This window comes from Coptis chinensis, chromosome 2, assembly GCF_015680905.1.
Source record: "Coptis chinensis isolate HL-2020 chromosome 2, ASM1568090v1, whole genome shotgun sequence".
Lineage (NCBI taxonomy): Eukaryota > Viridiplantae > Streptophyta > Magnoliopsida > Ranunculales > Ranunculaceae > Coptis > Coptis chinensis.
This window is the reverse complement of record NC_141457.1, coordinates 6,865,028-7,009,206: the sequence shown is the minus strand read 5'-3', so window position 1 is coordinate 7,009,206 and position 144,179 is coordinate 6,865,028. Positions and strand designations below refer to the sequence as shown.

General features: G+C 38.7%; 4 protein-coding genes and 1 non-coding gene across 5 annotated transcripts; 1 reads left to right on the top strand and 4 right to left on the bottom strand.

Moving 5' to 3' along the window:
• Positions 1-41,200: 41,200 nt before the first annotated feature.
• LOC147514616 (small nucleolar RNA R71) lies at positions 41,201-41,304 on the bottom strand. The gene has a single exon (XR_015214640.1). It is a non-coding gene; the product is annotated as a small nucleolar RNA R71 (small nucleolar RNA).
• Positions 41,305-61,364: 20,060 nt separating this feature from the next.
• On the top strand, positions 61,365-62,186 carry LOC147514615 (uncharacterized). The gene has a single exon (XM_086592636.1). The coding sequence runs from the start codon at positions 61,365-61,367 to the stop codon at positions 62,184-62,186; it is 822 nt and encodes a 273-aa protein (XP_086448762.1).
• A 31,272-nt stretch (positions 62,187-93,458) lies between these two features.
• On the bottom strand, positions 93,459-93,920 carry LOC147514614 (uncharacterized). Its single transcript, XM_086592635.1, has one exon. The coding sequence runs from the start codon at positions 93,918-93,920 to the stop codon at positions 93,459-93,461; it is 462 nt and encodes a 153-aa protein (XP_086448761.1).
• A 2,761-nt stretch (positions 93,921-96,681) lies between these two features.
• LOC147514613 (uncharacterized) lies at positions 96,682-97,173 on the bottom strand. The gene has a single exon (XM_086592634.1). It carries the CDS (start codon positions 97,171-97,173, stop codon positions 96,682-96,684), a length of 492 nt encoding a protein of 163 aa, XP_086448760.1.
• Positions 97,174-137,443: 40,270 nt separating this feature from the next.
• On the bottom strand, positions 137,444-138,877 carry LOC147514612 (uncharacterized). Its single transcript, XM_086592633.1, has one exon. The coding sequence runs from the start codon at positions 138,875-138,877 to the stop codon at positions 137,444-137,446; it is 1,434 nt and encodes a 477-aa protein (XP_086448759.1).
• Positions 138,878-144,179: the final 5,302 nt, after the last annotated feature.

Below are 144,179 nucleotides of genomic sequence, written 5' to 3'. Positions count from 1 at the left end.
TGTTAAATGGGGATTTGAGAAGAACTTGTTTGTTGCTTCGGCATTGGTTTTTGTTTATGTTACTACAGGGAGGATTTATGAAGCGAAAATAGTGTTTGATGGGATGGTTAAAAGAGACACGGTGCTTTGGGCGGTGATGTTTGCTGGATATGCGCAACATGTGGAGCCATTGTTGAGTTTAGAAGTCTATAGGAACATGATTTGTGAAGGGGTGGAATTAAATGATGTTGTTATGGTGAACTTGTTGTTGGTATGTAGTCAATTGAGGTGGTTGAGGCATGGGAAGAGTGTTCATGGATAGTGTGTTATGAGATCTTTGGTATCAGAATTGTTCTGTCTGGGCTTTACTTCAGGTTTGCTAATTCAAATTCGAAACCCAATTCAAATTCTAATAGATTCCCCTAGTTATATTTCGTGTAAATAAGTTACCATCTCATCTCTGATTATCTTTGCCTTCTATTTCTTTCTTTCAGCAACATGAAGATGAGAAGCAACATTAGTATGAGAGTAAGTATATTGATCGTATATATATATTTTTTAATATTTTCTTGTGTGTAAATAATATTTTAACATTATTTGCAAGACCTCAAGATAATAATAATATGTTAGATGATAGATAAACAAAAAAATTAGCACAATCGATAAACATAAATTTGATGAATCTAACACTATGCTAATCCTCATCCAATAAAAAATTCATCTCGAAAACAACTAAAAAAATAAATTTGATAGATCTAACACTACACTAACCCTCATCCAATTCTGATAAATTATTTGGAATGCTTAGGTAGTCCATTTCCCAATTTGGTCCTCCTATAACCAATGCTTCATTTATTGCCTTCAAATAGACATTTTCTTTTCTCAAGTGTTCAATATATTGATGAAGTTTTTTTTTTTCTCTAGTATTTGCTTCATGTAGCTCTTCACATTTAGTAACGACTTCTTTGTGGTTGACGTCTAAAACCTCAAATTTGTTATATGCTGTAGAAAGCGGATAGCATTTCCTGCAGCTGCATTTTCTGAGTCCACTTTCTTAGCTTGATACGTCCCCAGAAATGATTGGCTTATAGGATAATTAGGATTTTTGAAGATTTGTCTCATTATCGTCAAATTTATTATGACATCTGCAGCGTATTGGTTGTTTTTAATCTTTGATATGTAAACTGGTTCTTCATGAATTTTTTCCTTAATGAGAATTTCCCTCAACATCATCTTTAGTGAAATATTGTGTTTGGTTTCATACTCCATGAGCTGCATTTTAAAAATTACAATAGTTAATGATTTGGAATGTGATAGTAACGACAACAAAATGTTTTGTAGTTTGAATGGGAACAGTTACAAATTGTCAACTAATTAGTGAAGAAGTGTTTTGGTTTAATGAAGAAGGTAACATTAATAACCATAGTCATTTGTCAATAATTTAGGTTTATTTAACACTAACAATGGCAATTTGAGACCTTCAAAGCTTCAGTCAAGCCATTTTTATCAGTACAGAGAATTTATTATTATCCAAAAAAATGCAGTCTCACCATTTATCGAGTTGCACAAAGTTGAACTTGCTATTTCTTAATTTTCCATTTATTAACTTCTTCGACAATCCACTTATGTAAGGGCTAATAGTAATTTGCTATTTTTAGAACATGCATTATTTTAGGTTTTGTTTTATTGAAGGATCTTTTACTGTGGGAGGATACTAAATGTGTGTCAAAGTGGGCTATAGTGAATAGGTGGTACTTCCCTGCGAAACTTCCTGATGTTGTTGGCATACCATGGTCTCTTGAATACAATGAAACAATAATACTAAGTTGAAAGAAAAGAACTTCAAGCAATGATAAGCAAACTCCAAGGAGAGAGTAATGAGCAGAAGGAATTAGAGGAAACTTTAAGGGGTGTTGTGGAAAGTCTCAAGGTAGAGCTAGCTGAGAAATCTGTTGTTCAAGCTCGTGTTGTTGAACCTAATCAAAAGTTGGTGTTGGCTGGGACTCGACTAAAAGAAGATGTAGGTTCTATAGCTAAAGAGACAAAGCAACATAAGAAGTTCAATACTTGAATCATCTTTGTAAGACATTTTAACTGAATGTAGGTTGAGAGCATCAAGGCAAAGGCATACGAAAAAGATCGAGGCAGAACTACTATTCAAATTGGAAAAGCATGCACACAAACTTTGGGATAGAGACATTTTGAATGAGAAAGTCATTCTGCTTCAAAAGGACCTTTCACTTGCTTACATTGGGATTGCTGAACAGGTTATTCTTTTGTTCTGTTTTCAGATAAACTTTTAGCGGTAATATGTTGCTAAGTATAAAAAATTATATAATGGAAGATTTGATTTTGAAGTTCTTTAAGATAAAATAATTGTTGTGTTGGATTGATTGACTCATAGCTTCAACTCGAGACTTGTCTCTCCCACAGTCCTACTGATTTCACAATATTGAGAAGAATAATAAAGATGAGGGGTAAGAGGGGTTCCAGGAATAGTTAATAGTGAGTGGTTGTTACACTAATACAGGTCTTAAGTTCAATATAATTTTGAATTAAAAGAATAATAAAAAAGAAACCATTACAAGCTTACGCTAATATATCTCATGTGTTTAAACGTTAATATTAATTTTTTTGTTTTTATCATCAGAGAGAAATCAACAAAATTATTAAATAAGATACTGGGAAAAAAATAGTTTACCTTATCCATTTTTTTTTAACTCTTTCTGAAGCCTTGATTGAATATCTTCTATTATATGCAATAAAGAAAAGAAAAAGAACTCAGTTATATATGTAAAACTAATGTATCAAATTCAACATGTAAATCAGAATAAAAAAAAAAACTGAAAGTTTACCTGTGTTTTTTGTTTTGTGTTAGGCAGATCGTTGGTTTTGTATATATATAGGTTTGTTTAGGTTAATTGATTAGGTTTTCTTATGTCATTAGAACTTTATTATTATAGGATTATTATTTTGTATATATCCATAATTAGTGTTATTGTTTTGTGTTAGGCAGATTGATACTTTTGTATATGGATAGGTTTGTTTAGGAAGTTCAGTATTAATAGGATTCTTTTGGTTGAAGAAGTCCTTTTGGTGGTGGAATCCAGTTAAGCTAGATTATTTCTTGGAACAGACCAACTCCATAGGCAAGGGTTTTTATTATTGGGTTAAACCAATTCTAAGTAGGCCTAGGAATCAGACTGTACACTGCCTTACTATTTTATTACGTGGTATGCCCAACCAATCGAGCATTTGAGCATACCTGCATGAATAAAGCACATTAATCTATTTCAGATAGAATACTAATAGAAAGATCGAGAAAAGTAGGACTCACATCCTAACTCACATGCTATACCCTCCGTCAGATAGATTCAAAGCATCTGGTGTTAGGATAATACATGTAAGATTTTTAGAGAAAGAGTTGCAGATTTGCGTATACTCTTAATTGCCAGATTCTTCTAATGGATTTAGAACTGAGTATGGATGAGATTAGAGATGAAAAAGACACTAGGATTAGTAAAAGATCATTGATCATACTTTCTTGTCTTAGCTACTATTGAGTAAAAGGAATCTCTACATACCTTAGATCACTATCGAGGAAGAGAAACTCATAGCACAAGCAATCCTTACCTATGAAGGTGGTTTACATGCTTACTTTAACAAGTAAATTTAGATGAGTGATAAATATAATATTCATATCTCATAGCTCTACATAGTTTCTAATAATTTTCATAATAAAACTCTCTGTTTTTCTATAATTTTTTGTTATAAATCAAATTAATTATGTTTGTTGAGATATTTTTTCTTTTAATGATACTAGGTTATAGTATTAGTGTTGACATCAAAATTTGAAACACTACAATATTCTATAGTTAAATTTTTTTAGCACATAATAGTTCATGAAAACGATCCCCGTTTGTTGAACGAGCTCAAAAACTAATAATAATAATAATAATAATAATAATAATGACTTAATGAGTGGTATTGCTTAGCTTAATCCAATTGAAGCAGTGGTTCCACAAGTCATTTCCCCAGCTAGTGAGATTTTGGTCCCATTCTCTAAATCTAAATGCATTAGCAACATTGTCCCAACATTTTCTTGGATTTGAAATCACTATTTCTTGGCAAGAAACCATACAAAAAGCTTGGATATTCTTTGTATCCAATGCTTCATATGCATCGAATATAGTTTGTTCGGTCACGAAACATTTTGTTTTGTTGTCAGGATCGAGGTATTCGATTTTTTCGTTACGAAGTGGTGCTTCTGCTGGTGCAGTATCTGTGATTGCAACTGCCACTGAAACAAACAACAGGCTTAGGACAATCTGTAGAGTCTATGATTTATCCATAATGTTTTATATATCCTTTCAATATATGTCTTTGGTGTTTATTAGTTTTGGTGTGCGTTGTGTCCGTGGTGGTGTGAAAGAAGAGCTCGGGGAATTTATAAGGGAGAAAATGTGCAATAAAGAAGAGGTGAGACTAGTCTTATGGGATTGTTTAGGACTTGATAAAATGTCTAGTGAGAGATGCTCTCTCTACATATTTCGTAGTTCTATTTTTTACTTTTTTTTAGCTTCTTTTATAAGACTCTTTCTTAAACTTATCCTCAATACTCTTATTTTCTTTCCTTAAATAATAACTTTTGGAGGTAAAACTTAGAACCTTGTTTCTTCTTCGTCTCTTCTTCACATCTGATCGATCACCATGGTGGTTGTTCCTTTCGGTCTTGGTGGATGTAGAGGTTTGGTGTTTTGGGGTGAACGACCTGATGTTCTGTTTGATAGGGAATGACTACACTCTTCTTGGGACAAGAGTTGCCTACGTATAGAGTTTCTTAGGGTAAACTTGAATCAAGCCTTACGTAGTTCATCTTTCTCTACTTATAGATATTTAAACTGACCTTCCATATTTGCTCCATGCCATTTGTCAAGTGTAGACCCACATTGTGTGCTATCTTGATGATTCGCTATTACTCTTGATGTTACAAAGTTAATGTCTCCTAAATTGGTGCATTGACTGAGCTCCAGGATTGCGTTGGATGATTTGCTTCCATATACGGTTGTAGCTGAGATTTGGGACGACCTGAGTCTGGGTCGTTACGACGTACTGGCAATATGGTACGAGCTGATGGAGATACGACCTGGATTGTGGACACGTGTTTTGTAGTGATATGAAATGTAGAACAGAGGGTACTTACACAGCCCCATTTGTTTTACTTCTTGTTTGGACAGCTGGGGTGTGAAACTAAAAGTTAAAACAAAGCTTTTTAACATGTGTCTGTCTAATGTGTTTTTTGTATTTTGGAAAATTGCTCGGGAACAGTTGGATCTGACCCATGGGCCCAAAATTGCAGCGGTTTGTGGGCGAGTTATGATTGTGTTTTTTAGGAATACAAAATGTTTGTCTCTTCTTGAGGTTTTGTGCAGCTGAAAGGTTTAGGGTCTCTTAGTGGCTTCTCATTTTCTTTCTATCAGCACGAGTCAAGAAAAAGCAGAGCGAAAGAAAAAGAAAAAAAACCTTTCCAACCTTTCGTCTTCAGGTGCGTGTTCTTGATCTAAAAAAGTTTGATATTTTGTTTATATTTGCACTCGTAATGTCTGTTACCAGTGATAGTTTGGGTGGGGAAGTTGAGCTGGACCAATGGAAAGAGAGAATTGTAAGTGAAAAAGATGTTGAAGTTAGGGTTCGTAGTAGAGTTGGGGCATCATCGTCTTTTTCATTGGAGATGATGGTTGAGGAGTTGGAGTTTAGGTCAGTAGGTTGTTATGTTGTTTTGAGGGAGGACTTTGGTTGGGTAGAGTCCGACCTGGAGATGTACGACCTGAGTGAGGAGAGGAGATTGTATAACAGTGATTATGTTCCTCGGGATGGGGGAGTGGTGGTTTGTTATGGACTGTTGAAGGCTAGAATGAGATTGCAGTTTTCCCGTCTTACTGTTGAGGTTTTGAATTTTTGTGGAAAAGCCCCTTGTTAATTCGTAGGGAATAGTTGGAGGGTTTTTCCATGTGTTGGATTTGTTGAATGAGAGGGGTTATAATACCCGCTTAGCGGATGTGTTGGAGCATTTCTCTGTGAAGAGATAGTCTGCAATGAACTTTAGTTTGCAGGTCGTAAGGGGGAAGTCTGCTATGATTGTGGTGGTGAGTAAGGAGGAATGTGGGTGTAGGCCGCTGTTGGTTGTGGGTAATTACAACCCCTCTGGGTGTGAGCTGAATACCCGTTCTATAAAGTGGGATGGTAGGTAGTTATTTTGTAGGTCGTATGTAAGTATTATATTTAATATGTTGTACGTTATGATATTTTTGTTTCCTTTTGTGTAGAGGTTTCCATTCGGGGTCGTCCCCAGCTTGACGTTATAGAAAAGTTTGCTTGTTTAAGCTAGGAGGAGAAACGAGCTGTCTTGGGGGAGGTTGCCCACTACTTTAAGAAGCGTGGAGGGGAGAAGATCAACCGGAAGAAGGTGGAGCAAAAGAATACGGCTCGTAAGCTTGTTTTTGACATCTTTGATTCTAGCTCGGACACTGAGATGGAGAGGGAGAGCCAAAGAAGGCAACATGTTTCTGGAGTGAGAACGGCTAGAGGAGCTGCTGATAGCCGTTTTGCTCCTAGATGTGCTGAGGGGGGTGATGGTGACTGATCTGGTTGTGGTGCAGGTGGAAGTGCTGGGGGAGCTAGTGATGCTCCTGCTCCTTTCTGGAGGCCTCAGCTGAAGAGGCGCTCTGAGGTGGCTGAGTCTGAGGGAACGAAGAGGTCCCGAACTGAGTCTGAGGAACGACCTAGTGCTTGGGAAGGTCGTACCTCTTCAGGTCGGGATCCTTTGAAGAAGATGAACCTGAAGGAGCTGGCAGTTGATGTGGGGGTAGCTGATGCCTGGGGCAAGAAGAAGGTTAGTAAGACTGAGCCAGCAGCCCAAAGGTGCAAAGGGTCGGGGAGTGAGGCCCTAAGTGACAAGGCTACTGAGTCTGACGTCCTAGACCGGCTGGTTAGCTACTACGACCCCGTGAGTGGGTTGACCAAGCTAGTGAAGAACTTGGATTGTAGTTTCAAGTCTTCATTAGTTGCTGGAAGGCTGCTGGAGAGTCCCTGGATGGGGATAGGCTCCAGCTGGAGACTGGGAAGGATTTGGGGGTGAACCTGAGAGATATGGATCACTCCTTGTGCTTCGTAAGTGTCCATCTGATCTGTGTTTGTGCTTTGCTAGTATCTTTCCGATCTGACTTATTTTCTTTTGGTTTGTCAGGTTTCGGCCATGTACAGGAAGCTGAGGGAGATGGCTACTATCTTTGACCTGTACAAGAAGGAGCTGGATGCGGCCAAGGAGGCTTATGACAAGTTGGTGGCTGTGCAAGACGTGGAAAGGGCTAAAGTGACGAGGCTGAGGTTGCAGGTCGGGGACCTGGCTGGGAAGGTGGCTTTGCTGCAACCAACACTTGATGCTTCTAAGGTGGAGGTTCAACACTGGGTTAATGAGACCAAACGAGCGTAGGACATTACTGAAAGAGCTCAAAAAGAATACAACGACCTGGTCAATTTGGTAGAGAGTGGAGATGTTTATGTTCTAGTGGATGACTATATAGAACTAGAACTTAAATACAAAACCCTCAAGAGGTCGGTCTAAAGTGGGGTTGCAATAGTAGCTGTGGATAGTGCTATTGTAGATGCTAGTAGATGACCTGAGCTACCATCCGACCTTGGTGCTGCTCCTGCTGCTCAGCCTATTGAAGATGTTACCATCGAAGTGCTGAACGCAAGTGGTGATTCGGCTAGTAGGTCTGTTGGTGAAGAGGGCTGCCAACTGGAGCCCTTAAATGTGGATAATCTTTCTGATGTTAACTAATCTTGTTCTTCTTGTAAGTTATTTTGAGTGATGGTTGAACTGTATTTTCTTAATTGCTATGTTTGATACTGATAACTGATATTGACAATTTTGATTTTTGATGGGGGTACTGAGGTTGTTTTCTCAGAATAACCTGGGGGCCTCTAGTATCTAACCAAATTTTGTAAGAAGTTAAATATTTAAATTACTTACTTATTCTGCATTGATATTATATTTGAATTTGCATGCATGTGATTGCTTTGCCTGTGTTTTGACTTATTGTTTGATGCTTTGTGCTGCATAGTAGTAGATTTTGATGACCTGTTGAATTGTGGTAGATCGTCTAATGTTCGAAGGTTGTAATTATTTGGTTCACGACCTGATTAGATGAGCGTAGCTGTCTTTTAGGTCTCCTTGTGTGTCTTGATTGGGTCATTCCTTTTGGGGGAACTTCTTATTGACTGATAACTAGCCTTTGAATGGTAGTTATAGTTGAGCCGAACTTAACCCTTTTCAAATGCCTTAAGTTGGCTTTGGGTCCTTTTGGGGGTCCCTTATGTTTGTATTTGACTGATAATTGCGTGGCAATTACAGTTGAATCATGCTTAACCCTGGTGTTGGTGTTAAGTTGATTTAGGGTCCCTTTGGGGGACATTAGGTTCAATTTGATTGGTAATTAACCACTGCATGGTAATTGTAGTTGAGTTGTTCTTAACTCCGGCTTTGGTATACGACTTGACATTGTGATGTCCCAGATCGGGTAGCTTAGTGCAAGATGCATGATATTCATGTAATGCAAAGATGACATTTGTACGCGAAATGCTGATGAAATTTTATTCATATTGATTGATACATCTGGAGAAAGATTATTGATAAAATCGCTTGAGGAGAGCTGTGTTCCAAGGTCGAGTAAGCATATCATCGAGTTGAGTTTTGATTCAGTATGCTCTATTTCCCATGACTTTGTCAACAATGTAGGGGTCTTCCCATGTTGGGTCGAGCTTGGCTGGAGCTAATGTCTTTTTGAGGATCACCAGCTTGGAAAGATCTTGGGACGACCTTCTTGTTGTAAGATCGTTGGATTGTTTGGTGGTACCGAGCTAGGGATATTGTAGCTGATTCCCTTCGCTCTTCTAGGAGATCGACTTCTTTTGCCAAGATGTTGTCATTATCTATTGATTCGACGATGTTAGATCGTGTGGTTGTGATTGTGAGCTCTGATGGTATGACTGCTTCTGTTCTGAAGCAAAGTGTGAAAGTAGACTCATTGGTAATGGCTCTGGCTGTTGTCCTGTATGCCCATAGAATGTTCTCGAGTTGTTCTAGCCATAGGCTTTTCTTTCTCTCCAATTCTTTTGGAGATTTTCTTTGATTGATTTGTTGGTAGCTTTTGCCTGACCATTGCTTTGTGCATATCTAGGTGTAGAAAATGCTTGAATGATACACCATTTTTGTAGAAATGCCTTGACTTGTGAGCCAGCAAATTGGGTTCTGTTGTCCATGACAAGGGTGTGTGGTAGACCAAATCTTGTGATGATATTGGTCCATATGAAGTTAATGATGTGGACTTCTTTGACTTGAACTAGTGGGATTGCTTCAACCTATTTGGTAAAGTAATCTGTGGCTGCTAGGACGTATTTGAGTCCTGTTTTCTTTTGTGGAATGAATGGTCCCATGATGTCTAACCCCCACATATGAAAGGTGTCTCTAAAACTCGGTACGATCTGTATGTTAGGGATGAACAACACATCCGTATCGAGGAGAACCTATCGGCGAAAGCAACAAGAGACAAAGATATTCGGAGTAAAGATTTTTTTTGACAAAGAAGAATTCTAAGCCGGGCAGGACGATCGGATCAACAACATAACGATGGAAATAATGACAATCAGAAGCAAGTCAATTTCAATCGTGATGGAAAGACTCTACCTGAGCTAAAACTGACCCCGCTCAATGCCAAGTACTCTGTTATATATGAGAAGTTGAAAAGTGGGAATCTTCTTTCCCTGCTTATCCGCTTTCAGAAGATACCAAAGTTACAAGGGACAAATCCTTGCGGTGTAAGTTCCATAATGACTATGGCCATAAGACAGAACTTTGTCGCTCTCTCCGGGGTCGGATTCAGAAATTAGTGGAGAAAGGAATTTTAAACGAATATCTTACTAAAAACTCTCAACAGGCAGTTGCTGCGACTTATGAGCATGTCATTAATGTTTCCCATTCTCATGTTGAGTCTCTTTCCAAAAGTCAGAGTAAGAATCAAAAGCGCTTGAAAGTTAATTATGTTGGTGAGTTTAACCATGTCAACAAAGTCGATTTTGTCAAAGGAATCCAGACCGAAACTTCTGAAGAAGAGCCCCTCCGATTCACTGATGACGATCTCCTTGGTGTATATCACCTTCACTATGACGCAGTCATAATTACTGTGTCTATAGGTGCTTCTCGTGTTCAATGGGTAATGATCGACACAGGGGCCACTTCCAGCGTCATTTTCAGTGGATGTTATTCTCAGATGCAACTTCGCGAGGGTATGATCATCGCCGAAGACAATCCTATCATCGTTTTTGACGGGACAACATCTTCGGCGGTTGGAAGAATTACCTTACCAATCAAATTAATGAACAAAGAAGTTGAGCTCGATTTCTTATTGATGGACTATTGTTCCCACTATAACGTAATTTTGGGTAGAGATTGGATACATTCCATGGGGGTTGTAGCCTCCACATTTCATTAGTGTGTCAAGTTCCCATTCTCTGGGCATATTTGTAAGGTTCGTAGTAACCAAGTATTTGCCCATGCCTGTCATGACAAAGCAATGGATGACTATAAAAAATCTGAAGTTCGTGGTAATACCATCCTTGCAAGTGCCCTGCCCAAGTTGCAGTTACCAAGTGGCATGCCCTCCATCTATAATATTGAGGTTCATGTGAAAGCGTCACCTAAAGTGGATCACCTTTTGGAAGTGCAAGTTGGAGATTCAACATAAGAAACCACTTTTATTTTTGCCGAACTTTCGAGCGTAGAGCAAACAGAGTTGGATTCCCTTTTACAGCGAAATAAGTGTATCTTCGCTTGGAAAATTGAGGAAATGTCGGGAATAGACCCTTCTGTTGCCTGTCATAAACTTGACATTGATCTAAGTTTCAGGCCAGCTCGCCAAAAACCAAGAAGAATGGCACCTGATCGGAAGCTCAAAGTTAAGGAGGAGATTGATAAGCTACTTGCGGTTAACTTTATCCGACGAGTTACTTACCCAAAATGGCTTGCTAATGTTGTCGCAGTGCCAAAAAAGAACGGACAAATCAGAATTTGTATTGACTTTATAAACCTTAACGAAGCTTGTCCGAGTCATCCGTATCCATTGCCACGAATTTCCGAACTGGTAGATGCCATTTCGGGATTCCAACGCCTATCTTTCATGGATGCTTTTCCAGGGTCCTACCAGATATCTTTGAATGTGGATGACCAAGAGTTCACCACCTTTATCACCGACCAAGGCATTTTCTGCTACACTATTATGCCTTTTAGTCTGAAAAATGCCACTGCAACCTACCAAAAGCTTGTCAATACAATTTTTTTTGATTTGCTGGGAAAAATAATGGAGGCTTATATTGATGATATAGTCGTTAAATCAAAGCTTACTGGTGATCATCTTTCCGATCTTCAACTTGTTTTTGATAGGCTTAACAAGTATAACATGAGACTCAATCCCGCCAAATGTTCTTTTGGCCTCTCTTCTGGAAAATTTCTGGGATACCTCATGACTCGTAGAGGTATTGAGGCTAATCCTGATCAGATACGCGCCATTATTGATATGCCATCACCAAAAAATAAGAAGGAAATTCAACAACTTACTGGTTGGCTTGCCGCTTTTCATAGATTTATTTCTAAATATTCCGATCGTTGTCATCCCTTCTTCCAGACTTTAAAGGGGGTGGCAACTTGGAACGTTGATTGTGAGTTGACATTGCAAGAACTAAAGAAATACTTGGTCAGTCCTCCTATATTGACAAGTCCTTCAACGGGTCAACTTATTGGCATATACCTAGCAGCTACAACTCAAGCTGTTAGTGTTGTTCGTTTCGTTGATGAAGGTAGACCTGTCTTTTTTATCAGTAAGATTTTAACCGGAGCTAAGTCTCGTTATTCAAAGATGGAAAAAATTGCACTTGCATTGGTTCATGCCGCTCACCGATTGAAACCATACTTCTAGGGGAGGTTGGTCAGAGTTTATACTGAGTATCCCTTACGCAAGATCTTTTGTAACGCACAGGAATCAAGCAGATTAGCCGAATGGGAAAGTTATCTTAGTGCATATAGCATTGTTTCTGAAAGTCGTACTACTGAAAAAGGACATGCTTTGGCTTCTTTGATAGTTGATTTTCCAATTGATGATTCTCCTATTGACGATTTCTTGCGCCAGGAAGAATCTATGGAAGACATTCTGCCGCTAATAACTGGGGGTGACGAAGACCTACTTGAAAACACAATTCCTAATACCATTGACCTATGGATTGTTGACTCAGATGGCTCCCATAATAAATCTAGGTCTGGAATTGGATGCGTTTTTGTTAAACCCAACGGAGAGAAGATTGAGAAATCTGTTTGACTTGGCTTCGCCGCTTCAAATAACGAAGTCGAATATGAGGCTGCCATTTGTGCCTTGAGAATAGCTTTGAAACTGGGGGTGGGAAAGCTCTAGTTATACATGGATTCTCGCCTTGTGGCCAATCAGTTTGGTGGGTCTTTTAAAACAAGAGATGAGCGTATGGCGGCTTATCTTGGTTTGATACATAGCCTTGCCAGACAATTTGATAGCATCTCTATCACTCAAAGACCCCGAAATGACATACGTCATGCAAATTCGTTGGCTTATCTCTCCGCCACAATTAGAAGCGAAGAGTCAAGACACATCACTGTGGAGTTCTAGAAAGAGCCAAGCATTGCCTTTACCGAAAAAGAGTTGCATGACTTGTATGTACATGAAAGCAATTACCTCTTTTGCTTGCGCGCTGCAAATAAATTAAATAATCGATCGACCCGCGATAATCGCACCAATCATGACTCAAAAGCGAAAAAGGGAGATGGAAAATTCACAACATGACCGTACTTTGGATCTTCCATCAGAGTCCATAGATCCATTTGTTCCTCCTGAGTTCGCTCCAGAAACAGATAGTGAGTTGGTACATGAAGCAGATGATAGCCCTGAAGTTCCTGATATGATACTATCGGAGCTAGTGATGATCTCTGATGAGCAAGATTGGCGTCTCCATTATATCCAATACTTGCAAGTTTCTTCACTTCCGCCAGAACCAAAACTCGCTGAAAGAATCAAACTCGATTCATGGAAATTTTTGGTGATATCTGCTACTGATAGAGGTTTGCAATTATATTGCAAAGGCTCTGACTTAAACCCTATGTTGTGATGCTTATCAAAACAAGAAGGACTTCAAGTTTTGGAAGAGATTCACTCTGGCTTATGCGGAAGCCACTCCAAGGGACAAAGTTTAGCTTATAAGGCTATGACACAGGGCTATTGGTGACCAGAGATGTAAAAGGATGCAAAACACCTATCTGAGAGGTGTGAGCCATGCCAAAATCACGACAATATGAGTAAACTCCCTGTTACTGAGTTACATCCCATGCTTAGCCCATGGCCATTTGCCAAATGGGGCTTAGACATTATTGGCCCTTTACCTAAAGCTCCATGTAGTATATGATTCCTACTTGTGGCAACCGATTACTTTACCAAATGGGTAGAAGCAAAGCCTTTGGTCCAAATCCATGCTTCCAACGTCAAAATGTTTTTATGGAGAGATCTTGTCTGTCGTTTTGGCATCCCTACGACACTTGTATCAGATAATGGTAAACAATTTGATGCTGAAGAAATTTGTTAGTTCTGTGCTAATTTGAAGATACGACATAACTTCTCTGCACCTTATCATCCGTAAGCCAATGGGCAAGCCGAAGCCACCAATAAGGTGATTTTGGCCAACCTAAAAAGACATTTGACTGGCGCCAAAGGAAATTGGGTCAAGGAGTTACCAGCTGTCTTGTGGGCTTATAGGACAATGCCAAAATATTCAACTGCATTATCACCTTTTAACCTTGCATATGGTGCTGAAGCAGTCTTACATACAGAGCTGATTTCTAATACATCTCGGTCAGTTGCTGTTAAAACAGGTTCCAATGACAATACTTTGGCTCAGTCAAAACCTCTTATTGATGAGGTTCGCTCTGAGGGACTACAATAGCTTATTAAGTATCAAGCTATAATATGAAACGGAACTACGACAAGAAGATCCGTCCTAAGTCTTTTGCTCCTGAGGACTAGGTTCTCTGTAGAAACCCAAAGCTTATAAAATCAGGAAAGTTTGGAGAAATTTGGCAAGGACCCTACATCATAGATCGTCCAGCATCTAAGGGGTCATATTTCCTCCGTATTGTTTTTGGAAGAGTGATAGAGAAGCCATGGAATGCTTAACACCTTCGTAAGTTTTACCGTTAGGAAATCTTTTGCATTTTTACATTACTCCATCAATAACAAATCTATCCATCTATGTAGTTCGTTCTATTTTATCCATCAATAAAGGCATTCAAATTCCATTCTCATATGTTTGGTTGTCATTTTACATTACTCTATTCTTCTGTACTCTTCCTTTCAACAATGTCATTCATTAACGTTAATTCCAGAGAGGTCATCCATATTATGCCTTCTTCGGTCCAAATAAGTCGCATTCATGCCTATATGAAGGAAATCCGAGTCAATAAGATGGTTATTCTTGCTCGGTACAATTATTGCAATACTCCCAAATTACAATATCCATGCAAATTATACTACTAAGGCAACGACGTTGTGTTTTAGTTTGGTCCCAGTGCACTGGTGACGACCTTGCACTTGTGACAACTCCAATAGTTGTTAGGCCTTGCCTCATGTTCGGTACAAATATTTTGACACCTGAATAGCTAGGTTCATTGAGGACGATCATGGCCCCTTTGCCTTTCAATCACACTTTTTCCAATGGATTTTATATTGGGGGTGTCTACTTTCCCCTCGTTATATCGCTATCATATTTTTCTATCCATACTACGTATCGACATGCAGCAAAGAACGCAAGATCAAAAGCAAGATGATACATTTTTATCAAATTATTGCCGACGATGCATGTTCATTCAAGGTTGGTAGTATTTTTACTACACTTTTTTTCAAAATCACAGTCTATTAAGTTCCCTATGGTAAAGGCACACCTTTCAGAACAACTTAACCAATCTCCATATACATTAGATATAATTTATTATATGTCTTTTTTCTCTCTGCATTCTCTTCCAGAACATCTGCCTTTTGCATAAGTGCTTGCATCCTTTCCATCTCCTTATTTCCTATATCTAGAGACGCTTGTGTTAACAATTTCTTGTTTTCCACATTCTCTTTCTTAGCAGCACTTAATTCTTTTTCTAACCCCAACACTTTTGCAGTCATCTTTTCATTTTCTTCTTCCTGCGTTTTCACCCGGGCTTTCAAATCTTCTAATTCTTCGGTCATTACAGTGGCGTTCCGCTCTTGTTCTTCCATCTCATTTAATTCTTCCATTATTCTCATTACTTGAAACATTAACGTAACCTTAAAACGCATGTTACAGATAAATAATAAACAAATAGAAACATAATTTACCTCTTTCCTTTTCTCTCATTGCATGCTAGTTGTCACATGGATTATATTGTTGGATTCACCTTGTGTTTTGTGATTTTCCTTTAGTGCTACAATGCCAAATCCAACCTGTACAGTATCGTCTTTCTTCTCTAGATTTTTAGCCAGAGTTTTCTCCTTTTATTTTATGCTCTCTTCTCTTCCATGACCATCTTCTAAAAATTTATAAGTTTCACCGTCGTCCTTCAACGGTAACTCATAATCTTTTCTTCTTAACGTTCTCATCTTTTTTGAAGTATTCCCTTCTTCCTCCGTATCACTATTACTATCTTCATCTTCTACGATTATTCGCTTATTCCTAATAATATTGTTTTGATCTTTGATCTTATTTTGTCTAATTAATTGTTCACTCATAACTTCAAATTCTTTAGTTTGTTTTTTCTCCACACCTCTTTTACTATTTTTCCTTCCTACAACTTTACAACTCTCAACTTCATCATCTCCTTCAACACTTCCTTCTTTTTCTTTCTCATCACTTTCTTCTTCACTTTCTTGCCCTTCACTCTCATCCTCTTTTTCCGCCTCTTCCTCTACCTCACATAGGAAGTCCACAATATCATTTGGGAAACTTAGGCCAAATACTTCAGCTGGTATTTTCCTATGGAAGTAAAATTTTAAGTTATCCTATGTTTTGTTATCAATGTCTACCATATCAATCGGCGGAATTTCATCTACAGATACAGCCACCGACAAAAACACAATTAGTAATTAAGTTATTACAAAATCTTCCTTTCCTAACACAAACATAGTATCAACCTATGCGTGATAAGAGCCCAAAACTGTAGTTTTAGCCCCTTAATAATACTACTTTTAGACCAATTATGCGAGTAATAAATAAGAGTTAATGCTAATTACGTGCTTTTATGTATTTCAGGCATGGAACTCAATTATGTGCAGAAATGTGCCACTTTGGCAATATAAAGGAGCAAAGGGTTGGTTGCTAAGAAGTTCTGTGATAAAGGCCAAGATTCAAGGAGACAAAGCCTTTATAAAGCCCGGTCAAAAGCTGAAAAGTCAACACGGGTAGAAACAGTGCACAAGTCAGCCGAACTTCCAAAGACCATATCTTTGGACTCAGACCTTGGATTTGGGCCTACCTTATGTCAAAACAACCGGCTCAAAAAGGGATTTCCATTGGTCTAAGCCTTGACCCAATCAGAGGAGCAGAAGTGGACGACAAGTCTGCTAAACTCAAAGCCAGCTGAAACGGGCTCTGTGGACTGAAGAAATTGGGCTTTGGGCTTGATTTTCCGGCCCAAAACATGGCTCCTCAGCCCATGCACGAAATTGTGGATCTAGTCTCCTCCTTTACATAAAACAAGACTTAGCTCTTAAGAAAGAGATAGTTAGATAACTTAGAATGGAAAGTAGCCATTAGAATAGCTTGTAGATATAGTTTTTGAATTGCAATGAGTAATTAATTAGTTTCATTCCTTGTTTTAGATTAATTATTTGAATCATTGTTCTTCATTCATTAGATAAATAAAATAGTAGTTCTTGTTAATTTCGATTTTGTCATTTAAATTTGTTTAGATCTACTTTCAATTATTGTTTGTTATTCATTTCCTAGTTATTAATTTGGATTTCAATTCTTGAGTAGTTAAATTAGTAAAGTTGAAATCTTTATATTATGTCTAGTTTTAATTCAATTGGAAATGATAGTTTGATGAATCAAGGCTAAACCTCCATTAGAGGGGTTTGATGAAAACTTGATTGTGTAGTATAGAATCGTTGTAAGAATCTATTCCACTCTAGAAGGTCATTGATTCGCCATGAGAATGGGTGGATGACCTCACATGCTAGTTATGAATTGGTAGAAATTCTATGTATAATTAGGGATTAAAACGACTAATTCTTTCGATGGGTTATCAAATGGCGCCACTGCCGTCTTAGTACTCTTTAGTATTATTTTCTTTAGAATTGATATTTTTTCAAAGTTCCATAACCCACCCACCCTTGTTTGATTCTCACTGTGGTTGTCTGTTTTGACTGATCGAAATTTTCCTCAAAAATTACTTTCGAGCCCACCGTGCCCTGGGCAAGCCAACTTGGAGTGCACCCTGCGCCCAAACGCCTGGAATTCCATCTTTTGGCTGAGCACAAACTGCGCCCTGCCAAGGCAAAACACGAGCGCACCCCGCGCCCACACGCCTGTAATTCCACCTTTTGCCTGAGCGCGACCTGCGCCCTACCAAGGCTAACTTGGAGTGCAACCTGCGCCCACACGCCTGGAACTCCAGCTTGACTGAAGCCAAGTGACACATTGCCCAGCCCTTAGGCCTATTCTCGAAGCCCAGCGCCTCTGGCGCCCCCGATTTCCACAGGTTTGATTCAAATTTCCATTTCTTCAAGATTTTCAGTGTTCTAACTTGTTATACACACTACGGTTGGTGCTGAACAAATTAAACTAAGGGTATTTCCCTTCACTTTAGCCAATAAGGCGGCGTCTTGGTTAACTGCCCAAGCGCCAAATTCTGTGGACTTGTGGGCTAAACTTGTTTAACTATTCATGAAACATTTTTACCCACCATTGAAGACCGATGAAATGCTTTCCAAGATTCATTTCTTTCGACAGAATCCTCATGAATCATTTTCAGAGGCTTGGAATCGTTTCACCGATCTACTTATAGAGTGTCCACATCATAACCTCGCGAAAGACACGCTAGTTCGTGCCTTTTTCAAGGGATTGTTACACCACCACAAAGAGGTGTTTGACATAATGAATGGGGGTAGTTTCCTAAGTAAGGGAGCCTCAGAGGCTTATAAATTTTTAGAAGATCAAACTAAGCGTAATAATAAGCTGGCGGGTGGGTAGTGATCATATCTCCCGTTTCTTCTACAATAGTTAAAGCCGCCGGTATGTTTGAGATGAAACCCGATCCGAAACTGAAAAATTTAATCGAATCTCAAACTAAAAAGGTAGAGGCTATTTATGTTCAACAAACGCCGATCCCCGTCATGAATGTCAACACCAATCCATGTAATTTCTATTTGAGTCCAGAGCATCCCGACTCCTATTGTCCTCTCACCTATGAATAACAACAGTCACAACAAGATAATGTTTGCTCGATTAATAGTTTTCCTATTCCTAACGCCCCTTGGAGACAACATCCCAACTTCAGTTGGAGAAATAATCAACAAGTAACACCTCCAGGTTTTAATAATCAAAATATTAGGCAAGCAAATAATTATATTTATAACAACCAAGCGCAACCACGACAAGGTCAAGCACAAGGTCAGGGTAATTATAATTATAACAACCAAGCGTAACCACGACAAGGATAAGGTCAGGGTAATTATAATTATAACAACCAAGCGCAACCACGACAAGGTCAAGCACAAGGTCAGGGTAATTATAATAATTATAACAATAATAATTATAATACTAATAAAGGTATCATTTCAGTAAATAATAACTATCAAAATCCACACATTAATAATCAACGTGACATAGCACCTGTCACACAACCTATAACTAACACTCTTCCACAACTGGATCGTTTCGATACCTTTATGCAATCTCAACAACAGATTTTACAAGCCATCCAACTTTCCTTAGGACAAGCGATACCTAATCCTAAAACACCAAACACAACCTTTGAGGTAAACGGTAATACTAGTAACAAAAATGAAAACGTAGGTGAGCTAAATGCCATCTCCACTCTCCGTTCTGGGAGAGTGGTTGATAACAAAGTAACTATGCCTATAGTTACCCCACCGGAGATTGTACTAGATACCGTAATATAAACTGAAGAGCCTACCCCTGTAGAGGTACCAGTTAAACCACAACCTAAGAAACAAAAAGCAAAGGTTAGGCATCTAGTTGATCAATACGCTAAATATAGAGAGAAATCACCGTTTCCCCAGAAATTAGCTATGTTAAACAGGGATACAAACTTCGACAAGATTAGGGAAGTTTTTAAAAATCTAACGATAAACTTACCTTTTCTGGACGCAATTAAAAAATTACCTCACCATGCTAAGTTTCTCAAAGAGTTATGTACTAAAAGGCATAAGACAAATATTCCTAAAGACGCATGTTTAATTAAACAATTTCCAACTTTAACGGAACACAATGGAATAGTTAGGCTGTCCTACTGTACAATGCACCTTAGGGGATACTCACACGACCACTGCCTTATTAGACCTCGGGGCGAGTGTTAATTTACTCCCTTATTATGTATATAAACAAATAGGTCTACATGAAATGCAACCTACAACAATGACGTTGCAACTAGTTGATAGGTCTATCAAGTATCCTAAGGGTGTAGTGGAAAACGTGCTGGTTAAGGTTTATGATTTCTACTATCCTGCGGATTTTGTTATCCTCGATACAGAAGTCACTAACGATTCTATTCCAATCATTTTAGGACGCCCTTTCTTGGCAACTGCCAACGCACTTATAAACTGCCGCGATGGTTCGATGTCCTTGTCTTTTGGCCATCTTTCCGTTGTTGTTAACGTTTTTAAGACGATCAAACAGTTGCCTTATACAAATATTGATGGAGAGGTTAGCATGATCGAGAGCTTAACTCATGATTATTTCAAAACCACGTTTCCGAATGACCAGAGGCACAAATTCCTTTCCTTTGGAAGTTCCAACTTCAACAAATACTCCTTGGATGTAGAGGAAATTGAGGAAGATTTCCTTCAACTCTTTTGCAACTCTTCCCTGCCACCTCGTGAGTCCCACCCTGCCAACATCCCTTTATCCCTTGATGCTATGACGGAAGATGAATTTTTCACCCTCTATCCAAATGATTCTTTTGACTCACCTATTGAGGAATGTCTGGCATATCTCAAGGCTTCTAATGATCTAGACCTGAGAGCTCTAGCTGACACTCATTCATCTTACCTCACTAATATTCCCCACCTTCCACTCTTTCAAAGGAACCTAGAGTTTGCGTTTGACCCTTTTTTTTTCTTCTGTACTTAATGATTTTCTAAATCCTCTTAATACAGAAATAATTCCCAAGAGAAAGGCACTTGACACCTTCATTTTCATAATTGAGACAGTTCTCACCTACACCATGAATGAGTTTTGTGCCAAACCTACATTCTCATTTCTTCCATTCCTTACATCTAAAATTTATCCATATCCACCATATCTTCCACAAACATCCATTTTCTCACGATCATTCACTTGGAAACCCTATCGTTTAAAGGTGAGAAAGAAGGTGCATGCGCGATTACATTCTAGATCCACCAGACTTCGCTTTCATTTTAATAAGTTGTGTCGTAAAGAATCTTGGTGCTTGATTATGTTTGGGGGTGCATTCCATGGTAATTATTTATGGAAAGACCCACAACTCTTTAGGTTGTTAATATATGGAAAACTGCATGGTATATATATTAATATATCCAATTAATTGTTAAAGGTCTCAGGAATCTGACTTTAAAAGACCCATTGTTAAAACAAATTTTCTAAACTCTGTTGTCTAAAATTTGTTTGGGGATGGGGTGTTCGGGTTTCTTTCATTGATGGTCAAACTTTCCATTTATGTTGTTTAGACCATTTAATCGTATTCCGATCCGGGTTGACATTATCTATGAAATTAGATTTCATTCGTTTGCATAACTTACGTCATGCACGCACTTCGAGGCATTTTCTATTTTCTTACATGTCACCAACGGTCTGACTAGAGCATTTTATGGATCATTGGATTGGAAATTCTCTCATGATCATTTCCATACCTCATTCGCAAAAATCGGACCGATAACGAAGCGGGAATTTTAGTTTGAAGTTGCGCTAAAAATCGACAAAAATTGAAAAATCATTTTGGGGTTGGGCCCAACGCACGCACGTGCGTCTCCTTCCTCCAAAACAAACAAAATCACGATTTCTTTCCAATTCCACCATTACCAAATTCAAAAACCTAACTAAAAATAAAAATAAAAATAAATCTCAATACACCCACGCCCACAATACAATTCCAACTTCAAATCTTCTCCAAAACACTCCTCCACCAATCCCAAAAATTTCCACCACCGAAAAACACCCAAAACTCAAAGAAACTCAAACTGTTGCGCCACCCCCGCGCCACCACTACTGTTTTGTTAGTAAGGGAGTCTCAAATTCCATTTCCACAGCCCTTTTAAATCCCAAATCGTTCTAAAATATCAATGGCTCAAAGACGAAGGTTGTTGCCGGAACAAGCGTTTATGGCCGACCGCTTCGCGCCGTTTTACGGTGACAAGATGATTAGAAGGGGTTGGAATTGGTTGTGGTACTTGATAGATGATTTCTACCACTCTGATTTGGTCGAACAGTTCTATAAGAAGAGAGAGTTGGACGGTTAGAAAATTTTCATGAAAGTGGTTGGGACTAGGAGAGAATTATCGAGAGAGAAGTTGGCTGAAATTTTAGGAATTACGCCTGGACGCAACCTAGAAGCCACCGTTCAGGAATCCTAGTATACTGGAGTTCCTGCATTGATGAATGACACCCTCATGGAGGGGTCAATATAATACGACTTCTCATTGTGCTCGACAGTCATCTCTACGAACCCAAACCAACCGGGTCGTAGGTCAGAGCTTCGATGGATTGGTAAGAACGTCATTGGGAAGGAGAAAGTGAGCGACATCGGGTTCATATGTCTGCACATTCTCTGGATATTGCAAGAGAAGAGGTATGAATTCTGTATCCTCTAGCTTTTGCTAAATATGATTAGAGGAGTTGGGAAGAATATCACACCATTTCCTGTTTTAATTACAAAGATAATGTTGTCTTGGGGGAATAAACCAAAAATTGAGCGGAGGATGTTGAAATTGCATGCAAATGAAATTAGTTATAAGGAGTGTATCCAAAAGACTTGGATGTTGCCGGAGGATAGGGTGGTGGATTCGAATGAGGAAATGGATGACATGACATGTTTGGATAAAGATGCCTTGGAGAGGTGTACATCTGATTCAGAACGCATGTCATTGTTGCACACTAGCGTGCGTTGCATTTATGCTATTTGTGAAGATATACGAGATAGGCAAATTATAGTTCGAAATAAACAAACAAACCTTCATACGAGTTTAGAAATGCTCGAAAAGGGTCAGGAAGATATCTTGTGTAACATGGAGACTATCCACCAGCGTCACCAGGCCCAGTATACAGTAATAAAGGCTGAGATGGAAGCACAGTGCTTGTTCCGAGTAGAGATTCTACAACGCATGCCACCCTTAGAGGGTTCTATTTCAGATGAGTCTGAGCGGCATGAGCGTCGTTGCCAAAGAACGGATGGCTCGGGTCCTTCTTCATCCCAGGCCCAATCTCCATTTTAGGATCCATCTTCATCACGTGGCTAGGTTTTCTAAAAATATGTGGTTTCGATGTTATTTAGTTGTTTTTATTGTTTTTCTTAGTTCGGATATTAAGCTGTTTAAATTCAGTAGTTAAATTTAAATTCGGTAGTTAATTGTATTTGAATTTGAATTTTAATATACTTTGGTTCTTTTCAAATTGTGCATTGTTTATCGTTAATTCCACCTTCCCGAATTGTTTGGGGGTGATATTATTTATTCTAGCATGATTTGTTATAGGATCCTCCATTTTAGTAGTTGTGTTGGAATAAAGGGTGAGAATATTACCGATATGGGCATCACTATGAATAGATATTGTGATAGGATGAAATCTCGATGAATTAGGCAGTATCTAACCTAAATTCAACCTAAAAGATATTAGGGTTGTTTTAGAAATAGAGAATATGGGTTGTTTCCATTTTCGGTTTTGGAATTTTTTTTTGTTTCCGGCAATTGCCTTAAAACTTTTTGGTAACTTCCCGATTCGTTTTAGCAACTTAAATCCTATAAAAACTGCATCCATTCTATACTCACAACCCCAACTACATCTCACATTCATCTCTCACGTTTCATTCCCACTTTACCTTATTTTTTCCTTCAGCGCGACCTAACAACTCCTCGAGTGCACTGCTGATGGAAGCGCCACCGCCCTAAGCAGCATGTCGGAGAAATTCTACCCTCGAAGCGACCTCTCCCTCTTCAGCCCAAACCTGAGTGCCACCTGTGCCCAAAACATTGGAATTCCAGTTTTCATCCAGAGCGCACCCCACGCCCATCCCAGGCTAAAAGTGAAAGCACCCTGCGCCCTATCTGGGCATAGGTGGAGTGCACCCCGCGCCCAGAACCCTGTAGGCAAGAAAAACTCCAATTTTTTGTGGGTTGTTCCATGATCCTTCGCAGCTATTCCAGCAAGTTTATTGGGGATGACATTCCCTCGTATCATACCAGAACAGTCATTTGAAAACTTATTCCAAAGTGACACCTATGGTGCGTGATTTCGCGAAGTGATCATTCTAGCAAGATGGGAGCCATTATTGGTAAGTCCTGATGAACTTTATTCCCCCGCACTTACATCTTATTTTTATGATAACTGTAAGTTCTTTGATAGACCAGATGGAGAACAGGTGTTCTCCATCACCATCGGGGATGAACCAATGGAAATTTCCAGGTTCTTGATAGCCTTTGTGCTTGGACTTGCTATGCCAGCCGAAATACAAGACTCATGGGCCTATTTGATAGATAATATGTACATGTATAACTATGATGATTTGCATGAGCATTACGGGGCAAGAATCTTTAGGATAGAGGACCAAGGGGATTATAACATTGCCCTTGGTAGCCTGTCTATGAACGTGGGCACTGTTATATTTTGGATTATGCTCAACATTAGAGGGGAATGGCATTATTCTTTTGTGAATGACGAAACTTGTGATATTTTCCTTGCTTTAGTAGGGGGACGTACACTTTATGATATTCCCCAGACCTAAATGTCTAGTTTAGCCCGAGCCCATGGCAAGAGTCATGAGTACCTTCTTATGCTTGTTTTAATTTGCCGTATAATGCTATGTTTCTTCCTTGTTTTTTGTTCTCGTTTCACGGATTGGGTTGGGGTCGACATTGTGAGACCCACCAATTGTATTATTCAATCTGTCCGTGCAATGACTTGGCAAGGGTGGAGGATACAACCTCATCAGGTTGCGCCTTACACCCCATCCGACCAAGTGGTGCTTGACAGGTTAGCTATAGTAGACGATAAGTGGCGTGAAGCCTGGCAAATTACCATGGCGTAGCAGGATGCGAAGAAACCTCATTTCTTTATGAAAAGGTAAATGAGGAGGACAATGTTTAAACGGGAGTGCAGGTAAGTGTTAGTTTCAGTTAGTGTCTGCTTATGTCCCAAGCAAATTTATTTCTCATTAACCCCATTACGGGTGGAACTCTTATAGAGTTGCGTCAGTTTTCTTTTCTATATTAGTATGTTATAACCTTGTTTTGCAGATGTTTTGGAATTTCACGCATTTCAATGGTATTTTCCTACCCTCTTTATTCAAAATACTTTGAGGACAAAGCATGCTTCTTGTTTGGGGGGGGGGGGGGGGGGATAGAAACACGTGTAATTAAGGCATCTGTTAGGATATAGATATGTATAATATGCACTTGTTTTCTAGCTAAAAAAATTCAAAAAATATAAAAATATAAATAAAAAGTATGCTATACACTTAGGAATATTGGTATTATTTTTTTTCTCTATGCTCTCAATAATCTAGAAGTCTCACGTAGCTTTTGCATTAGAATAGTTTTTAGAAACTTAGGCTAATATGTAGGTAATAATCCTTGCATCTATCTATAAATATGTTACATGAGTATCTATGATTGTTGGCAGTAAGTTTCTGAAATCTAGGCTAGAGTACTTATTCTACAAATCCTGTGAGAATATAGCCTAAAGTCTTATATGAGTGAACATTTGAGAAATGACACAAGGGAGAAGTAAAATCCGGATAGAGAAATCACACGTCCACTTGCTTGATTACTATACCATATCCTAAGCGAGAATTTAGGTCCTCTTTAGATTGATATAGCCAGAAATTCAAACCTATGAATTATTTTCCGCTAGTCGCCCCTCTGAGCCTTTATTTAGCCTTTCATAAACCACAAATCCTTTACCCTATTACAAAACAAAACAAAATAAAAAAATAAATAAAATAAAAAATCAGCCTACCCAATTCTTTGAATAAGTCTGAGTATAGAGATGAAGAATAGAAAAGAGAAGAACCTTTGAAATCAAGAATTCGTTAGTCGCTTCAGATAAGAAAATGAAGTTTCCATCCAAATAAAAAAAAATATAAATAAAAGAAAATAAAGAGTTAGAACTCCAAAAAAAAAATATAATCAAAGGAGTCAAAAGCTGAAAAAAAAAATATGGCTAAGGATGGAAACAAAGTGTAGAAGCAAAAGTAAAGAACAAGGGTTTTTCTAGTTACATAATATGAAGCCTCTATTATCTCAGACTTGTCCTCTTGAATATCTATTTCCTTCTTTCTTAAACTATCTCCTAATCCCCACAACACCTAATAAAGCCCTCTAGCTCAATTAGGAATAGGTTAGTGTGATAGTAAGTGGCAGATGTGTTTAAACGACTCCGGCTTCCTTGTGTGTCATAGAGATTGTAAGGTAAAGTGTGCCCACTTACCTGCTTGGAGTAGTGAAACTTAAAGCGAAAAAAAATCGAGTGGTTTTGTCTTGACATTTATGTGAGGACCTACTTAAGGGCGCCATTCGAAGTTTTTGAGAAACGGACTGCTAGTTCATCTCATAGTATTACTCATTGTATATATGTTTATTCGTAGATGATATATTATTATGCATATATTATCTTAGGTTTCGACTTGATTATTTTGTATTCATTGCTAGTGAGATGTATAGATAATTGAGACATAGATAAGGAAACAATAGTTATTTCTGAGTCGTTGTAGTATAAATGAAGTTTGTGAGTACCTTCACTGGAAAACTCTCATGAGGCTATAACTCGTCCACTAGCAAATTCCTAGTGGTTTAAGGCCTTGTTGCATATGGTCAATGCAATCGCACTCGGCGAAACGAGATTAGTTAGAACTCCATTTTTTGTCACTTATGCTAATTTCTCTTATTTGCTTGAGGACAAGCAAAATGCTGTTTGGGGGTGGTTTGATAAGAGCCCAAAACTGTAGTTTTAGCCCCTTAATAATACTACTTTTAGACCAATTATGCGAGTAATAAATAAAAGTTAATGCTAATTACATGCTTTTATATATTTCAGGCATGGAACTCAATTATGTGCAGAAATGTGCCACTTTGGCGATATAAAGGAGCAAATGGTTGGTTGCTAAGAAGTTCTGTGATAAAGTCCAAGATTCAAAGAGACAAAGCCTTTATAAAGCCCGATTAAAATCTGAAAAGTCAACACGGGTAGAAACAGTGCACAAGTCAGCCGAACTTCCGAAGACTATATCTTTGGAGTCAGGCCTCAGATTTGGGCCTACCTTACGTCAAAACGACCGAATTAGAAAGCGCTTTCCAATGGTACAAGTCTTGACCCAATCAGAGGAGCACAAGTGGATAAAAAGTCTGCTGAAGTCAAAGCCAGCTGAAACGAGCTCTGTGGACTGAACAAATTGGGGTTTGGGCTCGATTTTCCGACCAAAAACATAGCTCCTCAGCCCATGCACGAAATTGTAGATCTGGTCTCCTCCTTTACATAAAACAAGACTTAGCTCTTAAGAAAGAGATATTTAGATAGCTTAGAATAGAAAGTAGCCATTAGAATAGCTTGTAGATCTAGTTTTTGAATTTCAATGAGTAATTAATTAGTTTCATTCCTTGTTTTAGATTAATTATTTGAATCATTGTTCTTCATTCATTAGATAAATAAAATAGTAGTTCTTGTTAATTTCGATTTTGTCATTTAAATTTGTTTAGATCTACTTTCAATTATTGTTTGTTATTCATTTCCTAGTTATTAATTTGGATTTCAATTCTTGAGTAGTTAAATTAGTAAAGTTGAAATCTTTATATTATGTCTAGTTTTAATTCAATTAGAAATGATAGTTTGATGAATCAAGGCTAAACCTCCATTAGAGGGGTTTGATGAAGCCTTGATGAAAACTTGATTGTGTAGTATAGAATCGTTGTAAGAATCTATTCCACTCTAGAAGGTCGTTGATTCACCATGAGAATGGGTGAACGACCTCACATACTAGTTATGAATTGGTAGAAATGCCATGTATAATTAGGGATTAGAACGACCAATTCTTACCGTAAGAACGTAAGAATTGGTTTACAATAAATCTATGCTAGTTTATTAAGTTGGATTCAAGGTGGAATCAAATTCCCCTAATTCTTTATCTAGATTCAACTCTTAGCCTTCTGTCATTTTGTTATTTGTATCTTGTTATTTGAATTCACCAGTAGTATAAATTCCCTTCGTAAATCTCTCATTGACCTTGGATAGACCATCAATTGTAGAAAACTTTAATGCTAAAGGACTAGGAGTGGAACAAATCTTCTATTCCAACTCTACGTCAATAGATTCGATAGTAGAAAACAAATATCTTTGATAAGTCTAGTATAAGCAACAGTTTATAGTTTTACTTTCGTTTAGAGTTCATCGCTTTATTTGTGAGTAAGACTATCTTTTTACGGTTATCAATGCATAAACACAATACAGTTTCTTACCAGTAAAATTGTTTGGAACGTCCCTTTCTGTCGTGTTCCACTTCCCTCGTATGCGATACGGAAAATCTTCCCCAATGCGTGTAGCTATAAGGAAGACCACTAAACCTCTCCCTTCTTTTTTTAAAGTTCATGCCGAGCATTATGAAATTGTCTTACGGAGTGACACGAGGCCTTTCAATTGAGTAAAGCTTTTGACACCCAAATCTTCGCTTGTACTGTAGTTGTAATCTTCGCATCCTTGAAACTATTAACCAAAACTGAACTGACATCTGTGCAGGTGTAACATGCCACCATTCTAGTCCTTTGTGTATTTGTGCTTCTCGTAAGAAATGAACTAGTTCCCTCCCAACTGTTTCAGCTTTACACGTTTACCTGTAATTTTTTTAATATAAAATCCACCTAGTTCTAACATAAACCAAAGAAATTGATTTTTGTGAAGGCTTGGTCAATAAATTTCACTTCTTAGTTATGTCCTATGTGGAGCATCTGGTTTGAGAAGTAATGTTTTAATATATATACTTCCTGCTATTTCCTTTTCCTAACTTCAAGATCATTTGTTTGGTCAGTTCTTTACAACAAAGCCATACCCCTGTGATCCATCAACTTTGCCCAAGTATCCACCGAGCAAGGAGTTTGATACTAAACTCCGGGATGAGGAAGCTAGAAGGTATGTAATAATTAATTTATTTCAGCTTATGTCATTCTTTTGTTCTGGAAAATGCTATTCAGCCCTATCAGTTTAATGTGTCGAGTGAGACTCCCTCATGCTCTTTGTTTTTAGGTGGCAAACCATTTTTCAAAATGTTTTTTCTTGTATTTGAGGCCATTTATTTAAACTGTGAGGCTTTTGTAGCATCTCCTAGAGTCCTCTATAGATAGTTTTAGATGGTAGCTAGAAGCTCTTACGCCTGTTTTGAATATGAAAATGAAAAGGAAGATCCGAACACTAATCTGAGGACTGCAACCTCTTCCCACAAAAGGCACAAAGTGTTACTATTTTCTTTCTATCATGCAATTATTTTCTCTACCCGATCTTTGAATCGACGATATTTATGCGGGCAAAGAGCAGCTTCGTTAAAGGCCGTGAATCGAATATGGGAGGAGGGATTCGAGAAACTCCAACGCTGCAGCAGAGATCCAAATGTGAATCTTTGAGTTACAAATCTCATTACAAGTATGTCCATGTCTTCATACTGTTATTAGAGTTGGCCCTTTTTTTTATATTTGTTTATCAATTTGATTGAAGTCTTCGCCTTATTTTACCTTTCCTTTACCTCTCTCTTGACTTCTATGGCATTTTCAGAAGCGGCAGCCAGTCAAACCCAAAAAGCAACAAATGAGAAATACAATCCATAAGAGGATGCTGGATCTGGCTTTCCCATTGATCCTCCAAGAGGGCCGAGTGCGTATGGATCTTCATGGAACAAAAAGGGGATGGAGAGTGATTAAGCTTGCTGTGGTTTGACTTTTCATCAGTCCTGCAACAATAAAAGCTCAAGCATTGCTATTCTGGTTAACAATTTGCATCAAGTGGAGCTTTTAAGAGAAGGGTTGTTTGGGGTTACCGAGCTGCATTGTGATATGGAAGGCTGATTAAGCTATGGACTCTTTGGTGGCCCAGAGGGTAGATGATCACCGATTAAGTAAAGCTGTTGTGGGAAATTTGTAGTGGTCGCTCCAGCTAATTGTGGCACAATTGTGGCTTAATTGTGGTTAGCAATATTGGTCTGTGTTTTAGATGATGAGATTCCTCTCTTGTACAGTTAAATTGGAGGGGAACGTGGGATAAGGTAAATATTAGAATGGAAACCAAAAACAAATATTTTTTTTTCAAATATATAATAATTTGTGACGCTTGACAGGCGTCAGTAAGCATTTAAAAAAAAAGGCAAATTTATAATTCTTGTGATGCTTGAAGTTAATTTGTTTTGGCACCAAGTTGTAGCACCAGTTTTTGGGGAGATTTGAAATTTCAATAGTGACGGCGTAGAGGCGTTAGTAATGTACGTTTAGTGACGGCGTACAGGCGTTAGTAATTCATATTTAGTGACGGCGTACAGGCGTTAGTAATGCATATTTAGTGACGGCGTACAGGCGTCAGTAAATTAGCAATTATGACGGCACCTTGGCGTCACAAATAATTCTGACACCAACACAGACGCCTAAATTCCAACGCCTTGCAGGCGTCACAAAAATTAATTCTGACGCCTCCCAGCCGTCACAAAAGTGCTGTTCTGTTGTAGTGTAAGATCCTTGCAACGGTATTATCCAAGGGAAATTTCAACCCATATGATAATTGGTGCCATGTTGCTACTACTTCATCTTTTTTGGTTTTTTGTAAAATACTTTTCACACGGTCCCCATTGAATTCTTGTAATATGCAAAACGTTTCTTCATCTCCATTATTGGAGTCTTCCTTGGTTGACCTTGTATGTATAGAGTACCCTTTGTTTTGGTCCATCTTCGTTGAAGTTGAATTCTTGCCATTATCGTATCAAATTCTCGCTTCTAATTTGTTATATCAAATTACTTAATCTCGCTTTCCTATAATTTTTTCTTTTCTTCAATATGTTTTATCCATGTGTGTCGTAACTTGTTATTTATAATGACGAAATCTTTTGTTTGAGTTGGACTAGAAATGTAAGTCTGTTTCCTCTTGCAATAGGACTCTACTCTAAATTTGAATAACTTCAGACACTTTCTTTTATGAGCATGTCTTCGGTCTTGCAGTCGTTATGGTCTTGCAGTCATATGGGCCGTTGGATCAGTACTTTTGCCATTAAATACACACGCACCCCTTGGTATGAGTGGCCGAGATGTCAGGGCGTACTGTCACACCCCGAATTTCGGCAGAATTCGGAAAAACATTATTTGTTCCCGATTCTTCGATCTCCGAGGTGTGACGCACTCTCAACTTCCAAAAACCCATAAACAGTTTTAAATATGCGGATAATTAAAAACCAATAAAATTTTTAACTTAAACAAATGTCCTCTTCATTACAAAAATTTACAAATAAGATTAGGTTACAAATCTCTTTTCAATAACTCCTTATTTAAAATTACAAATGAAAGTACAAATACATTGTCTAGACTGAAAATCTATATCACCTTAAGGGAAAACAAAATACATCCTGAAATGCAATGCTAACGCAAACCACAAGCAGCAGCCCACCTTCTTCAACACTAAACCTGTCAAAACTTATCAAATATGTTCATTGAATGAACACACCCGATAAGCAAACATGCAAATCGGGTCAGCATTATAAAAATGCTGGTGTGAGTAGCTCTAAAAACAACATATACTTATACAAATATATCCATAATCCATACGGCAGTTAGTTCCTCCACCGAGGCGCCTTAACTTTCAACGACTAATACAACATCTTTAAGTACAATAATCTAGGCAGGTAGTTCCTCCACTGAGGCGCCTTAACTTCCCACTAACCACACAACAAACTATATGCATCATAAATAAGGCATTTAGTTCCTCCACGAGGCGCCTTAGGTTATAACTAAACTACTAACCAGCCAGACATATACAATCATCTATCTAGAGATATATTATTTACCACCATATTACCATAATTATATTAGTTTAGACTTTCTTTGTGTGTCCCTAAAATCCGCGTCAGTATCTATGTCTTACCTAGTTTCCGGCTACCACAATCGCTACCCAACCGAACATGTACATCCACATGCCCCGCACATAATGAACCACTCCGCGCGCGTAACCACCACGAGCGGGATGCCGCGACACCGTAAATCCTCACACGGAAGCAATTATGTAAGTAATGCCACTATTCGGCATAAAATATCGTATATCATCGTTCTATTTTGCGACGGAATAATCAAGCCACTATTCGCTCGCCCGGGAGGGCCATTCAAATTTTATGAAACGCCCGGAAGGGCGCCCCGAAGGCCATTCAGATTAACTGAAACGCCAGAAGGGCCAATCACATGAGTTGTGGTAGTCAGGTTCTAGGATTTTCGTTACGTAATTTATTCAGGTGTCATATATTAATGACTCATAATAAATTCCACTATATCACGTGCAGGTCAATTACCTTATTGCACTAAGCCATAATATATAGAAATATCTCAGTTATTTCACATAACCACTTTCCGACTTTCACGTGCCAATATATTATTGCACTTCACCACACTCCCGTAGGCAAATATTCACCAATACTATGCTACCTCATAGTAGCATCTCACATATATAATAATGGAGCGTTTATATAAATTTCTCCAAGATATTGCATTAATATTAATATCCCAAGGATATTATATCATGTCACAATGCTTCAACGTATCACATACATTTTTATAAATATATTAGGAATATAATGTCTCCTAACATCTCAATAAGCGTCGCGTGTCAAAAATACACAACATCAATGTCAAATCTTTCTTAGATAATGACAACCAAATTTATACTAGCTTCCACAAAGATTTTATTACTATATGTGTCCATATAATATACAACATAAAAACGTAGCACAATTAAAACGATCCACGTCCCAATCAAAGCCTAATATTTATATGCTTTACACACTACTCACGTCAAATCTAAATTAGATAATGACAAACCAAGTTATACAATATCAACAATATTTTATTACTATATTTGTCCATATAAATCAAATATGTGAAAAACTGGAAAAGTCAACATTCCACAGTCAAAGTCAACGGTCAAAGGTCAACGGTCAAAGTCAAAGTCACCGGTCAAAGTCAACAGGTCATGGTCAAAGTCAAAGTCAACATGGCCTGGTCAAAGTCAACATATCATGGTCAAGGTCAAACTCAACATGTCATGGTCAAAGTCAAACTATCGTTTTCGTGTTCGACAAGTCCATGGTCATAGCCATGGTTCATGGCTAAGGTCAAAGGTGCATGGCTCATGGGCTCATGACCAAGGTAATGGTTCGGACCCAACTGGCCAAGCCCAAACCTTATAACCCGAAAGTCCAAACATTTAAAGACCCAATTAGATCTATTTTAAGTCCTATGGACTGCCCCGAACAATATTAGAAACGGCCCAAAAACTTTAGACTGAACTGGTCCACAAATACAAATGAAACGGGCCCATAGACTAATATTAGAACTGGTCCCAAAACTTAATTAAATTGGGCCCAAACAAAATCATAAAAACTGGCCCAAGAAACTAAACTAGAATCCGGCCCAATAACAACTTAACTAAAAACCGGCCCAACCAAACTAATGTTTTTGGCCCAAGGCCCAAATCGTCAACAGTGCATCTTTTTCCTCAATTCTCCTCCACCACCACCAAAACCGACCACCACAAATTCTAATCGCCTACCCATTCCAACCTAGCGGTTTGACTCCAAATGAAAAACCCTACCTTTTTAATGAAAACGAAAACCCCCAATGTTAGTAAATCCAAACTTTTCTCAACCTAGATCTAAAATTTTTGGTACGCCATTAATGAGTTTTTGGGAGCTTCCAACACCCCCATCCATCCCTACTACCCCCAAACATCATCAAACCACCCACAACAATATCAAAACAATTCAAACAACAAAAACCCACAAATCAAAACCATCAAGAACCAAATAAGCGTTATTAAAGCCTCCCTCGAAGCTTCACCGCCCCACTCGACCCCATCAATCCAATCCACAACTCAACACAAACAATAAAGTTTGAATAAGAAAAGGCGATTCATGCCGGCCTAACAACAAGATGCGGTTTCAAAACAAAGACGGGTGCTTCCTCGCGACGCCATTAAGCGCTGTTCGAGCGTGAAACGAGCTACCACGCGTTCAAAACAACAACTATAATAGAAGGCGATCTGCAGTTCATGGAGCTCAGCCCTCCATTAACAGAGTTCAGACTCTTGAACCGTTCCAACAGTTTTAATGAAGGGCATCAACCGTTCAACAGGATAACAGTATTACAGTTCGACAGTTTAACCAAAATATAGAAACAGAAACCTATACACCGATATACGAAAACTATAACTTTCGGTGAAATAGCAAAATAGCTACTCACCTGTATGACCATCTCCTACGAATTTCTCCGAGTCTGAGCTGTCGCGCTCCACCCTCAAGAAATCCAGCTTTCATCTCTGCCTCCATTTTTAATATTTTATTATTCTCTGAACCCTATTTTCCAGAACAATGTGTTTATATACTTGGGTCCGAAACCCAAGCCCAATACAGACTCGGGCCCAAAAACCAGGCCCACGTATCCCGAGTCCAATCCGACGAATTTTGAAAATAAATAATTAAATTAATTAATTAATAAATAAATATGTATTTAAAAAATACGGGCGTTACACGTACCCTACATCTCGCGCACCATAGATTTAGCCTTCTTTTATTGGTTTACTTATAGTACCGTATTTACTCTTCACCTTTTTCAAAAAGTCAAATCGCAACATTATTTAGTTATGTCTTGTGCATTTTGTCTCTTTCTCAAACCTGCGTTTTGTCTTTTTCTCAAACCAAAAACATAACCGAAATAGATAAGGTCGGTCCTATGTATTACCAACGATTTTAGGCATTCACATGGACTATCTTTTATTACCAGCTTAAGAACCAAGTCCCAAAACAACAATTCTATTACCCAAGATTTTAACCGGCCAAATCCCATGTGTTTAAAACCGGCCAAACCCCATATGTTTTTAAAAATTCTAATTTGGCGGTCCTATCTTGTTATTACTTTTACCACTCTATTATTTTTAGCCTTATATCCGACCCAAACAATCTATTAAGTTCCACCCTTCCGCCAATACTTTTCGCTAATAATTTCCGCTAATAACTTACGCCCTTCCTCCAATTATTTCCGCCAATAATTTTCGCCAATTATTTCCGCCACTAACTTCCGCCTTTCCGCCAATAATTTTTGCCAATTATTTCCGCCTTTCCACTAATAATTTTTGCCAATTATTTCCGCCAATTATTTCAGCCAATAATTTTCGCAAATTACTTTCGCCAATAACTTCTGCCAAAAACTTTCGCCAAAAATTTTCGCCAATAACTTCCACCAATTATTTCCGCCAATAATTTCTGCTAATTATTTTCGCTAATACTTTTTGCCAATAACTTTCGCAAATAAATTTCGCCAATTATTTCCATCTACTTCCGCCAATAATTTCCGTCAATAATTTTCGTCAATAACTTCCGCCCTTCTGCCAATTATTTTTGTCAATAATTTCCGCCACTAACTTCCGCCCTTCCGCTTGATAATTTTTAATAATAACTACGCCCATACGCGCGATAATTTTTAAACCAATAACCCCCTACGCGATAATTTTTCGTCATAATTTTAAAAATTATTTTATGGATTACTTCCGCCATAATTTTTAAAGCTAATTATTTCTGCTAATAATTTCCACCAATAATTTTTGCTAATTATTTTTGTCTTTTGTCACCAATAATTTTCGCCTATTGTTGCCTTTGACAATGAGATTCTGCACGCCAATACTTAGTAACATTTTTTTTTTTTTTTTAAATTGATGTTCTTCCATTCTTTTTTCTATATTAACTTCTTTGCTACATGGGCTTTGCCCATCCACCAAAGAGGGGGCGATGTATAGACCCCCACTTTGTGGCTCATTAAGCCCACGAATCCAACTCAATAGTAGGCCTAGTCTAGCAGTTAAGCCCACATGCTTAACCCTAGCCTATCCAATTACTGGTTTATTGATGAATATGTCCAGGTTCATTATTACAGAAGATAAGGATAGAAGTTCAAAGAGATAACAATTCTTTTGACACAAACAAACACAGTCCTCGTAGGACTCAATCTCTTCATTCAAATAAAAACTATTTTTTCTCATAATGTGAACTACGTTGAAACTTGATCCTTAGAGAGTAGATCTTGGGTATGTAGGCAGCCGTTATCTTGGTTCAGTTACATCTCCCCCAACATCAATTTCCTTTGTTTCTTAGTGCATTCTTTATCATTTGCTCTCGTTGTGTTGAAGTAGGTTACTGCCGAAACAATAGGGAATAGCTACACTCTTCTTGGGATAAGAGTTGTCTGCGTACCAAGTTTCTTGGGGTAAACTTGAATCAAGCCTTACGTAGTTAATTTCTATCTACTTATAGATATTTGAGCTGACCTTCCATATTTACTCTAGGACGTTTGCCAAGTGTAGATCCATATTGTGTGTTATCTTGATGCATTCGCTATTACTCCTAATGTTACAAAGTTAATGTCTCCTTGATTGGTGCGTTGACTGAGCTCCAGGATTGCGCTGGATGATTTACTTACATATATGGTTGTAGCTGAGATTTGACCTGAGTCTGGGTCATTACGATGTACTGGCAATGTGGTACGAGTTGATGGAGATACGACCTAGGTAGTGGATATGAAATGTAGAACAAAGGGTACTTACAGTGGAGGTAGACATCAATGTCTTTATCCTGGAAGTGTTTTAACACCTCTTCCTGTGGTCTCGGGTACTTTTTCCACTATAAATAAAGCACCTAAAGATCTCTCATATGCAGCAGCAGTTAAACCAAGGTATGGTCGTAACATTGACACCTCTTTGCTTCCCTCTCCTGGTGAGCAAGGAGGTTTCCCTTCTATTCAAGTCTTTGATGAAGATTTGGAAAAAGGTCATGACTTTTGCAAACAAGGTTTAGTGGGCAGACTAGATCTTAGTAAACTCAAGCTTGACAAGGTACGATCTTCTGTTACAAACTTATGGCGTCTACAAGGTACATGGTCCATGACTCCTCTTGGGAAGGGCTATATTATATTCAGATTTGAATGCTTGGAGGATTACCAAAAAGTTTGGGACCAGGGTGCTTGGAAAGTGGAAAACCAAATCTTAAGATTAAGCAAATGGTCTCCAAACTTCTCCACAGAGAAGGAAACTCAATCTCATGCAGCTGTGTGAGATCGATTTCCTTAACTACCTTTTGAATATTGGGAAATCAGAAATCTTTTAGCTTTGGGCAGAGCTGTTGGACGACCTATCCATGTGGATGAAACTATAACTAAGAGGGAACTAGGATATTATGCCAGCGTCCTCATTGACATCGATATCTCTAAGAGTATCCCAGAGAAAGTTTGGATCGAATCCAAGAAGTATAATATTGGGTTCTGGCAACCGATAAAGTTGGGTAAAACTTTAGAATTTTGCTCTCATTGTAAAGGTGTCGGCCATACAGTTGCCAATTGCAAACATTTAAAAAATGACTTGGCCAAAAGTTTGGATTTAGCTAAGTCTAAAACTAAAGGTAAAGAGGTAGTAGTCGACTCTACTCTTGAAACAATTTTAGTTGATGGGATGTCCAAAAATCAGAAAAAACGATAGAGAAGGAAAAATAGAGATGTCCTTGTTACTGAAACTATAGTTTTGGACTCCAGTGCAGAACCTGCAAATGCTAAAAATGAGGAGATTCCTATTCAGGTAACAGAATCCTCAACTCTTGTACTGGCAAATAATAGTACTACTCTGGTCCCATCCATTTCTATTCTTCAGGGTCAATGTACTACTAACAATGACAGGATGGAGAATGACTCTCATGCTATGCTTGTTGTGGGAGTTGAGGAGCTTCCTATTCCCCCAGTGAATATAGAACAGAATGTTTCAACCAACTTTGATCATATAGTTGGCTCTGTTACTCTTATTATTCCACCACCTACTACACTTGTTGCTTCCTTTATTGGCGTACAGTTGGGTCAATCGACCCCACATCCTATCAATCCAGTGGTTCTGCAATAGAATGTCTCGACCAATTCTGATCGTATTGTTGACTCTAATTCTCCAACACTTTTAGCTGCTGAACATACTATCTCTAATATTGGCGTTCATGTGGGTCAATCGACTCCCCCAATTCCTATTCAGACTTACAATAACTTCTCTTCTCTTTCGTCTGAGGAGGAGTTGGCTCTTACAATTCAACATAGTTCTTTTAATGTCACAGATGCCTTCACTGAAAGTTGGCCTAATCTAGTTGGCAATTCTATGCAAACTGAAATTGGTCAAAAGAAGAAAGGAATTAAGAAGAAAGGTGCATCCTCCGTTCCAGCAACTGCATGGTGGTTTCTCCACCTTTCACTAGATCCCATGGCAGTAAGGTCACCACTTCCAACCCTTCTTAATGAAGATAGTCTTCTGGAATGTTAGGGGAATAAGAAAGGAATCTGCAGTGGATAGATTAAAGGAAATTGTTTCACAACATAAGCCAAAAATCTTATGCCTTGCAGAACCTATGATCAAGCCTCAGTCTTTTTATACTGAGTCTATTGGCATATATAAACTACTTTAATTTTGATGTTATCCATAATGACTTACCTACTAGATTGGGTAATCTATGGATTTTATACAAACTTGGTCTCAATGTGGATGTTCTTCATGCGTCAAATCAGTGCATTTCGATTTCATATGATAATGTAGTTCTCTCTTTTGTACATGCGAACTGTCACATTGTTCAAAGAAGGAGACTATGGTAAGATTTGAAACTCAGTAACACTACTCTTCCTTGGATAGTGTTAGGTGACTTCAATGAAGTTTTAAGATATGAAGAAAAAAAGGGTGTTTGCCTTCCTAACAGATCATCTATGTAAGAATTTCATGATGCTATTAATGCTACTCAACTTATTGAATCCCCTTATGAAGGTATGAACTTCACTTGGTCTAATAATCAAAGCGGGGGTTCTAGAGTGATTGCTAAGTTGGATAGGGTCTTCTTTAATGCTGCTTGGAGCTTGAAATGCAATGGGTGGAGGTACAAAGTGGGTCCTAGACATGCTTCTGATCATGCACCTCTACTTGGTGCGCAACCTTGTGTGCCTAAACCAAAAAATATCCCTTTTCGATTCAATAAAATATGGATTTCCCATCCATCCTTTTTGGAATTAATTCAAAGTAGTTGGAGTCAGCCTTTATTTGCACCACTGATAAGAGCCCAAAACTGTAGTTTTTAACCCCTTAATATTATTAAATTTAGACCAATTATGTGTATAATAAATATGAGTTAGTACAGTTTACGTGTGTTTATGTATTTCAGGCATTGGAGTCAAATATGTGAAGAAACATGTCACTTTTGCGAGATAAAGGAGCAAAGGTTGGTTGCTAAGAAGTTATATGATTAAAGGCCAAGATTCAAGGAGAAAAAACCTTTTTAAAGCCCTGTCAAAGCTGAAAAGTCAAAGTTAATGCGGGCAGAAATAGAGCAGAAAAGTCAATAGAACTTCTGCAGGCCATATCTTTGGACTCAGACCTTGGAATTGGGCCTATTATATGTCAAAACAGCCGGATCAAAAAGATCTTTCTAACGGTCTAGGCCTTGACACAATTAGAGAAGCAGAAGTGGACAAAACGGCTATTGCAGTAATTTTTAGTAGTGAAACCCTTTTTGGACTTATGTAATTAGGTTTTGGGCTTGATTTAAGGGCCCAAAACATGGCTCCAAATCCCATGCACGAAAATGTAGACATGGCCTCTCTTATATAAAGAGGACTAAGGAATAACTCTATATATACTTAGACTTAGAAAGAGATAATTAATTAGAGATAGATAATTAGGATTTAGACTTAGTTATTAGTTTAAACCTTAGTTAATTATAGTTCTTCAGTATTCATTAGATTAATAAAAGTTCATTATTGTTTTTCATTATGTCTCCTTTTTATATATCTGTTTATGATAGTCTAATGACCTCTAGCTAAACCTCTATTAGAGGGGTTTGATGAAGCTTAATGAAGACTTGATATGTTAGTTAGAATTATTGCTTGTTAAGAGTTTCACTCTAGAAGGATAGTTGATTCTCCATGAGAATGGGTTGGACTTCCTCACATGATAATTATTAGTTGGCAGAGATTGTCATGAGTAATTAGGGATCAACACTTAATCTTAGTTGATTAGGACTGCAATAATCTATACTAGCATATTAGGAATACATCAAGTGGATTCAAATTCTCATAATTTCTTCTCCATATTCACATTTCAATATTCATTTATCATAGTATAAGTTAAACATCTAATTAAGTTCAATTGCCATAGTAGTATAATTTCAATTCATTACTTTCAACTGTTTTGTTAGTATTGATTAAGCTAGTGGAAACTTACATTTAAAGGACTAGGAGTGGAACTAATTCTCTACTCCATTTATTGCATGATTCAAGAGAGTAGATAACTTTGATAATGAAGAGTAAAATTATTATTCTTTACTTCTGTTTAAGTTTAATTAGTTAAGTAGGAGTAAAGGATAATTCCTACTTTATCAAATGGCGTTGTTGCCATCCTAGTTCTGTTTAAATTCGTTTCCTTTAGTATTTTCGTCCCTACCAAAATTCCATGAAACCCACCCACCCTTGTTTGGTTATGACTGTGTTTGTTTGGTTCAGAAAATATTTTTTTTTAGAAATCTACACGGAGCGCACCCACGCCCATAGTAGGCTATCTCGAGAGCACGCGCGCCCTAAAAACATTGGACATTGGTTCAGGCAAGAGGGTGCACGCGCCCTTCTATGCCTAGTTCCAAGCGCGCGCGCGCCCACTTCTGAATTTGCCTGATTTTCACAAGTTAGTTTCCAACTCATTTCATTTAAGTTATTTAGTGTTTCTAACTTCGTGAATACACTGTGATCGCGTATACAAGACGCTATTCAAACGCGTAGTAAGGAGGCATTTAGGTATTCCTTCTTCCACTCCTCGCCTCTCCTTTTAGAGGATTTTTTCTAGCATATCAGGGTTGTTTGACTATTTGTTCGTAGTTTGCTTTATATTGGCCTTAGCCTTGTATGAGACTAAGGTCCGGTATTAGTAAACCATCTTCGATTATTTATCGTAAACGTCAATGCACACGCCTATCTAGAATACCACACACTACACCTGCACCAATGGCTGACAAAACAGAGACTCCTCTATCTGATTTTTACAAGGCCCTTAATGATATTCCTAAGTCGTGCATCGTTCTTGCAGACCCAGTGGGGGATTTTCGAATCCCCCTGAATATATTTAATTTGTTACCGGTTTTTCATGGGTTAGACCATGAGAAGCCTTATCAACATATGCATAGGATAGAACAAGTTCTTATCACATTTCATCATCCTACTGTTGGTTCGGAGCAAATTAAATTGAGGGTGTTTCCTTTCACCCTCGCCGATAAGGCGACATCTTGGTTAACTGCCCAAGCACCTAATTCTGTGGACTCATGGGCTAAACTTGTTCAATTATTCATGGAACAGTTTTGCCACCGCTAAAGACAGATGAAATGCTTCAAAAGATTCATTCTTTCTGCCAGAATCCTCATGAATCCTTTTCAGAGGCCTGGAATCGGTTCACTGATATTCTCATTGAGTGTCCACATCATAACTTTGCGAAAGACACGCTTGTTCGTGCCTTTTTCAAAGGGTTTTTACATCACCATAAAGAGGTTCTTGATATAATGACTGGGGCTAGTTTCCTTAGTAAAGGTGCCTCTAAGGCTTATAGGTTTTTGGAAGATCAATTTAAACGTCAAAATAACTGGGGAGTAATGACATCCCCCGCTTCAGTAATTCTTCTTCCACAATTAAGGCTGCCAGTATGTTTGAGGTTAAATCTGATCCTGAGCTTAAAACTTTAATCGAATCTCGCTCAATAAAAAGGTAGAAGCCATTTCTGTCCAACAACAACTTACTCCTATCATGAACGTCAACACTCTTCTGTGTAATTTCTGTTACAACCTTGAGCATCCCGACTCCTATTGTCCTCTAGTCTATGAACAACCATCCGCTCAACCGGACAATGTTTATTCCATTAATAGTGAACCTAACGCGCCTTGGAGACAACATCCCAACTTTGGTTGGAAATCACGTTACACCTCCAGGGTTTAATAATAAAAATGTTAGGCAAGCGCCAAATTATAATCAAGCTCCACCGAGACAAGGACAAGGACAAGGTAATTATAATAATAATTATAATGCTAATAAAGGTATCGTTCCAGTTACTAATAACTATCGCAACCCACCTGTTAATAATCTGCATGAGATAGTTCTAGTCACACCACCTGTGACCACTACACCTACACAACCGGATCATCTTGATCCCTTCATACAGGTTAGCCAACGACTTTTCCAATCCATGACTCAAACAAATTTTACAATCCATTAATCATTTAACCCAACAGTTAACCCAAGAGAAAGCCCCACCAAAAGGTATGTTTCCAGGTCAAGCCGTACCTAATCTTAAAATGTCAAACACAGCCTTTGAAGTAACCGGTAATCCTAGTAATGAAAATATCATTGTAGGTGAGCTACATGCCATCACCACTCTCCGTTTTGGCAGAGTGGTAGATAACGCCGTAATGATGCCTGTTGTTACCCCACCAGTGGTCCCTACACCTGATATTTTACTAGATACCGAAGTAGTAACTGATGATCTTACTCCTGTAGAGGTACCAGTTAAACCTCAACCTAAGAGGAAAATGGCCAAGGTTAAAACTCACATTGATCCATATGCTAAATATAGAGAGAACCCACCGTTTCCCTAGAGATTAACCATATTACACAAGGATACTAACTTTGATGAGATTAGAGAAGTTTTTAAAAATCTAACGATTAACCTACCTTTTCTTAACGCTATTAAAAAGTTACCACAGCATGCTAAGTTTCTAAAAGAGTTGTGCACTACTAGGCGGAAAACCAATATACCAAAAGACGCCTTTTTAACTGAACAGTTTCCAACTCTTTCTAAACAGAATGGAATCGTTAAGTTTAAGAACCCTGGTCGTCCTATTGTACAATGCACCTTGGGGGATACTCATACGATGACTGCGCTATTAGACCTGGGAGCGAGTGTTAACTTACTCCCTTATTATTTATATAAGCAAATAGGTCTACAGGAGATGCAACCTACTAAAATGACGTTGCAATTAACGGATTGGTCTATTAAGTATCCTAAGGGTGTTGTTGAAAACGTGCTGGTTAAGGTTCAAGATTTTCTACCGAGCAGACTTCGTTATCCTAGACACAGAAGTCGCTAACGACTCTGTTCTTATCATTTTAGGGCGTCTTTTCTTGACAACTACCAACGCACTCATAAACTGCTACGATGGTTCGATGTCCATGTCCTTTGGTCATCTTTCTGTTGAGATAAATGTTTTCAAAATGATGAAACAATTACCCAATTTATCTATAGATGGGGAGGTTAGCATGATCGATAGCTTAGCTTAAGATTATTTCAACAATACGTTTTCAGAAAATCAGATGCACCAGTTCCTTTCCTTAGGTAGCTTTGATTTTGATAATGACTCCTACTTGGAGGACGTCAACGCCCTTTTCAATTCTACCTCTATCTTAGATCCTTCTGTCGCTCCATTTTTCGAGTTCGAGGACCTCTTACCTAAACAGGTCTTCACTACTCAAGAAGAGGATCCTTCGGAATCCTTTTTACCCATTCCTCCCACCCCTGTGCTTAAATCTCTTCCTGCTGAGTTGAAATATATCTAGCTTGGTCTAGATGGTAGTCATCCAGTGATCATATCTTCTCAGTTATCTACTGATGAAGAAGCACGTTTGATTAGGGTGATTAGGGAACATCGTTCCGCGATCGGTTGGTCCCTAGATGACATTAAAGGGATTGACCCTGGTCTATGCACGCATCACATCCATTTGGAGGATAATGCGAAGACTTCATGCAAACCTCAATGTCATTTGAACCATGCTATGAAAGAGGTGGTCAGGGATAAAGTCTTACGGTTACTCGATGCGGGGATCATATATCCCATTTGCGATAGTAAATGGGTAAGCCCTATTCATGTAGTCCCTAAGAAATTGGGGGTTACCATTGTTCGTAATGCTGCGGGTGAATATGTTTCCATGCGTGTTCCTATGAAATGGAGGATCTGTATTGATTATAGATGCTTAAACACCATGACACGAAATGATCACTTTCCTTTACCCTTTATAGATCAGATGCTCGAACGTCTAGCTGGTCATACTTATTATTGTTTTTTAGATGGCTATTCTGGCTATTTTCATATCATTATTTATCCTGATGACCAAGAAAAGACTACCTTCACATGTCCTTTTGGAACATATGTGTATAAACGGATGCCTTTTGGTCTCTGTAATGCTCCTGGTACCTTCCAGCGGTGTATGCTTCATATTTTTAGTGACATGGTGGAGCTCTTTATGGAAGTTTTTATGGATGATTTTTCTATCTATGGAGACTCTTTTAGTGAGTGCATGTCTAACCTTTCTCAGGTGTTGACACGATGTGAGAAGAAAAATCTGGTTTTAAATTGGGAGAAATGTCATTTTATGGTAAAAAAAAGGATAGTGTTAGGTCATATTGTATCTAGTGACGTCATAGAAGTAGATAAGACTAAATTGGATAAGATAGCGTCTTTACCTATACCACGGACTGTTCGTGACATTAGAGCCTTTTTAGGCCATGTAGGTTTCTATAGGCGTTTTATCAAAGATTTTTCGAAAATAGCTAGGCCTTTAACTAATCTGCTTTTGAAAGATGCCATCTTTGATTTCAATTTTGACTGCAAGCAGGCTTTTGCAACTTTAAAGGCCGCTTTAACATCTGCACCGATTATACAGCCTTCCGATTGGTCTAAACCTTTCGAGCTTATGTGCGACGCTAGCGATTATGCTATTAATGTTGTGTTAGGACAAAAACTAGATAGATGATAAGTCGACGATAATTTATTATGCTAGTAACACTTTAAATGATCGATGCTCAATGCAATTACACTACCACTGAAAAGAAATTTTTAGCTGTGGTTTATGCTTTAGATAAATTCTGCCTTTATTTGGTTGGTTCTAAGACCTTAGTCTACACCGACCATGCAGCTCTTAGGTACATTCTCGCCAAGAAGGATGCTAAACAGATATTGATCCGATGGATTCTTCTCCTACAATAGTTTACCCTAGAAATTAAGGATAAACGAGGGGTAGAAAATGTGATTGTAGATCACTTATCTAGACTTACTAATGACAGTGATAGTGATTCAGAGTACATACCTAATTCTTTTCCTGATGAGCATCTTTATGCTATTTGTTTTGCACCATGGTATGCCGACATTGTGAACTATTTAGCTTCCAATATTATTCCTGATATTTGGTCAAGAAATGAACGTAAGAAGTTTTTGGCCAGAGTTAAGCTATAATACTGGGATGATCCCTACCTTTTTAAGTATTGTGCGGATTAGATTATTCGTCATTATATTCCCCAGTGGGAATGTCCGGAGGTTTTGTCCGTCTGCCATGACAAAGAGTGTGATGGCCATTTTAGTCATATGAAAACGGCAGCTAAAGTTATTCAATGTGGTTTTTATTGGCCTACCCTGTTTAAAGATGTCCAAGTTCATTGCAAGACGTGTGTTCATTGCCAACAACTTGGGCGTATTACTAAACGTAATATGATGCCATTAAACCCTATTTTGGTGGTAGAAATTTTTTATGTCTTGGGCATTGATTTCATGGGTCCTTTTCCTGTTTCCCACGGTTTTGTTTATATTCGTGTTGCCATGGACTACGTTTCAAAATGGATAGATGTCATGGCTTGCCATAGCAATGACCATAAGACAGTTGTGTATTTTGTTAAGGAATACATTTTCTGTCAGTTTGGCATTCCTAAAGCCATCATTTTTTTTTATCAGCAAGTGAGGTTGTTATAGAGGTCCACTACCCCTTTTCATAAATCTCAAATAGCTTCATTACAATATGATATAGTCTTTCCCACTAGCATCCTCAAATACAATTTTTTTCATATCTTCTGACAAAGAGCTAGGGATGACTTCTATGAAACCTACACTAGGCACATTACTAGCTAGTGCATCTGCTAGTCTGTTACATTCTCTATATACATGCCTAATGTTAAAATATTCAAACTGTTCTATCATATTACATATATCTTCCATCATATGTCTTACTTGCCATAGGTGTTTATTTCTTTTTTTAATAAAAGAAACAACATTGGTAGAATAAGTTTGAGCTTCCAGTCTTGTTATGTTCTTCTACTTCGCTAGTTTCATCCCTTGCCAAAGCTCTTGCAGTTCAATGAGTGCGATGCTTTGATGTTTCGCTTTCCTTTAGCTGCTACAACTACTTGCCTTTCATTGCTTCTTATAACCAAGGCCTATCCTCCATTGTTATCCTGTAGCGTTCCATCAGAGTTTAATATGTAGATATTGGGCCCTGGCTTTTCCCATTTGCAATGGGCTTTATTGTGTAACATCGGTTCCATATGCATATTCCACAAGTCCATGAATCTTTCTTTGTCCTGGCCTATCTCCATCTTCTTCGTCATTGAGTTCAGTTTGAGTTTTGTATCACTGATAATCTGGTTCACCACTTGCTGTGCTATCTTGTGTACATTTTGGAATATCCTCATATTCCTTTCCTGCCAAATTCCATAGAAAAAATGCATTAGTTACCAGTTTCAGCGCATCTTGCTTCAGTCCTTTTCCACGACATGTTTCGAGAATCCAATCGAGTTCCTCTTCCCAAGTGCTTGCCCTTGTTCTATTATACCCAGCTCTGTTCAATACTTCTATCCATGTGTATTATGCAAACACGCACTCAAAGAATAGATGCCGTTCAGTCTCCTCTCCATTCCAACACATAACACAGATCGTTGAATCCACCACTTTCTGTTCTTTAAGCTTTACAAGGGTCTTCAGTCCGTCCTTCAACAACATCCAAGAAATGAGTGAGTGTCTCGGTATCTTGTTCGCATACCAGACCAGATGACTCCAACTTATCTTAAGTTCTTTCTCTCGTATGCAGTGATAAGTTTCTCTGATCTTGAAGTTTCCATCTATAGTAGTAGCCCATATAACTTTATCTTCTCCTCCATGGATGTTAATTGTGTCCTCCATTCCTTGAATGATGTCAGGCATATGCACTCGTAATGTCTGAGGTATCCTCCACTCTCCATCAGCTATAATATTTTTCAGCTTAGCATTAGGATTCGCAACTGAGTTGTACGCAAATGCTTGTGAGTAATATGATTTCAGTACCCCTGTTGGATGCCATGGATATGTCCACAAATTGATTTGTCTGCCATCTCCCACTTGATATCTTGCTAAATATTCTGCATCCTTTCTTCCCTTCATTATCTGCCTCCAGCTATAAGAATAATCATTGGGTATTTTCATTTCCCAGAAATTCCTATTCTTGATGATGTGCTTGCTCACCCACTGAACCCATAACATCTCCTTCTTGCTCAGAATTTTCCAGACATGTTTCAGATTTGCAGCCTTGCTTATTGTTTCCACATCTCTTATAGCCAGCCCTCCTTCTTTATAAGGATAACATAAAGACCTCCATCCAATAAGCGCATGTGATGTCGAGCAATCTGGTCCTGTCCATAAGAAGTTTATGAATAGCCTTTGTACCTCTTCCATTATGCTTTTTGGGAGCACAAATGAAGAGATCCAATATACACTCATGTTGTTCAGTATAGCTTTGATGAGTTGTAGCCGTCCTGCATATGATAAACTCTTACTTTTCCAGCTTTGTATTATTTTCTCCACCTTATCCACCAAAGGCAAACAATTTGCATAAGATAGCTTTGCAGTAATTAAAGGCAGCCCCAGGTATTTGACAGGAAGTTCCCCCCTTGATAATTGAATGATGTCTTTTACTCTTGTACATAGTTCCTCATCCATTCCAGCAAAGAATAATTGACTTTTCTATATATTAACCTCCAGTCCAGAAGTCTTCTTAAAGTAGCTCAAGTTAGATTTGAGACTTTGAGCTATTTGTACATCTCCATGCATGAAGGCCATAAGGTCATCTGCAAATGACAAGTAAATAATAATAGGATCATTGCATTTGTGATGTAGTGTAAATGTGCCATCTCTTACTGATTGTAGCATCAAGTCTGAGAATAACTCTATCACCAGAACAAATAAATAAGGTGATATGGGGTCTTCCTGTCTAATACCTCTCTTGCTTCTGAAGTACCCGTATGGGGTACCATTCACCATTATAGCAAAGGTAGTGGTACTAATACATTCTGATATCCATCCCATGAATCTCTCTGGTACTCCAATTCTTCTCAATGAGTATTCAACTGCTTCCCATCTTACTGAGTTATAGGCCTTCTTTAGATCAATCTTTGCAGCCCATCTCGGAGTTCCAGTGTTTCTATAATAGTTGTGTACTAGCTCATGAGACAAGTATATTGTCTTGGATACTTCTTCCAGGAATAAAAGCATATTGGTTCTGAGACACTACTTCCTGCATGAATCCTCTCATTCTCATAGTCATGATCTTAGTAATGCACTTATACAATACATTACAGCAGGCAATGGGTCTGTAGTTTCCTAAAGACTGTGGTGATGTAGTCTTAGGCACTAAGGTGATACAAGTTGCATTCACCTCTCTCAGCATCCTAGAGGATCTGAAGAAATTCTCCACTGCCTTCACAAAATCATTTCCAGTTATTCTCCATGTAGCTTTAAAGAACAAAGATGAAAAACCATCATTACCTAGTGCCTTTTCCACATCAATATCTACTAGCGCTTCTATAATTTCATCTCTTGTCACCCATACTTCAAGTCGCATCTTTGAGTTTTCACTGAGCACTCACCTTGGCATGATGTTCTCAACCTGTGTAAAATCAGGTTCCTCTAAGTTCTCAGGTGCATATAATTGCTTATAGAACTTGACACATTCCTCGCCTATGTTATCCATGTCCTCAACCATATTACCCTGCTCATCAAGAATGCATGTAATCTTGTTTCTAGCTCTCCTTGTCTTTACAGAGTTAAAGAGGTAAGTTGTATTCTCATCCCCTAGACATATGACCTGATCTCTTGATTTCTGTTTATAGAACCTTTCCTCACTCTTTGCTGCTTTGACATATTCACTTGCTATTATTCTCTCAGTTGTCATCAGTTCTGCATTCATAGGATCTGCTTGCATCTTTACTTGTATTTCATCAATCTCGATCTTAGTCTCTTGTACCCTTGTCTTAACATTCCCAATCTTGTCTCTATTCCACTCAATCAGATCTTATTTCAGCATTTTCATTTTCTTCGTGAATGTAAACATTGGGTTTCCTACTACTTCTCTATCCTATGTTGTTTGCACTACATCCATGAATCCCTCCTCCTTTACCCAGAAGTTAAAGAATCGAAAAGACTTCTTGCTTTGTGTCTTCTGGTTAACCATGTACGTTATCATTGGAGAATGATCTGAAATTGTCCCTGGTGTAAGAAACTCTGCTTCTATATCTGCATATTCACTCATCCATTCTACGTTAGCCATCACTCTATCCAGCTTTCTCCACTTCCTCGTTTTCTATTTATTGTTCCATGTGAGTAAACTTCCCTTAAACTTCATGTCCACTAGCCCAGCCATTGTAACACATTACAATAAGTCTGAAACGTGCTGCGGTCTCATTGGCGTACCTCCTACTCTTTCATGTGAGCTTAGAATAGAGTTAAAGTCCCCCATGAGTATCCATGGACTCATTATTCTCATGGCCATATCCACCAGTTTGTTCCACAGCTCATTTCTCTTTCTCAATTTAGTGCTTACATAGATGATCGTCACTAAAAATTTTCTGCCATTGTTTAAAGTTGCCTCAGCTGTTATCTGTTGCATATCCCTTTCTGTGATGTTTATAGTACACTCCCTTGGTTCCCAGCACAGCCAAATCTTTCCCAAGTCACTTGCTTCATAGTTATGTTCTACTAACCAGCCTAGGCTGCATTTGTTCATAACTTCATTCATATTTTTCTCTTGAACCTTAGTTTCTACTAATCCCATTAGAGCTAGCTTATGCTTCTTTATCAAGTTTCTGACTTCTACTTGCTTGAATCCTCTATTAACCCCCCCTCATATTCCAACATCCAAGATTTATCATTATTAACGGTAAATTGAGGTCGAGGAACTCAGGTGACTAAATCTATTATATGTCACCTCCTTATTTTTACTACTGTGGCTTGAGCTTCCACTCGTCGAGAATCTCCTTAGCTGTATTTTACTCATCTTGACACCCACGATCTCTAACTTTCCCTTTCTCTGTTTCTGGTTCTCTCCTTTGGTCTCCCTTATACTCCTCTCATTCATTTCTATTTCTGTTTCAGTTATCTCTTTCTCTTTCTGCTTAGATGCCTATTGTGTATCTTTTTCTTTCTCTCGTTCTTGTTGTTCTGTTTGCACTTGTGCTTGCGCTCTATGTTTCTTTCCTGGTATCTCCCATTATGCCTCCTTATCAATCACATGCACCACTTGTACTTCAGCATTTGTCTTGCCTGCTTCCCCTTGTTTCACCTCTCCTTTAGTTTCCTTCTTTAACCATACTGTGTTTCTAGGATCTCTCGCTAGGTTCGTATTCTTTGGGCATTTAGAATTGGTATGTCCAAATACATCACAGTGCGAACATCTCGCAGGTTTCCAATTATACTCAAACTCTATTCCCAACCTCCTTTTACAATGGGTACACCCTCTGGGTACTTGCAACTTGTGTAAATCTCCACACACACTCGAGCATATGAGGTTCTTATTTTTTGCTCTGTTAACCTATCCACAAAGATTGGATTCCCAATTGCACTTGCAACCTTGCTAAATCCCTCTTTATTCCACATCTCCATTGGGAGCCTCTTAATGACTACCCATATAGGAATTGTCTTCAGCTCATATGCTTCTATTTCCACAAACAATATCCACGGCCTGATCACAAATAGCTGACTTGCAATATGAAAACAGCCCATATCAAGCACTGCTTGTCTATCCTCCTCCCTCTCAAATCTAAAAGTAAACATGTTATCCCCATGAGTGTTCATGGTAAACTTCTTGGTATTCCAGGTCCTTGCAACAGTTTCTTTCACATACGTATATCATAACCTTCTTCCAACAAAATGCCCAACCACCAAATCCTCATACTTTTTATTTAAGCTTTCAAAGTTTGAGCTTTTCACATGTATAATAGGTTTCCCATCTACCATAGTTGGCTGAATGAAAGTAACTGTTTCCTTTCCCACTAATTTCCTTCCTAGCATCACAGCCCATGAACCCTTGTTATTCACATGTTTCTTTGTGGTTTTATCACTTTCCGATACTTCCTTTCTAGTTCCTTTCATATTCAAATTCTCATTTACATCATTCTTGCCTTCACTCTATTTCTCTGAGTAATTTGGATCTATATCGTCTTCCTCCTGATATTCGTGGTTGTATCTATCAGATCCGAGTTTTCCGGAACCAGTTTACTGACTCTCTCATCACTAGCATCTCCAGTAACGTGCTTGAATATGAATCCACCATCTTCTCCGACTCCAGCGATTCTCTTTATCCCTTGAGTTCTTTCTTCCGTATTTTTAGGATCTTGGTGTTCTGATGGTGTTCCATTTTTATCTTGCTCTGCTTTTCAAACTTCTCCAACAGCGTCCCCAGAGTTGTTGGTATCATTTTCCTCCTCTCGCGGGGATAGTAGGTTATTGTGATTCCTGACCATTCTTTTTTGGATTAACCTTTCTAGCGAACCTTTCCCGTACAGTCTCTCAAACTCAGTTTCTACCCACTTCGATTCCTCATCATCCTCTATTACAACCCTACTTGGTGTTCTAGGATTCCCGCTCTCATTCTCACTTGTTATTTTTTGTTTTTCCATAACTTTGATTAAAATTATGAAACTACCCCTAATGACTTAAAATCTCCCTCAAATTGCCATCATTAAAACTTAACTAAGCTATCAAAAAAATCCTAAAGCCATCATCAGTGATGGTGGAACGCATTTTCGCAACAGAGTTGTTGCTTCTTTAGTTAAAAAGTATAGAGTTACCCATAACGTGGCAACTCCTTATCATCCACAAACTAGTGGCCAGGTAGAAGTCTCTAATAAGGAAATAAAGAAAATATTAGAAACAACAGTAAATCCTGATAGGAAAGATTGGTCAAAGCGTCTTACTGATGCCTTATAGGCATATCAAACTGCTTTTAAAACTCATATAGGTATGTCCCTTTAGACTTGTGTTTGGAAAACCTAGCTTGTCACTTGCCCGTTAAATTAGAGCACCATGCTATGTGGGCTATAAAAAGCCTTAACTTCAATTATGATGAGGCAGGTGTTAGGTGCAAATTGCAATTAATCGAGCTTGAAGAAATCCGTAGCGATTCTTATGATCTCACAAAGGATTATAAAGCTAACATGAAACGAGTTCATGATAAACAAATTTTGCATAAGGAGTTTGTGGTTGGTCAAAGAGTCTTGCTTTACAACTCCCGTTTGCATATTTTCCCTGGAAAATTAAAAACCCATTAGTCTGGTCCTTTTATGGTTACTGAAGTCATCCCTTACGAGGCAATCACCTTGTTAAATCCCAAGGACAACAGTACCTTCAAGGTTAATGGCCAACAATTAAAACATTTTCACGAGTTAATGTCCCCAGATGTGGAGGATGTCCTTTTACAGGACCCTGTCTATGAGGACTGACCTTTGTTGTTGGTATACTTCCTTTCATTTCCATATTTTGGTTAGTACACCATTCAGGTAACCGGGCCCTCCCTTTGGAGTGTGTGGCTGTAAGTACCGGATCCTAAGTCCACGGTTAACATAGTTCACGTTTTCCACTCTTGCATATTTTCTCGGTTTTTGAGTCATGTTTCTCTATGGTGTGAATTATGTCTTTATTGCTTTATTATTTTCCCTTATTTTAAAACTTATTCATAAAAAAAATTAGAAAATGTTAAAACCATAAAAATATGTAATCTAGCAGGTCTCGGGAATCTGACTTTAAGAGACCTACGTGTTTAAACAAATTTTCTAAACCCTGTTTTCAAAAAAAATTTGGGGGTGGGCTGTTGGTCTTTCCGTTCTTGTTCGCTCAACTTCCTATTCTTGTTGTTTATGCTGTTTAGTCATATTTTGATTCGGGTTGACTATCTATGAATTTAGATTCCTTATGCACACATAACTTATGTCATGCACGCAGTTTCAGGCATTTTCCATTTTCTTACATCTCAACCACGGTTAGATTTGAGGTTTTTATAGATCATTGAATTGTACTCTCTTTGATGATCGTTTTCATAGGTCATTCGTAAAAATCAGACCGTTAACGAATTGGGAATTTTAGTTTTAATTTCACGCGGCATAGGACGGAATTCGTATTTTTGAAATTGTTCTGGGCTTGGGCCCAACAGGTTAAACCTACGTGTTTAAACCTTTTCGCATTCTTCATCTTCTCCCCGCCTCTAAGAACAGCATCGAACCATTAAAAAAAAAAAAACGGACCATCACCGTCCCACTCCATTTTTTCCAAAAGAGATCAATTAGAACTCTTCCCCACCTTGCATTCCACTCAAATTCGAATTCCGAACCCCAATGGCTTCCCAAAACTGAAAAATTCTTCCGGAACAAGCTTTTGTTTCTAAACAATTTTCTCCCTTTTCTGATACTGAGATGATTAGTAGGAGGTGGAGAAGGTTGTGGTATTCGGTGAATGATTTTTATCACACCGATTTGGTGTTGAATTTCTATAAGAAGAGGGAGATTGAGGGTAGGAAGATTTTTATGAAGGTGAATGGTACGAGGAGAGAAGTGTGTACAACTTTGTTGTTTAGGATTCTGGGCATTGAGGGTAATCACAACCTTGTAATTACAATGCAGGAATCGCAGTGGGGCGTGATCGAGGCATTAATGAAAAAAACTGTACTGGAAGGACAGTACAATGTGAAATCGCATTGTGTTTGGATGATCGTCTCGAGAACCAACCAACCGGTCAGGCTGTCTCGCTGGCTTGGTAAGAACATCATTGGCACCTCGAAAGTCAGTGACATCTGTTCGTCTTGTCTACACGACCTTTGGGTCCTTAAGGAGAAAATGTATTAGTTTTGCATCCTCGACTTTTTGATTGCTGAGCTTAGAAGCGTTGGAATATATACTGCACCTTTCCCTGTTTTGATTAATAAGATCATGTTGCATTTTGGAGCGGTTCCAAAAACTTAGTGGATTATGTTGAAGTTGCATGCAAATGAAAAGATTTATAAAGACTGTATTCAGAGGAAGTGGAAATTGCCAGAGGATAGGGGTGTTGAGACTGAGTCGAGTGATGATGATAAGGAAGACACGACATGTTTTGAGGCCGATGCTTTGGAAAAGGCTACATCTAATATATAACGCATGGCATTGCTTCATCGTGGCATGCGTTCTCTTAATACCATTTGTGAGGATCTGCGGACTAGGCAGGTTAACATCCATCATAATTTTGAAGACCTCAGTGCCAGTAACCGGGAGCTCTAGGCTAATATGGAAACCCTAGTCCAGCGTGAGGAATCCATGAATGTATATATAGAGGGACAAAGGAAGTTCCAAGTCGAAGTTCTTCGATGCTTGCCACCTGATGGGAGTTCTTCTTCGGATACCTCTGTGAGGCATGAGCGTCGTCGGAGCAGAACGGATGACTCTGGCCCATCCTCGTCGCGTGACGTTTGTATTTTTGTTGTGTTAAGACTTGTTTCCTTGTTTTCTATAGATTTTGTTTCCGAATTATTAGTTAAGTAGTTAATATTTGGATTCTGTAATTGTTATTTCATTTTAATTTAATTTGAAGTTATTTTTAGTTTTCGGCATATGCTATGTGTTGTATCGTGAATTCCACCATTTCAACTTTTTAGGGTGTGGAATTATTTATTTAAAAATTCCCATAATCATATCCACGTATTTTGTTGTCGAATTTATTGCCTGCTTGATTATGATTGAATTATGTGAGAATGTTGCTATTTTGGTGTCGCTAGAATTAGAAAATGTTGTTTGGTACAACCTCAAGGAGTATGCCTCTTGTCTGTTTCTATTTTGGATTTAGAACTATCTTATTCCATCATGTTGTCTTAACTAGTTGGGAAACTTATGGAACTTAGAAACTAGTTCTCTATAAATCCTCGGTGCACTCTTAACTTCACATCACACTTCTCACTTTGCCTTTGAATTTTGCACTTCATAGCACTCATCATACTCGGAGCGCGCACGCTCTCTGTTATTCCTATACTCAGAGCTCGCTCGCTAAAATCACAGGACATTGAGCAAGGCAAGAGCGCGCCCGCGCCCTTCCATAGACAAAGTTGAGCGTGCCCGCGCCCTTCACCTCAGCAACCACTTTCAATTCTGATTTATTGTAGGTTCTTCCTAGGTTTCTTCCAGCAGTTCTAGAGTGTGTTGTGTGATATGAAGTCTCCTCAGATCATACCGAAGATGTCCTTCAAAGATTTATTCGCGAGTGACACGTATGGATCTTGGTTCTGCAACGTGATTATACAGGTAGGATGGCAGCTTCTGATAGTAAGTCCTAATGAACTATACTCTCCTGCACTTGCAACTTATTTTTATGAGCATTGTACGTTCTTTAAAAGATCGGATGGAGAGGAGGTGTTCTCTGTCACCATTGAGGATGAGACAATGGATATAACCAAGTTCTTATTGGCGTTTGCCCTTGAATTGTCTATGCCTACTGAAGTTCAAGACCCATGGGGCTATTGGGTAGATAATATGTATGTATACACCTATGAGTTTTTGCATGAGGCCTACGAGGCAGGAATTTTCCGTATAGAGGACCAAGGGCAATATAACGTAGCCCTGGGTAGCTTGTCCCTTAACGTGGGCATGGTGATGTTTTTTTATCATGCTAAACATATTAGGGGAATGACGTTTTTCTTCTGTGAATGACACCACTTGCAACGTCTTCCTTGCTTTAGTCTCGGGACGTATGCTCTATGACCTTCCCCGGACCTTAGTTTCTAGTTTAGCTCGAGCTCACAGTATGAGGCATAAGTATCTTCTTATGCCTGTCTTAGTTTGTCGGATAATGCTATGTTTCTTTCCGGATTTTGTGCCTGTTTCACGGATTGGGTTGGGGTTGACATTGGGAGACCCACCAACTGTATTATTCGCTTTTTTCGTGCAATGACTTGGTCGGGGTGGAGGCTACAACCTAATTGGGTTGCCCTTTACACCCAATCCGACCAAGTGACACTTAAACGGTTAGCAATTGTAGATGATAAATGGCGTGAGGCCTGGCAAATTATCATGGCATGGCAGGATGCCAAGGAACCTCAATTCTTCATAGAAGAGGAGGAAAACGAGTAAATGTAGGATATGAGGTAAGTTTTTATTTTTGTTAGTGTCTGCTTATGTCCCAAGCAATTTACTTCTTGTTATCCCCATAATGGGTGGAACTCATATAGAGTTGCGTCTATTTTTCTTTACCTATATTAGTATGTTTTAAATTTGTTTTGCAGGTGTTCTTCAATTTTCACGCGTTTCCATGGTATTTCCTACCCTTCTTATTTTAATACTTTGAGGACAAAGCATGTTCTTTTTTGGGGGTGGCATAAAAACACACATAAATTAAGGCACCTATTAGGATAATACATGTATAATATGCACTTGTTTTATAATAAAAAAATTCAAAAATTCAAAAATATAAATAAAAAATTTATGCTATACAGTTAAGAATATTGATATTGTTTATTTCTCTATGATGATAATAGTCTAGATATTTCATATTAGCTCTTATATTAGAATAGTTTTTAGAAATTTAGGTTAATATGTAGGTAATAATCATTACATCTTTCTATAAATATATTGCATGTGTATCTATAATTGTTTGGCAGTAAGTTACTGAAATCTAGGCTAGAGTACTTATTCTACAAATCCTGTGAGAATATAGCCTAAAGCCTTATATGAGTGAAATATTTGAGAAATGACACAAGGGAGAAGTAAATTCTGAATAGAGAAATCTCACACGTCCACTTGCTTGATCACTATACCATATCCTAAGTGAGAATTTAGGCATTCTTTGGATAGATATAGCCAGAAATTCAAACATATATGAAATAATTTTCTGCTAGTCGCCCCTCTAAGCCTTTTTTTAGCTTTTCATAAACCGCAAGTCCTTTACCCTTTTACAAAACAAAATAAAAATAAAAATCAGCCTATCCATTTTTGAACGAGTCTGAGAATAGAGATGAAATGAAGAATAGGAAAGAGAAAGACCTTTAAAACCAAGAATTTGTTAGTTGTTCCAAATAAGAAATTAAGTTTTGAAAAAACACAAAAATGGGGACCAGTTTTTGGGCGACCGGGTATGAAATAACTTAAGTTGCTCAATTGATCATGTAGTCCCTTTACTTACCAAATTTAGTTTAAAAAAAGAGGTGGGTGGAAATTCTTATCATCTCAAGTTGGTGCTTTCTTCCTTTTCTTGGTAAAATCCTATATTGTTCACAGTGTGAGTTCAGAAAGGAATCGTCCAAAGCATGGATCTCTACGAATTCGAAAACCCAAGGAATATCAATAACAAAGAGAGTACTAATATTTCGGTTATTGAACAAACTCAAAAGTCTTATGCTGCTGTGACTCAAGCTAAGGTGGGAAGAGAGGTGGATACTTCCGAACTCCCAATTCCTGGATGGCATGGGGAATTCCCTACCATAAAGCTCTCTAAATCCGAGGTTGATATCGGAATTGAAAAATGCAAGCTGTCACTAGTCGGTCGTCTGGATCTGAAAATATTGACGATAGAAAGAGTGAAGCAACTGGTTAAGACCAAGTGGAAAACTGGGTGTGAAGTTAAAATCACACCCTTAGGACGTGGCTATCTAATGTTCAGATTTTCCAATGAGAAAGACTTCAACTCAGTTTGGGGACAAGGTTCATGGATTTTTGACAAGCAAGTTCTTCGACTGAACAAATGGAGTCCCAACTTCTCAATTGAGAAAGCAACACAATCTAATGCACTAGTCTGGGTGAAATTTCCAGGACTAAGCATGGTATATTGGGAAACAAAGACCCTGATGGCGCTGGGCAGAACCGTTGGAAAACCATTACACCTAGATGATACAACTGCAAATAGGGATAATGGGTTTTATGCAATGGTGCTATGAGACGTTGGCCTCTCTAAAAGTCTTCCTGAAAGAATTTGGGTCGAGGTGGAGGACTCTGATACTAAATTTTGGCAGAAGATTGTACTGGGTAGACTTCCAAAATTATGTAACCATTGCAAGAGTGTTGGTCACTTGGTGGCAGAATGTAGATTACTCAAGGCGGACCTGGGAAAGGATACGAATAAGGAAATAGTGGACCCAAATGAGGTTATGAATAACCCCCAAGCAGTGAATAAGAATCAGAAAAGAAGATGGAAGAGAAAAAACAAGGAAGTGGGATCAACATCTAACCCACCACAGCCTGAGAATCCTAACCAAGAAGTTCATGAAGTGGTAATGATACCAGAAACAGTAGGAGTTGATATTGAATCTCTGCCTGAAGCTGCCACTGCAGCAACAGAAGTTAACACCGAAACTGCTCCTACAGCTTGCCCACACTCGAAAGCTCAGTTAGAGACAACTAATGAAGTTGATTCCACTCTGGTGAATCCAGATAACCATCAAACAATAGTTGTACATCAAGTCCAAGCTTTGTTTTCTTCTGCCTCTCCCCAGACAAATATTGAGCATCACCAGGATGCCCAACAGAACCCTGCATTGAACCAAAGAGATGTTAACAGTGATCTTGCACCTGTACCTACAATTGTATCAATCAATCCTTCGAGCATATTCTGCCCACCGAATGAAAGTAGCATTGTACTGCATAACAACTTCGCTCTCCTTGAAGAAGAGCTGCCAATAGAAGAAACTCAAAATCAAGTGACTAAATTAAAGAGTCTGAAACTATTGAAATTAGATGGTCTGATATGGTGGAAATGGAGGCTACTTCCATTACACCATTTGCTAGTGGTACAACTACCGGAGACAAAAGAAGAAGGAGGAAAAAAAATGACTCGACAAAAGTCACTATGTCTGGACCCCCAACAGTTCAGACAAGAGCACTTGCATTGATGCAAACCCACCCCCAACCTTCTTTAATGCCGACATTATATTAGAACATAAGGGGGTTAAGAAAGGATGAATCTGTTGCTAGAATAAGAGACTTAGTTAAAATCTATAAGTTCGGGGTTATATGCTTAGCTGAACCACTGGTGAAGCCTGAAGTTGATTCTATTTTGAAATTGGGACTAAATGATTATGAGGATTCTTTCTTTCACAATGATGAGTTGGAGAGAACTGGAAATCTTTGGGTCTTGTATAGAAGAGGAGTGACAGCGACATTGTTCAGCAGTTCTAAACAACAAATTTCTATTCTGGCCAATAACCTTCTCCTTACTTTTGTTCATGCTAGTTGCTTTATTGGAGGCAAACGACAACTTTGGAGTGAAATGGAGTTAATGCAACACTCAGGCTCCTGGATGGTTGCCAGAGACTTCAATTGTGTTCTTAGTTACCAGGAGAAAAAAGGGGGCTTAAGGCCTAACAAATTAGCTATGGAGGAGTTCTTCAATGCTCTTAATTCCTGCAACCTTTTTGAAGCTCAACACAGCGGTATGGAATTTTCTTGGTACAATAACCAACAAGGAGTGAGACGAATGGTTGCCAAGCTAGATAGAATACTCATTAATGATTTCTGGGTGAGGTCTTTTGTAAGGTGGAAATACAAAACTCTTTCTAGAGTTGGCTCAGATCACTCCCCTCTCTGTGGGGAATTGTCTTACATTCCTAAACCAGAGAATACACCCTTCCGTTTCAATATTTTTTGGGATTCACACCCTTCGTTTGTGGATCTAGTTAAACATAGTTGGAATCAAGACACAAATGGACTGCCTATGATCAAACTTATGAGGAAACTCCAACGGCTGAAGCAAGATCTGAAAATATGGAATAGGAATGTTTTTGGCATGGTGGAAATGAATATAAAAAAGGCAAAGGTAGATTTCGACATTGCTCAAGTAGAATCCGATCTACAGCCTAACAATCTGAATCTCTTAGGGGTACCGACACAGAAAGAGAGCATCCTAAAGCAAGCCATGGCAAACAAGGAAACAATGTGGCGATCTAAATGCAAAGAGAAATGGACCTATTAAGGGAAAAGGAACTCAGACTACTTTCACACACTATACAAAATCAGACAAAACCATTCCCTCATCACAGAGCTCCAAACTGAGGAGGGCGAGTTCCTAACTGATCAAGCTCATATTAAAGACCATATTGTGCAACACTACACAAATAAGTTCAAATTCCACCCGAACATCACAGATTTGGACTTGCTTGACACTATCCCTCATCTCATCACGGTGAATGACAATTTGATCCTAGATGCCATTCCAACTTATGAGGAGATACAAAAGGCCATTTTCTCCATGGACCCCGACAGCTCCCCGGGCCCGGATGGTTTTCAAGGATGTTTCTTCCAGCAGTGTTGGGCCATTGTTAAAACTGATGTGTGTTATGCATTGCAATCTTTCTTCCTGGACCCAAGAATTCCTAAATGGTTCAATTCAAACTTCATAACTCTCATCCCTAAAGAGACTAATGCTTTGAAACTATGTCCATTCAGACCTATTTGTATGGGGAATTTTGTTATGAAAGCTATATCTAAAGTGTTGCAGCTGAGAATTAATTCCATTTCTAGCAAGCTGATCTCCCTTGAACAGATGGGCTTTCTACCAGGCAGAAGCATCCACTCAAGTATTGGACTTGCATCTGAGATGGTAAATTAACTATCCACCAAAAGATTTGCAGGGAATGTGGCTTTGAAAATTGATATCTCTCAGGCTTATGATACCTTATGGGATGTCCTATGGAAATTTGGGTTCTTTGAGATTATCATTAACTGGATATCGAGCATTATGAGCTCTGCAAACCTCTCTATCCTTATCAATAGAGGATCATGTGGTTTCTTTCAGGTGGAAAGAGGGGTAAGGCAGGGTGACCCTCTGTCTCCTATTCTGTTTGCCTTAGCAGAAGATGTCTTGAGCAGAGGAATTTCCAGACTTCACGCCCAACATAAAATTCTCCCGATGCTCACTCTCAAAGGTCACAAATGCCCGAGTCACCTTCTCTTCGCAGATGATATTCTTATTTTCTTCAATGGTCATATAAGAAGCATTAGGCAGATTTATGATTTTCTTCAGAGATATAAAGAGGCAGCTGGGCAAAAGGTTAACAAAGTCAAGAGCAAACTACTAATAGGTGGCATGTCACTTGCCAGGAGAAGAGCTATTACTCTAGAAATGGGGATTGAAGAATGATGCTTCCCAGAGAAGTATCTAGGCGTACCCCTTGTCAAAGGGAAAGTTACGAGAGCAAATGCTTGCTCTTTACTTGACAAAATCAGAAAAATCCGCCAACCAAGAGGCAGGGTTGCTATCCTTCCAAGGAAGATGTGTTCTAATCAAAGCAGTGATTTCTAGTATCCCCATACACAATATGTCGATCTACAAGTGGCCAATATCTCTTATGAAAGAGGCCGAGCGAGCTATGAGAAATTTCTTATGGTCAGGATATTTGCAAAAGAAGAAAGTTGTTATAATTAGTTGGGATAAAGTTTGCAAACCTTATGAAGAGGGTGGCTTGGGCATTTGAAAACTGAGAGAAGTGAACATGGCAATGCTAATGAAACTGGCATGGTCCTTCAGGTCTGGGTCTGATGCTTTCTCTTCCTTCATGAGATTGAAGTTCCTTACTAAGGAAGGTGCTCTTATAAACTACTACAAGCCATCTTCTGTTTGGCCAGGGGTTAAGAAAGCTTTACAGAAGATTGACACAAAATGCCAATGGGTCATTGGAAATGGTGCAAAGATTGATTTGTGGAGGGACTATTGGGCAGGGAAACATTCCATTCAGAAAAGTTTGAACTTACCAGACCAGGCTCTAAAAGGATGCACTCTTAAACTCGAAAGCCTTATTCAAGGTCCTATTCTCAGATGCCCGGCCCACATTACACATTTGCTGCACCTTGCAGGACTCAGCCTTCATGATGTGAAGAAATCCACTGATGAGGACTACTTGGTTTGGTGGCCCAACATTAAAAGACACTTCTTTGCTCAAGGTGCATTCCAGGAAATCAGATTCAAGAGGCCTAAAGTACACTGGTCCAAACATGTATGGAATTCCTACATACATCCCAAACACGCAGGTACAGTTTGGAAACTCTGCTCAAAAGCTACTGCTACGGATGAGAACATCAAGAAAAGGGGAGTCACTATCGTGTCTAAGTGTAGAAATTGTGGCGCTCAAGAAGAGTCTCTTATTCACCTTCTTTGGGAGTGTGTGCTTGCGAAAGAAATATGGAATTGGCTAGCCGGAAAATTCAAGTTCAGAGGGACATTCACAAACATGAAGGAAGCCATTAAACTGAGTAAGAATAGCAGCCCGAGAGTTGTACATCTATGGACTGTTGAAGTTTTTGGAGGCATGACCTGATAGGGTTATATACTAAAAGCATTACTTTTGTATTAACTCTAATTCTTTATATTTTGAATGAGAATCATATGGGCAAATGTTATGCATATTATATTTGTTATTAGTTATATGCATGTGTCTAATACTTTATGTTGTAGATGATATGGTGTGGACACACAGAAGATCATATCATCAGTACCTTATCAAGTATAAGTAATCGTTCACAACCTAGATGGATTTGGACAAACCATTGGTAAGGTTGTAGTATAATCTGGTATTAGTCTATCTTGACTATATGATTACACTAGTACACTTTGTGTGTATTGAACAGAATCAAGTGAGGTTGTTTATCTTTATACTGACTATATAAGAGAACAAACGCCTCTGTTATTATGGTTGATTGTCCTCCTAATCAGGATATAATAATGGACACTTAAGTGCATTGTACAATGCTTTAAATCATCAATGAGTGAGATTCATTTGTGAATCAACAAACTCGATGGATTGGGTAATGACATTGTATGTAAGGTGTGTTGTTGATTATAGAAGGAATTCGTGTCCCGCAAGAAGTCGGGCTGGTGATGGCCCCTTGAGGAGCTCATAAGGATTATCATGTAAACCCTGCAGGTGGATTTGATCCGACATGACAATGAGGTTGAGTGGTATTACTCAAGGATATAAGAAGTTGATTAATGTAGTTGTCAGTAACTTGACTTAATCAACGGGCATTCGATATCTTAAACACGGGGAGATCAACGAGAATATAATATGGAGCCAATAAATGCTGACACGTAATTTGGGATTAGGGCGGTAGTGCAACAATGGCCTTTAATGGAATAAGCCATTTGTTGACGGACTTGGGCAATGTGTTCTGGGCGAACATGGGAAGCCCAAGCCCGTCAGGAGGCCCAACCCTAATTTCTCCTCATGGTCCCTGTTGTAGTTTATAAATAGAAACCTTTCTTCTTGGCTGAAAATTACTATTCATTCTTGATTGAAAAGAGAGGCAAGAAAAAATAGATCCAAATTGGTTCTAACTTTGTAGGAAAGAAGGGAGTTGGTAGATCGTTGCCCACACAACGTCCAATCTATTGAAAGAAATACAACAGAAGATCAAGAGGTGGTTGCTGATTTAATAACTATTGGATTCTCAGAGATATCAAGAAGCTGATCTAAAAGGTATGTTTTCATATCCAAAATCATGAGAACCATTAATTCCGCTGCGTGTGGTTTTCACGGTTTGTAGAAATATTCATCTGAAATAACGGTTCCTACATGACCGACTTATGGAAACATAGGAACAGGATTTTCTTTCAAGACAAAGCAGTATCAAAAGCCTTTTGCGAGGGTATTGTATGATCACATATCATCACGACTTCTTACCTCTCAAAAGGACACATGGAGCTGTCTGATGCCGGAATTCTGAACGAATGGGGTATCCATATGAATGTTGCTGCTGCGAGAAGGAGGATTCATTGTGTTTGGATACCACCAGCCATAGCACAAGTGAACCTCAACACTAACGGTGTAGCAAGAGGCAATCCTGGGCCTGGGGGTTTTCGGGTCTCCTTTCGCGACCACAATGGCAACTTCCTATACGTTCTGGGTCGAGGATTGGGCAACACTACATGTTATCTAGCTGAATGTACAACCATAGTTGAAGGGGTGGAGGCAGCTTTGTCAAGGGGATAGAATAACCTGTGGGTGGAATCCGACTCATCAGCAGTGGTAACTGCTGCCAACTCATCATCTATGACATGGGAACTTCTCAATAGATGAAAACTATGCTCTCGTGCATGTGCTTCCCTGCTAGTGACCCATACTTGGAGGGAAGCCAACCAAGCGGCTGACATCATTGCTAAGAGAGCGTCTTGACTGGTTAATAACGAGATCATATTTTGTAATGGCAGACCCCTATGGATATATAAATAGGAGGTGCCTTACGGTTTGTATGTGCGCCATGCATGGGTGACTATGGGCATTAGCACTGCCTAGAAAACTTGTAATTCTTTTCCATTCTTTTTTAATATATTTTTAACTTACCAAGCAAAAAAAAGAAAAAAGAAAAAAAAGTTTCCATCCAAAGAAAAGAAAAAATAAAATAAAATAAAAAGTTAGAACTCCAAAAACACAATCAAAGGAGTCAAAAGCCAAAAGAAAAAAAAAATGGCTAAGGATGGAAACAAAGTGTAGATGCAAAGTAAAGAACAAGGTTTTTTCTAGTTACATAATATGAAGACTCTATCATCTCAGACTTGTTCTTTTTGAATATCTATTTCCTTCTTTCTTAAACCATCACCTAATTCCCGCAATACCTAATAAAGACATCTAACTCAATTAGGAATAGGTTAGTGTGATAGTAAGTGGCAAATGTGTTTGATCGACTTCGGTTTCCTTGTGTGTCATTGAGATTGTAAGGTAAAGTGTGCCCACTGCACACTAGAGTGAGCGAAACTTGAGTGGAAAAATCAGAGTGGTTTTTGTCTTGACATATATGTGAGGACCTACTTAAGGACGCTATTCCAAAGTTTCAGAAACGGACCTGTTATTGCATTTCATAGCATAGTTTATTGTATATATGTTTATTCGTAGATGATTGATTATTACGCACGTATTAGCTTAGATTTCGACTTGATTATTCGTAGATTCGCTTAGTGAAATGTATAGATATCTGAGAATAAAGTAGGAAACAATAATTTTATTTCTTAGTCGTTGTAGTATATATGAAGTTTGTGAGTACCTTCTCTGGAAAACTGTCACGAGGCTATAACTCATCCACTAGGGAATTCCTCGTGGTTTAAGGCCTTGTTGCATATGGTCAATGCAATCGCACTCGGCGAAAAGAGATTAGTTAGAACTCCATTTTTGGTCACTTATATTAATTTCTCATATTTGCTTGAGGACAAGCAAAATGATGTTTGGGGGTGGTTTGATAAGAGCCCAAAACTGTAGTTTTAACCCCTTAATATCATTACATTTAGACAAATTATGTGTATAATAAATATGAGTTAGTACGGTTTACGTGCGTTTATGTATTTCAGTCATTGGAGTCAAATATGTGAAGAAACATATCACTTTTATGAGATAAAGGAGCAAAGGTTGGTTGCTAAGAAGTTCTATGATTAAAGGCCAAGATTCAAGGAGAAAAAACCTTTTTAAATCCCGGTCAAAGCTGAAAAGTCAAAGTCAACGCGAGCAGAAATAGAGCGGAAAAGTCAATAGAACTTTCGCAAGCCGTATCTTTGGACTCAGACCTCGGAATTAGGCCTATTATATGTCAAAACGATCGGCTCGGCAAGAGCTTTCTAATGGTCTTGGCCTTGATCCAATCAGAGGAGCAAACATAGACAAAAATGCTATTGTAGTAATTTTTAGTAGAAAAACCCTTTTTGGACTTATGTAATTAGGTTTTGGGCTTGATTTAAGGGCCCAAAACATGGCTCCAAAGCCCATGCACGAAAATATAGACATAGCCTCTCTTATATAAAGAGGACTAAGGCATAACTCTGTATATACTTAGACTTAGATAGAGATAATTAATTAGAGATAGATAATTAAAATTTAGACTTAGTTATTAGTTTAAACCTTAGTTAATTATTGTTCTTCAGTATTCATTAGATTAATAAAAGTTCATTATTGTTCTTCATTATTGTTCTTCATTATATCACCTTCTCATATATCTATTTATGATAGTCTAATGACCTCTAGCTAAACCTCCATTAGAGGGGTTTGATGAAGCTTGATGAAGACTTGATATGTTAGTTAGAATTATTGCTTGTTAAGAGTTTCACTCTAGAAGGATAGTTGATTTTCCATGAGAATGGGTTGGACTTACTCACATGCTAATTATTAGTTGGCAGAGATTGCCATGAGTAATTAGGGATCAATACTTAATCTTAGTTGAATAGGACTGCAATAATCTACACTAGCATATTAGGAATACATCAAGTGGATTCAAATTCCCCTAATTTCTTCTCCATATTCACATTTCAACATTCATTTATCATAGTATAAGTTAAACATCTAATTAAGTTCAATTGCCATAGTAGTATAATTTCAATTCATTACTCTCAACTGTTTTGTTAGTATCGATTAAGCTAGTGGAAACTTACATTTAAAGGACTAGGAGTGGAATGAATTCTTTACTCCATTTATTGCATGATTCAAGAGAGTAGATAACTTCAATAATTAAGAGTAAAATTATTATTCTTTACTTCTGTTTAAGTTTAATTAGTTAAGTAGAGTAAAATATAATTCCTACTTTATCAACCACCCTTGGTGAGAGTGATAAAAAAACTTCAGAGACTCAAGCTGGACCTGAAGAAATGGAACCATGAAGTTTTTGGTAACTTAGACAATAATATCCGAATGGCAGAAGCACAACTTCTTCAAGCTCAAACTTTTGCAAACCAAGATAATCACGATGAAAATCTTATCAACGAAGTAGTTCTTAAAGAGAGTTAACTTTCCACAACAAGAAATAACAGAGCAAGTCTATGGAGGCAAAAAAGTAGATTAAACTTTGATAAAGAACTCGACAGGAACTCTGCTTTCTTTCACAACATGTGTAAGTTAAGACAAGGGTCATCTATAATTTCAAAGCTTGTAATTGAAGAGGACACTTTCCTTTCAGACCCAAAGGAAATACAAGACTATATAGTACGTTTTTATGAAGCCAAATTCACAGAAACTGCTGTGATTCAAGATGATCAACTCTTAGGACTCACTCCTATGTTAGTTATTGATGAAGTTAATCACTCTCTCACTATTATTCCTAATTATGTGGAGATACAAGAAGTGGTTTTTTCCATGAAAGTTGACAGTTCCCCTAGTCCAGACGGATTCCAAGGTCACTTTTACCACAAATATTGGCCCATCATCAAGCTAGACATATGTGAAGCTGTTCAATCTTTTTTCATCCAGTCCAGATTACCAAATGGCATAAACTTTAACTTCATATCTCTGATCCCGAAAGAAAAAGATACAACGAAGCTTAGTAAGCTTAAACCCATTTGTTGTGGCAATTTTCTCATGAAAATTATTTCAAAACTACTACAGCTTAGGCTTAACTCGATAGCCTCAAAAATTATTACTAAGGAACAAGCCGGTTTTGTTCCTGGTAGGTCTTCTCAATCTAATATTGGGCTAGCTTCCGAACTCTTTAATGAGATGCAGGCTAAAAGAAGAAGAGGCAATGCTGCCATCAAGATCGACATCACACAAGTTTATGACTCTATGAGTTGGTCTTTCCTCCTTCAGGTTATAAGTAGACTGGGTTTCTCTCTCACTTGGATCAATTGGATCAAAGTTATTATGAGTTCTGCTCATCTTTCTATTCTATTCAATGGTGAACCTATTGTCTTCTTCCCTATGAGTAGGAGTTTAAAGCAGGGAGATCCCTTATCTTCATTGCTTTTTGCTATAGCAGAAGACTTTTTTAGTAGGGGCATGCACTCTCTTAGACAGCAGAATCTTATAAAGCCTCTTACTATTGTCAAAGGCTTTCCAGCTCCAAGTCATCTTCTCTTCGCAAATGAAATGATTATCTTCTCTAAAGGTGATAGCATAAGTCTCAGATGTATTAATCAACTCCTTGATATATATCAATTTGCATCTAGTCAGAACATTAATAAAGCCAAATCTAGAATCTTCCTTGAAGGTTTTACCATGCTCAGGAAAAATAGGGTCCTTAATGAACTACAATTCTCCAAAGGTTTTCTGCCAGAGAATTGTCTTGGGGTACCTATGGTATATGGAAAAGTCAAGCGTTCTACTATCTCTCTAGTTTTGGATAGAATTAGGAAGAAACTAACTAGTTGGAAAGGAAAGATGCTCTCTTTCCAAGGTAGAGCAATTCTAATCAAATTTGTTCTTTGTAGTATGCCCATATATAATATGTCAATCTACAGATGGCCGTCTTGTATCATTAAAAAAGCTGAAAGAGTAATGCGTAACTTTCTCTGGACCGGGGATCCTTCTTTTAAAAGGTCCACTACTGTGAGATGGGAAAACATTTGTAAACCTGTAAATGAAGGTGGCCTTGGCATTCGTAAACTCAGAGAGGTGAACATGGCAATGCTTATGAAACTGGCATGGTCTATAACCAATAGGGGAGATGATTTTGCACAATTTATGAAGCTTAAGTATACGAGTAGAGATGGCTCTCTGACACAATATCATAAACCCTCCTTGATTTGGTATGGAATTAAAAAAGCTTTGGAAGAAATCAGTACAAGGTACAAATGGATTATAGGCAATGGAGAATCAATTGATTTTTGGAGGGATAATTGGCTAGGCAATTTCTCTCTTCAACATCTGTTGGATCTCACTGATCAAGAACTAAAAGGTTACAACTCTAAGTTAAGTATCATTATCAATGGTAATGATATTATCATTCCTCAACCTTTTATGCAATGCTTGCGTCCTTTGGAATCATACCAGACGTCTCTTGTAATCCTCAACACAGTGATTACAAGGTCTGGTGCCCAGACATCAAAGGAAAATTCTTGGCCAAATCAGCATTCGATTATACAAGGAAAAAAAAACCAATTGTTTCCTAGTCAAAACTTGTCTAGAACTCGCACAATCACCCTAGAGTTGCTGCTACTGCTTGGAAGTTGATCAATGGATGTGCGGCTACTAATGAGAGAGTACAAAAAATGGGAATCATACTAGCTTCTTGTTGTCATTTTTGTTCTCAATCTGTTGAAGCTCTTCACCACATCTTATGGCAATGCCCTTTTGATGTCCAATTGTGGTCTTGGTTTTCAAGTTGTTTCCAAATATCACAACCCCTCATTAATTTCCATGAAGCATCTATGTTGTCTTCTTTCTGGAGTCTGTACCTGAAGCAAACATGGAACTCAGGGTTATTGGCAAGTATGGTTGCGATTTGGAAGCATCAGAACAAAATTGTTTTTAAAGGTTATACTCCTAATGTGGATATTTGTAAAAAAAAAAAACAATTAGATCCCACATCTTATGCACTAACCATCTCTCCAAAGCCCACATGGACAACACTGTGAGAGATAGACACTTTTGTATGTTTTGGAACATTAATTTCATAATCAAGTCACCACCTACTCTGAAATCTTGTTTCTGGATCCCTCCCGAGCCAGATATAGTAAAGTTGAATTCTGACGGTGCCTCTTTTGGCAATCCAGGCCCTTCAGCTATAGGCGTAATCTTCAGAAACTTTACTGGTGATTTTCTTATTACTTTTCATAAGAACTTAGGTGTCAGCACCAATTACAAAGTAGAGTGTCATGCTATCGTTTTGGGAGTGGAAACGACAATTACATGAGGTTGGTTAAAAATTTGGGTAGAGTCTGATTCAACTGTAGCAGTGGCTTCTTTCACTAGCGGAGAAATCATTTGGGAACTACAAGCAAGATGGAGAGCATGTCGACTGAAACTTCAATCCCTCTCCATTACTCACACATGGAGAGAGGCCAACATTACAGTTGATATCTTGTCAAAAACAGGTGCAAGCTTGCGAGAAAATGCTTCGATCATCACTGAAGGAAAGCCTTCATGGCTTATCCAATGGGAAAACCCCTATAGCAAATTTGTGAGAATAGGCTAGTATTGTGTGTTATGTACCCAGCTTATTGGAGTACACATAACATCTTGGTTAGAATCAGAGTTTGGTTTTCCCATACTCAAACCATTATTTTGTATTTTTCTCCTTATTAATATATTTAAACTTACCTAGCAAAAAAGAAGAAGAAGAGATTGAAACGTTCTTAATATTATTATTAGTTGAATAAACTTGATTTATTATCTAATAATAAATATGTCGATAATCCATTGGTAACACCCATTTCATGACAAAAACATTTTTTTTTTATTGTGGTATGGACTAACCACTTGTTATAACTATATGTACAACACACTAGTTAGAGTGTTATTCCAATCCGTTTAACTACATCAAAATTCCCTAATTATATGCGTGCATTATTTGTACTATACAAAACATAAATAATATAGCAAGCAAAAATTAGTGGGTGTTTGGATCTCATTTTTTCAAAAAATCATTTTTTCTTAAACAGTATTTTTCTAAAAAATATTTATTCCAAAAACAGTTTTTGAATAAACATGTTTGGTTGTGATTTTTATTAAAAGTTCTTTTTATCAAACCAACATATTTCACACGATATTTTTTGAAATATTTCGACATATCGTGGCATTTAGTATTAATACATCCGGGTAGTGAATTTGCCTTGAGCGCCCAAAGTGAAAAGCCCTAAAAAAAAAAAAAAAAAAAAAAAAAAAAAAAAAAAAAAAAAAAAAGTTCAAAAAAAAGTTCAAAAAACAAAATTTACCCAATTATCATAAATTGCTATGAAATACGTGGGTCTATATGAATGCCCACCATTGAGCCCATATGGGGCACCTCCTCATATGTGTTCCATTCTTGTAATCCTTGTATTTTGTAAAGGAGGTTACCTAGTTACATATAAATGTAGCATTCTCCAATTCATGCACACTTCTACATATCAATAAGATTTCTCTCTCTCATTCTCTCCATTATTCATCTACTTTAGTTAGTGTAGTGTTCTCTTTAAGGCTAATTAATTCTAACAAAAACATTTTTTGGACCAATAAATGTTTTTTGGGAGAAAACCTATTTTTTAGAAAAATAGATACCAAATGCATTTGTTTTTTCAAAAATTGATTTTTCACTAATAAATATTTATTGTCAATAAATAAATAGGATCCTAGAGCTCAATTTAGGATTTAGGAAATAACCCCTAAATATAACTTTGCCATAAAGAAAAATGTCAACCAAGAATGACCAACAAGACGTACGTTCTCACATGACAATGTCTTCCTTAAAACATACTACTTAAGAAGTTAAATATTGACCTTTATTATCATAATATATATACCATAAATTGTGCAACTTAAAGTCAAGTATGTAGTCCCACCCACTCCCATGTGGCAATTACAAAACTTTACAACAAAATGTGCATGCTTGACTTGTACGTCCGGCAAAAAACACATGCATGGATTGTCATCATGCAAAAAAGATGTGGCCAATAGCAAACTATACATGTTGGGGAAATTAAGGTCTCACCCCTAGATGGGAAATTAGGGTTTCCCCCCTAAATGCACAAAAAAAAAAGTCAAATTGGGTTGACCTAATTTTTTTTGTGTGTATTTGGGGGGGGGGGAGACCCTAATTCCCATCTAGTGGGGGGGAAATCCTAACTCATCTAGTGTGGGGGTAACACTAGTTCACCCTACATGTTGCACTACATGTCTACATGTTTTAAAGGTTAAAGGTACCGCAAGGTGGTGGTGGCTTGATCATGCGGCCTTTTAGTGAGAGTTGTGGTATTGGCAACGACATCATTGTGCGGGTGTTCGTAAATATGGAGTTGGTGTGGATATTGTGGGGCTCGGAAAATGAAATTGTTTTTTTGTATGAGGTTGGTACCGTTTCAAAGTTCGATCGCCAGGTCTCTTATGCCACTTCCTAATACCAGTTTGCTGGGTGTATGTGAATACCGTACCGCAACCCTCACTATATTTTGCTTACTTACATTCTATAAAGTTAGTGAGTCGGTCTGTAGTAACTTTGAATTGTGTTTGTCCAACCTTCTCGAAATAAATTACTATACCATGTAAGGGTAAATGATTTATGCTGGGTTGATTGTGTAAGAAATAAAACAGCAACCTACAATTTTTTTTAAAAATAATCTCATCTTTGAAACATATCAAGGAGAGGGTTGATTGTCTGACGTTGTTCCACGCAATGACCGGGCCGGTAGGGGCACCCCAACTTTCCTAGAAGCAATTAAGGGGAAAAGGAAGAAGACCAGAACATTCCTTTTGACTTTTTTGGGTTTTGAGTTTGTTTAATAATAAAATAAATGTTAGCGTACTTCTTGTGTTCGTGGCAAATAACACTATTCACACATTTACTACAATTTACAGCTGTTTGATATGAGTTTTTACCGGTGGGCGAATATTTTTGAGTTTTGTCACAACTAGTTATTTGCCATGATTTTGATTGCAAAATTTACTCAGGGGGGAGCTATGTAAATTTTGCCACAACAAATTACACACAAATTTGTCACAAATTATTTCCTACCATGTAATCAAACAACAACAAATATAATCTAGATTCACCACAAACTATTTGCAATTGCCATTTTGATTACCATGACAAATTTGTCACTGGCAAATGGTGACAAAATTTGTCTTTGCCACAACTCCTATCAAACACAATCCTAGTTCTATAAGTTCTTCGTGTTGCTTGAATGGGCTTACACGCAGACAACTTTATTTAAAGTTTAAACATTGCATTTACACAGGGCCGGCCATGGGCCAATGTTGTCTAAGGCCTTGCAAAGGGCCTCCAATATAAACCAAAACAAAATGCCCCATTAAGCTCGAAAAATCCCACTATATTGTTAAAAGCCCCACACAAAAAGCCCATTATCTAAAAAAGAAAAAGAAATAAAGGCCTCATTTTGTTTACCTTGCATTGGGCCCATTCAAACGTAGGGCCGGCCCTGCATTTACAGTACCTAATCAAGCCTATTTAACTTAGTAAAATCTAAATATAATAGGAAAATTTGGATAATCGGAAATTCAAAACTACTTCCGATTCCGATCTAATTATTTTTCGACAAATTCGAAAATCGGAACTTTAATTCCTATTATCTCCCAGAGTCCCAGACACATAACAAAAGGATCATCATTCTACTAACAACAACAACAACAATAACAAAAGATACTCATGTTCTAGTGATTTTTAATGAAAAATAAGTAAATAGAACTTAATTATACTCTAAAAACACCTTATGCTTATGAATTGAAACCCTAGATTTCGAAACCAATTAAACTATTAGACAAAAACAAAATTAAATATAATCAAAATAGTTATACTCATCTTCCAAAAAATAACAATTAATCAAAACCCTAGATACTTCAAAAACAACAATATATTCTTCTCTAAAACAATTCATATATTCTTTGTATAATTTCAAACAAACCAAGATCAAATACGTACTCCTTATAAACTAAAATCGTTCTTTAAATAACCATACTAATCATTCAATCATATTCTTTCACTAAAACTGATAATTCTGCAACAACAAAAAAAAAATAATAATAATAACTTCAATTAAAACACAATTGATTATTCTTACTACAACCTCCAATCTATGATCAGAACGATCATCACTGTTTTTATGAGGTGGTGATGGTACGTAATCACCTTCTCCCTTCCCCTCATATTCTCCAATCTCTCTCTTTCTCTCTCCTTATTTTCGAGTTTGCATTTCTAACGACGTGTTTCTTGCTTGAAACGCTATTTATATCTATATATATATATATATATATATATATATATATATATATATATATATATATATAAGACTCACCATTCATAAATGGTGACAACTTACTTGATTAATTTACAATTTTACCCCTATTCCGAATTTTACTGCCATCATTTACATAGATTAGAAGTGGAATTTAAGATTTTAACAAGGTCAAAATAGTCCTCACAGTATAGGAAAAACCGTGACACCATCTGGAATCTTTACAAGTAGTATATATATATTTATCGGTCCAATTATATATTTCGATAAATAAAAATATTTCTAAAATATCGTAACAACCTTTTTATTTTGCATTAAAACATTATACGAATTATTACAACCTTTGGTTATTGGTTATCTTAATCCAATCAAAGCACTGGTCCCACAAGTCATTTCCCCAGTTAGTGAGATTTTGTTTCCTACTTGCTGACTCCAAATCAACAACATCATCCCAACATTGTCTTGGATTTGAAATAACTATTTCTTGGCAAGAAATCATACTAACTTCTTGGATATCCTCGGTATCCAATGCTTTTTCTAGCTCTCGTGCTGTTTCTATGGTTATGAAACATTTTGTTTTGTTGTCAGCATCCACGTATTCGAATTTTTCGTTACTTGGTGCTTGCGCAGTGGTTGCAATTACAATTGCTACTGAAACAAATAACAAGCCTAGGACAATCTACAGAGTCTGTGATTTATCCATAATGTTTATTCTTTCTATATATTTTTTGGTGTTTGTTAGTTTTTATGTATGTATTGGTGGTGGTGTGGTGAGAAGAGTTTGTGGAATTTATAGGGAAGAAAATGTGCAATTAAGAAAGAGAGAGAGATAGAGAGAGAAACGTTTTGTACATAATTAGTTGTTTAAACTTAATTTATTAACTTATAAATATGTCAATAATCAATTTGTAACACAACTTTCATGGCAAAGAGTATCTTCTACGATGTGTGTGGTATCCACATTTTGTAACCACGTACAGCTAGTTTGAGTGTTATTCCAATCTGTTTAATAACTATATCAAAATTCCCTAATTATGTGGGTTCATTTGTACTATAAGAAAAGATATATAATATATATAGTAATAAAAAATTAGGCTAAATGAAAATACACTAGTTGGAGCTCAATTTAGGATTGGGAAATTATAATGTCACCATAGTTCGTAATTTCGATGGAATTCTCGGAATTCTACCTAATATTTTGGTTTTTGAGAAATTCGAAATTCCATATCAAGAGTCGAAAAAACATAAATTTCGGAATGTACTCGAAATATAGCGGAATAAGGACCAGAAATTCTGGTTTTTGGATTTGTCAGAATTCCAGAGATTCCGAAATCTTGAACTATGAATGTCACACAAGGTGTTACCATGTTACACTTTCAATATAACACAACCCAATTAACAGGGAGTGACTCTCCAGGACAGATCCGGGGAAAAAGTAACTCTAGAGGAAACCTTTTTTTTTAATCACTCACAAAGACCGGGTAGAAGAAATGTCAAGTATACTCTTGATGCGAAATTAAAAGCAGCTCGGGTAGATGAAAGGTAAAGTATACCCTTAGTACGAAATAATAAATGGCCCGGCCCAACCGAAATGACCCGGTGTATATAGTATGAACAATGATTGTTTATACCTTTTTGGGGCATGAATAGTGATTGTTCATACCTTAACATGAGCTATGAACACTCATTGTTCATTGTTGATTGTTCATACCTATTTGGGGTCTGAACAATCACTGTTCATACCTCAACATAATGTATGATCAGCAAAAACACATATTGGAGTATGAACAATCATTGTCTATACATTAACGACATGAGCTATATATGAACAATCATTGACAATTATTGTTCATACTTATTTGGGGTATGAACATTGATTATTTGGGGTATGAACAATCAATGTTCATACCTCAACATAATGTATGATCAATAATAACACTTATTGAAGTATGAACAATCATTGTTCATATATCAACATGAGCTATGAACAATCAATGTTCATACCTCAACATAATGTATGATCAGTAAAAACACCTATTGGAGTATGAATAATTATTGTTTAATTATACTTCAACATGAGCTATGAACAATCATTGTTCATACATCAATATATTGTATGAGGTATGTTCACCTATTTGGATATGAACAATCAATGTTTATACATCAGCATAAGGTATGAACACTCACTGTTTATAGCAAAACGACAGAAAGGGTAAAATCGAAAAATATTTATATCAAATCCAGGCCATTTGTCATTAAGGGTTATTTTCACTAGAAAATTGGTTTTCCGGGTTATTTTCACCTGAAATTTGTCCTTGAGAGTGATTAAAAAAAAATCGCTCGTTTTGAGAGTGATTTTCACTCAAAAATGGGCATTGGGACCAATTTATTGTAAAAAAAAACACTAGTTCTGTGAGTGATTTTCACTCACAAATGGGCCTTGGGACCCATTTCTTGAAATAATATATGATATTGATTTACGCCAAGAGGTTTTCTGGAGAGACAAATATCAAATTTTAAAATTATCTTTAGGTGATAATAACACCAAAAAAATTCATAAAACAACAAATATCAGAAGACAACACAATAAAATTCTTTGTTTGAAAAATGATTGTGATGAATGGTTTTACTTTAGACATGACATTGGTAATCATATGATTTTTATAGTTCTCTGTTTACTATTGGTAACCCTATTATAGTTCTTTGTACGTTTACTACTAGTAACCCTATTATCATATAAAAAGAGGTAACGACCTAAAAATGAAAGATACTTTGCTGCAAGTTCATAAAAATGAAACGTACTTTCATTTGTACCCAAAAATACAAGCAAGTTTCAAAAGGGTTTCCAGATATGAATGCCGTCAAATTATTTGAACGGCCTGTACACTAGACCGTTAAATCCTTTCCCAATATATTTTCTGCCCACGTGGACGTATGAAAAACTTCCGAGGTGTCTCACACGATGATATTTTATATGTATCATCCTGACATACACAATATTATATTGTATGTATCATCCTGACCAGAAATTCCAATAACAATGGTGCGAACCAAGACATAACGGTGCCCAGCAGGATGATATTTTGTGAGTATTATCCTGACATACTTCCACTATTGAAAAAAAGTGGTGCGTGCAAGTCAAGTGGTGCGTCCAACTCTCTTCTTTTGACCCCCATAACAGCAAGGTGCAACTGCTCCAATTCGCGAATCCTTGGTTCAGCTGCAACAGATCTTGATGAATTATAAAAACCACGCTAAGAAATGACAAAATTGACGTGACTCATCTCCAAAAAATGGAGAGCCCCAGAATTTTCTTTCGGGATTTCGTGCGGTGTGAGGCACTCTCGGTATAGCCGAGTTACCACATTCACAATAGATTACAGAATTAATCGAGTGGGAGTGGGAATTGAGAGACTTGATCTTGTTTGATTTACTTTTGGTTTTTTTGTTTTGAATTGAAAGATATGAAAACCCCTACCCTAGAATATGGTATTTATGAAGAAAAAAGTGTGGGAAAAATTAGAGAATTGGAGGGAAAGAATTGGGGAACGGAGGGAAAAATTTATCGAAATATTGGTTAGTTTTTTAGGATGATACATACAATATATCATCGTGTGAGACACCTCGAAAGTTTTTCATACGTCCACATGGTCATAAAATAGATTGGGGAAAGATTTAATGGTATAGTGTACATACCGTTTAAATAATTTGATCGCATTCATATCTGGAAACTCTTTTGAAACTTGCTTGTATTTTTGGGCACAAATGAAACTAGGTTTCATTTTTGCGAACTTTCAGCAAAGTATCTTTCATTTTTAGGTTGTTACCTCCATATAAAAATCAACATTGGTAATCATATGACATTAGATATTGTTGATTTTTACAGTTATCTATTTACTACTTAGTAACCCGGCCTATTATGAAATTCCGTATATATCTCCTGTTGTTAGTGACATTGATAATGAAAACCTTACAAGATATGTTACCTTTGATGAGAGTCCTGATGCTCTTTTCCCTATGGAACCATGTAGGTTTACCCCTCTCTTCTACCAAGATAACTGGCTTTTCCTCAAAGATGACTTATTTCATGTTATATTTGATTTTTTTTAAAACAAACTCTCTTTAGCAATCTTTTAATCATACTAATATTACTTTAATCCCTACAATTTCTACCCCAAATCAGGTTAAGAACTTTAGGCCCATTAGCTTATGTAATATTATTTATAAGATTATATCTAAAATCTTAGCTATTAGACTTAAACCTTTAATGGCCACTCTTATCTCCCATTTTCAATCAGCTTTTGTCAAGAATAGACAAATTTCCAATAACACTATTATTCTTCAAGAGATTCTTCAAAAACTCAAGAAGAAAACTGGTGTGCAAGGTTACATGGAGATTAAATTAGACATGCATAAGGCCTTTGATAAGATTGAATAGCCTTTTCTCTTCAAAATGTTAGTTACATCAGTTTGGCATTATTGAATTCTTTTCTCGGCACATTACTGATCTACAGTCTACTAATCTAGTTCATGGTATATGCATTGCTAGGAATTCTGCTCCCATTACTCGCTCATCTTATATTTGCAGATGATTGTTTTATTTTTACTAGAGCTAATATCTTAGAAGCTCATAATATTCTTAATTGCATGAATAAGTATTGTATGCTATTTGGTCAAAAAATTAATTTCAATAAATCTTCTCTAATTTTTAGTCTAAATGTTCATAACAGACACAATTAAGAAGCTTCTTTCTAGAATTCGATCTTAAAATCTCTTTGTCTAACTCCAACAATATATATATACCTTAGTATTGAGTTCAACCCTGATAAACCCAACTATGTTAGCACTAATAAAATCTTAAAGAATGTCTCGTCTAAGATTATCTCTTGGAAAAATAAGCTCATTTTTTTTTGCTGGTAGAGGTACTTTAATTAAAAGTGCTGCTGCTATGCCTATATACACTATGCAAACTAACTTATTACATAAAGATTTTTGTAATGATCTTGATATGCTTTGTGCTCATTATTGGTGGGGTGTTAATGAGAATGATAATAATAAGATACATATGTTAAAATGGAAACAATGTTGTGTTAAAAAACGCTCTAGTGGATATGGCTTTAAATAGTCTTACTTTCAAAATCAGGCTAATCTCGAAGGTTTGTTGGAAAATCATCACTGAACCTAACCTTTTTCGGGTTCAACTGCTTAGAGACAAGAATTTCAAAACTATGCCTTTCCTCAAGGCAAAAGCTAAAAAATCTGCTTCCAAATGATGGAAGAATGTGATTAAGATTAAAAATGATATAGCTCTCATTCCTTGTTGGTCTATCTTTAGTGGTCTTAATAATATTAACATCTGGGAGGATATAATTGAATTCCTACTCTTCATTACAAAAAACCTGTTGGACCTCGACCTGCCCATGATAACCTTTCCTATGTGTCTGACCTTATTGACCATGACTCTTTCTTGGAATGTTGTTAAGCTTGATTTGGTATTTCTCCCTGAAGTCAAAGATGATATCTTAAAAATTAAGATTCATGTTAATTTTGCTCAAAAAATGTTTTGGCATGGTCTATTGAAAATAAGAATGGTATTTTTAGTGTAAAGTCTGCCTATAAATGGTTTCTATCTAATGATCTATCATCTGTAAATCATATAGGTGATACTCCTGGTTATATGAAACGTGCTTGGACCTTAATTTGGAAAATTCATTCACCTTTAAGAATTAAAACTTTTTTATGGAAAATAATGAGACAGATTTTTCCTCTAGGAAAATCCTCTTTGATAGACATAGTTGTGCTACCGATGCTTGCCCTAGGTGTAATCTTTGTGTACGTAGAAACTATTGAACATGCTTTATTTACTTGTCCTTATATTATTAAAGTTTGGTTTGCTTCACCTCTATCCATATGCTTTAATTCTTGGAGTGCTCATATGCAATTAAAGATATTATTAATATGATTATATGTAATTGTGTGACTAAGGATGATACTATTGCTTCCCTAACTACGTTTGCAAATGTTGCATACTTCATCTGGCTAGACAGAAACAATCTAACCATTGATCCCACTTATTCCCCTTTATACTTTACACAGATTATAAAGCAAGCTCTGAAATCCATCATACCTTCTTCTCCCATCAAATACTTAATTTCTCAATCACATGTGAATGATATTTTCTTGTTATGTACTAATGGTGGCTACGACACTACTAGTAATAAACCTGGTATTGGCTTTACTATTAATCAATGGAACAACAAAATAATTTTTGTAGGAAGTAGGCACTTCATTGCCAATTCAGCAGAAGAAACTGAGCTGCAAGCACTAAAGCAAGGGCTTGAACAAGTATTGCTCATGGGTGTTAAAAAGTTGATAGTATGTTCAGATTGCCATAACATGATGAATGCTGTCAACTTTGATCTTCACTGGTGTCTTCAGAGTCTTTTGCAAGAACTTATATCTCTTAAACAGTCCTCGAGTTTGTAAAGGTAGTCTTTTGTCCTAGGTACCTTCTTCAGCATGCCCATACCATGGCTGAAGAAGCAAAAGTTAATTTGTAATCGGGTTGTAATAACCTAGTACCTATGTTTGTCCAAGTTTGTTTTAACCTTTACATTGGCGCCGTCTGTTTACTTTATCTTAATGAGTGTAAAGGTTATTTTTGGTTTCACCATACGGATTCAAGAAAGAGAGGGAGATGATGTTCAAGTGTGGGTTTGACCGAGTTCGTATGGACGAACTGCCTACCTCAGGGGGGGGGGGGGGAACTTGAATCAGGTCAGACGTAGTTCCTCATCCTCTTTATATAGGCAAGGAGCCCGCGCCTCGTGCCCTCTTGCTTCAGGTCAGATCTAGGTCTTTAGGTCACTTATGAGCTATGATGGTGAGTTATAAAGAATCAATAAGTTGCGGGCCTGAAGCTTCGGTCTTGATGCTTGTAATAAAGACATACGTTACCAACCGTTATGGAGCGAGAGGAGCGAGCACTATGGAGATTGCTTTGGGGTAATATCGTCTACTTGACTTGAGTCGCTTTGAAGCGAGCTCACAAGTCGAGTACGTAAGATCGGTTGGTGGTGATACCACTCTGGGTGCGAGTTGAATAAGCTACTTGCCTGAGTGGAGTCACTATGAAGCGAGCTCTAAGGATGAGGATACTAGGTTGATTGGTAGTTCTGCATATGTTGGACACGTGTGAGATATTTATCGGATGTGAATATTACCCCCTCACACAGCCCCATCTCAGTAGGTCGTTCTTTACGAAGGAGCGATCTGCTGAGAGAGAACGATATCCTGTGTTTAAACACATATGAGGATGTGAATGGTTTCGTGCAGAAATAGCCACCAACCTAGCTCATCAGATCATTTAAGCAGTGAACGGCGACCTGACGTGAGTTTTAAGTGGCACGTGGGGGGCACATGGTACTGCTGATTTGAAACGTTCTAGTTGAACCGCCATGTTTTGTGGGGAGACGTGGCACACTAGGGCTAAATGAAATGATTACGTTTATTTAGGAAATGAACTGGTGGCTTGCATTATACGCCTGGAGAACTGAATGGTTTGTCACTTTGCACCCTACTGAAAAACGAGAGCGTAAGGTTAGTTTCTTTTCTCTGCCATTTTTGCTTTGCGATTTTTTCTTTGCTTGTTTTTCTGTTGGTTTGTGAGGTCGTTGGTGGTTGTCACTTGTTGGTGTTAACTTGTGAAAAGAGAGGAAGTATGTCTGACTCCGATGATACTCGATCTGATGAAATTCGAGAGGTTTCGTTGAGTGAGGAAGTTGAAGAGGTTGATTATGAATATGTGGTCGCGGTAGCGAGTAGCTCTGGACGTTGTGAAGGTTCCTCTTCGAGTGGGCTGCCCCCTAGAAATGTAGATAAGCGTGCTCTAGAAAGTTTTGGTTAATTGAGGGACGCTTGTGGTATAGATGTTAGCGACCTGGAGATACATGAAGTAGGGGATGACGTTGACGCTTTAAGTAATGCGTACATCCCACGGGGATATAGGGTGGTAGTTTGTGAAAGGCAATTGCGAACTGGTATGAGAATACCGTTCTCTCCACTTGTTTGTAATTTTTTGAACTTATGTATGAAGTCGCCTTGTCAGTTCGTTAGCAACACTTGGCATTTGTTGGGGGTATTCGACCTGTTGAATGAGAGGTTAGGGTATTGTGTTGAGGTTGCTGATATTATTGAGCACTTCACTATGAAGCAATCTCGTGCCAATAATTTTAGTTTGCAGACGCTGACGGGGATGTCGAGCATTCTGGACGGTGTGAGCAATGAGCCTTGGGATAGAATGCCGCTGTTGTTAATTGGAAATTATTGTGCTAGTAGGTTTGCAATTTTTCTGGTATGTTTTTTTTTGTCCCTTGTTGTATACTGAACAGTACTTGTTTGTTTTGGACTGACCTTGGGACTGTTTGTTTTGCAGAGGTCGTTGTTGCCAGTCATATTGAACGTGGTGTGATCGAGAGATTCGCTAAGCTTAGCCGAGCTAAGAAGCAAGAGAAACTGCCTGAGGTAGCTGCTTTCTTTGTGGAAAGGGGAGGTCGTGGGATAAGGCTCAAGTGGAAGAGTCAAAATAAAAGGGCTCATGGTCAGGTCGATAGTGAATCTTCTAGTGAGTTCGTCATGAATAGGAAAGATAGTGGCGTTCTGACCAGGGAGCAAAAGAATAAGAGCCAGAGTGGGCCACTGAGGCCTGTGGGAGGTGCTAGGCCTTCTGGGGGTGATGGTGGGATGTCCAGGCTTAGTGGTGGGAAGGGTCGCCATTCTGGTTCTGATCCTACTCCCTGGGAGCAAACCAGGAGGTGGGTGGCTGCTCTGGTGGATGTAGATGAACTGAGAGTTGTAGCTCGTGAACCTGTAAGATTGTTAAAAAGAAAGGTTGTTGCTGATGACGATAGGGCATCTAAGGTAGCTCGCCCGACTGGAAGGCATAATGGGGGTAGAGTCTGGTCACTGTTATGATGGAAAGAAAGTTGGGCGTTCTGAGGGAGGTTCGAGCTCCAAAGTGAGGTAGTTCCGAAGGGTCAATCTGGGAGATGCCGATCTGAACCGGCTTGAGAAGGGTACTGCTACTATGACTGTTATTCCTCCTACTAGAAGAGAGAAGTCTTCTGGTAAGGGTAATGCTAAGGCTGGTCTTGGCAAGGGGAAGGGTGGCGCGCTTGAAACTGGTGTCACTTATGTTCACCCCGATATTGGAGAAACCCAGTACGTGATGAGGTATAACTGTAGCTTTTAGTCGGCTCCAATTGTGAGTTGCTTGCTAGATAGCATCGTTCTCGATGGAGATCGGTGGAATCTGGATGCTATGGGCGACCTTGCTGCAAACGTGAGGGCCATGGATCTGGGATATTGCTTGGTATGTACTTGTTGACCTTGCCTCTTTTTGTGTATGTAGATGAGATGGTATATAGATGATGCAGATAGATGATGTAGATGGATGATGTAGATAGAAGATGTATGTAGTGGCAGGATGTAGACCGGGATATCAATGGTGAGATGGGTCGGGTCAGCATAGCACATAAGTCCGCGATCCACTAGATCGGGGTGACAGTGTGTGGTCGCGGTACGGAAACCCTACACATGGAGCTAAGAGGACCGCGAGATGGAGGGACAGGTGGAGGGCCATGATGGATGAAAAGAAAGGTATAAAGAGTAATAGGGGGGAGAGAAAGAGAGGGGCTGATCCATTAACCTAAGAAAGGAGGAGACCTAGGAGAGGAAAGGAGAGTGAGAGGGCTGAGAAGGAGAATAGAGCTTAAGGGCTAGGGAATAGTGCTCGTAAGGGAATTAAGGTTGTAACATTTGGCCGCCGTGGGGAAACGGAAGTAGAAATGGCACCAAAGAAGGCAGCGGGTAGGCCTCGAAAGATAAGGGTCCCAGAACAGATGCCGGAAGCGGTGGTAGAAGAAGGGGAAGGACGAGAGGAGGGAAGAGCAGAAGAAGAAGCGCGACTTATGCGGGAAGAGATCGAAAGGCTGAGGGAGGAAAATGAGGAGCTGAGATGAGAGAAGGAGAGGGTGGAGGAGGAGACCGAGGAAGAAACAGGGGAGGAAGCAGAGAATGAAAAGGCGGAGGACGAAGAGGAACAAGGACCCACCCTAGTGGATAATCCGGTGACCGGGTTAACGGTTGAACAAGTACAACAAATGATTAACAGTGACCGAGTGGCGAATCTTCAACAAACAAGGGTCCAAACGGGCGTGGCCAGTCAAGTGGTGGCGGGACTGAACCGCAACCCGCTTGCAGATGTGATATGGACTACGGAGGTACCAAAGCGCTTTAATCAGCCGAGATTCGAGAGATATGATGGAACGGGTGACCCGGCAGATCACATCCATCATTTTAGACAGCAGATGCCTCTTTGGCAAGAGGCGAGGTATGATGGTTCATGTGCATGATGTTCCCGGCCAGTCTTAAGGGTGGGGCTTCCGACTGGTACTATCGGTTGCCTTCGAAGAGCATAACCAATTTCCAAGAGTTAGAGCAGGCGTTTGTTGACCACTTTATACATCAGAAGAGGAGGGTTGTGGACATCACGGCCCTATTTAACGTTAGACAGAGATCCGCGGAATCGGTCAGAGAGTACCTATGTCGCTTCAAGGCAGAGACCCTAAAGGTAGAGAATTTGGTTGAGAGAACAGCGGTAATAGCATTCGAAAGGGGGCTGCGACCTGGAACGGCAGTTCATCAGTCCGTGGCGAAGAACGAGATAACAACATTGCACGAGTTATATCCGCGGGTAGAGAAGTATATAAGATATGAAGACACCATGCAGAAGGAGTCGAAGAAAGGAGCCAAGACAGTATCGGCGGTAGAGAAAGGGGGTGAACGCAGAAAGACCGAGGGAAGTGGCCAAGGCGGGGAGAGGTACCGCGGACAGTCCTCAAGGCCGGAAAGAGGAATGGAGATAGCGCGGAGAGAGCAAAGGGAGCGGAAGCCATACCGCGAGGTGGAACATGTCCCGTTGGCGAAACCGTTAAGTGAGATACTACCGCTGATTAAAAATGTGCAAGGATATGAAGGGCCGCGAACCATTCCGGCCGAAATGCCCAACAAGCCATATTGTGAGTATCACCGCGCGCATCACGAAACCAATGATTGTTATGCCTTGAAATAGTTAGTCCAGAGATTAATAGAGAAGGGGATGCTGAGGGAATTCGTTGGGGAAACTCCAGACCGGGAGCCTGGGCCTGCCGCGGGACGAATATTGGGAACCATAAATGTTATCTTCAGCGGAGAAGCGTTGAGTCACAATGCCCACCGGGATAAGGTCAGGAGGACAGCGAGTATTCAGTAGGTCAATGAGTCCCACAGAGGGCAGAGATACAGAGCAGATTTAATGAGCGGGGAGGAGAAAATTACGTTCTCCAAGGCAGACCTCCGAGGTGTGGATACGCCACACGAGGATGCGTTGGTTATTACAGTGGCGATGGGCAATTATGTGGTCAAAAGGGTCCCGATAGACTGTGGTAGCGCCATGGATTTGCTATTCAGACGAGCTCTTGAGGAGATGGGGATCAACCCGGGGCAACTGAGACCTCCGCGGACAAATTTGTATGGATTCAATGGAAGTGTGACAGAGCCTATGGGGGAACTTCTGCTGCCAGTAACAACGGGGCCCGTGACAGTGTTCTCAAGGTTCATGGTGGTCGACTCCAATTCACAATACAACGCAATCCTGGGGAGGAGATGGATACATGAGATGAGGGCGGTGCCGTCGACTTACTATCAAGTTATCCGATTCCCTACCCCAACGGGAACATATGAGGTCCGCGGAGATCAGGTGGCATCCAAGAACAGTCACCAGAATACAATCAAAAGGATGTCCCGCAGACCAGAAGAGGAGTCGACGAGCTCTAGGAAGAGGCTGGCATAGCAATTACAGTGCAGGGCTGTGGAGGAGGGAGAGGAGGTCACGGAGGATCCCAAGACTTTAGACGAGGTAGAGCTAGTAAACTTGGGAGAGAGCGAAGAGGAGAAGTTCACATCGATAGGGTCGAGTCTTACAGAAGAATGGAAGGATAGGTTGGTCCAATGCTTGGTGAAGAACAGAGACGTCTTTGCGTGGGGGATAGAGGATGTCACTAGGTTAGATCCGGAGTTTGCGTGTCATCGCCTGCACATGAGGGAGGACGCGAAGCCGGTGAGACAGAAGATGAGAGGCATGAGACCCAAATATGCAGAAGGGATTCGAGAAGAGGTTGCGAGGCTAAAGGGTGCGGGGATAATAAGAGAGGTGGAGTTCACAGACTGGTTGTCCAACGTGGTCGCGGTCCCGAAGAAAAATGGAAAGGTCCGGATGTGTGTGGACTTCTTGGACGTAAATTTAGAGTGTCCGAAGGACAGTTATCCGATGTCGCGAGTGGATGAGTTGGTAGACAGGACGGCGGGGTTCAGCTTCTTCTCATTCATGGATGCGTCTATGGGGTATAATCAGGTGGCAATGTATGGACGTCGACGAGAAAAACTGCCTTCGTAGTGGAAGGGGGCACATACTGCTATACTAGAATGCCATTTGGATTAAAAAATGCAGGAGCCACCTTCCAGCGCTTGGGAGAGAAGATGTTTGAGGGCAAAATTTGAAAAGGCATTGAGATATACATCGATGATATGGTGGAGAAGAGTATGTGTCGACAGAGCACTTGGAAGGGTTGGAGGAGACATTTCGAGATCTCTGCGAACACGCAATTTGAAACTCAATCCCGAAGTGCACATTTGGAGTCACCACAGGGAAATTTCTGGGGTATATTGTGACACAAATGAGGAATAGAGGCCAACCCAGGCGGATAAGATCGTTGGTGGAGATGCCATCACCAAAGACAATTGAAGGAGGTGGTTGGTGTTGGTTGGAAGGGGTCGCTCTCAATAGGTTCATCTCGAAATCATCCGACAAATGTAGGCCGCTGTACAAACTATTGAGAAACACCACAGATTTCACATAGACGGCAGAATGTGAACAGGCATTCCAGGGGCTTAAAAGGTATTTAGAGGATACGCCGCTATTGTCGCGACCCGAAGAGGGAGAAAAATTGTATTTGTACCTGGGGGTCACATATTATGCAATCAGCTCGGTCCTCGTTCGAGTAGTGGATAAGATAGAAAGGCCAGTATACTTTCAGAGTAAGACGTTGTTGGATGCAGAAACCAGATACAGTCGGGTAGAGAAGTACGCCCTCGCCTTGATATTTTCGGCTCTGAAGCTGAAGCCCTATTTTGAAGCCCACGCAGTGATCGTGGTCACAAACTTGCCTCTTAAGCGGGCTTTGAGAGAGAGAAGTCGGAAGAATGTTGAAATGGGCCGATGCCGAAGTAAATATGACATCCAATATCAGGTTAGGACAAATGGAGAAGGCTCGAGCGTGGCGAAGTTCTTGGCGAGTTTCCCACAGAGGATCCTACATGGGGAGAGGAGATGGTTTTGGAACCGGAGAGGGAAGAGGAACTAGATAGCTTAAACCCATGGGACGAACGAAACGGTTGGAGAGTGTTTGGCGATGGGTCGCCGAACGGATCTTGGGCAAATGAATTGGTGTAGTATTGGTCACACCGCATAAACAACAAAGCTAGAGTCGACAATGAAATTGGGTTTCGCAGCATCCAACAACGGCGTGGAGTATGAGGCGTAATCGCCGCATGAAAATGGCGAAGGCACGGGGGTGAAGGAACTCACCGTGATAATTCACTCAATTTGGTAGTGTGCCGGGCAAATGGAGGGTTCGCGGGCGAGATACCCCGGATGGCAAGATATTTGGGAGTCCCGCTAAGGTCAAGGCGTCGGTTCGCGACAAATTAAACTTTGTACATTTGAACCGAGGGGAGAATCGCCACGCAGATGCTCTGGCTTATGTAGCCGCGGCCATGCCAGGGTCCGAGGAAAGGACCCTCGAAGTGAGGAAGTTGGACAAGCCAAGTATCGAGGAAGCATTGGGAGTTATGAATACCGCGGAGGGTGACGAAGGATGGGTGATGCCAATCAAGCAGTTTTTGACAGGGGGTGAGGGGATTTGTTCCAGAGAAAGACGAAGGTTGGAACAGACATCACGAAGATACACGATGGTGGGAGGGGAATTATATCGGAGGAATTTCAATGGACCGTTGTTAAGATGCTTGGGGCCGATACTGGCTCAAGAGGTGCTCAGTGAGTTACACAAAGGGGATTGTGGGAGCCACTCGGCGGGCAGAACAATGGTACACAGGTTGCTAACACAAGGCTACTTCTGGCCTCACATGAAAAGAGACGCCGTGGAATTTGCTTAAAAATGTGAGAAGTGTCAGAGGTTTTCTCAGTTGATATTGGCCCCAGCAGAGCCGCTGCATAGTGTGTCTAGCCTGTGGCCATTCGCGATGTGGGCCCTTGACATAGGGGGACCGCTGCCCATGGCTCGCGGTAAAAGGAGATTCTTATTGGCCGTGACGAACTATTTCACAAAGTGGATCGAAGCCATACCATTGCAGCAGGTGAAAGAGGTGCAAGTGATCAAGTTCTTGTGGGAAAACATCATATGCCATTTCGGGGTGCCCTATTCTATCATTGCGGATAATGGAACCTAGTTCACGGGATCAAGGGTTAAGACTTTTCTGCAAGCGTATCACATCAAACAGGGATTCTTGGCCCCCTACAACCCCGAGGGAAACGGACAAGCGGAGTCCTCTAACAAAACCTTACTTAACACTCTCAAGAGGAAACTGGAGGGCAAGAAGGGGACCTGGGCCGACGAACTAAATCGGGTGCTTTGGGCCTATCGGACAACCCCACGAACCTCGACCAAGGAGACCCCTTTTGCATTGGCATATGGAGTAGAGGTCGTGATACCGACAGAGATGGTGGCGGCAACCACTAGGACCGCGGCTGTCAAGGATGGGTCAAACTGGGGCATTTTGGCCAGAGACATGAATCTAGCAGAAGAAAGGAGAGACACAGCACGCATCAAACTGGAAGAATATCACCGCCGCCTGCAAAGGCAGTATAACAAGAAACTGAGAGTGAGGAAATTTAAGGTGGGAGACAAGGTGCTTCGACGAGTGACCCCCAACACCAAGAAAGGCAGCGAGGGGAAGTTGGGTCCGACATGGGAAGGGCCTTACGTGGTGGTCGAGGTGGGGGGAACAAGCACCTACAGGTTACAAATTGTGGAGGGCACAGCGGTGGATAGGCCATGGAATGTAAGGTTGCTGAAAAAATTTCACGAGTAAATGTAATGAGAGAAACTGAAATTGGTGTTACAACCTTAATTCCCTTACGAGCACTATTCCCTAGCCCTTAAGCTCTATTCTCCTTCTCAGCCCTCTCACTCTCCTTTCCTCTCCTAGGTTTCCTCCTTTCTTAGGTTAATGGATCCGCCCCCTCTCTTTCTCTCCCCCACTATTACTCTTTATACCTTTCTTTTCATCCATCATGGCCCTCCACCTGTCCCTCCATCTCGCGGTCCTCTTAGCTCCATGTGTAGGGTTTCCATACCGCGACCACACGCTGTCACCCCGATCCGGTGGATCGCGGACTTATGTGCTATGCTGACCCGGCCCATCTCACCATTGATATCCCGGTGCTACATCCTGCCACTACAGATGCCCCCTCTCGAGTCCGCGATAGTATCTCGATCGGGGAGTCGAGAGTTCTCCACATTAAACCTTCCAACCGTAGCCTTCTGTCTTCCCTTCACCACTGGATTCACAAGTTTCCACGTGAGTACAACTGGCGCCCCCTCGTTTCTTGTGCATCCACGCGTCCTTCACTGGCTGGTTCCTTTTGGTGTCCCCTCGATTTCAGCTCCCCTCAAATTACTTTTTTACCCCCTCCTCTTATAAAAAGCCCGCTCGATTTTTCCTCTCTCACCTAGCTTTTCTTTTGCCTTTCAGTTCCTCCCAACCTCTCCCCCTACCTTTCTTCTTGTTTCCCAGGACCGGTCGCTTTCACGGTCGTCTTCTCCGGTTTCTTCTGCGGAAATTCTTGCTCCAGCTGCTTTCCTTTTACCTCAGGTTGGTCTCCTCTTCTCTCTAGCTCCGTTTAATTGCTATATTGCACATTTCTCCTTTGTCCTTGGTATTAGAATCTGTTCATCTCCCCTTCCTTCTCCGCCTTGTTGTGACTGTGTGTCTTCGACTCCGACCACGATGTCGGCTCCGAGATCCGCCACTTTTTCCTCTTCCCAGTCCCGTAGCCGTGCTTCCCCACCTCTCCCCAACCAGATTGAGGCCCCTTCAATCTCTGGGGAAGCTTTTTCCCTCCCGCCGCCACCACCACGCAGCCGTAGACCTAACCTTGAGGCTGTTAAAGCGGCTTACGGTATACCCGCTGACGTCATCTTAGAGCATGTGCCTGACCTAACTCATTTCCCGCATCTAGTTCCCTACAAGCCGGGGTGCCTCGTGGCCACGGTAGGACAAATTGTTGTCGGCCTGCGTTTGCCCCTCACCCGTCTTGATGTCGAGGTGTGTAATCACTTTAACATCCCCCCTTCCCAAGGCATTGGCAATTTCTGGAGGGTCATGTATGCCGTGAACCACTACAACCGTTCCGAAGTACCCAAGATAACGGTTAGCGACATGACCGCTCACTTCTTCATCAAAAAGAGCACCAAGGATGTCAGCGTCGGCTATCACTCCTTTTGTGTCCGCCCTAGAAAGTGGCATTTTATTCTTCATGTCACTTCCTCAAACAAATTGTGGCATCACTACCCTCTTTATATCTCAGGCAATTTCCTCTCCGCGGATCTTCCATCCAAACTGAATCTTAACCACTTGGCTTTTCTTCCTAGTGGTGAGTCTCTCTCTTTATCTACACCCATTGATGTATATCTTTTGGTTTCTCATCTAACTTGACAGCTCTCTTTTTCAGGTTGGCGCCCCGACTCAAAGTCGCGACCTTACAAACACATTTCCTCCACCACTTTCCAGAAGATTCGTGACCTGGGACTTGCTCAAGCCGTGATACTTGGGATTGACCTTGCAACCGCTACTCCCCTACTGTCCGACCCTGAATTGAAATCCATAGGAAAATACTACTCCCCATTTTTCCGTCCTCCTCCCCCCAAAGAAAGAAAGCCACGTGACACCCCACCTCCTAAGGGAAAGCGCCATACCACGAAACCCCCACTCCGTCCCAAGCCTGTTCGCAAGACCACTTCTCCCTCCGCAGCCCCTACTCCCTACCGATCCCTGACCACTTGGGAAGATCAATACTCATCCTCTCATTCCCCTTCCACCACTTCTCAAGCTTCAGACATGGGTGTTAACAAACGCAAACTCTTCGACAGTGACTCGGATGAGGATGTCGTCCCCATTGCTGCCCCCCTCGCCGCTGCTCATTCCTCTCCTCCCCCAACCTCCAAACGTCCACGGCCCTCCACTCCTGAAGAGGGTCCCCCAGCTAAGAACACATCTCCACCTACTGCGCCTCCCCATGCGGAACAGCGGCCCGGGAAGGAGGTAGCACCCCGGACTGATAAGGGGGCCGCTGGACCCGTTCTCCATTTTGCCCCGCTTTCAAACTTCGCAACCGCATTCTAACTGTCAACGACTCTGCCTTGGAAAATCCGGCAGTGGCTTCCTCCCTGTTCTTTGGGTCTCATCTCCCCAAAGATATGGCGTACGCTAAGGGGGGCTCCTTTGAGTCTCACCGGACTTCGTTCTACACCGGCTGGGAGAAGGTAACCTTTTCTTTTCATTCAAGTATCTTTCTTCCCTTTCTCTGAGCATTCTAACTCCTATTCCCTTTTCCAGATGAGTCTGGACATCTCCTTCATGATCCGCGGCCTCTTTGGTGCCAGGGCACGGATCGAAGAGCTGGACAAGGAAGTCGCCCATTTAGAAGAGAAGAATGCGGCCACGAACCTGGACAAGCTCAGGGCCCAGGATGAGCTTAAAGCTGCAGAGGCCGCCCACCTCGCTTACATGGACAAGGTTAATGACCGCTTGAGTAATCAGCGCGAGACCCTCCAAGAGAAGCTTGCCGCCGCTCTGGACTCCCTCTCTCAGAATCATCAGGAGGAGGTATCGGCTCTCCTTAACCAACATGAGGCCGATATGGATGAGCTCCGGAATAGCTTTCGGGCCCAAGCCGAGAAGAGGGTGGCCAAGAAGGTCAAGAAGGAGTTTGACCGGCTCACCAAAGAAGGTCATCTCCTTCCTGAAGCCCCTGTCGCTGCTCCACTATCCGAGGTCGCTGTGCCAATTCCGGACTCCACTTCTGAAGGGCAAGAGGCCGCTACGTTGGTAGCCGGGGCGATAGATGAGGCTGCGGATGAAATCATAGAAGAAGCCGCCGAGTCCGTGATCCGCGAAAATTTTGCGGCTTAAAAATAGCTTGTTTATGCCCTGGCTAGGCTTCTTTTGATGCTACTTTGTCATACTCTTTATGCTACATTTTGTTGTATTTTCACCCCCTCCAGTTGGGATGTTCATATTATGTTTTGCTTGTTTGTCTGGATTGTTTCTGTTGATACTCTTACTCGTATATGGATCCAGCAATAACCGACCCTATTAGTGTATTTACCCCCATTGGTTGGGAATATTTGATTTGCTTGCCCCACGCCCAGACCAGGCCTCCGCCACTCTCTACCTCTGCACTCGCTCACTCGTTCAAGGGCGCGCGGAAGCCTCTTCGCTTCCGTTTGCCCCTATCTCACATTGGTCCGGGGCAACTCCTCTCACCCCGGCACTGTGGGACCTCATCTTCGTGTGGCAACTCTTTTTGCCCCACTAAAGTTTGGACCTCTCGCCCTTGGAGGGCTCACCCCCTCCCTTCCCTTCACTCTGAGGGGCAATGAAAACTCATGCAATAATACTTAACTAAAAAGTGCTACGGTTTTATATATGTACAAATAGCTCATGCCAATTTCAGTTTCTCTCATTACATTTACTCGTGAAATTTTGTCAGCAACCTTACATTCCACAGCCTATCCACCGCTGTGCCCTCCATAGTTCGTAACCTGTAGGTGCTTGTTCCCCCCACCTCGACCACCACGTACAGCCCTTCCCATGTCGGACCCAACTTCCCCTCGCTAGCTTTCTTGGTGCTGGGGGTCACTCGTCGAAGCACCTTGTCTCCCACCTTAAATTTCCTCACTCTCAGTTTCTTGTTGTACTGCCTTTGCAGGCGGCGGTAATATTCTTCCAGTTTGATGTGCGCTGTCTCTCTCCTTTCTTCTGCTAGATTCATGTCTCTGGCCAAAATGCCCCAGTTTGACCCATCCTTGAAAGTCGCGGTCCTAGTGGTTGCCGCCACCATCTCTGTCGGTATCACGGCCTCTACTCCATACGCCAATGCAAAAGGGGTCTCCTTGGTCGAGGTTTGTGGGGTTGTCCGATAGGCCCAAAGCACCCGATTTAGTTCGTCGACCCAGGTCCCCTTCTTGCCCTCCAGTTTCCTCTTGAGAGTGTTAAGTACGGTTTTGTTAGAGGACTCCGCTTGTCCGTTTCCCTCAGGGTTGTAGGGGGCCGAGAATCCCTGTTTGATGTGATACGCTTGCAGAAAATTCTTAACCCTTGATCCCGTGAACTGGGTTCCATTATCCGCAATGATAGAATAGGGCACCCCGAAACGGCATATGATGTTTTCCCACAAGAACTTGATCACTTGCACCTCTTTCACCTACTGCAATGGTACGGCTTCGATCCACTTTGTGAAATAGTCCGTCGCGGTCAATAAGAATCTCCTTTTACCGCGAGCCATGGGCAGCGGTCCCACTATGTCAAGGGCCCACATCGCAAATGGCCACGGGCTAGACACACTGTGCAGCGGCTCTGCTGGGGCCAATATCAACTGAGAAAACCTCTGACACTTCTCACATTTTTTGGCGAATTCCACGGCGTCTCTTTTCTTGTGAGGCCGTATAGCCTTGTGTTAGCAACCTGTGTACCGTTGTTCTGCCCGCCGAGTGGCTCCCACAATCCCCTTTGTGTAACTCATTGAGCACCTCTTGAGCCAGTTTCGGCCCCAAGCATCTTAACAACGTTCCATTGAAATTCCTCCGATATAATTCCCCTCCCACCATCGTGTATCTTCGTGATGTCCGTTCCAACCTTCGCCTTTCTCCGAAACAAATCCCTCACCCCTCAAAAAAAACTGCTTGATTGGCATCACCCATCCTTCGTCACCCTCCGCGGTATTCATAACTCCCAATGCTTCCTCGATACTTGGCTTGTCCAACTTCCTCACTTCGAGGGTCCTTTCCTCGGACCCTGGCATGGCCGCGGCTACATAAGCCAGAGCATCTGCGTGGCGATTCTCCCCTCGGTTCAAATGTACAAAGGGAATTTGTGCGAACTTCGACGCCCAGCTTCGCAGGACTCCCAAATATCTTGCCATCCTGGGGCATCTCGCTGCGAACCCTCCATTTGCCTGGCACACTACCAAATTGGAGTCGGAGTATACAGTGAGTTCCTTCACCCCCAGGCCTTCTGCCATTTTCATGCCGGCGATTACCGCCTCATACTCTGCCGTTCTTTGGATGCTTGCGAAACCCAATTTCATTGTCGCTCTAGCCTGTTGTTGTTGTGCCGGGCGTGACTAATACTACACCAATTCCGCTGCAAAGATCCGTTCTTTGACCCACGAAGAAACACTCTCCAACCGTTTTGTTCGTCCCATGGGTTTAAGCTATCCAGTTCCTCTTCCCTCTCCGGTTCCAAAACCATTTCGTCCCCCCATGTAGGATCCTCTGCGGGAAACTCTGCCAAGAACTCCGCCACTGCCTGAGCCTTCTCCGCTGTCTTAACCTGGTATTGGATATCATACGAACTCAACATCACAGCCCATTTCAACATTCTTCCCGACTTCTCTCGCTCTCAAAGCCTGCTTAAGAGGCAAGTTCGCGGATCACGATCATCTGCGTGGGCTTCAAAATAGGCTTCAAACTTCAAAACCGAAAATATCAAGGCGGGCGTGCATTTCCACCCAATCAGATCGATTTCTGCATCCAACAACGTCTTACTCTGAAAGTATACTGACCTTTCTATCTTATCCACTACTCGAACGAGGACCGAGCTGATTGCATAATCTGTGACCCCCAGGTACAAATACAATTTTTCTCCCTCTTCGGGTAGCGACAACAGCGGCGTATCCTCTAAATACCTTTTAAGCCCCTGGAATGCCTGTTCACATTCTGCCGTGCATGTGAAATCTGTGGTGTTTCTCAATAGTCTGTACAGCGGCCTACATTTGTCGGATGATTTCGAGATGAACCTATTGAGAGCCGCGACCCTTCCAGCCAACCACTGCACCTCCTTCACTGTCTTTGGTGATGGCATCTCCACCAACGATCTTATCTGCTCTGGGTTGGCCTCTATTCCTCGCTGTGTCACAATATACCCTTAAATTTCCCCGTGGTGACTCCAAATGTGCACTTCTCGGGATTGAGTTTCAAATTGCGTGTTCACAGTATCTGAAATGTCTCCTCCAACCCTTCCAAGTGCTCCTGTTCTGACATACTCTTCTCCACCATATCATCGATGTATATCTCAATGCCTTTTCGGATCTTGCCCTCGAACATCTTCTCTCCCAAAGGGAAGGTGGCTCCTCGTGATTTTTAATCCAAATGGCATTCTAGTATAGCAGTATGTGCCCCCTTCCACTACGAAGGCAGTTTTTTCCTGATCAGGTCCATACATTGCCACCTGATTGTACCCCATAGACGCATCCATGAATGAGAAGAAGTTGAACCCCGCCGTCCCGTCTACCAACTCATCCACTCGCGGCATCGGATAACTGTCCTTCGGACACTCTAAATTTACGTCCGTGAAGTCCACACACATCCGGACCTTTCCATTTTTCTTCAGGACCGCGACCACGTTGGACAACCAGTCTGTGAACTCCACCTCTCTTATTATCCCCGCACCTTTTAGCCTCGCAACCTCTTCTCGGATCCCTTCTGCATATTTGGGTCTCATGCCTCTCATCTTCTGTCTCACCGGCTTCGCGTCCTCCCTCATGTGCAGGCGATGACACGCAAACTCCGGATCTAACCCAGTGACATCCTCTATCCCCCACGCAAAGATGTCTCTATTCTTAACCAAGCATTGGACCAACCTATCCTTCCATTCTTCTATAAGACTCGACCCTATCGATGTGAACTTCTCCTCTTCGCCCTCTCCCAAGTTTACTAGCTCTACCTCGTCTAAAGTCTTGGGATCCCCCGCGACCTCCTCTCCCTCCTCCACGGCCCTGCACTGTAATTGCTATGCCAGCCTCTTCCTAGAGCTCGTCGACTCCTCTTCTAGTCCGCGGGACATCCTTTTGATTGTATTCTGGTGATTGTTCTTGGATGCCACCTGATCTCCGCGGACCTCATATGTTCCCGTTGGGGTAGGGAATCGGATAACTTGATAGTAAGTCGACGGCACCGCCCTCATCTCATGTTTCCATCTCCTCCCCAGGATCGCGTTGTATTATGAATTGGAGTCGACCACCATGAACCTTGAGAACACTGTCACGGGCCCCGTTGTTACTGGCAGCAGAAGTTCCCCCATAGGCTCTATCACACTTCCATTGAATCCATAAAAATTTGTCCGCGGAGGTCTCAGTTGCCCTGGGTTGATCCCCATCTCCTCAAGAGCTCCTCTGAATAGCAAATCCACGGCTACCCGCCACGATCTATCGGGGACCCTTTTGACCACATAATTGCCCATCGCCATCGTAATAACCAAACGCATCCTCGTGGTGGGCGATCCACGCCGGAGGTCTGCCTTTGAGAACGTAATTTTCCCTCCCCGCCATTAAATCTGCTTCAGATCTCTCGCCTCTCTATGGGACACATTGACCTGCTGAATACTCGCTGTCCTCCTGACCTTATCCCGGTGGGCATTGTGACTCAACGCTTCTCCGCTGAAGATAACATTTATGGTTCCCAATATTCGTCCCGCGGCAGGCCCAGGCTCACGGTCTGGAGTTTCCCCAACGAATTCCCTCAACATCCCCTTCTCTATTAATCTCTGGACTAACTATTTCAAGGCATAACAATCATTGTTTTCGTGATTGCGCACTTGGTGATACTCACAATATGGCTTGTTGGGCATTTCGGCCGGAATGGTTCACGGCCCTTCATATCCTTGCACATTTTTAATCAGCGGTAGTATCTCACTTTAACGGTTTTCGCTTAACGGGACATGTTCCACCTCATGTATGGCTTCCTCCTTTGCTCTCTCCGCGCTATCTCCCTTCCTCTTTCCGGTCATGAGGACTGTCCGCGGTACCTCTCCCCGCCTCGGCCACTTCCCTCGGTCTTTCTGCGTTCACCCCCTTTCTCTACCGCCGATGCTGTCTTGGCTCCTTTCTTCGACTCCTTCTGCATGGTGTCTTCATATCTTATATACTTCTCTACCCGCGGATATAACTCGTGCAATGTTGCTATCTCGTTCTTCGCCACGGACTGATGAACTGCCGTTCCAGGTAGCAGCCCCCTTTCGAATGCTATTACTGCTGTCCTCTCATCCAAATTCTCTACCTTTAGGGTCTCTGCCTTGAAGCGACATAGGTACTCTCTGACCGATTCCGCAGATCTCTGTCTAACATTAAATAGGGCCGCGATGTCCACAACCCTCCTCTTCTGATGTATAAAGTGGTCAACAAACGCCTGCTCTAACTCTTGGAAATTGGTTATGCTCTTCGAAGGCAACCGATAGTACCAGTCGGAAGCCCCACCCTTAAGACTGGCCGGGAACATCATGCACCGCAGACCATCATACCTCGCCTCTTGCCAAAGAGGCATCTGCTGTCTAAAATGATGGATGTGATCTGCCGGGTCACCCGTTCCATCATATCTCTCGAATCTCGGCTGATTTAAAGCGCTTTGGTACCTCCGTCCATATCGCATCTCTAAGCTGGTTCGGGTTCAGCCCGCCACCACTTTTTGATCGACGCCCCGCTTGGACCCTTGTTTGTTGAAGATTCGCCACTCGGTCACTGTTAATCATTTGTTGTACTTGTTCAGCCGTTAACCCGGTCACCGGATTATCCACTAGGGTCGGTCCTTGTTCCTCTTCGTCCTCCGCCTTTTCATTCTCTGCTTCCTCCCCTGTTTCTTCCTCGGTCTCCTCCTCCACCCTCTCCTTCTCTCATCTCAGCTCCTCATTTTCCTCCCTCAGCCTTTCGATCTCTTCCCGCATAAGTCGCGCTTCTTCTTCTGCTCTTCCCTCCTCTCGTCCTTCCCCTTCTTCTACCACCGCTTCCGGCATCTGTTCTGGGACCCTTATCTTTCGGGGCCTACCCGCCGCCTTCTTTGGTGCCATTTCTACTTCGTTTTCCCCACAGACGGCGCCAAATGTTACAACCTTAATTCCCTTACGAGCACTATTCCCTAGCCCTTAAGCTCTATTCTCCTTCTCAGCCCTTTCACTCTCCTTTCCTCTCCTAGGTCTCATCCTTTCTTAGGTTAATGGATCCGCCCCCTCTCTTTCTCTCCCCTACTATTACTCTTTATACCTTTCTTTTCATCCATCATGGCCCTCCACCTGTCCCTCCATCTCGCGGTCCGCTTAGCTCCATGTGTAGGATTTCCGTACCGCGACCACACGCTGTCACCCTGATCCGGTGGATCGCAGACTTATGTGCTATGCTGACCCGGCCCATCTCACCATTGATATCCCGGTGCTACATCCTGCCACTACAATTGGCATGAGCTATTTATACATATATAAAACCGTAGCACTTTTGAGTTAAGTATTATTGCATGAGTTTTCATTGCCCCTCAGAGTGAAGGGAAGGGAGGGGGTGAGCCCTCCAAGGACGAGAGGTCCAAACTTTAGTGGGGCAAAAAGAGTTGCCACACGAAGATGAGGTCCCACAGTGCCGGGGTGAGAGGAGTTGCCTCGGACCTATGTGAGATAGGGGCAAACGGAAGCGAAGAGGCTTTCGCGCACCGCAGGCAGAGTGCCTGCCAGAGGTAGAGAGAGTGGCGGAGGCTTGGTCTAGGCGTGGGGCAAGCAAATCAAATATTCCCAACCAATGGGGGTAAAGACACTAATAGGGGCCGGTTATTGCTGGATCCATATACGAGTAAGAGTATCAACAGAAACAATCCAAACAAACAAGCAAAACATAATATGAACATCCCAACTGGAGGGGGTGAATATACAACAAAATGTAGCATAAAGAGTATGACAAAGTAGCATCAAAAGAAGCCTAGCCAGGGCATAAACAAGCTATTTTTAAGCTGCAGTATTTTCACGGATCACGGACTCGGCGGCTTCTGCTATGATTTCATCCGCAGCCTCATCTATCGCCTGCTACCACGCAAATGGCCTCTTGCCCTTCAGAAGTGGAGTCCGGAATTGGCACAGCGACCTCGGATAGTGGAGCAGCGAGAGGGGCTTCAGGAAGGAGACGGCCTTCTTTGGTGAGCCGGTCAAACTCCTCCTTGACCTTCTTGGCCACCTTCTTCCCGGCTTGGGCCCGAAAGCTGTTCCGGAGCTCGTCCATATCAGCCTCGTGTTGGTTAAGGAGAGCCGATACCTCCTCCTGATGCTTCTGAGAGAGGGAGTCCAGAGTCCAGAGCGTGCGTCTTCTCTTGGAGGTCTCTGTCGTCGATTACTCAAGCGGTCATTAACCTTGTCCATGTAAGCGAGGTGGGCGGCCTCTGCAGCTTTAAGTTCGTCCTGGGCCCTGAGCTTGTCCAGGTCCACAGCCGCATTCTTCTCTTCTAAATGGGCGACTTCCTTGTCCAGCTCATCGATCCGTGCCCTGGCACCAAAGAGGCCGGGGATCATGAAGGAGATGTCCAGACTCATCTGGAAAAGGGAATAGGAGTTAGAATGCTCAGATAAAGGGAAGAAAGATACTTGAATGAAAAGAAAAGGTTACCTTCTCCCAGCCGGTGTAGAACGAAGTCTGGTGAGACTCAAGGGAGCCCCCCTCAGTGTACGCCATATCTTTGGGGAGATAAGACCCAAAGAACAGGGAGGAAGCCACTGCCGGATTTTCCAAGGCAGAGTCGTTGACAGTTAGAATGCGGTTGCGAAGTTTGAAAGTGGGGCAAAACGGAGGAACGGGTCCAGCGGCCCCCTTATCAGTCCGGGGTGCTACCTCCTTCCCGGGCCGCTGTTCCGCATGGGGAGGCGCGGTAGGTGGAGATGTGTTCTTAGCTGGGGGACCCTCTTCAGGAGCCGAGGGCCGTGGACGTTTGGAGGTTGGGGGAGGAGAGGAATGAGCAGCGGCGAGGGGGGTAGCAATGGGGACGACATCCTCATCCGAGTCACTGTCGAAGAGTTTGCGTTTGTTAACACCCATGTCTGAAGCTTGAGAAGTGGTGGAAGGGGAATGAGAGGATGAGTATTGATCTTCCCAAGTGGTCAGGGATCGGTAGGGAGTAGGGGCTGCGGAGGGAGAAGTGGTCTTGCGAACAGGCTTGGGACGGAGTGGGGGTTTCGTGGTATGGCGCTTTCCCTTAGGAGGTGGGGTGTCACGTGGCTTTCTTTCTTTGGTGGGAGGATGACGGAAAAATGGGGAGCAGTATTTTCCTATGGATTTCAATTCAGGGTCGGACAGTAGGGGAGTAGCGGTTGCAGGGTCAATCCCAAGTATCACGGCTTGAGTAGGTCCCAGGTCACGAATCTTCTGGAAAGTGGTGGAGGAAATGTGTTCGTAAGGTCGCGACTTTTAGTCGGGGCGCCAACCTGAAAAAGAGAGCCGTCAAGTCAGATGAGAAACCAAAAGATATACATCAATGGGTGTAGATAAAGAGATAGACTCACCACTAGGAAGAAAAGCTAAGTGGTTAAGATTCAGTTCGGATGGAAGATCCGTGGAGAGGAAATTGCGTGAGATATAAAGAGGGTAGTGATGCCACAATTTGTCTAAGGAAGTGACACGAAGAATAAAATGCCGCTTTCTAGGGCAGACACAAAAGGAGTGATAGCCAACGCTGACATCCTTGGTGCTCTTTTTGATGAAGAAGTGAGCGGTCATGTCGCGAACCGTTATCTTGGGTACTTCGGAACGGTTGTAGTGGTTCGCGGCATACATGACCCTCCAGAAATTGCCAATGCCTTGGCAAGGGGGGATGTTAAAGTGATTACACACCTCGACATCAAGACGGGTGAGGGGCAAACGCAGGCCGGCAACAATTTGTCCTACCATGGCCACGAGGCACCCCGGCTTGTAGGGAACTAGATGCGGGAAATGAGTTAGGTCAGGCACATGCTCTAAGATGACGTCAGCGGGTATACCGTAAGCCGCTTTAACAGCCTCAAGGTTAGGTCTACGGCTGCGTGGTGGTGGCGGCGGGAGGGCAAAAGCTTGCCCAGAGATTGAAGGGGCCTCGGTCTGGTCGGGGAGAGGTGGGGAAGCACGGCTACGGGACTGGGAAGAGGAAGAAGTGGTGGATCTCGGAGCCGACATCGTGGTCGGAGTGGAAGACACACAGTCACAACAAGGCGGAGAAGGAAGGGGAGATGAACAGATTCTAATACCAAGGACAAAGGAGAAATGCGCAATATAGCAATTAAACGGAGCTAGAGAGAAGAGGAGACCAACCTGAGGTAAAAGGAAAGCAGCCGGAGCAAGAATTTCCGCAGAAGAAACCGGAGAAGACGACCGTCGAAAAGACGGTCTGGGAAACAAGAAGAAAGGTAGGGGGAGAGGTTGGGAGGAACTGAAAGGCAAAAGAAAAGCTTGGTGAGAGAGGAAAAATCAAGCGGGCTTTTTATAAGAGGAGGGGGTAAAAAAGTAATTTGAGGGGAGCTGAAATCAAGGGGACACCAAAAGGAACCAGCCAGTGAAGGACGCGTGGATGCACAAGAAACGAGGGGGTGCTAGTTGTACTCACATGGAAACTCGTGAATCCAGCGGTGAAGGGAAGACGGAAGGCTACAGTTGGAAGGTTTAATGTGGAGAACTCTCTCCCGATCGAGAGATACTATCGCGGACTCGAGAGGGGGCATCTGTAGTGGCAGGATGTAGCACCGGGATATCAATGGTGAGATGGGCCGGGTCAGCATAGCACATAAGTCCGCGATCCACCGGATCGGGGTGACAACGTGTGGTCGCAATACGAAAACCCTACACATGGAGCTAAGAGGACCGCGAGATGGAGGGACAGGTGGAGGGCCATGATGGATGAAAAGAAAGGTATAAAGAGTAATAGGGGGGAGAGAAAGAGAGGGGCAGATCCATTAACCTAAGAAAGGAGGAAACCTAGGAGAGGAAAGGAGAGTGAGAGGGCTGAGAAGGAGAATAGAGCTTAAGGGCTAGGGAATAGTGCTCGTAAGGGAATTAAGGTTGTAACAATGTAGATGGATGATGATCGTTGAACAAAATAGAAGCGTATCAAAACCTAATTATCCCTCAATAAGAAAAGGATGAGTAAAGTATCGTTCCACTTTTAAGTGTATGTTTATATGAAGGACGGGACTTGAAAGGGGGTTTGAGGGATTAAAAACTATGATTGTAGAGATTTTAGATTCTAATGCTAAACTAAACTAAATTAACTAAACTATTGAGAATTTATAAGAGAGAGAATTCAAGAGATTAGAATCCACCTATACTTTTGATCTATGACATTTTGCTTCATGGTTGTTCTTACAAGTAGACTACAATTAGGCAATCGAGCGAGTGTCGATGCCCTCTTGGATGAAACATCGTTAACAATTAACTCTACTTAAGGTTGTTCCTATGTTTATGCTATTAATATCTTCTTTCCTTTTATGTAAGCTCGAGCAGCCATTCAATGTATTACTGAGAGCAACATCAAGGAGTACTTCCTAATATGGTGGCCATTCAATGAATCACCACTTAAGGCAAACACAAAGAATACTTCCCCTAGACAGCCACTCCCTGAGCTATCCCTTCTAAGGCAACACAAAGAATACTTCCCTAACTCTAAAGAATTATACTACTAGAAGAAAAGTAAAGAACACTAACATGATATTAATATTGCAAAACATAAACCCTATTATATACTTCCATCCCCTGGTGTGGGCAATGGAACTAATAACTAAAAACATAAAGAACTAACCTGATTGAAGAACACCATGAACCAGAAGAATCATTAAACCTTAAGCATCGACTTCATCTCCTCCCTTGAAGGAGAAGATTAGCCTTCCATAAAGAAGGAAGAACGAGAAGAACGAGAAGAAGAAGAGTTGAAGAACACAAGACTAGAAAGACTAATTTATTAAGACTCAGCTAGTTAAAACAGAATTTTTTATTATTAATCTCTCTCTGCCTCAAGTTCTGGAGACAAGAGTATAAGTGAATTGGCAAATTACATGAGGCACTTAGGTCCTCTATTTATAGAGGTTACAATGAGTTCTAGAAGCATTCTAAACCGTCATTTGTTTCCTAATACAAATAGACTTTTTTCAGAGTCCAACTTCGTCTCCAAAACTAAGAAGGAATTGGCTATAGTGTCATTTCATGCGTCTGGACACACGATCCATGCGTCTCAGACACGAGCAATGCGTCTGGACGCTCGATCCATGCCCCCCAGACACAAAAGTCTATTTTGTCTCTTCTGCTCTATCCTTCTATCCTCTTTTGCGAGCTTTGGTCCAAGCAATGAATCCTTTGGCCTTGGTCTTCCAAATAGGCTTTAAAATAGGTCCAAGTCGCATCTTTAATAGCTCAAATTTCTTGGCCTTCTCCATGATTGTCCACGGGCTTCCCATGTGATCATTAATGCTCCGAATTGCTCCGTTTTACCCTTTTTTCTCTAGTATTCTACAAAACTCTCTTTTTCACCTGTAGAATCTTAAAACATAACTTACAAACACTATTAGTCCACTAAGATGGCTAAACAAGAGGCATAATCGAGGGTTAAATTGCACTTTTTGAGCAGTTATCACTTGTATAACTTGGCCTTTTGCTATGTGTTGCGTAGGATGATTTATTGATTTGAGGACGTACTGCTGTTTCGTAGGTAGTGTCCGGTTATCAAAAGTTGAAAGAGCTGGCTGTGATTGCTAATGTTGAAAAGGGGGCGCGAGAGAAGATGAAAGAGGAACTAGAGAACGCTCGTTCTGTTCAAGTCTCTCTCCAAATGAGTTATGACGAACTGAAGAAGCAGCATGATCAGATCGCTCTAGAGAAAATGGTCATGGCAACGACGTTGGAGGAGGCGAATGACGAGGTGGCAATGTACATTATATATGTAGATAAGGCAACAGCTGCGGCCAGGGGGGCGAAGGACGCTTATGAGACTTTGTTCAGAGAGGCGAACGAGCTGGCCAAGGACTACAACGATCTGGAGCATAAATACCTTGCTTTACAGGCGGAACCAGAATGTGGGGCTCGAGGTGCAGCAGTGTTAAAAACACCTGGATATGCTAGTACCATTCTTCCTGTATGTGAAGGTCCTGCTACTGTGTATGAGGTTGTCTCGGATCCCATCCTGGAAAGTGCTGCTTTGGAGGATGCGCTGGAGCCCCTAGCCACTGAGAACTTGCTAAATATTTCTTAAATATTGTCAGCTGTGAGAGAATGTTTCCTTGTTTTACTTGTCTTATTTGTGGTTGATTGTTCTAATACAATAGAACTGGTTTCCTGGGTTTGCCTGGGCAGTTCGCCTTTATTTATTGTTGTATGGCCTATGGCCATATACATTAAGAGCTGATAACCTGGGCTTGCCTAGGCAGTTCGCCTTTATTATCTACTTTATTCCGAAACGAACTGGTTTCCACCTGAGTGGCAGTTCTATAATTATAGAGAATTGGTTTCCTGAGTTTGTTCAGGCAGTTCACTCTTTTATATTTATGAAATGCATGTTTATTTTCCTTGTTCTTTTTCTTGATACTTTGCATGTGCCTGATGTTGTTGCACGTGTATAGCGTTGTGTGTTCCAACTGGTAAGAAGTGTCTAGGCTATGTAGCCTTTGGGCTCGAGTGGTGATGCTGCTCGCTGTAGAGCGTTCTTTTCTAGGTCGTGTCTTAACGTTGTAGGTTTCGACTAGTGAGAAGTGGTGAGGCTATGTAGTCGGTTAGCTCGAGAAAGCGTCCTGCTCATAGAGAGCATGCTGCGTGTTGTCGCATTCTACTGAGAGAGGATTTTTGCACGTGCTGGGCACATGTGAGGAAGGGAAACTTTGTAGTCAGGAATAGTAACTACCTAGTGTTGTGGAATTTGAAAAGATTGCGGGTCATGTGGCACGTTGGTTAGGGTTTCAGTGTATTTATGGTATGTCTTGGGAAGTGAAACGGTTTACCTTAAAAGACCTTTTGTGTGAGGTTTTAGGGGTACGCCTAGGAATTAGACTGTATACTGCCTTGCTACTTTATTACGTGGTATGCCCAACCAATCGAGCATCTGAGCATACCTGCATGAATAAAGCACATTAATCTATTTCAGATAGAACACTAACAGTAAGATCGAGAAAAGCAGGACTTACATCCCTTGGGCTTATTCCTAACTCACATGATATACCCTCCGTCAGATAGATTCAAAGCATCTGGTGTTAGGATAGTACATGTAAGATTTCCAGAGAAAGAGTTGCAGATTTGCATATACTCTTAATTGCCAGATTCTTCTAATGGATTTAAAACTGAGTGGAGAACTCTGAGCATAGGAGAACTCATTACAGAGAAGATTATAAGCCGTTTTAATAGTGAAATTGCCTTTTGAATGGCCTAGCAAGATTAGGTCATCTTGATAATCATTATGTCTAATATGCATTAGACTTATTATGTGTTTAATAAAGGAAGGAAACAATTCTCCAATCCTATTTAAATTCCATGTCTTGGACAATGGATTGAAATGGGTTTATAGTTTTCCAGAGTGAAAGGGTTGTTATTTAAATTGATCCAAGGATCATTAATTAAAAATATGTTGGATCCATTCCCTACTGAACGACATGAATGATTCGTAATGACATTGAGATACTAACAAAGTGCCCTGCAATAAGATAACAAACTATGGATCTTTCACACAATATGGTCTCTGGCCAAATTTACTCCTCCCTTGATCAAATTGGCGTTGCGAATGTTTCCGTCGACTTGTCCTTTAATGAGTTGGAGGGTCCTATTCCTCTCTTTGTACACCTACAATCAGTAAACTTCGCAAACAACAAAGGTTTGTGCACACACAGTTGCATTATTTCCTACAGAGAGAAATAGTAGCTAGATTCCTTCATTTGTTATAAGCACTTCCACTTGCACTATTTCTTACAGAGAAAAGAAGAACTGCTATAACAATATTGAAACTGAAAACTAAAATTCAAGAAAGTATTTCTACCTTAGGAAATCTCCACAATTAAACTACTGTAGATCCTACTGAACGACATGAATGATCCGTAATGATGGTTTTGGTTTGAAGTTGACAAAACCTTCTTAGATTATTTCCTTGAATTGTGCACTCTATAGTAGCAATCTTAAATTGGATCCTTTTTTTTTAAATGTTTCTAATAATATATTTCAATCCCTTACCATACTCATTATTCACATGTATACTTGTAGATCCATATTGATTGGGAAGTACCGGATTGGGTTATTATTTCTGGAGGAAATCTTGGGAATATTTATGCTTTTTATAATGGTTTTCATGTGTAAGGAATTAGGACTTGTTGATAGGATGTCTAGGCTTGTGGTTGTTAGTATTGGTAATGGGTTGAAATTCACCGTCTAAAGCATCTAACTATCGGTTCGAATATTTATGCTGAATTCATGGATTTAAAATAACACATGTTAACTAATACTATTAAAAAATCTAATAAGATTGTAAAAAATTTATTGTCATGTGTACCTTTTCTTTAATTATTCCAAGTCTTCATTTGAACAATAAGGCTAACAGACATATTTTCCTTGTGTCCTATTTCATGAATCCAGGTGAAAAGTTATTGGAGCAATTCTGATGTTGCAGATGTGGTTTTTCACATGACAAATAACGTGTTGCTCTGAATTTTCTATAACTTATTGTGCTCCACATCTTGATTTGATAAAAGGTTAGTTAGTTTTTCTTTGAGAAGCATGTATACTACAGTATATATGACATCTATTTTATGAGCATGAGGCTTGTATAGTTGTTCATAGTTTTTTATGTTCATATCTATCAATGTTTTTTTTTGTGTATGTTTGCAATTAGTAATTCTTTTCCAAATTCCAATGTATTTAAAATCTTATGAATAATATGCAACAATGAATCAAAAAGATATACAACAAGTTAGTTAAGGCAAGATTGTCTTTTTCAAAAGAAATAAAATATATTAATTCCAGATATGCATAACATTGTTTGTGAGCAAAATCTCCTAAATTTATTTTACGTAGTCTGTATCTTTTTACAACTCTGATAATCTCAATATGTATCTTCATTCATGTCTTTTGTTGATACTTTATCTCCGATTGACAGCATTTCTCTTTTCTTTGCCTTGTTAAGATAGTTGAAAAAATAATCACTGCTACTGATCTTCTCTGTTTCTTTTCGAATCCATTCCTAATACATAAATAAAATTTAAAATTAAAACTATAAATTAAACTATAAAAAAAAAATTGTTTAAAAAACATGTGACATACCTTTGTCTTCTTGTTCCAAATATAATGATTTGGGAAGTCAATATATCGCAGTTGGCTATGCTCTATATTAACACATATATTAATTTTTTCTTGTTCAAGTATCACTGAATAATGTCATAGTGGTGTATTGACCTGCATTATTTTTTGCCAATTTTAATCATAATTTATAGACTAACTTAATTCTTTGTGTGAAATTCTTATACCACACGTCAACTCACCTCATCTGTCAATCCCTTGTAGTCTTCATAAGAAATAGTATTCTTGTTTTCCTATAGTAACATAGTCTATTTTGCTCAATTGTATTCCATACATCAGTTAATGTTTCACTAATCATCATTGCAGCATTTATCGATCCGCAATTAATTGTGTCCACATCTATGGTATCCATGTGGTTTACCTGCAGTATTTTAAATAATTTTAGTAGCTACTGATAGAACAATATAATTCAAACTAAGTTCTTAGATTTAGAACACAATAATAATTATTAATTCACAGAACAAAAAAATTAATTTATTGGTACCTTCGCTTTGTAGGTCTGAGTTTTGTGATGGAGGTTTTCTGTAAATTGTATAATGAATGTAATTATGAATGGTTGAGTTGTATTTATAGGTTTCCTTTGGCATATTTTTGTCTTAGTGCAATACTTGTGTTGGACTTGTACTTTGATTATAAGTTTTATTAATTAATACTTATCTAAATTAGATAGATATCAAAATTAGAGGTTATCAATCGGTAAAAGATATTTGAGAATGTTTTTTGTGGTTCTACTTATTGACCTTATTTCCTTTTCACCTAAAGTCCTAAACCAACCAATTAAAATACCTAGTTTTCAACCGTTAACTTCTTCATTGACTTTCATTTGGTTTTTGACTTTATCTTCGTATATTAGAACTTTGATATTTTACTTTATTAGAAACATATCAATATTCGAGGCTAAGCACTATCAACGCATGAAAGTTTGCTTTCTATTTGAGAATTTTTTTTTGTGGTTCCGTGTATTCATTAAGTTCATGCAAATATTGTTTGAGCATTGTTTGGGTTATTTCTTGGATTATTTGATATTAAATAAATCAAATATAAACTTGGATTTGTTCATCAATAGCCTATATATAGCAATGCAATGTAGTTGGACCCTCATGTCGATCCGAATGAATCAGCCTTTCCACAGAGGTAAATCTTTGCCTGCTATGCAAGAGGATAACAAGTTCTAAATTCTGTCTCGGTAGGGCATAACATGTATTTTGATTACTGTGAAATTAATAAACGAATTAGTTGTGTTTGATTACTATGCAATTAATAAATGAAGTAGTTGTGTAACATTATTATGAAAAAAGTGATGAATGTATTATAATATCTTGATGATTAAGATAAAATCCTAATAAAAGAAAAACAATTATTAAACTACTGAGAACTATTTATTCCTCTCCAAAAGATTCTTCAATTTCTTGATACTCTACTTTCCTCATCACTTTTACACATCATTTTTTTAGCTTTATTTGATGGTCGAATTTCTTCAGTAATTTCTTTGGAAATCTGGTGTTGCATTTTAACATAACAATATATTGGTTATTTATTTTCTCAAAAATAGTAAATAAAATATTCAAAAGAGGAATTGTAATAAAATTTGAATATACCTTGGTATTTTCTGTCATTGATTCAGCATCCTTACTATCTTCAGATACCATATTTGTTATGGTAAATTATGGAAACTTTTCATGCATACTATATTTATTGAGTTTGACTTGAAAGATCCAATCACTACCAATATTTTTTTCAAGTTCTTTTCGAATGTCATCGAAATCTTGAACTTGCAAATTATATAAAAAACAGTTAATAATAATTTAATATTAAAATAAAGTTAAACGTGTTTATGCTTCACTTGCCTTTTTCTCTAAATCAAGAATTTTTGCAATTGGTACTTTCACAATATCTTCTGCTTTATTACCAAAAGCTACGAAAGCAGTCATTTTAGTTTCATCCTCAACGCGTAGTTTTGAAAGGTATCTATAAATTAAAACATTTAGAATATTTGTACTCAATATCCTTTTTATTAGACATTTGTTGGAAGACTTACCTCTCTTTTGGTTTTAAATATTTGGCTCCACAATTTGTGCATGTATGTTCTGAACCACTATCAACGTGTTTTACGGTACATTTAGCGCAAGTTTGATAGTACCAGTTGGTCCCTAACAGCTTTACAAATTTTCCATTTCAGTTTCATCCTCAACGCGTAGTTTTAAAAGGTATCTATAAATTAAAACATTTAGAATATTTGTACTCAATATCCTTTTTATTAGGCATTTGTTGGAAGACTTACCTCTTTTTTGGTTTTAAATATTTGGCTCCACAATTTGTGCATGTATGTTCTGAACCACTATCAACGTGTTTTACGGTACATTTAGCGCAAGTTTGATAGTACCAGTTGGTCCCTAACAGCTTTACAAATTTTCCTCTGCATGTGAAGACCTTTCCCTGTAAAAGGTAATAGATTACAAAACTCACTATATCAATCATATGATATTGAAAATATATGAAAAATAATGTAATACTAAATGGCTGCGCTAACCTGATTGGCTGGTTCCATCCCATATCTTATGAGTTCTTCTATTGTTATCCTATCCTTGCTCATTTTTAACTCTAATGAAATTGGTTCCTCGTTGTATGTTTCTTCTATTCCAATTTTTTTATCGAGGTCTTCAAATCTTCACAATTGAAAAAGAGAATCATTATAGAAAATATGAATAATTGAAAATTTTGTAAATAAAACTGATCATAAATTACCTTTTTCTCATTTCATGAACATATTTTAAATCCAAATTTATATAAAGCTTTGTTGCTGATGAGACACACACTTGGAATTGCACTATTAAATAGGAAACAACGTAGTATGATACCAGTTATTTTGGAAACTAATACAAAGATGATGTTAAAGCTTAAACTTACTTCCAATCTTTTTCAGAAATAGGGATGTCAGAATGACAATAACATTTTCTTCCTTATTGCTTATATTAGCAATTGTATCGGACATTTGTCCCCATAAAGCCACGCTCTTCTCATAACCCCTGTAGATTATCCCAAATTGTCAAATACAATTTAATAATAGAAGAAAAAATTACGTACTTCTGAATTAATGTTTACCTTTTGTCTACCAAAGTAATTTCTTTGTAACCTTGTGGTTTTTTTTACCAATTTTTTTTCAAAATTGTTATTATATCTGTATTACAAATATTGTTAGATCATTCGAATATACATTATTAAAATATACAAAAAAAAAATAGTAAGTTTATCAAATACCTTTCAAGTCACATGCTGAGGCATCTTCTGTTGCAAGGAATTTTTCGAATCCAACAAAAGTGAACTTGTAATTTTCAATACTCTTGTCATCTTCGTTGGTAGGAGTTACTATAGTTGCTTTTGTAAACAAAATTTTGTAATTAAATCGTACAAGACGGTAACTCTTGTACTTGTCTTCTTTGTCCACTTCAAATTTCTCAAAAGTATAAATTTTTCCCTCTTCTAGTTTCTTCAAATTTGTCTTTTAGGTTGTCCTGTACCTTGGCATGGATTTGATCTCCCTATGATTTCAAAATTAAATTATTAAGTAAAAAAAGGTGATTATTAATTAAATTTCTATTTCTTACCTTTTCATCAATGAGAAGCATGTCTATTCCAAAAGTTTGTTTTCTGTTCAACGGATTAAAAGGGAACCACAATCTATTGACACGTGCTTTCACTATACACTTGTCTATTTTTTTGGTTGAGCTCGGCAAGTCCTGTGTATTTATTTTCCCTTGTGTAATGCCTGGGAAACAATATTATAACATTGTGAATTAGTTCCTTAACAAAAAACTATCAATATATATTGATTAAGCTATTATTAAATCAAAGTTAAAGAAACAAAATTTAGGAGAATAAAACTAAAGATGTAGTAAAGTTTCACCTTTTTATTTGAAGCTTTTGTTATCGCTACTCGGCTGCTTTTCTGTGGAGAAAGAATTATGTTTTATGAGATCCGAATCTATATATATACATATATATTTTTTTTCTTAGAAGTCATATACAATTAGAATACTAACTCTATTTGCCTCTTTTAGACTTGTACGATTAGTAGAAGTTGTATTAGAAACAAACTCTTTATTAGATAGAATATTGGAAACGATAAATATTATAAATAGATAGATCAATATTTGAATAAGGGTTGGATATGGGCTGAACATTTTTTGTCTAGAAGTCATATACAATTAGAATACTTAGAAGTTGTATTAGAAATAAACTCCTTATTAGATAGAATATTGGAAACGATAAATATTAGAAATAGATAGATCAATATTTGAATAAAGGTTGGATATGGGCTTTATAATGGGCTGGATATGGGCTGAACATTGGAAATGAGTCCATATTGTGGGCCTAACTTTTCATGGTAGGACAGATTTCATTAGCTTGCTGTCCTAAAGAGGAAAGGGGATGAGAGTGGGAAATAATTTGTCATAATTGGATAGGATGACCAAAAGTGCTTCAGTAATTCTTGTGTAGATGCCGAGTGATGCAGGGATTCCTCTTTATTTCCCTCTGGTAGTTGGTCAAGGACATTTTCCTTAAGGCTCTTGCCAATGTGATATTTGGTACTTGAGTGATGTTGAGTCAAGTCTATTAGAACCTTAAGCGTAACATCAGGCCTAACAACAGGGATCACTAAACCCATTTTCTCTCATATCTGAAATAAGATTTTGTAAAAACCCAAACATATACTGAGTGTTCAAGTCGTGACTGATTGGTTTTGTGCTGAATTCTGCATCTCCCACATTTCTAACAGAGTTAGCATGATGAGAATCATAATATTGTTGAGGATCCTTAATAGAAAGGGGTTCAAATGGAAGCTTATGATGAGGATCCTCCAGATCTTCAATTGCAAACATCTGGTAGACCATTTCCATCCTTGCTACTTGAGTTGCACTCTCATCCAACTCAGCCTGTTTGGACCTAGAAAGTGCTTCTACTGCTACAGTTCAAGTGTTTCCTAATGCAACATGTTCGGCTCTTCCTTGAAGAACAACTGCTGCATGGCTGTTAAGATTATGTGAGAGATTGTATTCATCACACTCTAAGGAAATAGCTACTTAACTTTCATCACGATGTATGTAATCATCGCCTTGATTAGCTTCCATGTCTAAGGTTGGATCAAGTCGTCTTAACTTCCGCCGAGAATCATTGGCTAACGTTTTATCACCCTTAAAAAAAGAAGCAATCACCTCATCATCATCAGCTGCAGCCATAACAACAGCAACATTGCTTTCCCTATACAGATACTTTGCTCAACAATATTTTGTCCAAAACTAAACTTCTGTGAACTTGTAAAGGACAAATTTCAGATATGCCTTGTGAACAGTTGGTTTTCAAGCAAATATTTGATCAATGATCTCCGGTGTGAAGTTAAAAGTGACTTTGTTGCTCTTCCCATCTGTCGCTGGATTGATATCTGTAATCATAGCACTTTTAAACCCTACTCGTTGTTTCATAGCCTTGCTGGCACTAGTAGAAAGCAACTCCTATGTTAGAGTTTCTTTCTTTTCCAAAAATTGAGTTGGAGAATTCTATTTCAGGTGTCACAAACAGAATGGTGTAAGCACCTTCTATTAATTCTTTTATTATTTGGGGGGTGAAGAATTGTAGTGAAAGATGCATTGTCGTATATTTGTGTCGATGGAAGGCAAGGTAGCTTACATATTGCCTGCTTCCTGTATAAACTACAATTGTCTAAAATTCGTATTCACCATTACTCAAATTTTCCTCCATTTCTAATTTACATTGTTACTAATTTTTTTTTACATTGTTATTAAGGTTTGGAACCATATTTATGTAACTTTTACCATATCTATTAAGGCTTTGGCGATGGGTATCTGGCTTAAATGTTGTTCTTGTTGACTGCTATAATGGATATATAAGTAATTAAGCATTGTTTAATGCTTTATAAACATTTACTTACATCCTGAGAAGCTTTATAGATTTGTTGGTACAGTTGGTCCCAATTGACAGGTTTTATGGGTTGAACTTTGTAATTATTATACTTGAAACATTAATTTAATCTGATGAAACATCTAACTTTTTGCAGAGAAGGCTCAAAGCAGAGCAGGGCCTTGAGTAGGCAACACTATTCTTATTTCATAATCTGCACTTAGCGATTTAGAACGAAAATTTAAAAAAAAAATGACCAGTAAAAAAATACCTTAAGTAGAAAGTATTCTTGAAAAAAATACTCTTGGTTACCTTAGAATACCAAGTTATCGTCGTTAGATAATCCTTTTTCAGGAAAGCTTCTTCTCCCTTTTGTTTTATGTTTCAGTAATAATTGTTGCTTCTATGACTTTTGGAGCAATATTTGTCATTGTGAGTCTAGTACCATTACACAGTCCTTCACTTTGATTCATGTTTCGCATCAGCATAATAGGGACTCCACGCTTAAGCTTCAGATTGTGGTTTGGTACTCCGGAAAATTCCAAGCTGTTTAAAAATTACATTGGATCTGAGATCTTGTTCTCTAGACTTTCCTGGGATTGGACATAGAGAGTCTGCACTTAAGTAGCTTTTTAAATCTCCAGGAATTTTTGAAACAACTGCATAATTTATTTCGTCTACTCTGTCATTCTTCGGTGCTAGAATACTCCTCTCTTTCAAGTATTTAACTTCTGTATACTTATTCACCAAATCTGGATAAATGGTGTTGATGATATCTTCAACTGAGTTGTCACTTTCTGGAATGAGTAAGTGATGAAGGTTTTACCTACTCTTAACTATTTCTGCTATGAATAAGCAAAACTAAAGCTTATTTAATGCTAGATTATCAAAGTTATCTACTCTCGATTATCATGAAGTATGTGGAGTAGAGAATTCGTTCCACTTTAGTTGTTTAGACGTAAGTTCCCAATATTTAATCGATTCTAACAAAATGAATGAGAGTAATGGATATGATTATACTAATATGGGAACTTATACTATGGCAAATTTATACTAAGATGTGAATATGGAGAAGGGATTAGGGGGATTTGAATCCACTTGATGTATTCCTAATATGTTAGTGTAGATTATTGTAATCCTAACCAAATAAGATTAAGTGTTTGATCCCTAACTACTCATGGCAATCTCTGCCAACTAATAATTAGCATGTGAGGAAGTTCAACTCATTCTCAAGGCGAATCAACTAACCTACTAGAGTGAAACTCTTAAAAAGCAATAATCCTTACTAACACATTGATAAGAGCCCAAAATTTCAGTTTTAACCCCTTAATAATATTATATTTAGACCAATTATATGTATAATAAATAAGAGTTAATATTGTTTATGTGATTTTATGTATTTCAGGTATTTGAGTCAAATATGTGAAGAAATATGTCACTTTTGCAAGAGAAAGGAGCAAAGGTTGGTTGCGAAGAAGTTCTAGGGTTAAAGCCCAAGTTTCAAGGAGAAAAAACATTTTTCAAGCCTAGTCAAAGTCAACGCGAGTAGAAAAAGAGCAGAAATGTCAACATAACTTCCGCAAGCTGTATCTTTGGACTCAGACCTCGGAATTGAACCTATTATATGTCAAAACGACCAGCTCAGAAAGAGCTTTCTAATAGTCCAAGAATTGACCCAATCAGATTATTAAATGTGGTCAAAAAGGGTGTTGAAGTAATTTCACTTAGAGAAACCCTTTTTGGACATATGTAATTAGGTTTTGGGCTTGATTTCATGGCTCAAAACATAGCTCCAAAGCCCATGCACGAAATTATAAACCTAACCCCCTCCTATATAAAGAGGTTTAAGGCTAAACAAAACTTGGCTACTCCCCTTTTTAGTTTAGTTGTAAATTAGGGTTCTCTCTCTCTCCCTTTTTAGTTTAGTTTAGTTTTAGTTAATTAGTTTAGTTTGTAGCCTCCATTAGATTAACAAAAGTCAAGTTATTGTTCTTCATTATGTCTTCTATTTATTCTTCTATTAATAATAGTCTAATGACTTCTAGCTAAACCTCCATTAGAGGGATTTGATGAAGCTTGATTAAGACTTGATATGCTAGTTAGAATTATTGCTTGTTAAGAGTTTCACTATAGTAGGTTAATTGATTTGCCATGACAATGGGTTGAACTTCCTCACATGCTAATTATTAGTTGGCAAAGATTGTCATGAATAATTAGGGATCAAATACTTAATCTTAATTGTTTAGGATTGTAATAATCTGCATTAACATATTAGGAATAAATCAAAGTAGAATCAAATCCCCCTAATTTCTTCTCCATATTTTATTCAAGTCATATTCAATTGCTTAGTTAAATTAGTATAAGTTAAATCCATATATTTAGTTTCATAGTCTAAATTCACCTCTATAAATATTGCTTTCACCATTGTTTGTTTCCTTTTGTTTGATTAATTGGATTCTATTTATGTCTTGGTAGTTTAGAATGATTATGTACTCTATATATTGCATGAATATACATGTGAGAGTAGAAAACAAATAATTGATACCGTAAGGATAAAGTTAGAGTAATCTAGTTAAGTTTTTACGGGTTATCAAATGGCGCCGCTGCCATCTTAAACTCTTTCAGGACAATAATTCAGTTGGTTGAATCCAAGGGGAAATCCCCTATTCTCAACCCACCCACCCTTTCAATTTTTCTTTCTTATTTCTTGAATTTTCGGTACTGTTCACTGTTTTAGGCATAGGGGCGCCTGTCCTCCCTTGTGTCTGCGGATTCACAGTGAAGAACACTACAGCAAAGGTATTTGTAAATTTAGAAAAATTATGAAAATTTACAGGGATAATCCTTAAGGTGTTATTGATTTATTGGAATATTTTCACATTTTTTCTAGTTGTTTCACCTAGCGAACTAATACCATCTTTACAGTGCTGCATTTCAGCTTTCAAACCGTAAGTTTTGGGAAAAAGTGACGAGTAAGGTTACTTAGGCAGGTCCCAAAATTCTAATATTTTGACAGTAGTATCTATCATAAGTCAGAAGTTTATAGTAAAAGTTTGAAAAGTTTTTTATTTGTTTTGACCAGCTAACTAGTTGATTGTTTTCAGTGTGTTTCTGCAGTTTTGCAACAATTAATTTCTGGAACAACAGCCGATAAGGAGGGTTTTTAGAACTCCAATTGCTCTAAAATTTTTACAGGAACCCACATGATCTTTTAGAAGTCTCCAATAAAATTTTGGCGATTTTTGGCTTTGTTTTGATTGGTTAACCATTCAGTTGTTTGGAGCGCTCGCTCGCGCCCTATTAAAACTATCATTTAAGCACGCCCGCCCTCAAAGTATTGGATATCGTGTCAAGCAAGAGCGCGCCCACGCCCTTATAAGCCTGTTTCCAAGCGCACCTGCGCCCCTTCTGAAGGAAGCCCGATTTTCCTAGGTGAGTTACCGGCTCTCGTTTGGTTCATATTTTTATATATATTCAGTGTTTCCATCTTCTTAAATACACTGGGATTGCATATACAAGACGCTATTCATACGCTTAGCAAGGAGGCATTTGGGTACTCCTTCTTTCACTTTTTGTCTCTTCTGTCAGAGGAGTTTTAATTCTAGTATAATCAGGCTTCTTTTTTGTAAACGCAATACCACAAGCTTATCTAGAAATGTATAATTAGAGTTTTGTTTGCATATTAATTGTCCTATAATATATTTTTAAAACCAATATGGCATATCAATATGTAGACCAACAATCATGTGGTTATTATGAAAACCCTTCACCTTGTTCATGTTGTAGTAGTCCTTACCATTGGCCTTCTCATTGCCCATCATATCAAGAGTTTGAGCCTACTATAGGATATAATAATAATTATGAGCCTCAATTTTCACATTTTTATAGTAACCCATACAATCAAGAGTTTTCTAGTCATCCAAACAATACATGGAGTCAACCAGTGTCGTCTACTTCTAGTTCCGTAATGAGTGTGTACAACAAACCAAACACTTTTCTGTGCACAATTTGTTCAGATCCAAATCACGCCACCCATTCATGTCCTATATTTATTCAGCCTCAACCTAACCCATCACAGTATAATATCAACCAGAGTCACTCAAACGCCAATAACTATGACTATCAAATACCATACTAACCAGACCCACACCACCAAGCTTCCCCTCCGCTAATGACATTTGACAAAATAATGGCCCATGACAAAATAATACTTCAAGACCTAGAACGGACAAGATTGATGCTAATCTCACTTAACACAGAACTTTCAACCTTGCTAGAGATCGACACACAAGTAGAACAACTTATTCTCATAACCACACCATTCGACCTAGTTATGACCTACCCTGAATGTCATGAAATATTACCTTCCCATGACCCTCCCATTAACCATTATATTGACTCCACACTCCACCTGGATGAGGAAATTCTTGAAGACGACTCTTTAGGACTTGTTTTGGATGATCACTTAAATTTGAGAGATGCCTCCGAGGAATAACTATTGGAATTCTCTTAATATGGACCCTCCTGTTGAGCATGTCCAGGCCTTTGTGTTTACTAACTGCACTCAGCTGGATGATTCCTCGACACATTCGAATGATGCAATTGAGGATACTTATAGTGTTTTAGAGGAAGAGGGTGAGGAAATAGAGATTAACAATTATAATCTAAGGCATGAACAAGTTAATGTGCAAGAAAAAGAGGAAGTAACATCTTTAGAGCAATGTGAATCTCAATTTAGTTTGGCAGCTGAGGAAATAACAATGGAAAAAAATAATGAATTTCTTAAAGATAAAGCCACGAACCACAACCTTATGGATTCAACCAAGCCAGATGTAGAGTTCTTAAGAGCATGTGAGGATCCACCAACTTAAGAACCACCATCCATCTGAGTTACCACCTCCTAAAATCCAACCATTTACCACAACTAAGCCATCCATTCACCCACTATTTCAGAGAAACCTCGAATTTGCACTTGAGCCAATTGCCTCAGAGACCCTCTATAATTTTTTCAACCCTCACGATGAAAAGTGTTTGCCTAGCACACAATCCCATGATTACACCATTCCTGTAGTTGAGAGACAAGCTTTGACCGAGTGTAGTGAGAAACCTAGTTTGTCTTATTTTTCCTCATCTGAGCCTCATGAAAGACATCATGATCCATACTTCATTCCTTTCTCACCTAAAATATCACTAATTCATCTTTTGGGTCATTCTAACTCTTTAAAATAGCTACAGCATGATGGTTTGCATATGTTCTTTAATGGGTTGCATAAGTTTTCTTTCATTCTTCTACATGATTGCTTCCAATTATACAACTTCATTCTATTTGGGAGTACATTTAGTATCATGTTTGTATGGCTAGACCCCCAACTCTTTTGACAATTAATTTATAGTTGACCTCGCATCATCTATTTTGTGGCACCCCAGATTTTTGCTTGTTTGGGGGTGTGCACAGTCTAGGGGAATCTGACTTAAAACCCCACATTAAGTCTAGGGGAATCTGACTTTAAAAGACCCACGTGTTTAAACAAATTTTCTAACCGTGTTTTCAAAAATTTGTTTGGGGGTAGGGTGTTTGGTCTTTCCATTTTTGATCACTCAACTTCCTATTCTTGCCCATCATCGTCGCGTGGCTAATTTATTTTGTATTATTATTGTGTTAAGACTTGTTTTCTTGTTTTTCGTAGATTTTGATTCAGAATTGTTTAGTTAAGCAGTTAATATTGGAATTCTGTAATTGTTTTTTTTTTAATTTGAAATTGTTTTAGTTTCCGGCATATGCTATATTTTGTATAGTGAATTCCACCCTTCCAACTTGTTTGGGGGTGGAATTATTTATTTAGCAATGTCTCTAGTCATATCAACGTATTTTTGTCGAAATATTATTGTCTGCTTGATAATGATTGAATTATGTGAGAATGTTGCTAAATTGGTGTCGCTAGAATTAGCAAGTATTGTTTGGTGCAACCTCAAGGAGTCATAATTAGATGATTGCTATTTTAATTCCAGCCAAAAAGTTATTGGTTTGGTTTTGGAGCATGCCTATTGTCTAGTTCTATTTTAGTTTTAGAAATGTCTTTTTCCATCATGTTGCCTTAACTAGGTGGGAAACTTGTGGAACTTAGAAACTAGTCCTTTATAAATACAGGGTTCACTCTCAACTTCACATCATACCTCTCACTTTGCTTCTCTCACTTTATCTTTGATTTTCACTTCATAACACTCATCATACACGGAGCGCACACGCCTTCTGTTTTGCCTATACTCAGAGCGCGCGTGCCCTGAAAACACTGGACCTCTCGTCAGGTAAGAGCGTGCCCGCCCTCAAACACTAGAATTCGAGTCAAGCAAGAGCGCGACCGCGCCCTCCCACAGGCAATCTTGAGCGCTCCCGCGCCCTTCACCTCCGCAGCCACTTGCAATTCTGATTTTTTGTAGGTTCTTCCGAGGTTGTTTCTAACAATTCTAGAGTGTGTTTGTTTGATATGAAGTCTCCTCAGATCATACTGGAGCAGTCTTTCGAGGATTTGTTCGCAAGCGACACCTATGGGTCTTGGCTCCGTGACTTAATCATAACAACGGGATGGCAGCCTCTAATGGTAAGCTCTAATTAACTTTATTCTCCTATGCTTACTTCATATTTATATGACCATTGTAAGTTTTTCTATCGCGTAGATGGAGAACAAGTGTTCTCCGTCACCATTGAGGATGAAACAATGGATATAACCAAGTTCTTATTGGCGTTTGCTATTGGGCTTTCTATGCTTGCTGAAATTCAAGACTCATGGGGCTATTTGGTTGATAATTTCTATGCCTACAACTATGAGTTTTTACATAAGACCTATGGGGCAGGAATTTTCCGTGTAGAGGACCAAGGGCAATATAACGTAGCCCTTGGTAGCTTGTCCCTTAACGTGGGCACGATGATGTTTTTTATCATGTTAAACATATTAGGGGAATGGCGTTTTTCTTCTGTGAATTACGTCACTTGTGACGTTTTCTTTGCTCTAGCTAAGGGACGTATGCTCTATGACCTTCCCCAGACCTTAGTGTCTAGTTTAGCACGAGCCCATAGTATGAGGCATAAGTATCTTCTTATGCCTATCTTAGTTTGTCGTATCATGCTATGTTTCTTTCCTGCATTTTGTGCCCGTTACACGGATTGGGTTAGGGTTGACATTGTGAGACCCACTAACTGCATTATTCGCTCTATCTGTGCAATGAATTGGTCGGGGTGGAGGCCACAACCTAATTGGGTTGCCCCTTACACCCCATCCGACCAAGTGGCGCTTAACAAGTTAGCGATTGTAGATGATAAATGGCGTGAGGCCTGGAAAATTATCATAGCGTGGCAGGATGCCAAGGAACCTCAATTCTTAATTGAGGAAGAGGAAAACGATTAAATGCTAGATATAAGGTAAGTTTTCATTTTTGTTCGTGTTTGCTTATGTCCCAAGCAATTTAATTCTTGTTATCCCTATAACGAGTGAAACTCATATAGAGTTGCATCTATTTTTATTTATCTATATTAGTATATATGTTTTAAATTTGTTTTGTCAGTGTTCTTCAATTTTCACGTGTTTCCATGGTATTTCCTACCCTTCTTATTTTAATACTTTGAGGACAAAGCATGTTCTTGTTTGGGGATGGCATAGAAACACGCATAATTTAAGGCACCTATTAGGATAATACATGTATAATATGCACTTGTTTTATAGTAAAAAAAATTCAAAAATTAAAAAATATATATAAATTAAAAGTTTATACTATACACTTAGGAATATTTGTATTGTTTCTTTCTCCATAATGATATTAGTCTAGATATTTCACATTAGCTCTTATATTATAATAGTTTTTAAAAATTTAGGTTAATATGTAGATAATAATCATTGTATCTCTTTATAAATATATTGCATGAATATCTATGATTGTTTGGCAGTAAGTTTCTGAAATCTAGGCTAGAGTACTTATTCTACAAATCCTGTGAGAATATAGCCTAAAGCCTTATACGAGTGAAATATTTGATAAATGACACAAAGGATAAGTAAATTCCGAATAGAGAAATCACACGTCCACTTGCTTGACCACTATACCATATCCTAAGCGAGAATTTAGGCCTTCTTTGGATCGATATAGTCATAAATTCAAACTTATATGAAATTATTTCCGTTAGTCTCCCCTCTGAGCCTTTCTTTAGTCTTTCATAAACCGCAAATCCTTTACCATTTTACAAAACAAAATAAAAATAAAAATCAACCTACCCATTTTTGAATGAGTCTGAGAATAGAGATGAAATGAAGAATAGGAAAGAGAAAGACCTGTGAAACCAAGAATTTGTTAGTTTCTTCAAATAAGAAAAGAAAATTTCCATCCAAAGAAAAGAAAAATAAAATAAAATAAAAAATTAGAACTCCAAAAACAGAATCAAAGGAGTCAAAAGCCAAAAGAAAAAAAAAATATCTAAGGATGGAAACAAAGTGTAGAAGTAAGGTAAAGAACAATGTTTTCTCTAGTTACATAATATGAAGAATCTATTATCTCAAACTGGTTCTTTTTGAATATCCATTTCCTTCATTCTTAAACCATCACTTAATCCCCTCAACACCTAATAAAGACCTCTAGCTCAATTAGGAATATGTTAGTGTGATAGTAAGTGGCAGATGTGTTTGATCGACTTCGGCTTTCTTGTGTGTCATTGAGATTGTAAGGTAAAGTGTGCCCACTAAGCACTGGAGTGAGTGAAACTTGAGTGGAAAAATCAGAGTGGTTTTTGTCTTGACATATATATGAGGACCTATTTAAGGACGCTATTCCAAAGTTTTAGAAACGGACCTGTTATTGCATTACATAGCGTAGTTCATTATATATATGTTTATTCATAGATGATTGATTATTATGCACGTATTAGCTTAGATTTCAACTTGATTATTCTATATTCAATGCTAGTGAGATGTATAGATATCTGAGAATAAAGTAGGAAACAGTAATTTTATTTCTTAGTTGTTGTAGTATAGATGAAGTTTGTGAGTACCTTTGCTGGAAAACTCTCGCGAGGCTATAACTCGTCCACTAGGGAATTCCTAGTGGTTTAAGGCCTTGTTGCATATGGTCAATGCAATCACACTCGATGAAAAGAGATTAGTTAGAACTCTATTTTTGGTCACTTATATTAATTTCTCATATTTGCTTGAGGACAAGCAAAATGCTATTTGGGGGTGGTTTGATAAGAGCCCAAAACTGTAGTTTTAACCCCTTAATAATATACATTTAGACCAATTATGTGTATAATAAATAAGATTTAATACTGTTTACGTGTTTTTGTGTATTTCAGGTATTTGAGTCAAATATGTGAAGAAATATGTCACTTTTGCAAGAGAAACGAGCAAAGGTTGGTTGCTAAGAAGTTCTATGGCCAAAGCCCAAGATTCAAGGAGAAAAAACATTTTTAAAGCCTAGTCAAAGCTGAAAAGTCAAAGTCAACGCGGGTAGAAAAAGAGCAGAAAAGTCAATAGAACTTCCGCAGACCGTATCTTTGGACTTAAACCTCGGAATTGAGCCTATTATATGTCAAAACGACCGACTAGGAAAGATCTTCCTAATGGTCTAAGCCTTGGCCCAATCATAGTAGTAAAAGTGCTCGAAAAGTGTGTTAAAGTAATTAGGTTTTGGGCTTGATTTTATGGCCCAAAACATGGCTCGAAAGCCCATGCACGAAATTGTAAACCTAGCCCTCTCCTATATAAAGAGGTTTAAGGCTAAACAAAACTTGGCTACTCCCCTTTTTAGTTTAGTTGTAAATTAGGGTTCTCTTTCTCTTTCTTTTTAGTTTAGTTTAGTTTTAGTTAATTAGTTTAGTTTGTAACTTCCATTAGATTAATAAAAGTCAAGTACGTTATTGTTCTTCATTATGTCTTCTATTTATTCTTCTATTAATAATAGTCTAATGACTTCTAGCTAAACCTCTATTAGAGGGGTTTGATGAAGACTTGATATGTTAGTTAGAATTATTGTTTGTTAAGAGTTTCACTCTAGTAGGTTAGTTGATTCGCCAAGAGAATGGGTTGAACTTCCTCACATGTTAATTATTAGTTGGCATAGATTGCCATGAATAATTAACTAGGGATAAAATACTTAATCTTAATTGGTTAGGATTGCAATAATCTACACTAGCATATTATGAATAAATCAAAGTGGAATCAAATCCCCCTAATTTCTTCTTCATATTTTACTCAAGTTATATTCAATTGCTTAGTTAAATTAGTATAAGTTAAAATTCATATATTTAGTTTTATAGTATAAATTCACCTCTATAAATATTGCTCTCACCATTGTTTCTTTGTGTTTGATTAATTGGATTCTATTTATGTCTTGGTAGTTTAGGAGTGGAACGATTCCGTACTCTATATATTACATGAATATACAAGTGAGAGTAGGAAATAAATAATTTATACTATAAAAATAAGGGTTAGTTAGACTTACTCCCCCATTACTAGTTGCAATTAGTGTTACCCTCCCCACTGGTTTTCAAAAATATTAGTGATACCCCCCAATTGCAAGATCCAACGGTTACGAGATGAATTTTTTTTTTTCAGATGAAGAAATATGACCGTTGGATCACTCAAATGGGGGGGGTAACACTAATTGCAACTAGTAATGGGGGGGTAAGTCTAACTAACCCTAAAAATAAAATTAGAGTAATCTAGTTAAGTTTTTACGGGTTATCACACATCAAGTCTTCATCAAGCTTCATCAAACCCTTCTAATTAAGGTTTAGCTAGAAGTTATTAGACTATCATTAATATATATAAGAAGAAGACATAATGATGAACAAACTTGGATTTTATTAATCTAATTGAATAATTAATAACAAATAACTAACTTAACACTAATGAATTAAAACTTAAGTTTAAACTAAAATAATAACTAAGTCTAGGTTCTAACTAAGTATCTAATTAAGTATATGATCTAACTCTAGGTATCTAAGAGTTATGCCTTAGTCCTCTTTATTTAGGAGAGGACTAGGTCTACAATTTCGAGCATGGGCTTTGGAACCATGTTTTGGGCCCTTAAATCAAGCATAAACCCTAATTACTTAAGTCCAAAAAGGGTTTTTCTGCTGGAAATTACTGCAACAACCTTTACGTCCACTTTTGCTTTCTGATTAGGTCAAGGTTTGGACCGTTAGAAATCTTTTTCCGAGGTGGTCGTTTTAACATATAATAGGCCCAATTCTGAGGTCTGAGTCCAATGATACAGCCTGCGGAAGTTCTGTTGACCTTTCTGCTCTATTTCTGCCCGCGTTGACTTTGACTTTTCAGCTTTGACTGGGCTTTAAAAAGGCTTTTTCTCCTTGAATCTTGGCCTTTAATCATAGAACTTCTTCACAACCAACATTTGCTCATTTATCTCGCAAAAGTGACATGTTTCTTCACATATTTGACTCCAATGCCTGAAATACATAAACGCACGTAAACAGTACTAACTCATATTTATTATACACATAATTGGTCTAAATGTAATATTATTAAGGGGTTAAAACTACAGTTTTAGGCTCTTATCAAACCACCCCCAAACAACATTTTAGTTGTCCTCAAGCAAATATGAAAAATTAATATAAGTGACCAAAAATAGAGTTCTAACTAATCTCTTTTCGCCGAGTGCAATTGCATTGACTATATGCAATAAGGCTTTAAACCACTAGGAATTCTCTAGTGGACGAGTTATAGCCTCATGAGAGTTTTCCAGCGAAGGTACTCACAAACTTCATCTATACTACAACGACTAAGAAATAAAATTATTATTTCCTACTTTATTCTCAGATATCTATACATCTCACTAGCAATAAATACAGAATAATCAAGTCGAAATCTAAGCTAATACGTGCATAATAATCAATCATCTCTGGATAAACAATTGTTATTAGTGACGTTTATATGGTCGTCGCTCGGTCGTCGCAAGAGGTACAGTCGCTAAAGATCGGAAACTACAAAAAAAAAAAGCGTAGGTGAATGGACAATATCAACGACATTTTAAAATGTCGGTAGTGCCCAAAATAACGTCGGTATATATATTTTTATTTGATTATTTAAAACGTGGCAAAAACTCTATTTTGGCGATGATTTAAAAAAACGTTGGTAATGAGGAGCACCACCGACGTTTTATATCGTGGCAAGAACACCTATTTTTCGTTATTAAAATTAGTATTACGACGTTATATATCGTTGCTAAAGATAGATTACTAGCAACGTTTTCAAAATCGTCGGTCATATTCAATACTACCGACGTTCTATTTCGTGGCAAGAACACCAATTTTTCATTACATTAATTACTATTGCGACGTTATTTACCGTTGTTAAAGATTAACTTGTAGCGACGTTGTATATCTCGTCGTTGTAATCTTATACTACCGACGTTTTGTTTCGTGGCAACAACACCAAATTTTTGGTTGCTAAATCCATATAGCGACAATATTTACCGTCACTGAAAATGAACCTGTAGCGACGTTTTTTAAATTTGTCGCAAATTATATGCTTATAGGAATGCTTGTTTTCACACTATAAATTTATTTTTAGCGCACTTTAACAAAGCGTCGATTTTTTTTTTTTTTTTTTTTTTTTTTTTTTTTTTTTTTTTTGTTCAATTACATATTTACATTACTTCGCTTCTTTCAATCACAAAACCAAAAAGAATCATATAAATAACTTCAATTCAACCACATTAAATTTAACCAACAACATTCCCAAAAGTAATTTATAAAGATCGCTCTCTCCATGTTTAAGAGTTATGATTCATTATATATATATATATATATATATATATATATATATATATATATATATATATATATACAATAGTCTTATAAACAACAAAACATCAAAAGAAATTGTCTGAACATCCAACATCTATCGCATAATACTTTATATCACAAAAGAAGAATGCCCAAACAAACCCATATAAATTGTTTCTAAACTGCATGAGAACCTGTAAACAAAATATGACAACATTTAGTTCATATCCACTGAAATATGTCAAACCAAGATATGGTAACATGTATTTAAAGATAATCCAAATAATCCAACACCAGACATGTAATCTAAATAACAAACTATACCCCTCATTGGCTCCTAGAATTCACATACACATAATTAAAATCTAAGAATTAATCAGTTGCAATGATATTTATTTAACGTAGAAATATGAAATATGTTAGTATGTACAACGATAAAAAAAATGAGATACTAATTAGTGTTTTACTCTCCATTTTAGTATAATTTAACTCGTAGGCTGCTATAGGCCATCCCTCAGGCCACTGACAAGCCATCTTCTGACATATCTTTGGCTAGCTATAACACCCCCCTTTACTCCATAGTTTGTTATAAAAAATTTAGCACAAATAAGCAGCAAGCATATCCTCCTCCAACATTGCTGCAAGCTAAAAATATCTACATTCACCAAACTAAAAGAATTTCTTACCAATTCAGCAAGGTAACTCCATTATTGCACCCTCTCCCTTAATTCTTCAAGCCATTATTTATCTTATACTATAGCGCCCCAATTTCTCAGACAATTGAATATTCAAATAAGAGAGCTCGATCCAAATATTTAACAATCTAAGAAACCAAAACATGAGCGGATTTGACTCACATGAGTCCAAACTAGAACTAAAATATAAAACAACCTCTGCACATCGCATTCTAAAAAAAATCGGCAGAATTTCCTTTGTATTTCTAACATTTCATAAATTTAAAACCTGTTCTAACCTGAAATTCAAATAATATACTTCCATTTAATATAAAAAATACCTCAGCCATAAACCCGACTACTAAAAGATACATTGATTCGTGGAACCGGATACTTAATCATCTCGACAAGTGCCAGTTAAATCAAGTAGCTACAGCGCCACGAAACCGATCTTTTACCCAATATCTCTGAATGCTAAATATCGTCATCACTTCTAAATAATGAATGCAGTATAATAGTGTTTCATAATTCAATAATGTGAAAAAATAGCTAAATTATTACAAAACAAGTTAAAAAGAATCAATTTGAACTAAAGAATGAAGGTTCCTTATCCTAGCGGAAGCTACGGTTATGGTGAGGAAGCTTGCATGGTTGATACTTATCAAACAAACTTGTACGTCTCTGTCATTTATTCTCAAATGACCAACGTTAGTCACTTAGTCAATGCATGTATATAATAATTAAACAAGGTTAATTACTTGGTGCTTGCATTGTATTAGTCTAGCAACCTATATTCTAGTTCTCTATGTAGAACGGTAGGTACCTGTTTATCCTCTTTCAGCTACTTGACAATTCTTATTACATTTTGTTTATATAAATCTTTGTACAGATAACGATTAACAAAGTTTCAAAATAAACACGTTAGCAACACGCAATATAATCAATATTATCAAAGGATTTAGATCATGTTTAACACGTTCGAAAACATAATTAACCAAAATTTATCAATAATAAAACATGTTAAACACTCGACTTCCTTGTACAAGGGGTAGGGGTTTTCCTATGGAGCGGTTGAGCCGTGTAGTTGCCTACGTACCCATTTAGGGATCAAGCCAATCGTAGTTCTCCTATTGATAGGGTGTATATATACGAATGGATTAAGTCATTTTCTATAAGGAAGGCGGTATAGGTTCCTCACTCATGTTCTAATTATGTAACGCCACTAATTAACCAATTCCCAACCTCGAATCTATATTCCACATGGTATTTCACTTCACTTCTACTCATTCAAGGTTTTTCCCGAATCTCAAGCAAACGAACAAAAATCTCAATACCAATAAGAGAAGATTAATTCATTACTAATCTAAGTAACATATATAGCTATGGGCGAGAAAAATCAAACGATAACTAATTAACTAGATAAGAGAATAGTAAATAGGAAATGGCCTACGGTGGTTTGGCACGTGGCCTATAACTGCTGGAGACGACCTGACGCGTCTAAGCAAATGGCCTGCACGGCCAGGAGACAATCTGTCCCTCTTAAAACTCATCCACAGTTATATCTTTGAGACAACTAACGTACAATATCTTAAGAAAAAAGCTATACAAGGAGGACCATCTCTCCATATACTTGTTTTGTTTTTGAGAAATCCCAGCTGAAATCTAAAACCAAAGGCCTTTTCTACACAACTGGGTCGGTGAAGTCAACTAATAAGAAAAAGAAGGTATCATATTACTTAACTAGTTATTGAGGTGGAAATAGTAAAATGAAGTTGTGTCTGGTTTTTTGTCTGTCGGAACAAAAATAATGTTGTCTTTTTGTAGATGCAAAGACATATATAACAAGTGGGTACCCTTTTCTACTGCTGTGAAGGCATCTATGGCAATGGTGTCGCAGTAATAAGGTGCAGACCCACCACCAAGTGAAAGTGAAAGCACATTAACACTGTCTAATATTGCATGATCCATCCCAGCAAGTATATCAGACCCAAAACACCCAGTTTTCCAACACACTTTATATGCAGCAATTCTGGCCTAGATGGCCGTACCTCTGGTATATCCCAGAAGGCTTGCATTGGCCATGTGTGATCCTGCGGCCGTACTTGCTGTATGCATCCCGTGTTCGTCTTGGTCACAGGGCGACTCATTTTCTTCTAATAGTTTCTTTGTAGTGCTTCCACTACTTGCCATTTTGAATCCTTTAGAGAAACTATGAGCGCCAATTAGTTTCTTGTTACAAAGTGAGGAACTAAAATCAGGTTCCGACTCACATTCTCCTTTCCAACGACTCGGTACAGGTTCCATTTTTGAATCATCAAAACTTTTCAATTCAGGCCAAACACCAGTGTCGAGCACCCCAATAATCACATCCATTGACGCCTGATCGATATCTTTTGATCGGTCAATTGTTGGTAAACCCATATTTGTTTCAAGGCCAAGGAACTGAGGGGTACGAGTAATATGGAGAGTGTAAATGGTGTCTTCATAGACGCCGAAAACTGAGTTAGATCGCCGAAGGGACTCGACTTGTTCAGAGTCAAGTGAAGCAGCATAGCCATGGTAGGCATTAGTGTAAGTGTAGAGAATAGAAGTTGTGAGATCTTAAGAGGCAGTTGTTAGGGACTGAAGGTGTGCAATGTACCAGTCATGGTGGGTGGCATAGGATAAGGGCTTATAGTGATGGTTCATGTGCAGTTGATAAGTGCTCAAAAAGTGCTATTTAACCATCGATTATGCCTCTTGTTTAGCCATCTTAGTGGACTAATAGTGTTTATAAGTTGTGTTTTAAGATTCTACAGGTGAAAAAGAGAGTTTTGTAGAATATTAGAGAAAATGGGGTAAAACGAAGCAATTCGGAGCATTAAGGATCACATGAGAGGCCCGTGGACAATCATGGAGAAGGCCAAGGAATTGGAGCTGTTAAATATGCGACTTGGACCTATTTTAAAGTCTATTTGGAAGCCCAAGGCCAAAGGATTCGTTGTTTGGACCAAAACCCGCAAAAGAGGATAGAAGGATAGAGCAGAAGAGAGAAAATCGGCTTATGCGTCTGGGACACATGTATCGAGCATCCAGATGCATTTATTGCGTCTGGGACGCAGAAATCGAGCGTCCAGACGCATTGATTAAGTCTGGGACGCATGAATAATGCGTCCAGACGCATGAATCGACGCTGTAGCCAATTCCTTCTCAGTTTTGAAGACGAAGTCGGACTCTGGAAGAAGTCTATTTGTATTAGGAAACAAATGACGGTTTGGAATGCTTCTAGAGCTCATTGTAACCCCTATAAATAGAGGACCTAAGTGCCTCATGTATTTGGCCAATTCACTTATATTCTTGTCTCCAGAACTTGAGGCAGAGAGAGATTAATAATAAAAGATCGGTTTTAACTAGCTGAGTCTTAATAAATTAGTCTTTCTAGTCTTATGTTCTTCAACTCTTCTTCTTCTCGTTCTTCATGTTCTTCCTTCTATATGGAAGGCTAATCTTCTCCTTCAAGGGAGGAGATGAAGCCAGTGCTTAAGGTTTAATGATTCTTCTGGTTTATGGTGTTCTTCAATCAGGTTAGTTCTTTATGTTTTTAGTTATTAGTTCCATTGCCCACACTAGGGGATGGAAGTATAGATTAAGGTTTTTATTTATTACAATTGAATATCATGCTAGTTTAGGGTTTTATTTATTGCAATTGAATATTTGCTAGTAACATGCTTTTATTTATTGCAATTGAATATAATGCTAGAATAAAGTTTTATTTATTGTAATTAAATATTATACTATTATTCTCTACTTTTCTTCTAATTGTGTAGTGTTTTAGAGTAAGGGAAGTATTCCTTGTGTTTGCCTTAGATGGTGATTCATTGAATAGCTGCCCAAGCTCACATAAAAGGAAAGAAGATACTAGTAACATGAACATAGGAACAACCTTACGTAGAGTTAATTGTTTAACGATGTTTCACCCAAAAGGCATCGCACACTCGCTTCCGATTGCCCGATTGTAGTCTACTTGGAGAACAACATGAAGCAAAAAGTCATTGAATCAAAAGCATTGGTGGATTTGAATCTCGTGAATCTATCTCTCATATTCTCTCCTTATTTCCAATTCTTAGTTTTAGTATAAGTTTAGTTAGTTAGTTTAGTTTAGTTTAACATTAGAATCTACAATATCTATAATAATAGTTTTTAATCCCTCAAACCCCCTTTCCAATCCTGTCCTTCATATAAACATACACTTAAAAGTGGAACGATACCCTACTCATCCTTTACTTATTGAGGGATAATTAGGTTTTGATACGCTTCTCTTTTGTTCAACGACCATACACATTTACACACAAAAAAAGAGGCAGTGTCAGCAGCATGTAAGTTTGTTTTGCAAAGACATTGTAAGTAGGAAGAATAAGAAGAACATGGAAGCAAAACCAGAACAGAGAAGCCATGACTTCTACTGCTTGAGACATGAGACCACATATCTAACTTCTTTATATGCTTTTTCTTAACTGAAAAGTAGTTAGTAATAAGTGGGTGCCACTCACATTGAATTTTGAAATTTAATACGAAATAAGATTGTTGGCTTGCATTGTAAAACTACATTGAGGCAAACTAATTAACTGTATCAATCTAATTTAGAGACTAGAGTAAAGTACATTGAAGCTATACTGCTTCAATATATATACTCAATTTTTTTTCTCCCCATAATGACTTCAATATACTCTAGATGTCCTAGAGCTTTCTTTCTTCAATGTAAACATGACAAGAGTACGATACTATACTATCCTCCCTAAGATGATTTCTATGGACTAATTTCTAAAGCAATTTGTTGTACAAACAGAATATACTTCAATACTTTCTTTGCTTGCCCAATCGAGCACCCATAAGCAAATTTATTGTAGTGATACTTCTAGGGGTGAGGTTGCAGAGGCAGCTACTTATTAGTTAGCATTCATTCAATTCTAACTAATAGTCTATAGTGTGAAACTTTGACCAAATCACCGAATGATGCTTTATTTTCACAACCTCTCATAAAAGAGTAAAAATCCAAACTATTATTGAATAGACCCAAATGTTATGTCCCCGTCATATGTGCGCACGACTGACGTAGTAGCACCTGATTACCACAAAGAAGCGCAGTTGATGGCAGGGGTGGATCTAGAATTGCCACTCAAGGGGGGCTGCTACTACTAACATACACTTATAGGGATAAATAGACTTCTCTCTTCTTTGGACAACAAAGAGACTGAACTAGTATTTCTTTTGCAACAATCTAAATTGGGAAATGATAGACTATTTAAGAAGACCTGCCAACATGTAAAAGAGTATCTAGGGATAACCAATTTTTCCAAACTAATCGATATCACCTTGTCTTTGCAAATGGCACAGTGCCTCGTAGACACTCTTCAAAGTGAATTTCTTAGTCTCTAGACAATTAAGTCATCTCACTAAATGTATAAAGTCGATAATCTCAATAAATTGTCTCCTATTTTCTAGACATGGTATCAAAGAGGATCAGATCCATCTCTGCATTTTCTGTTCCCCAAAATATAGGTGATTACCTAGATGAGATAAAATTTGTTCCTGGGCTCATTGCCCAATACTAACATAACATGTGAAGTCTTAATCTACAAAGGCCCATGTATAAGAACTTTGGTTTAAGTACCTAACATGTATGCATAAAATTGACGTGCAGACACTATGAAACACATACACCGAAACAGGACATGGATAAGCCCCGACACGGGTACGCGAATACAACACTTTTCAAACAGTAGGATACGGCAATTCTAACAGATTAAGCAATAAGCAGCATAACTTCAGTTGGATCCAATTTAGCCTACTGTTTTGTTTTAAACGAGTGAATCCCTATTCTCAGTGAAAAAATATCAAAAAACGAACAAAAATACACAAATAGTGCCATGTGCATGTCACAGGCATGTCCTCAGTGTGTCCCAAGCGTTCCCAAAGTTGTAAAAATATTCAAAGATTGGATACTTCAACCGGAGTATCGGATACATGTCGGAGGCAAATCGGGGAGTATCGATATCCAATACGTGTCGGACACAGATAGTTCGTCTCTGAAGAAGTAGTTGTGCTTCATAGTGCAAAAGTAGCACACATATTAGTGACAGAGACACCAAGTACAATGCTTCCATTACCAAGAACAGAAACAATGGTGGCTGTATTCTGGAACCAAAAAGACAGAGTAGAACAGCTTGTGATCTTTGGGGTCAATGTTTGTCCCAGTAGAATGCTCCCTGCCCAATAAACATCTTTGTTGCTCTGCCTAAGTTTGTATGTCTCTCAACTATGATACGTCACAAGCATAGAAGAATATCTCTTTTTTTCTCCATGAGTCAAATAAATTTATTACATTAATATCACCAAATTTGGTTCTTTGTGGTTTGTACATATTACTCCTCAAAATCCCGACTGTAAAAACTGATTACTTAACCTAGAATCTGAACACTCCACCAAGATTCCAATGCCCATGGAAAGCTTGAGAAGTCTATTTTCAGTAACAACAAACGGTTTGTAAAACAAAGGAATGAGTAGAAAGTTATGTACAATCTACTGACGCATGGCAGAACCAACTAACCTAAACAATTGAAGGCATGAAAGAAAAATCCAATAAAACAACGAGGAAACATGGAGAGTTATTCAAAATCATGGCAGCAGGAAAACTAATTTCAAATGATAAAGGGAGCAAAAGTTGTTCGTACCACAATTAAGGAGCATTCTGGAACTTCGACATAAGGAAGTCCAATGCGCGTTGTTGCTCATCGATTCTTGCCTTTTGGGCATCCATTTCCTGCTGTTGGGCATTCATTCTCTCTTGTGTCAAATTACGTAACTCCTTAAGCTGGCTCTCCGCATCTGTTGCCCTCCTCCTCAGCTGATCCACCTTTGCATTCACATATAAACCTCCAGCTTTGCTTGATGGAGCTACCTATCTGTGACCAAGGCCTCTATTGTAACCACGTCTTACACCCAATATTCTATCAAATATCTATTACTCTGTCAATGGGGTCGAGCCTTCTTGTGGAGGTTTAGATCGGAGTTCACACATTCTTTCCTATATTATTGTTAGTTAGTTAGAACTAAATATCAAACAAATAGTGGACATTTCAGAGTACATATTACTTACATAGTTTTCTTCAGCTTGAAGAGAAATCCAGCCTTTCTTTTCATTGTAGTGGGTATTTTTATACAGTTCAATCTGACTAGGCTCTTGTTGGCTCTCAAGATCAGCCTGTACCATTTCCAAAGAGAGACAGGTTATACCATTTGTTTAAGAAACTAAAAACATAATTATCTAAGTAATAAGAAATCCTATATACATATCTGTAAGATCCCGGATAAAAGACTTTGAACCACCACGGTGGCCAGTTGTTAAGCACGAGCGACTATACTTGGTCTTCTCACTGACATTCTACAACCAAACAAATGCATTTTAATTTGTATTAGGAATCGAATGAATGAAAGTACTTATTATCCTATCTTGTAGGTTAGCAAGAAGGGAAGCAAGGAAGAAGGGAGTTCCTCCATAGTATGTTTTTTCCTCTTGAAAAGTCTTCAAGTAGTTAATAAAGAAAGTTCGCTGAAATGAGGCCAATCCTTATAGTTCAAATCAGATAGATCATTAAAGTGCAGATCGTTACCTTGAACTTTTTCAGTTTCCCAGAAATCACACCAACTTTCCCACGCATCTTGTGAAATACTGCTGTATGGGTGTTCACGTTTGTTTACATTATTGGGTAGGTTCACATAGTGCATGTGAAGGCTGCACCTGTTATCCTTAAAGCGGTCCCTTAAATATCCATTTACAGCTGACACCACATGTGGTTGACTCATATCCATATCAAACTTATCCTACAAAAAAGATTAAAAAAAACATAAAGGAAAAGAGAAAGAACAAAAATAAAACATAAGCTAGACAAAAATAAACAACTTAACTAACACAAAAGTTTGACCAATGAAATTGTCATTTTATACAGACAATTTAAATGAACTAATGCAAGGCATCTACCAATTAGTTAGTAAGCAATAATCTCACTCTCATAATTAACTCATTTGAAAAACATACCACATTTAAGCTCTTGAAATAGTAGTAATATAATAAACTCGCAAAGCTAAGAGATGAAATGCAATAATTAATATGTATTACTCATTACCAAAACTTTTTCATGAAGAAGTGTTCTTGCATCATCATCCACATCCTTCCACTTATGGGCAAAAGTCGGCATGTCATCCTTAGCTATCATGCCAAGCTCATTAATCCATTCTTGGCCCCAATCGCCTATAGGCTCGCTTTCCCAAGAAGAATCTCTATTCTTGGTTTCCCGCCACCTCGCTTGATGTGTTTTGTAAGATATTTATTTTTTGCCCTTCCTCTAACCCTTTTACGATTGGCTGCAGAAGCTATTTAGAACACACAAAAAAAAAATAGTCACAAGGAAGGTTAGGTATTTGTACATAATAAAAAAGTAAAACAAATTAAAAGAATGAGTTTATCTCCCATATAAGAACCACCCTGACTGGATTGAGGCTGCTCACTAGCATATAGGCGTCGAGGAAGACCAGGTGCCATAACTACACAAGAGACATGAAGGGTTAATCACAAATAATAAAACCACAATGTTAAATAGAACAAAAAATTAGGGCGAGAAATATAGATTAGTTCAATAAGTGTCAGTAATGCAATCCCATAATATCAATAAGCAATAAATTGACAAATAACAATGATATACATTCAAAATGGATAATTATTTATTGAAAACCATAAATGGTAAATAAAAAGAAGAATAACTAAAAGAAAATTAATATTATAAGAAAACTTAGAAGTGATACTATACTCATTCATGATTTATAATGTTATTACATGAACTTCTAATCAATGTCGGTATCATTATCACTAGAATCATTCCCTTCTTCTTCACTGTAATAGTCTAGTAATGTATCATCTTCTTCAACCTCAGAATCATCATCAATGAAGTCATTGCCTACAACCATCAGATTTTGATTTACCACATTCTCATCAACTTCATCAGGCTCCACATCCTCCCTGTTTAATTGTACAAGTGTAACATCTTCGCTTTGGATTTCTTCCCTTCCAAGCTGCTCTTCTTGTTGATAAGTCTCATCATCATTCTCTGGAGTAGTCACTTCATCTTTCTCTAGAACGTCATACACATTTCGATGAGTTACCTTTTGCACAACTTGCCAAGTACCACGCAATTTGGTATCTTTCAAATAGAAAACTTGAGTTGCTTGGGTCGCCAACACAAATGAGTGCTATACCATTTCTTTGAGACATTAACACTAGTGAAATTGTCATCTATATTTATTCCCATCCTATTTCCAACATCCCACCAATCACACTTGAAAAGAAAAACCCGGTTTCCAAATAGGTAATTTAGCTCTAAAACATCTATTAGGACACCATAAAAGTCCATTTCTTTTGACTGGTGTTCTCCATTTACAACCACACCACTATTCTGGGTTCGGAGTGTTGCCTCGCGGTCCTTGGTATGAAATCTAACTCCGTTAACAATGCAGCCACTATACCGAGTCACACGACGATCAGGCCCACATGCTAATGAATACAGTTCGTCGCTTGCTTCAGAAGATTTCTCTCTACGCATTACTTGCATCTATATTGATAAAAAAAAAAAATTAATGCAAATACAAAATTCTCAAACTCAAGTAAGGGAACTACTTGAAAAACTCAACCAATACTTACGCGTTTTTTAAACCATTCAGCAAAGTGTCGTTCTTGCCTTTCGTCTAATTCATGCGGACTTTATCTTTTAAGCTCAACCATGTGTTGACTGTGTATTTAAAATAAAATATTACATATATGTTCATATATAATAAATACAATGTCGGAGAACTAAGTTGGGGACTTACTCAAAATGTGAAGATATTTCTTCTGAATTATTCAACACATAGTATTAAGCCTTATTGAAATCCTTCGCACTAAGTTCGATAATTTGGGGAGCTCCTAATGGTCGAACCTTCTGTGTGAAAACATGCAACCCTTTGACTTGTTTAGAATGATCACCATCATAATTCCGCTCTTCACGATTGAAACGTGTTTCAATTCCTTCTAGATACATTGAGCAGAATGTGAGACATTCAGTGTCAATGTAGGCTTCAGCAATGGATCCTTCTGGGTGTGCTTTATTATGAACATATTGCTTGAGAGTTTTCAAAAACCTATTTAGACTTTAAACAAGTGAATTCCAAGTAGAAATATATAAGTGCAAACAAATTAAATTATAGCTAACAAACATTGACATCTCAATTGGATACATCCACCGATAGTGAACTGGTCCTTCAAGTATCGCCTCATATGGCAAGTGCACTACTAAGTAGACCATGACATCAAAGAACGCTGGCGGAAATATTAACTCAAGCTTACAAAGTATCACAGCAATATCCTTTTCCAATCTCTCGAGCATTTCCAGCTTTAATGTCTTGCAACATAGTTCTCGAAAAAACAAACCCAACTCGGTTAATGCATTTGATACATCACTAGCCAAGAAACCACGAAGTGCAACTGGGAGAATTCGTTGTAAAAGAACATGGCAATCATGACTCCTCATTCCAGATACTTTGCATTCTTTAACATTGACACATCGGGAAATGTTTGATACATAACCATCAGGAAATTTTACCGTCTTCAACCATTCGCAGAAGCTCTTTCTCTTGGCAGGTGACAACGTATAACAAGAAGGGGGTATAACAAACTTATTACCCCTAGGAATCAGATGTAACTCTGGTCTAATACCCAATACTTCCAAGTCCATTTGAGCTTTCACTGAATCCTTTGTTTTTTCTAGGTGTAACAACGTTGCCATAACACTCTCACAAACGTTCTTTTCAATGTACATAACATCGAGGTTGTGCCGCAGATTAAGGCTTCGCCAATAAGGTAAATGAAAAAAAATGCTCCTCTTTGTCCAATTATACTTTCGACCTCGATGCGCTTTCTCTTCTTGTTATTTGGATGTTTTCCAAATGTTTGTTCTTCGACATGCAGAAGTTGTAACCTCACATCTTCCCCACTTAATTTCTTTGGTTCAGACTTGCTACCACTAACCAAGTAATTGCTTGAGACGCTTTCTCAAAGGATGTCTTGGCCGCAAAAATCGGCCGTGGTTCATGTAACATTGCTTATGCCCGTTCTTCAAGTACAAAGAGAATGTATCCTTGTTACAATTCGGGCAAGCCATCTTACCTTTGGTGGACCAACCGAACAAATTTCCATATGTTGGAAAGTCATTTATTGTCCACAATACTGCTGCATGCATTACAAATATTTTATTTTTCGCCGCATCAAATGTCTCCACCCCATTTTGCCATAAGTCCAATAATTCTTCTATCAACGGTTGCATGTAAACATCAATATCATTTCCAGGTGCTTTGCGTCCAGGTATAAGTAGAGACATGAAAAGGAATGGTTCTTTCATACATTTCCAAGGCGGCAAATTATACGGCATAAGCATTACAGGCCACATGTTGTAAGTACTGCTCATGTCACCAAAAGGGTTAAACCCATCACTTGCAAGACCAAGCCGAACATTGCGAGGATCAGCAGCAAACCACGGATGTTCCTTGTCAAGGTCCTCCCAAACTTTTGAATCTGCCGGATGCCTAAGTACATTGTCCTCCCGAACTCGTTTGTCTTTGTGCCATCTCATGTCTTCAGCAGTCATTCTAGACATAAACAATCTCTGAAGCCTTGGTTTTAGTGGAAAGTGCCTCAAGACTTTCTGTGGTATCTTTTTACATTTCCCTTGATTAATTTTGTACCTCGGTTCACCACAAATTGAACAACTTTCAAGATCTTGGTCTTCCTTCCAAAAGAGCATACAATCATTGATGCAAGCATGTATACAAACATAACCAAGTCCTAAGCCTCGCAATAACATCTTGGCCTCGTAATGGGACTTTGGGAGTGTTTCACCATCTGGTAATGCATCCTTCAATAACTTGAGAACCATGTCAAACGATTTTTTGCTCCAACGGTTAATTATCTTCAGATGAAACAACTTTACGAGAAAATCCAACGTACTATATTTCTTGCAACCAAGGAACAAAGGCTTTTGAGCTTCATGCAAAAGTTTAGCAAATGGTTCTGGATTTCCATCTCTTGTAGTAGGAACATCAAATGCTTCTGAATGTTGCACTCTAGGCTCCAAAATATCCCTAGGAATCGGTGCTACATCTGCGAGCAAGTTGTCCAACCCATGAAAATGTCCACCCGAACCATCATCATCATCATCATCACTCATTACTTCAAAAGGTTCACCATGATGCACCCATCGAGTGTAATCTTTGTGGATACCCGAATCAAATAAATGATCTTTTACTACATCGATGTGCAGGTAATACCTATTATTGGACTTCTTGCATGGACACCGGCATCTACATTTTTTGTCTAAATGATTGGTGACAAGCGTAATAAAATATTTAAGACCTTGAAAGTATTCAGGCCTATGCGGCATATTCATCCAACTTTTATCCATATCTATTCCTATGCACAAAAGGTATTAAAACAAATTAATTAATGAGTTAAGTAGAAAATTGAGTACGTACTCCGCTAAGGAAAGTGAACCCAAAATCCAAATTTTGTAGAAACTAAAAAGCAGCTACTCACTTCCCATGGAATCTGAACTCCATGAAGGTATCCCAGCTTATTGCTTAACTAACCTATATACTTTCCAAATATTCATCTACCACTTTAAACAACCACGCAAAAACTCATTTACTACCAGCTCAGGAAATAATAAATTGATATATGCTCTAAATAGCCAATAAGCAAAAATAACATGATAAAAAAGTTAATATTCGTAGGCCCAACAAGCAAAAAAAAAATACCTAAACTGAAGCTAGCAAAAATGAAGTATATTCACAGAGTCCAATAAGTGACCGAATGTTATTAGGCTTTATGGATAGCAAAAGAGAGACATAATTGCTTGGATGTGTATGATTGCATCATTAAAGCATTGTTAAGTAGAGGAGTGTAGAACTAGTGAACTAACTATTCATTATTATTGATATTAATAATCCTTTAGTTTAAGAAACAAACAAAGACAGATCTGTACCAAAAAGTTAATTGACGTGGGATGACATTTTATATCAAACTGATGTTAGTATAAATGTATAATAACAACTTCCCATGGAATGAATGAAAATATCCCAACAGCTTGCTTGTTAGTTGTTACAGACTTACAGCTATCATAAAATATATGATCCTTATGATCTCACTACCAAAAAGAATATTACAATTTCATTCCTCAAATGAATGCTTCGAGGGATAGTCTTACTATGCTACCTATAAAAAAAAAATAGTCTTACTATGCTCTGCAATGAATTCACCAATAATGTTCTAATCTAAACAACCTTGACGTGAGGTTCCTTGTAGATAGCAAATTCTTGCAGTACAGTACAATAAAACCAATGTTTATCTTCTAACAAAATTTATGCACTTTCACGCATTTGTTCATAATATTGCTTCCTAATACCAGAAAAAAGTTGCTTCTTTAATTTCTACAAACAAGTTTGATTAAAAATTCTTGATTCCAAACAAAAACAGCTTCAAAGTTGTAGAAACAAAAAGAAAAATCATAGCTTTCATCGATTTTATCGGTAAACAAGTTCAAAGAATGATTTTTGCTTCATAACTTACCAGAAATTTGACTTGCTTTCTCTCAATGAAGGATGAAGGAGAAGGCAAAACCGAACCCGAAATAAAGGGCCTACAACAAAAGAGTTGAACTTGCAACAATTACAGAAGGTAGGAAGAGAAAGGGGGATAAGAACAATCACAAAAAAATTGGAAAGTAAATTGGAATTCGGAAGTGAGGAGAGAAACTATGAGGTCTCCATCTTTTGTTCTTTTGTTTCTTAGTTTAGGGTTCTTTCCTCTCTAATTATTTTTCCCGAAAGTTTCTTCCCTCTTATTTTTTTTGTGAAAAATCAAAGTATTTGGCGCTGGTTTTTACCGAACTTGCGCGCAAATGAAAACACAATTTCTGACGGTATACAATGTCGGTATAAAATACCAATTCCCACGATAATTTGAAATATCGCTACTTTGATATCAGTACCGACGAAATAAATCATCGCCCTATGTAGAAACCTATTTCCGACGTTTTTATCGTCGGCACTACACAGTTTCAACTCTATAAAAATAAATTATTTTTAAAAAAATCATGAGAACACAATTTCCGACGAAAAAAATGTCGCAAAAACTAATTTTCCCAGCTGAAACCAATAGACTATTAGGGATGATGTAAACATGCCAAAAGGTGCATTTCAGGGACGAAATAAAAACGTTGGTAAAAATTTCGTCGCTAAAAAACATGTTTGTTGTAGTGCGAGTTATAGTGTCGGGAGGGTTTTCAGGTGATATACCCACAAAATCAATCAATAGCATGTTCAAGAATGATAATATTTTTCAGAGAGAGAAATTCCTTACCTACTTAGTGCTTACTCCAACAGACGGTCTCCATTGCTAACTACATTACTGCAAAGACTCATAGATTATGATGGGAGATAGTAAAAAATGACAAAATTCTCAATCAAGGCTTATGTGTGTACTCAGTCAATCTCCTATACTCTCCTATCCAAGAAACGACATCCCTAGTTTACCTTTAGACAGACAATCTCGACTTTCAATCCTCATCGATCATACTCTCAGAAAAGAAGCTCTTAGAAGATGGTCTACTATTTTACCTCATGTATGTGGGGAAAAGAATAATGAATACAAACATATCCCACACATTGTCACCAAGTACGGTACGGGTTTAAAACGGTATACTTGAAAAAAACTTAGTTCGTGTTTTAAACGGAACGTCTCGGGAAAAAAACGGAAAAAAAAGCGTAAAAAAACGTGGGGCATAAAAAACGGGTTTAAAACGGTAAAATGGGTTTAAAACGTATAATACGTAAAAAAAAACGGTAAAAACCGATGATAAATAATATAATAGATAAGGAGTTTGATTTTCTATAAAAGTGGAAAAAAAATAGACACATAAAATAAAAATAATAATAATACAAATGAAAGAAAATTCAAATACATGAAAGTATCAAATTATCATTACTCATCCAAATACTAGAAATTTTAGATTCAGTGCCAAAACACTATTCAAAATAAGATACTACTAATTACCAACCATAATGGCATAATTAAGTACTACAAATAAGTTAATAACTTTAAAAATTTCAATTAATTATTAATAGTCCAAAGCAAAATAGAACGGTCTCAATAAGTCAATCTAACGCCCACTCTTCAAAAAGGTAAACTCCATAACCCTTTTCTTTTCTAGCGTTTTCTTTTAGAAAAAAAAAAAAAAAAAAAAAAAGAAGTTTTAAACGGGAGATTTTCAAAATCTCGGGTTTTAAACATTTTTAAGTTTAAAAACGGGTTTAAAAACGCTTTAAAAGCGGGTTTAAAACGTTTAAAACGCGTTTTGTTGAAAAACCCGGGTTTTAAACTGGAACCAGACGCCTCGGCAATATCTCGGGTTTTAAACGCGTTTTAAACCCGTATTTGGTGACAATGATCCCACATACTACCTTGAAAAACGGACTTCTGGATGAAATTAGTCTCATGGAAAGAATGGCAATCATATATGAAGTGTCGGGTCCTTCACTTTAGCATCCTCTCACCTATTCTAGACTTCGTATCATACTTTAGTGATAAGTCATGGGTTGTAACTTGGCTTGGGTATTGGTTTATGAAGGAAAGGTAAGAAGGATTCTAAGGTTGTTTCTGAAAACACTAAGGGTTTTGCTTCATTCTTTGGAAGATTTCTTCAAATTCAGTATTGCAGAGAAAATTCTTCCTTTGTCTTAGCTTTTCCATCCATTCTGTTCAACTTTTTTTTTTTTTTTTAACTCAGTGGTATATCCTTTATTAGTACTAGATATGTTTGTTTTCCACTAGCTTCTTTCACTTAGAACAGAATAATGGTCTTCATTATATCTCTCTGGTATTTCCTTGTAATCTTCCTTTTGTGCTAGTTCTTCCTCTTTGTGCCCCTCGTATTCTCATAAATATATGGGTATGGCTGATAAAGATTTTGGCTATACTCCTTGTTTGGAGTTGGGTAAAGGGTAAAGGGTTTTATGAAAGAAAATGGCTTATTGTGAGGCTCAAAAGGGTTTAACATGATGGTCCTACTAGGTGGGATAAAGACTTAATAGGTTTACTACTTGACTTATCAGTATGATACTCTGTTTCGAATAGACTACAAGACCTAATGGCTATCTCCCCAGTTGATGTCACTTCGTGATTAACCAAATCAACAAATAATGAGACTATATTACAATGACATAAAGAACTGAAAGATATTGAGTCACTAAGACTCAGATTTTTCGTAAGAACTCTCCAAAGAATGGGTATAAAGCTCAAGTCTCACGGGCTAAGTCTAAAAATTCTACTTCTAGTTTACTAGGGGTTTAAATCTCTTTTCTGGCAAAAGTACACAAAACTGACCAAGTATTATGGTGGTGCCTTGATAAAGAATTATATCAACAAGAACTATGTCCGAGCATAATAAATAGTCTACGCGGTAATGAAATCAATAATATCAACTATCTATCAAACTCAACACTAAGTAGTATAGAATATATATCCCAGACTCATCATTAAAATTCATTTTTCTCATGCTACTGATATAGAAACAAAAATATTTTTGTTTCTGAAAACTAATTTTCGAAATTCATTTCTCAAGTACACCCTCCCCCTACTTATGCATGCATTGACCTCAATGTATAAAGAAGTAAATGAAATGGATGAGAAAAAAGGTAGGATATTACCATTGATGCGAATATCAAGAATTAGTTCAAGAAACAAATTTTTAGGTCTTTTTCGTCGGATCCCCAAGACGTAATGTGAGTCTTTAAAGTCGATTCTCAAGACTTTTGAGTCTTTTATAGTCGATCCTCAAAACTAGTATTCCCACCCACTAGGTTTCACTTTGTAGGAATTCTTCCGATCTCTCGGCCAGTGATTGACAAAAGTATACCTTGTACCAACAATTTTCTCTTAATGGTCAGAACTTCGGACACAAGTTTCGAGAATGGCAATTCTTACAAAGAACCTAGCTTACTTCCTGTAGACATTTTTAAACTTGATCTACTAGAATTCCTTCCTTTGAAACTTGGTGACCCAACACTATCCCTTCCTTTACCATGAAGTGACATTTTTCCCAGTTCAGAACTAAGTAGGTATCGCAACAGCGTTTAAAGATTAAGGAGAGATGGTGCAGACAATCCTCAAAAGGACATGTAAATGTGGTCTTTTCTTGGTCCTCAGGGTGAATATGGATTTGAAAATATCCTGAGTAACCATCAAGAAAGCAGTAGTAAGCTTGTCCAGCTAATCTTTCTAACATCTGATCGATGAAAGGCAATGGAAAATGATCTTTCCTCGATGCGCTATTCAACTTCATGTAATCAATGCAAACTCTCCATCCAGTCTGAATCCTGGTTAGAATCAACTCATTGTTCTCATTCTCGATTACTGTGGTTCCGGACTTCTTCGGCACAACTTGAACTGGACTAACTCCTTGACTATCAGAAATAGGGTAGATAATGTTGGCGTCAAGGAGTTTGACGACCTCTTGCTTAGAAGTCTTGGAATCCTCTTCCAAATGAATCCTACGTTGAACTATCATAGGGTTGATCCCCTTGATATCATCAATTGTCCAACCTATAGCTGACTTGTGTTCCTTTAAAAGTGCTACTAACCTGGATTCCTGCTCCTCAGTCAAATCTGATGCAATGAGTATTGGGTAGGTTCCCAAATCTCCTAAGAAA

Excerpts from the sequence above, each read along its gene's own strand:
- LOC147514613 (XM_086592634.1), bottom strand. The coding sequence starts at position 97,173 with ATGTTCCCGGCCAGTCTTAAGGGTGGGGCTTCCGACTGGTACTATCGG.
- LOC147514612 (XM_086592633.1), bottom strand. The coding sequence starts at position 138,877 with ATGGATAAAAGTTGGATGAATATGCCGCATAGGCCTGAATACTTTCAA.
- LOC147514615 (XM_086592636.1), top strand. The coding sequence starts at position 61,365 with ATGGCAATGCTAATGAAACTGGCATGGTCCTTCAGGTCTGGGTCTGAT.
- LOC147514614 (XM_086592635.1), bottom strand. The coding sequence starts at position 93,920 with ATGGCAGAAGGCCTGGGGGTGAAGGAACTCACTGTATACTCCGACTCC.